The sequence below is a fragment of the Clytia hemisphaerica genome, unplaced genomic scaffold (assembly GCF_902728285.1).
Source record: "Clytia hemisphaerica strain Z4C2 unplaced genomic scaffold, Clytia hemisphaerica genome assembly, whole genome shotgun sequence".
Taxonomy (NCBI): domain Eukaryota; kingdom Metazoa; phylum Cnidaria; class Hydrozoa; order Leptothecata; family Clytiidae; genus Clytia; species Clytia hemisphaerica.
Window position 1 is genome coordinate 710,043 of NW_027103507.1, and position 121,472 is coordinate 831,514.

Sequence of the window (121,472 nt, forward strand, 5' to 3'; positions counted from 1 at the left end):
ACAAAAATAATAGAGTATAATTTGAAAAAATTTCGAATACCAAAGGCATTTTGGTAAACAGACAAATTAATTTAAAAAAGTCTTCCTTTTCATTCTGCAGGCGTTTCCCGCTTTCAATTTTATTTCGCATTGTTCGGGGTGCGCTCTCAAGTTAATTGCCGGATATAGTAATTAATAATCATTAAGAAGGGAGTCAGAAGTCTTGACCAGTCCTCTGTCCAAGTCCATTTCCAAGATTGATGATTTATAAGATATTACATTTTGTTTTTTTATATACAAATTTAACTTTTGGCATATTTACCGTTTCTAGGAAATATTATATTCCCATGCATTTCAAAGTGAACTTCATACATCAGATAGGTCAATGTCTTTTTAAAGGCTTATCTGACTTTCACCCTTATACACCCCTGTCTCAGTTAGCCTAGTTAACTAAGCCCGTATTCACAAGGCTAGGACACACAGCCTATGGCAATATAGCATTTTCGGCGCTTTAAAGATTTTTTTACGGATTTTAAGTTTACCTTGGAATACTGAATAGTTATTCAGTCTCAACTTACCCATCAGATTTATCCTAGTGACTAAATCAAACTAGCTTAGATTTCTAGGCTATGTCTCAGTGCCCCTGTGGAACTTTTCTCCTCATTTGAGAGCTCAAAACATCAAGGAGGATGTTTTTGTAGTGATAGGTCGATGTCTTTGTAGTAATATTTATACCATAATTTCCAATTGGAATAAAATCTATATAGAATACTTTCCTTATGTGGGTTAAAAGTACAACTGTACAATGGATTATACTTCCCTTCTCGACCTTTTCGCTAAAGCTAACACCATTTTTTCTCTATTTCGCATCCAGGCAAATTTCCAAGTTTTTGAGTTTTTGGACATCAAATTTTTGTCATGATTCTCATGGCTCATGTACAAAAATTGGGATTGAGTTTCAAAATTCAGAAAAGCCCTGGAAATTTGCCTGGCATCATATATGCAAAAAGCATTGAATTTTCATCGAACTTGAAAACTTTTTAGAAAAAAAGACAATCTATAATTGATACAAAGCAAACTACCCCTACCTCCACAGCAGAATAAAAAGTTTTGACTTATCCCCTGGATACACTTCAAATTTATAGTTATTTATCCCAATGAGATTCCTTCCACCTTTTTAGTTTTCAGATCACAGTTTTGTTTATCATTTATCTGCAGACTTTGCTTCTAACAGATGCTGTATAGAAAGTATTTTGTCACCAAAAACCCTGTAATTGAAAAGTAACATTTATCGTTATCGCTAGCGCTATCTGTTGAGCCACACACGCACAGCAGAACACAAAATTTGGAAATACTTATAGAATGAAAAAAGACGGGGGTAATGTTATTATAATATGGGTAAAATTGCCCCTTTTTTAACCTGACTGAAATTCGAGCCTCCAGTAACCCTGCGGGGCCCAAGGCGCCGAATATGCACACGACACAGTGACAAGCCGTTACTAGCAACCCTGACCTAAGCAATTCCAAACAACAAAACCAAACAACAAAGATGAGATACTCCCGACCGTCCATGTACGGAAAAAAAATTTGCGGCGCCAAATTTGAACTTTGAAATTCTTTGATCGCGCAAGAAACCTGATAGATCCCTCTCAGAGAGAGAGAGAAAGACCTAAAATCTTTGTAAGCCTTATTATTGATAAAGCCTTTTATAAACTAGTGGTTCATTCTCGAGCAAAGGGCTTATCTAAACCCTTACGCCATTAATAGGATAAAATGATCCTGATGGTGATGAATGCGTTGACGGGAACGTTGAACGATTCTTCCAATTTTACGGCACTGGCCTCCTAGCTTCGTCGGTTAATAGTTTATTGACTCTGGGCTCCCTAGTGTGGTGGAGCTAGTTTCTCAGGTCATAAACCTGCTCTTTGCGGGGTCGTCCAATTCAAGAATGAGACCCGATTCAGCCCAGTGGTGCTCTTGCCTTTTGGTGGGTGATGGTAATACACCTTACAAATGGACGACAAGGGAGTGTGCGAGTGTGCCAGCTGCAGTGTATCGCTGAGATTTGAGAATGAAGTGGTACATCGTTGCGTTTTTTTTGCCAATATTTTTCGTCAAAAAACTTCCTTTCACTTATTCAGAGCGAATAAAAAGTTTAAAATTTCTTATCTCAAGCATTTCCCTACGCGCGCTAAGGCGTAACAAGGATTTGAAGATATAATAATAGAAAGATAGATAAAACCCGGGGGGAGGGGGTTACTAGGGCAAAATCGGTTACGAGGATGCGCTGCTGGGTCAGGCAGGGTACATTTTTTAACCAAGTCCTAGGTAGAGTCGCAAAAACACCAAAATAGAAAAATCAGTCTCTCATAGGGTGCCTTTTTTAGAAAATTTGGGGGAAAAGTAGAAAATTTGAGAAAATTTTGAAATTTCAGTCCCATTCATGGTCACCTTATTCGCAAATTTCGGCAAAATTTTTTAAAAAACGAGTCCCACGTAGGGTCCATTTTTCGAACCTCAGCGGAGCACCCCGTCGGTCGGCAAGAGTAGTAACTCACCCCCGCCCCCCGGGAGATAAAAAATAGATAGATATTTTTCAAAATCCTGGGCGTAACACAATCTGCCTTTTGAAAGCTTAACGCATTATCACGCCCTGATGCTCCGCCCGCCGTGCGTCCAGCCCACTGACCTTTATATAACCCTGGACCAAACAATATCTGCCATCTTTGATTGGAGTTTTTTTAGAATTGGTACCCAAGGAGAAGCCATTGCAATGTTAAAAATTAACGTCTAACGCCGCTACATCATCAAAAGAATTTGAGGAAAAGTAGACCTAGCGCTCTCGATGCATTTACACCGCCATCGAGTAGTGCCGACATTAGGGTACCAATACACCTATTTCCTATTAGCAGATTCATGCAAAAGTCACGAAAAAACGTCGAGTAAACAAACTTTTGATTGGCGGAGGATTGAGATTACCTCATACTCTGGACATTTTGAAAAATATGCTTGTATATGCAATATTTCAGCCAATCAGAGACTTTCTCGACGTTTTTCGTGACTTTTTTACATGAATCCGCTAATAGGAAACACGTGTATTTTCAAAAAACTCCGATCAAAGATTTTGCTTGGCTGGGATTGAGAAGCTTTGTCCAGGGTATATAAAGGTCAGTGGTCCAGCCCACAGATATCTGTAAAGCCCGAAGGGCTAGATAGGCAACTTTAAGCTTTCTCCAGCAAAAAAAAGTGAAGCAAAAATTTGACTTTTTAAATTTCGTGCCGATGGATAGGATCTAGCATTTCAATTGTTTTCGGAGCGCGAGATCTATGGCAAGCGATAATCACAAATTCAAGAAAAACTAGGTTTTTCTGCAGAAAACCTGGGTTTTCGGGTGGAAAACCTAGTTTTTCTGTTGAAAACCTAGGTTTTCCCGGTTTTCCCGGAGCTTATAAATTTTCAAGAGAAAACTCAGGTTTGTCAATCGCGATTTTAAATGATCGCTTTTAATATCGAAAAATCGTCTGCCGTAAAATTCAAAAAAGTAACTTAGATTTTCTGAAAAGAAGCGTATTGGTCTTTTTTTCCAGAAATTCATGGTTATGTTTGTCTATTGCTCATTCCAACTTAGGTCAGGGTTACTAGTAACGGCTTGTCACTGTGCCGGGTGCATACTCGGCGCCTTGGGCCCCGCAGGGTTGCTAGTAACGGCTCGAATTTCAGTCAGGTTAAAAAAGGGACAAATTTTACCCATATTATAATAACATTACCCCCATCTTTTTTTGTCATTCTATAAGTATTTCCAAATCTTATCTCTCGTCAACCGAGATTTCTTGTCTTTTAGTAATTCATCAAAACAACATTGACCAAAGGAGACATGTTCTATCAAAAAACTTGATTTTTCTGAGATCTTGTGTCTTCTTTAGAAAACCTAGGTTTTTTACAGAAAAACTAGGTTTTTCACCCGAAAACCCAGGTTTTCTGCAGAAAAACCTAGTTTTTCTCGAAATTGTGATTCTCGCTTGCCATAGAGATCAAAAAAAGTAGGCGGCAAACGCTATTTCACATCTCTCAAACCGGTGAAATTGCATATTTTAGTCACGTGACTCTGGTAGGAAATCCTTCCAAAGATGAGCTTCACTTCTCAGGCCCTTTAAGTGGTTCTGAAACGAAAATTCTCTTTTCCCTCTTTTTAAAGATCTCTCTGGTACAGTCTAAAAAAACACCGACAGAGTTTTATGTTCAATGAAAAGGCCTCACGCATCAATCAACACTTTTAAAAGATTATTTAATAAACTAAATCTTATTCTTGTAAACATTCTTTTAAGAAAAAAATAAGTGAGAGAGCTAATTGGTTTATGCTCAAAAGAACGAAAGAATTGCGTCTTCCTTTTAAATTTGATTACTGGCTTATTGCGTAAGAATCTACTTGTCAATCAACCATTTTTAACAAACAGGTTTACCCATTGGCCTGTACCTTCCATTTTTTGAGTATTTTCTTGGAAAAACTATGTTTTTCCTACATTCCGCGCGATACAAAGTTGAAAATTTGTGATTTTCTTTTCCCAAGGCAGTAGGGAGGAGAGCCGGCATATTGAAAGTACCTCTGTAGTGGAGGGTTTTATTGTGCAATATAGTTAAAATACAGCTTGAACTTAGAACTCAAGTGAAAATACTGAAGTTTTGGTAATTCTTTCGTGCATAGAGAAAAGACTACAAATATATCTTTCACTATTGAGGTAGTTTCGAATAGCCACCTGCTTGAACTACTCGTGTACAAAAGTTGAGGTGAAAAGCTCAACGCTGTATCCCACGGAGGCGCCATTTTATGTATTTTTTAGTGATTTTCTTCACATTAATGAAATTTTATGTAGATTTTTCACCGGCTTGATGGGTATCATTGTAACCAAATTAAAATTTTATCTTTTTCCGTCATGAAGTCGAAAAAATTTCATAAAAAGAAATTTTTTTGAAAGAGTAATGATGTTTCAAAAATGGTTAGTAGAATCAACTTTTTTTCCGAAAAGAAATCCACTTAAAGGGCCTGAGTTTTTGAACAAGGCCGCAAATCTAGCCCTTCGGGCTTTAGAAATCTGTGGTCCAGCCCGAGTTTAAAGCCCGATTTCCGTATCGATTTCCCGACTCTTCCGATGTTTACCGTCTCGAAAAAAAAGCATAACTTTCACTTTCGCTTTCAAAATCCAGTCACTGTCAGGACAGTCAAAATTCAAAAAACACAATCAGACAACAGACAGACAGGCAACCAGGTATAAACAGACAGCCATCAAGCTTAATCCAAATATGATACCACCACAGGAAAAGGTAAAATCCATCTTTTGATATTTGTGTGAGTTTTTAATGCCTTTATGCTTGCAACAAGACAATTTTCATTTGCATTTGGAGTGCGACTATTTTTGGTTGAAATTATCCAATGATTAGTCCTAGCCGTATTCCAATATTTAAAAGTTCAACAGAAGTCTGTTCTCCTCCACACAAGGCCAAGTTGTTCACTCGGTGACGATATTGCGAATCCCAAATTTGTCAGTCTGCAATTTTTACAGCTTGAACACTGCCATAGTGGGCACCCCCCCCTTTAAAAAAAGGGGGGGGGTTGAGAATTTTACTGAATTTAAAAGAAGGGGGGGGCTTGCGAAAATTTCAAATAAAAGGGGTGGCTTGGACAAAAAGAGGGGGGTCAATTTTTTAAGGGGGAGGCTAGGAAGATTTGGCAATATTTGCAAAACATTTTTAAATTTCTCAACAATTATTATATTTCCATTCATTTGAATGAATCAAAAACTCTGTTTCTACAACTCTTGATGGAGTATAATGCTTTTTCAACCTTTGCAAGACAGCTGCGACTGTAAAAGGTCGAAAAAACCCCCCCACGGGTTGAACAACTTAAACCTGGGAAAAAGAGGGGGGTTGAATAAAAAGAGAGGGTTGAGGAATTTTCATTTTTTGAAGAGGAGGGTTGAGCTAAAAGAGGGGGGTGCCATTTTTAAGGGGGGCTTGATACCCCTCTGCCCACTATGACTGCGATAGGAGAGCGATTATTTTTGGTGGAAATGACACCCTGTAATATTCCTAAACGTATTCCAATATTTAAAAGTTCAAGAAGTCTGCTCTCCTCCACAGAAGACCGAGCTGTTTACTCAGTGACGATATCGCAAATCCCTAATTCGTCAGTCTGCAATTTTTACAGTTCGAACACTGCGATGGAGAGCGATTATTTTTGGTGGAAATGAGACCTTGTAATATTCCTAAACGTATTCCAATATGTAAAAGTTCAACAGAAGTCTGCTCTCCTCCACAGAAGACCAAGTTGTTCACTCAGTGAAGATATCGCAAATCCCTAATTCGTCAGTCTGCGATTTTTACAGCTCGAACACTGCAATGGAGAGCAATTATTTTTGGTGGAAATGACACCCTGTAATATTCCTAAACGTATTCCAATATTTAAAAGTTCAACAGAAGTCTGCTCTCCTCCACACAAGGCCGAGCTGTTTACTCAGTGACGATATCGCAAATCCCTAATTCGTCAGTCTGCAATTTTTACAGTTCGAACACTGCGATGGAGAGCGATTATTTTTGGTGGAAATGAGACCTTGTAATATTCCTAAACGTATTCAAATATGTAAAAGTTCAACAGAAGTCTGCTCTCCTCCACAGAAGACCAAGTTGTTCACTCAGTGAAGATATCGCAAATCCCTAATTCGTCAGTCTGCGATTTTTACAGCTCGAACACTGCGATGGAGAGCGAATAATTTTGGTGGAAATGAGACCTTGTAATATTTCTAAACGTATTCCAATATGTAAAAGTTCAACAGAAGTCTGCTCTCCTCCACAGAAGACCGAGTTGTTCACTTGATGACAATATCGTGAATCCCTAATTCGTCAGTCTGCGATTTTTACAGCTCGAACATTGCGATGGAGAGCGACTATTTTTGGTTGAAATGAAATGAAATTTGGGAATATTTTCTACCATATTCCTTTTATTTGAAAGTTGCAAGTTAATTAGGCCTTTCAAAAAATTCAATCAAAGTTTGAATCCTTAATCCCTAATTGCGAATCCCTAATCTTTAACTGCGAATACCTAACCAAGTTATTTTTAATAGGGGAAATCAGAAAATACCAACAAATAAATTTTATTCAAATTGGCACGCTAACATTCTCCTGAATTAGCAAGCGATAGCGCTGCAAATCTACCTGCGCAATGTCCTACATATAAAGTACCGTAAGTTGGTCTAATATCGACATCCCTCCTTTAATTTGACATCCTTCTTTAGAGATAGGAATATTAGGAAGGTTGGAATCACTGATGGACTCCTCAACTGATTGCTAAGCAAAGATAATTACCAGACGGTACTAATCAATAAATTCGATTATCGAAGTAATCGACAATGGTCAAAGTAATCGAACGACCATTTATCGATTAACCGAATTTCAAGTACCAAAATTTCAAAAAAATTGTGAGTATTCAATCACTTTCTTTTAACAACCCTTTGAAGACTCAATAACCGTTCAAGTACTTTGATTGTTATTGATTACTTTCGATAACTTTGACAACTTCGATAACCAATTGATTACTTCGATAACCAATTACTATGATATATCTTAAAAAAAAACAAAAAAATGACGTAAAATCATTAAGCACAAAAAGAAGGCCCGCTATAAAGATTGAGCCCCTTATTTCCCAGACATTTCGCCCGCCATTTTGTGTGCCTTCGCCCAGGGTTTCCTCAAGTAACTCATATTGCGCGTTCTGATTGGTCGGAGAAAACGAAAGTGATTTTCGCGCGTGAATGGCGTGTTTTAATTGAAAGAAATAAACTTGGTTTCAGATTATTTTGACGCTTTGCTACTGGAAACATATTTGATAAAATCGAAGGCTGGAAGGTACTCAATACAATCGAAGGTATTCAATATGATCGAAGGTTATCGAAAAGTAATCGAAATGATTGAACAAATCGAAAATGGTTGAAGAAAATGCCATAATCTGGAGTTGAGTGAGTATTCGATCACCGACAATATCGATAGGTGGTCATTGATAACCTTCGATTATTATCGATCATTATTGATTACTTCGATCACAAATGAACGTTCGATTAGTACTGTCTGGATAATTATTTTCACTCAGCATTGCGTTTCCGACTTTCCTTTTATTCCTATCTCTAAAGAAGGATGTCAAAATTAAAAGAGGGATGTCGACATTAGACCAACTTACGGTATAACAGTAGCTTTAGTATTAGCGTTTTATTTCCGTAATATGGAGCAGATAATTTCCGGTCCTAACCGGTGGAGTAATTAATATGCGGAACTGATTCTGTAAGTTGTTACGTTCTCCCAAACGAATTAATTATAAATTGAAAACTTGAAATGAGACAAGATGACCGATTGTCATTCAATTCCGGAGACAGCACTTCAATTCGTCCAGACGGTGTCAATCGAACAAATTGAACGCCGAATCAATGGAACGCAATTGAACACGATAGAATAATTATAATTCGATTGTCGAATGCAATCGAATTGCAATCGAATATTACCCAGGATTTGCCGTTCGATTGCTTCGATTATGTTCGATTGTATTCGATTGTATTCGATTATGTTCGATTACGTTCAGTTGATTCAATTGTATTGGATTTTATTCGCTTTTGTATGGTACTTGGCCGTCCACACTTAAAACCTCTACCGGAGTGACCAGTCAACTTTCAATCGAACCAATCTAACCTTACTCAAACACAATCAAACTCAATCGAATATTACCTAGGAATCGGCCGTTCGATTGAGATTCGATTATATTTGACAATCGAATCGCAATTATTTGATTGCGTTTGATTACGTTGTTGTTCAATTGACACCGTCTGGATTCGTTAGGCCTTGTTTATACTGTATGCTAAAAAATTTCATTTAAAAAGCACCGGTTAATTTTTTCATGAATCCCTTTAGAAGTTCTGCGGCGCTTTTTTTTTTGCTTGCGAGTCAATAAACAATATGCCGTGAGATCGGGTAACTTGCACCAGTGGAGGCTAACGTGCATAGCCCTCAAATGAATGACCTGGCTGGTCATTAAAATACAAAATTGAATCAAAACAAACCTGGTTTACAATATATTTACGAGTGGTAAAATATACTTCTCCTAATCATAAGTGATGTCATGAATACTTATATTTAATATCATTATTAAATTTGAGGTTATATGTCCAGCAGCCATCGAGAAACACCTGACTTCCCGCAATCTTAAAATTTCTGAAAATTTATGATCTCGTATGATTTTTTATTATCCAACCACACTGTTTTTATTTACCCGCAATTCTGTCACGGCAAATATGAGATTCTAAAATGGTAGAGTAGAGTTGTGAGCGATGCTGAGTAGTTCATCTGTTTTGAAATTTTGCTGCTTTGATTGGTCAGTCATTTGATGGCTATGCAAGTTTCCCTCCACTGATGAAGTTACCTGACTTAAAGGTACTGCTTTCGCATCATTAATCTTTGATACGCATTTCGATGGGACGCTAGTGTGAATGACTGAATGAATATTTTCATTCAATCTTTGACCAATTGATAGTCAATAGAAAAGTCAAAAGTGCTTTTTTTATTTGGTAGCATGAGTATACATTATGTTTGTTCTGACAGTTAATGAAAAATGTGGCTTTTAACAATTTGATATATCATGATATGTACTTTTAAAGAACCCCACATTACTGTCAAAACAACGTTTGTTCATGATATCCAAATATCACTGTAATGTTTTGAATCATTTTGTAATTACTATTTTTAGCTTCAAGGATTGCTTTACAACTGGACAGATGATTTACCACAATGTAAAGAAACAGGTGTTGGATACCAAACTAACCTTATCTACCGTGCTGGTGGTGGCATGGGCGCAACTACTGATTATGAAGACAGAAGTTTCCATTTTTCATGTCCTGGTGAATGTTTCCTTTATGGTGTTTTAGACGGTAACGATGGGCCTATGGTGGCTGATTTTGCCGGACAACGTTTACCAGCTGAACTGTTATTGGGTCAAATCAAAGGTTTGAAAAATACAGTTCATTCTGTCTTCACTTCACTTAATCTCTTTCCCTCTATCAATCAGGTATAAAATTCTAGCCTTCTAACCTTTTTAAGCCTTCCCTTTAAAATCTTTCAAAATATTACTTTGTCCCTTGTGAGAAAGATCGATCAAGTAATGTTAAATATAACACCAAACTAGAAAGGGCACCATAAGGTTACTTTGACATATGTTTTGAGTGAATGTGTCAATTAGCAAAATTTTTACATCATCAATATCAAGAATTTGTAATTTCAAAAATTGCTATAGTTTGCAGACGTAAATGTTGTGAAGTCTAGTATGCTAACCTACCATTTAAGACTTTAGAAAATGAACAAAAAATAACCGAGTTTACCAACACTGTAGTTTGTACAAATTGATATTTTCCCGTAACAATTATCGCATTAGCATATTAAACAGCTTCAGTCTATGGATGTTGCTAAAACTTTGTTTTATTGATTTTATTTGATTTAATTTCACAGAGGAGTACGGAGATAGGGAAGTGAAACAACGACTACGTGAAGCTTTTGATAGCGTTTCCAAAGGATTCGTTGAAGATCTTATTGATGAACCATTGATGGAGAAAATGAACCTAGAAACACAACTACCAGAGGTTTGTATCCTTTAGAACTCTTATTGGGCATTTTTTTAACCTCCCAGCTTTCTGAAAGACACCTATTCTTAGACATCTAGACACCTAGGGTTACTTTACATGTTCATTACATTGTATGGATTCACGGAGTGGGGGATGAATAAGTTGTAGGCGGTCACAAGTGTTTGTAACACGTAAATGATGTATGTTCAAACTGAAAATTGAAATTGAAAAAATACTAAGATATTGATCACAAGGAAAAAACTTAAGTCTAAAGTATAAACTAAAGTCTAAAGTATAAGCCTGTTTAAATGTATAAATTTTAATATTGATAGATGATATTGATTGAATATTAGTAGTTGAAATGAAGTAAGCTAGTTCTAGCCTAATCTTATTAATGCCTCATGATGCAAAAGCATCAAGAAAGAGAAAAAACAAAATGGTCGACAAAAAAAAAATGGCTGAAAAAACTTACCAGCTTGCCTGAAGTGTGAGGCTGGAATAATCCAGGCAGTGTGGTGTGATGAAATTTAAAAAAATAAACTTATGTTGATAAGAGAAAAGTTGAAGTTGGACTTAGAAAAATTTGATGTTCACTCCATGAAATCTCTTGTTGAACTGATGTGAAAATGAAAGTTCTTGCTAAATAGAAAATTCTAAAAAATGTGTAATTTACAGTATGATAAATTCTAGGTCATAGGTCAAAGTTGATAAATGAGAATGTATAAATTACTGACCAAAACTAAAAATTGGAAAAATTTATGTTTTGAATAAATTAACATAAATAAACAAATAGAATCCAAAATGGTGAACCAGAGGAATGTAAAGAGATGGAAAAACAGCTTTTCTGATTACTCAAAGTTCAACGATCACTTCTATGGAAAATTCTATTGTAAAAACGTTGATTAGGTCATTAAATGAAAGTCCAGAAAAGACGGCTCGCCTTACAAATCGGACGGTTTCTACATGATTTGACGATAAAAATGAAAATTAGTTTTTCCTTTTTTGCTGATTACTAGTTCAATTTTTAAGAATAAGGAGCAATATTTTTACCAATGTATAGCAAAAGAAATCCTTAACGCAATGATATTGAATTGGTTCCTGTAAAACTGTCAGAAGTCGAGTAAAATCAAGATGAAGTTATAATTTTCTCGAACTCTAGCTTTCCATATTATGGTGCGGTCATGATGATTATATCAGTAGAATCGCTAGGAAATTCTGAGCAAGAAGATATAGGTACCTTTTCGTATAGGAGAGGTGTGCCCAAAAAGTTTGCGCATAATCAGGCTTTAAGCCTTTTATATAATATAAAACAAAAGAATTTTGTCACAACACGCTAATTATGCAGATTTTTTATAGCGACAACAAAAGAAACCTATTTACTCGACATAAACTCCCTTAAGGGCAAGAGACCTGGTATATGACGAGCCGTTTTTCCATTGTTTTCAAGGAGCTGTTTTTCCATCTCTTTACATTCCTCTGGGTGAACACTGAAAACAGAAAAACACTGAAAAACGAGAAACACAGAAAACCAAAAATGTGAGGGAATGCCAAAAATGATGAAAAAGACACTGAACTGAAAAGGCTTAGCCGTTACATACATCACCTTCAAATGCTTTGATGGTTGCTACGGGGCTGTTTCTTTGTATTTTCAACAATAGTTTTATAATGATAATGAAAATAATAAAATAATTATTTCCAACAATAAGATATTTTGGAGTATATTTGGAATCTTTTTAGTTTTAAGTTCCAAATTTTTGTTTTTCTTTTCTTTCCTTTCAAAATTATGTCTAATTATGAAGATTCTCGGCACCAAACCCAAAGGAAATTATTAAGAGGACCGAGATCCATTGCTGAAACTTTACTGAAAACTTTTTGGGGGTATTAAGCAGTCTGGCTGAAAAACCGTGCTCAAAATATCTAGACAGAATTGACAGAATGTGAACCTACTTTATAGCCCCCAAAAAAAGTTTAAAATCAAATTATTTAATCACTAATTTTAAGATTTTTCAACTGAAATTTTGTTTGCAGGGAATGAGCAAAAATGACGCACAGAAGCGTTTTCCTGCACTATTTCAACGTTTGGAGCAATTAGAGAAGCGGATCAAAGGAGGTTGTTCAGCTGCCATCGCACTGATTCATAAATCAAGGTTTGTTTACTACTGATATGCTTTGAATTGGTCAGTAAAATCAGGTTGAAAATCCAGGGTGGTCAGTAATAACGAGGTCGAAAATCCAGGGTGGTCCAAAGAAAGGGGAGAAAAAGATCCAAGGGGGTCCTGAAAAATTAGAAAATCCAAGGAAAAAAAAAATCTCCTCAACATAGGGGTACATTTTTTTTTGGAATAGCCCATTTCATCAACTCATAACAACCTCACTAGAATAGAATGCAAAGTATTCGAGTATGTTAAGCTCAAAGCTCGATGTTTTTGAGCATTCTCGTAAAAAGCAGTCTTATGCTCGCTTACCCGAGCCGCACTGGCGAGTCCTGGGAAGAACTGACCACGTGTCTGCGGATAGAAACAATAAGGATAATGAACTTTTAAAGTAAAAAAAAAAGAAATAGTTCTTCCGAATATTGAAATGTCGTCGAAAGCCAACAACCTTAAGATATAGTTAATCTGATATTATTCAACACTGTCCAGATTTGAAGAAAGGTTGTTTTTAATATATCACCCTGGAGAATATGAATAAATAAATAAGGCGTAACGGTAAACTTGTGGAAATTGATAGAAAAGATCTTTATTCTTTGTTTTTCAGATTATTCGTTGCCAATGTAGGTGATGCAAGAGCATTGTTATGTCGAGTTGATCCGCAAAATGAAGAGTTAGGAGTCATCCAGGTAAAATTATTTTCGAGTATTTATTTAATCATTATGGTGACTTTATAGAAGATTTCTTCGTTCACAAAATCACGTATTCAACATTTTTTTTAATTTTTCTTCTTTTTCATAGCTAAGTACTGATCACACTATCGCTACCAATTCTGAACTTCAACGGCTTGCTAATCTAGGCTTGAACATTGAACGCTTGCAACAGATACCTATCGTTTTGAAAACAACAAGAAGTCTGGGCGATTGGGCGCTCAAAGGCGGATATACATCACACCCTGATCTAAAGTATTTTTCATTGACCTTCTTTTTATCCTTCTTCTAGTTTGTACATTAACATCTTTCAGACGAGTGTTTTTCGGTAATTATTATCTTCATATCCAAACAAATAACTGATATAATTTCCGATTTTACGATGATATTTACTACCTTTAAGGGAAAAATCTTTGGTGGGAATTTTTGGGGGATGACCGAAAGTTTTTTCAGAAGGAATTCAATTTGGTGGATGGCTTGAACAATTTAATTTGGTGGATGAAGGATATTTCCGGCCAAAAAACGTTATTGAATAAGAAAAAACCTGTTTAAAGGCCTGGAATATAATTTGGCGGATGGTTAGAAAAACTAATTTGGGGAAAACTTAATTTGGCGGATTTTGACCAGATCTGCCGAATTTTCTTTCGGTCAAATTTTTTTATCTTAAGGGTGTAGTGTTTCAATTTATTATAGGGAAGCAAGAGAAGAACCAATTCTGTCGACTCCTTCTGTTCACGGCGGAGAAGATATCTTGAAAAACATGAAATTTCTTGTTTTAATGTCCAGAGGTGTTTACATTGCTTACGAACAAGCCACTGGTATACCAAAAGACCAAGTAAGAAGTATCATTATTATAATTATTATATTATATACCTGTTAACCTTTTTCATCTACAATAATTCTTGACGTTACTCACGACCGTATAATAATAGATGCGATATAACACGGCCAAAAATATGCTTCAATGCAGTATTTTACAATTTTCGACGTCAGTTCTTGCTAGAAATGGTTTAGTTTCCTATATTTTCTGACGCTTACTTTGAGTTTAAATGTCAATATCTACCTTAAGGGAACTTATTTTGGCGGGAACTAATTTTGGCGAGCGGCGAAAATCTTAAAAGAATTTAATTTTGGCGGGAACTTATTTTGGTGAATAGGGATTTTTTTTAATTTTGGCGGGAACTAATTTTGGCGAATGACAGCGTAAATCTGTTCTATTTTGCCTTATTTTGAGCAATTTTGATGAATTTCAGGGGTTATTTAGACAAGGAAACAAAAAATTTAATTTTGGTGGGAACTTATTTTGGCGAGTGAGCAAAATATTTAATTTTGGCGGGAACTCGCCAAAATTAGTTCCCGCCAAAATAAGTTCCCTTAAGGTAATGAAAGGACATGTAATATCTGCCTATTATTGTTAAGTGTAGCGTGCAGTAGTCATAAACTGCAGTAACCCAGTCTCTGGCAAGTTACCTACAGATACTTAGCATGCTTGCTGAATGTTGGAAAATTATCCATGTCCGTGTCTTTAGTTTTATTTATCTATTTGACAAGGGGTAAAGTTTTATGGCTGCATTATTTGCCATTGTTGGGTTTATGTGACATGCGAAATTTGAATCTTTACGTTTTTCGTTGTCGAGTTTAATCCGATATAAAGTTGCTCCTAAAGGTTGAAATGGAATTAAATTTTCAAGCTCCTGGGTCTTTCGTGTGGGTAAAGCTTTTATTGCAGAAACAAATTTACATAATGATTTTGTATTAAAAGGTTTGGTCATTTTGGATTTTTTCTGGACCATATGCAGTTGGTCAAAATAAGTTATTTGGATTACAAATGGACCAGTGAAACCCACTGGTCCACAATTTAACCAAGGATACCGTCAACTGCATGTGATCCTTTTTTCTTCCCATTTAGCATATACCCAACATTGGCACGGAAAGGGTTTAAGTAAGATAGAGTGTTCTCTACTGCATAAAGTGTACTTAAGGGCTCTGACCATAGTGAATTTTTCATAATTGCCGTGTTTAAAATGTGTTTTCTGACTGATTTAACCAACAAAACGATGGCATGTTATACATTTTCTGTTAGACAAACTATTCCTGAATCTGAAAATTTAAAAATTGCATTGAAAAAATTTGATGAAGAAGAAAATGAAGACTTTTGCGAGGAAGAGTATTTCAACTTTGAAGAGCTTAGTTTCGGCGAAGAAAAACATTTTGAAAATTTTTTTGCAGCAGTAGATGGTGTATCTTTAACCGAACAATAAAAATTTTTGTGGAAAATTTTTGTAAATGCTTCTTTGTCTCGATATCTTCAAAATAGTGGTTTTTCATCAATTTTTCATCTGGATTTTGCTTAAAAAAACAGTCATAACTTTTGACACATCTTTTTAGAAAAAATTTCCGCAAAATTTGAAATAGTTCAATTCTTTGCGGACAGTTTGAAAAAAGTTCGAAACAAAAAGGTTAATTTAATTACCCATTAAAACTTATCACTTTTTATAAAAGAAGGTGATGCAACATATTATTAACGTCTTTTTAAAGTTCATAACGTCATATTTGCAATTAAGTTCTTAATTACTCTTGTGGGGTTTGATTAAAAAGCAATTTATAAAGGCAATTCTTTGTTAAAAGAGCTAAAGAATCTAAAACATAACTTTTATGTTCAGATACTAAAATCAATTTTCTGACTATGGTCAGAGCCCTTAACTGGTTTCTTAGACCTGCAAAATGTTAATATTAATTCCAAATTCCGAACTATTATTTTAAAATAATATGTAATAATTATGAATTTTAACTAAAAAACTGGTTTTGTCTTTCAGACGATTTTTTTTTTTGGCACCACAATAAATTGGAGCGTAATTACGACCTTGTTTCTATTCTTTTTCCCCGAAAGCTTTTCTTACGAAATTTACAGTCTGGGAGAAATCTCACAATTTCGATTATACATAACCAGACGGTGTCAATCGAACGAATCGAACGCCGAATCAATCGAACGCAATTGAACGCAATCGAATAATTGCAATTCGATTGTCGAACGCAATCGAATTACCCAGGATTTGCTGTTCGATTGCTTCGATTACATTCGATTGTGTTCGATTACGTTCGATTGATTCAATTGTATTAGATTTTATTTGCTTTAGTATGGTACTTAAGCGCTCGGCCGCCCACGCTAAGAAGCTCTAACAGAGTGATCCAATTTAATTTGATCGCAATCAAACTCATCGAACACAATCGTAATCGAACGAAATCGAGGATTAATCCAACGTAATTGACAATCAATCGAACCAATCGAACATAGTCAACAATCAATCGAACCAATCTAACCTTACTCGAACGCAATCGAACACAATCGAACACAATCGAATATTACCCAGGAATCGGCTGTTCGATTGAGATTCGATTACGTTCGACAATCGAATCGCAATTATTCGATCGCATTCGATTACGTTCGATTGGTTCGATTGCGATTGACACCGTCTGGACATAACTACGACCTGTTTTCTATCCGGGTCAACGCTCATATAGGAAACCTATAGTTAAACTGTAAATCAAGAAATTTATTTTTTCTCAAAAGTCTTCCCTACGAAATTTGCAGATATATGGAAGAAATCTTATATTCTTGATCTTACATAATTAAGAACTCTGTGTGGCTGGGTAGCTCAGTGGGTAGAGCATTCGTCTTACAATCTAAGGGTTGTCGATTCGTTTCCGGCCGTCGCCAACTCAGCGAATTAGTAGCTCAGATTGGGTAATCTGATTTAGGCGGTAGGTTACTGTGAGCTGAAAGTAGGTGTGTCAGCATTTGATCTTCCAGGTCTAGTGCAAATAGAAAATGGAATACACTCCTCATTCCTGGCTTCGCCGACAGCCAACAGATGAATATACTAATATACCGTAAATCCTCGAATAAGCGCCCGGGCGCATATTTAGTTTTTCAGGCTCTAAGGGGGGGGGGCGTTTATTCAATTTTTTTATTTCAGAAACTCGTACATCGACAAATTCGGAATCTGCTTAAACTTAACTGTTTCAAAGGGTTGATTTTTCAAAAAAGGATGAATAAAAGAAAAATTGGAAAAATCCAATTGACAATTTCTATCATTTTATTCTTAGTCGCTTTTTTTCTTTTTAAGACACAAGTATCTACTCAATATCTTATTCAATCAATAACAATATTCGAATAAGCGCCCCTCCCTGAAGGTGGGGGGGGGCGCTTATTTGAGTGGGGCGCTTTTAATATTACTTTAACTAAAAGTGGGGCGCTTATTCGAGCGGGGCGCTTATTCGAGGATTAACGGAGATATACTTACTTACTTACTTCTTTCCAGGTCAATGCTCACATTGCCAACCTGATATACAATGAGATTTTGAAGCAAACCACCATCGAGAATGTGGCTCAATGTGTTATTGATCACATTTGTCGCATCCATAAAGAACAATTCACAAAATCTGGTAATGTTACCTGTTTAAGACGTGAAGATATGACATTGCTGATTCGATTGTTCAATATCAAAGTTGGTCAAACGTAAGTCTGTGATAAAGATTACGTCATCTCCCTATTAGAATCTAATAAACAATGAGCTCTATACTCTGAATAGATTCTCGACCCTAGGCTACGTCATATTTTCCTTCGTTTCGAGCGTAAAACTCCTACACTTTGGGATATGCGCACTGCTCTTGTTTTGAATATTGAATTTATCCGGATACATCGCATGCGCACTGAGGTTTTGATGAAACAATAGAGAGTTTCGAAACCTAAGCCTATCAACGGTGTTTTAAACATTTCTTTATTTTAAATCTCTATTGATAAACTTCTTTTGTTTAAAATTTCTATTAATCCCATTAAAAAGCGAATTCCCGCCCATAGCAGTGCCTATAACAGTGCAAGAGTAAGGCCTAAAATTATGGAACTGTCTATTGTGTAGACTACTCGATCCTGGCCAAGCTAACATTTTGATCGGAGTTTTTTGAAAGTAGTACCTTAATGGTAGTCAATACTTGTGAAATTATTGTTAAACGAGAAATTCCATTTAATTGTAAATTGACCCACATCATTAAGTGCTACCATTAGAGTGCCACTTTTAAAAGACTCCGATCAAAGATTTTGATCGGCCGGGATCGAGAAACTTAATAGTATAAAGGTCAGGGTTTATTAGATTATAATAAAACTACGATGAAATATGGATGATATAGCTTGGTCCAGGGTATATAGAGATCAATACGCGTAAACCTGAAAAAAAATGTTTGCGGATAAATTGAGTTCAAATTTTATTAAATTACGTGTCCAAAATAAGTTCAAAATGATCTTCCCATGGTGTCCGAAAACAAAGCTCGAAGCTTGTGAACCGATTTCAGTGCTGAGTAATTTGTCGTATTTCCACTTAAAAACCATCTTGTTTTCAGACCATCCAACTCTCTAGAAAAAAACAATTGTATCGAGTTAATTTTTTCAAGTCAAAAATATTGCAAAATATTCTGGATTTAATTTCGCGATTTGGCGTTTTGAAGAATTTTGCGTGGATTTTATTTCGCGAATCGGATAAAAATGGCCCTGAAAACATCAATAATTTTTATAAAACAGTATATTTACAGAGTATATTAAACTATAAATCTGATTCTTAAAATTTCGCGTCAATTTCATTTTTTGAGTCATCTTGCTCGTCTATCAGGGTATAATATCTTGTCACAGTAAAACCAATTTTCTCCGTCTATGCGAGAGTGTATACAATATAATGTAGTCAGAGATAACACATCATTTTTCTATGAATATTTCGGCCAACTGGCCTTTTTCAACATAAAAATGGATTTATTTGACAAGGTTTATATACTAATTCTATATACACAAGGGAAAAAAATTATAGGTCTATTGACAATTAAAAAGTTCATCTGAGAATAAAAGTTAAAAAGGCGTTAAAATGCCGGTGTAATGTACAATTGTAATTAACGAAAATAAATTAAGCTCGGGAGAATAAATAGGGTAATAAAATATGATAAAGTAAAGAAGTTATTTCTCAAAAGTTAAATTCCCGCCTGACAAGAAGACAAAAAGAACTAAACAAAGAAAGGGAAAAAACCTAGCCATAATCGATCATCACTTCCCTCTCATTCAAGCCCTGAGGCTCAAAGGTCTGGAGTTTGTTAATCCAGAAATCTTCGCGTACCCGAAGACTCTGTTCATTCTGGGATTGATCGATTAGTGTAAAATCCCAGTCCTCCATACCATTATGACCCTCCTGACAAAAATGAGAGTGAAATGACATTTGAGGCGCTGTTTCACCTGAACTGCATTTCCGGAAACAAGATTTATAGTTGTTAAACCTGTTTCTAAATTTTACGGTGCTGCCTACATATTGTTTTTGACATGATTTGCATGTCACTAGGTAGACAACATGTTCAGAATCACAGTTCAAATGACACCTGATTTCGTACTCCTCCGATGTTATTGAGCTCCTAAAAGATTTTGTTTTAGTGATAGAAGGACATATCAAGCAGCGTGTTTTCTGACATGCTTCAGATTGACCTCCTGTCTTCTTAGGTTTAGAGAGTTTGGATCGAACAAGAAGGTCTTTGAGGCTTTTGCCTCTCTTAAAGCCAACGATAGGCACGTCAGAAAACACCTTGCGATGTTCTTCATTCGCCGCTGTGAGGAGTACATGAATGTCTCGCAAGACATTCTTAATGTTGGCAAAGGCAGGATGATAGGTTAGATTGAAAACCAGTTTACGTCCAATATATTGAAATGATACGCGGCCCCCTCGATGCTCTGAATAATAAAGATTACTGAAAAAATGAGTTTTAATAGTCGCTGAGACTCAAAATATAATGTTTAACCTCCATAGAGTAAAAACTTTATAGAATTTCCTAGTTTTGAAATAATTGAAATTTGATTTTTTCAGCCCATCACCAAATGTACCAAGGCGTCAAGCTCGACCCAATCTTACTCCCCTCAAAATGCCGGAAAAACGTCGTACACCATCGCCGACAAGCAAGCCGGATACTCCGTCATCTACCGGAAGTTCTACTTCTACTCCAGCGACTGCCACACCCGGTAGCGCGGGTAGTGCGACCACTTCTCCACAGTGGGGTTTCCCTGGAGGAAATCAGATGAATAATCCGCGATCGCCCTCCCCACTTACGGTAACTTTTACAGAACAACAAGCTCGGCCACAACCACTAGCTGCGCCTGCGCTGCCACCACGGCAGGGTGTCGCCCCACCTCCAGTTAAAGCCGCATGGGCGGCGCCACGATCTAACGAACGTAATGATAGCCAAAATTCAATGGACGATAAAACGAAAATGTTTAATAGACCAGCAGAACCTTTAGAAACTGACGCAGAAGGTCGTATTAAGGCTTATGTATCTTTTGACGAATTTAATGAAAAGATTATGGCTGCTGGAGGGCCGGAAGAAGTTTTCCGAGACTTTTTATGCAGATGATAAAAAAGTGAAATCGAAGAGGAATAGATATTGGACGGACCATTCTCGAAAATTCACTATATCGGCAACGACATGACAAATTGACAATTGCAGGTTTTAATGAAACAAATTTTCAAGAAATTGGAATTGAATTACTATGGAAAGGATGATGTTTGCTGGACAGAATCATTCTTCAAAATAAATGAATTATTTTTCTTTTATAGGTTATACCTAATTATGCATTTTGGAAAGTAAACTTAATCTTGAGTGTATAATAGAATCATCTTTAGGGCTTTTCTACAAAAAACTTCCGACTCTATCTCTTCAAACTCTATAACTTCTAAGTCTATAACTTCTAACTGTTCAAACTGGAAATAATTTTCTCAGAAGTCTTCCATACGGAGAAATCTCATATTTTCGATCATACATTAATTGTTTGTTATTGTTTTAAATTGACGTCAACTTTAAACTTTTTTGACGTCAAATATTTTCTTTATCAATTTCAATCAAAACTTTTTGTTACTCTGCTCGCACAACAAATTCACCAAAAGAGGTTCCACTATCACATACCTCAAACAAACCACCTTTTATTCCTGAAGCCCGGCTAGATCATCGTCATCATCCTGAAGCTCTTGTATCAACCATGGTCTAAATAAACAAAACAACATTCTAATCATTGAACCAGCTCTACAAATCAGCCTTCAAAGACCATTTGATTGAACCCAACCCAAACCATACATTCAGTCTCAAACAAACAGCGACATCGTCCATAACTTTCAACACAAGTTCGAATTCATTACCTATCTACAGAGCATCTACTCGGCATCACTATGTTAACGACCTCTACGATTGACCGACAGAAATCTTTTCTTCAGCGAAGACGCGATTTGAATCCAAACAATCCCAATATCAATGTTATGGCGCCTGATCGAACTGATATTCTGACTCAAGGCCAAAAGAGTGGTAAGCTTATCATTAAAAATAATGATTTTCTTGTTGTTTTTTCGGCTTATTATAAGCTTTTTGGGAGGATCTTATCGTCTAGAGAAGGTCACAGAAATACCGCCCGGGGTGGTAAAAAATCTAAGAGTTGAGTAAACACTATCAGAGGTGTTAACAGTTTTTTCTAACGCCAATAACGGCTCAAAACACCCTTGCCTGTCTCAGACAGCCACGGCTTTTTCCTCGACACCGTTCCATTTGTAGCTTTCTATATATTTATTCCCCAGAAATCCGGGGAATAAAAATTCTCAGCTTCAAGCCAAAGAACCGTGGCTTTTGACTGCATCAAAAACTCTACTAAAAATATTTGGTGGTAAAGTGATAGACCTATGGCTTGTTAGCTCTGTACATGTTAATCTCCCACGTTCCATCCATTTAACGGGCAATATAGTATCGCACTATTTGGAGTCGAGTTCTTTTGTCAGATATCGTTATGTTTATATACTTTCAAGCTGATATTGTAGGGTTGAGATCCTTGAAATGATTTATAAAATTTTGTCAAAATTAGTGGTTAACTAGTTTATTTGAAGAGTATCCATCTAATTTCTTCTATGTTGATTAGCTCTGCAATTGATCTGGTTAGCTTTGAAATTGATAGATACTTCATATATCTATTAATCCCAGAGATAACCAATAGGAAAGAAACTTCAACGAATTCGAAAGGAAATTCACCGATTTCGATTTAATATCTTTAACTTTAGTCTTCAATTTACACACTTACGTACTGCTTAAATTTTGAATTTAGAAATTTTGAAGCCCGTAAAATCATACCGAATCCGGCTAATGAGCCTATTTTGGCAAATTTTGTTAAGATAATGAATCCGCTATTTCTATTTGCTTGAGTATCAGGAGGCTCGTGGGGCCCAATTTCGCAATTATAGACGCTTTCAATGAGCGCCCCGTCAGACCGGACTGACTACCCAATTTCCCTCACATTGCATTGGTTGACCTGGGCGAAGGTTCATACATTTGCCAATTGAACTGCTGCGAGTTGGAATCGAACCTCAGTCGATTTTGCAGCAACCAAGGTCAATGACCACTATACCACAACGCCAGCGCTACTTCTTCCCTGCTGATTATCTTTACAATTGATGGATACTTCCTATCTATTAATCCGAGATATAACCAATAGGAAAGAAACTTTAGCGAATTCGAAAGGAAATTCAATTTACACTCTTTTTTCGAGCTGCTTAAAGCTGAATTTTTAAAATTCATTCCCACAAAATTTAGAAATTTGTTCTTGAATTTCTAAAATAAATCCCGCAAAATCCCTCCAAATACTGCAAAAGTGAGCCCATTCTATTAAGTAAACTTCTATTATTTAGGTAATGGTATTTTCACGTTTTTTCTTTCTAGCCTTTCGCGAAGTGTTTGATTTGTTTGACAGTAATGGTGGAGGTTCCATCGATGCGGATGAATTGGACGAAGCACTTCGATCAGCTGATATTCAAGTTACCAAAGATGAAATCAATGAAGTCCTCTCTTCAATGGATAAAGATGGTTTGTGCCTTTTTTTTGAAACGACGCTTTCTGACTTTATCGTCTTACTGTAGGCTAATGATAGCGAGTTTATGTATTTGTGTTTTTCAGTGAATGAGACGGTTAGCTTCTGATTTCTCTAGAACCTGATCAACTGAGGACAACGGTAAACAAGCACTTTTTACCGTCCTCGATTATTGTTGATCAAAAGTGCGGGTTTATTCAAATCGCCTCTGTCACTCTGCCGTCCTCAAAAGTGCCAATATATAAACTCTCTAATTCCCGATAATCACTTCAGATTCAGATATATAAAAGATGTATATAAGGTTGTGATCAGATCAGGGAAAAAATCTCTTAAGAGGAATAATTCAAGTTACTTATAAAGCGTATGCTTTTTCTGCTAGAAATCTGAGACAGATATTTAACTAGCTTCCCTGGATATTTCTGAACTTCTACTGACTATAGATAAATTCAAAATTATGCCATAAATTGCAAGAGAGAAAAACTGTCGAGTGACCAATTCTAATTTGAAGTATAGTCTTTTAAATAAATTTTGTAAGCAAAGGTCATCTTGTTCGTAAACATATTTTCGTATCCTCAACAAATTTCTCGTTATTAGATAATCTATAAATTTTACTAGTTTCATTAAAACTTCTTTATATATAAATCTTTGATAGAAATCATTATACCTTTATAATCTTCAAATTATTGTTATTTTTAGGTAATGGAGAAATCGATTTTGAAGAATTTCTTCAATTGATGACCAACACTGAACGATTTCTGGAAAGTGTCAGTAAGTGATACAAGAAATTGTCCAAGTTGTTTTTTTTACTTGAAGTTTTCATTATACAGTTCATTGAGTTTGAAGCCCCAAAGAGGCTAGAGATGAATCTTCAACCTTTCTCAAGCAAGAGTTTCGGATTTAGCCCATTTGGGGCTTTGAAATCAACGATACACTTACAGTCTTCATAAATCGAGAGGTTTCTTACGAACCTTTTCATTCAAAAAATAATTCTTGAAAATGTAAAGATAAAATAACTAAATTAGAAAAAAAAACCTTGGAAAATTCTTCTGATGAATTTGAAGTAGTAGTTGAAAAATAAAGACCACTATGAATTAGTGCTTTTTCGTTTTTTTAGTCAAAACATACAGAGATTTTGAAGAAAAGCCGTTGTATAATTATGATTAGATAGTCTATCCTCGCCCTACAGGCAATTCACTATTGCTTTTTCTATTGATGTTTTATTGATTTTTTTTGTAGTCTGCAAAGAACAAGAAGCCGAAGCCACACAGCAACGCGAAGTTTTACTCTTCGAAGCATTGACCCAATTCATGAGAAAATCTGCACTACATTCAATCAACGAAATTGTCGGGTAAGGATCGAGGCTTGTACGTTGATAATAACGCACAAATCTCATTTAAACATCTTTTTGATACAGCGGAGTCTCCATAATTCGAATCTCTATAACTCGAATAAATCCTTAACTCGAGCAAGTATTCTTGTTCCTTCAGCTAACAATGCCTCATAAACCAATCTCCATAATTCGAAATTCCTTAACTCTAATAACAAGTTTATGTTCCCCGTGCGGGAACATCTGTATCTGTATTACAGCTGTATCTGTAATAGTAGGGCCAACCCTTAGGATTTAGAAGTACAAGACATGTAGTATACTTTTTTTACTTGGAATTTCGGCTCCATCCGATTATAACAAAATTTTTTTGAATTCGTCTCTTGAATATCGTCAATTTTTTACTGATTTTGGAGGTGACGAGTTTTGGCTATAACGCCAGTTTTTTACTTATTGATAATTTTGTAAGGCCTTATTCGCGGGCCCCCTTTCAAAAATATCTCAAAATCTCATCTACCTTCGAACCAATTATATGCATGTATTTCATGAATGATGGTATGGATCCCTGCTTTAACGTCCATGAACATTAGTTAGGTGAAAGGTGAACGTTGAAAGAACGTCTTGTAGATTAGCTCATATGAGCTAGATGTATACTTTACATACATTGGTTGTCATCCCGTTGTCATACGTGACAAAAGCTGAGATAAGTTTATACGTGTTTTCTGACTAGAGGAATCCTCATCTGATATATATTTGAATGATACGCTACACGTTTTTTTATAAGGACATTCAAAATTTTCTTAAAATTACTTACTTTTGGAGTTTCAAGCCTAAAAATGTTCTTATCATGTTCTTAATTTCACCATTTTATTAGTAATTTGGTCCATTCTCCTAAGAAATTGGATGTTTTCAAGTCCGTGAAGCCTTAAAATGTTATCCTTAAAAACTTGTTCTTAATATTTTGACCATCGAAGCCTTATTTTCGGTTTCTTATAAAGTTTGTTCTTATGAAAAACGTGAAGTGAGACCGGCCGTTTAGCTTCAAATTTTGAATTTACGCGCTCGATTATTTTCAAAACAATTTTTACTCTCCAACATCTCAGACACAGTTCGTGTTTGCAGCTATTTATCAAATCTTTAACAGCTATCAAATAAACATCTATTTTTTATTTTTTCTAAAATTTTTCGGATTTCCTCTAATAAATTAGGATAACAGTGTGACTTTATAGAATCTGTGATAGAAGTTTTGTTATTTAAAAAAGTAAAGTACAGTAAAGAATAATGATATATTGTATATCTAGTTTTGGGAAATATTTTGCCGAAGAACCATGAGTGTGGGAGCCATCGTCGAACTTGATTTAGAAGATTGCTTTAGGAAATTCCATGGGGTTTTTTACTCAACAGATTTTAGAAGAAATCTTAAATTGTTAGCCCTTCTTATATATATTATCCACTTTTCTTTTAAAGCTATTACCATCAGAAATACAAGAAAGTTCAAACGCCTCATGTTATCCGCCATTATGCAGCAGGCGCCCGTCTGATTGGTTTATCTGAACAACAAATCAAACGCCACCTTGAACAATTGAGACGTTCATCTATGAGTAATAATAAAAGTCCATACGCTCAACCACCATACGCATTCATGCATTTATGTAGACAAAAAGAGGTCCCAAGACCTGTTAAACTTGAAAAGGTAGCTTTTATTTTAACACGCTTTGTCATGTTTATCAATCACAAATTTTGATTTTATCTCCAGTCTTATTTTTCGAGATTCTCAGGCTTAATGTTCTGACAATTTTAGCAAGGCTGTCTTAAAGTGGACTTCAATAAAAAAACCTTTTAAAAAAAAATATAATAAAGCCTTTGTTGAAATGAGAACATCTCAAAAACAGCCAGCCTGAGAATTGAAACAATTAGCCGAATTTGCTCAAAATTATCTGAAGTCATAAGAAACTTTCCGGATTCTTTTAAATTCCTACATTTGAATTAGCAGAGCAGGTTTGTTCAACTCTAGTCCTCTAGGGCCGATTTTTATAATCCAAGGTAATTCTATAGTACACACGCATTAGAGTTATTAAATTTTGGCTCAGGTCTGACTGTTCTTAATTTTTTGAAATCTTATGAGATCTTATGAGTAATTTCTTAAAATCTTTGGCTCTGATTGCTCTTAATTTGTTCTTAAGTTTGGGCTAAATTTAGGCTTCTTGTTCCCATAAAACTGTTCTTTCTATAAAACTCTTCTCATAAAAAAGTATTTAAAGTTAATTAATTTTAAAACGTCACCAACCAACCATAATTGTTCTTCTTTCGTTTTTTTTAGATCACTGAGATCACGGAGGAGAGTTCGCCAACAAAAGTAAGGAGCTAAAATTCACGAAATGGTCCTTCTCTTACTTTTACAATGGTTGCATCGATAGGGAACTAGGCTTTTTGAGACATTCATCATGTTTTTTAAAAGATCTTTTTTAGTAATATTATACATTATACATCATCTTTCAAAAAATAACACCACCAATTTTGTTAACCCTATTGAACCTTAGGGGGGGCTTATCCTGTACCACCCCTTAACTTTTGATCTAGTGGGTCTTTTTGGATGAAATTTGGCACACAAGATCCTTGTCACGTAAGGTAACTTTTGACAAAAAGTTTTTTTTGATGACGTCACTCATCATGCCCAAAATTAGCAAAAACCGAAAATTTCCTTTGTTCTTATAAATAGCTATTGTATTCTAACAAAGGCTTTAGAAAAAAAGTTGCCTGAGTTTAAAATACTTATTTTATCCTAAATAATTACGGTTTAAACGATATATTTGACACTAAAAATAAATTTGTATTGGAAAAGTGTCAATTTTTGTGACACCTTACTGTCAGAAATGTCATCATGATCAAGGTGTGGAATTTTTTAGGTGTCAAATTTTTTTTTTATTTTGAAGCTAAATAAAAGTTAGGAATTTAAAGAAAATTTCATGGCAAAAGCTCTATTATTTTAGGAGCTATTACCAATAGTTTGACCTCCGAACAGAAAGAGCCCCCCCCCTAGGCCGAATAGGGTAATACATGACCCTCAATATGTCGGTTTAATTCGAATTCACAGGAAGAGATACTTTACTTATTTAGATTCGTGAGAATTTGAAGATCTTGGTACCAGATGCTCCACGACAATCAACATGTAAAGGACGTATTCGTTTGAAGATTGTATGGGACCAAAAAGAAAAGGATGAGAAGGTCAGTAATGTAGTAACCCATAGCAACCATACCAAGCAGTCGTACCCGTGTAACATAGTCCTTATATGCTGTTGACGGTGGTTCTTTTTTGTCGCTTTTTGACCTCTTGTTGAGGATCGGCCGAGTAGAGAAGCCTCAAATTCCGATTTTTTATTCACACAGTTCACTTGGATTAAACAAAACACTTTCCATCATTACTTTTGAACCATTTTCAGCTTAAGGGTATTTGGTGATTAACTTATATGTCCTTTTTACACCGGCCCATATTGGCGTTATTTTTGAGCTCGTGGCGTAATAAGAGCCGGTGTTAAAAGGGCCAGCATAAAAAGAGCCAAGATTTAGCAATTTTTACCTAAAAGCAGCGCTAAATTTTTCTCATTATTTCTCAATTTAAAGGATTTATGGTATGATTCGCAATCGAAAATTATCCATTGTTTTACTCCATATTTAAAACTTCAGTGAAATATTTAATATTTTTAAAATCAGTGATTTTCGATGGAATTTTCAAGTTTACTACTGAAAAATGACATTTTATTTATTATTTATATTACTTATAATTTGAAGCATAAGTAGCCATTTTTACAATTTGTTGGCGTAATTAACAGCCCTGATTGGCGTAAGACCAAAATTAGGCTGTGGCGTAAGGGCTGACGTAAAAGGGACCGGCGTTAAATTGATGTTGCTGTAAATGATTGTTGCCATTAGTATAGTGGACACATGGCCCCGGCGTGCTAATCGAATTGAGGGGGCCAAAAAAATATGTCCATGGTTGGGCGGTGAAGAAAATTTTCGACTTTGCACCCTTATTTCACCCCCTATAAACGGTATATATAAGATTTTTTAAAGTAAAAAAAAAAATTTGCAAAATATTGGGGGGCCATGGGACAACACTCCTCCAAATCCTCTGTAAGCTTGTACTCAGATGTTTCTATTACAGTATTTTACAGTATTATACTATTTTTCACCTGATCCAATTATTTATCCAATTTTCCTGTTCCTCTTTGTTACTGCTCTTGTTCTGTTCGTAGTGGCCCTTTGTGGAAACAATTCTTGAGCTGTCTAAAAGCTCAACGATTTTTGGGAGCCAGCCACTTAAAACATTCGTTATTATAATTAGTATTCCACTTGGCAAATAATCATTCTAATAATCTCGATTTCTATTTCCACTTATGTAGGCTGGTAAACTACCAAGTCTTATACCCACCAAACCTCACGAGACAGCTACATCTCAATCATTACGTAAAAAGCGGCGCCATAACGGCTGGGTGGCACAACGCTTTAACCCAGCTAACATTCGTGACCATTTACCAATTTTGACTACAAATAGTGTCAAACGTGAACTGAAAGCCGATGGGGGTGTTCTTATTGATCCTGATAAGCCGCATTCGTTGGATTTCGATGACGCGCCTGGATTAAGATTCAAGGTAAAAATTTAATACACACAGCCTCGGAAAATCAAAAAGTGCTGCAAGGGACTCTGGTCACAATTGGGCCTAAAAAAGATCCTCTTTAAATGCTTTATAGTTACATATAGTTCTAAAAGTCATCAATCAAAAAGTGGTGCAAGGCTCTGGGTACTATATATTCATATAATGGTTCTCAGCCGGGAGCGAGGGTGCCTATCCCCTTTTCTATTTGCGCTAGACCTAGGAAGTCGAATGCCGAGGTGGAGCGCCACACCAACTCTACTCTATCAGATTACCCAATCTAAGCTACTAACCCACTGAGGTGAACGGGGATCTAACCTACAACCCTTGAACTGTAAGGTGAATACACCATTTCAACCATAGCCCTCAATTGCCGCGCGGGCATTTTTTTGTACGCTTTATCCCACTAAAACCGTCCCAGTCCTTTTTTTCACACCTATAAACATTAGAAAAAGGTGTCGAAAAAGGATTAGATCCAGTTTAGGGGGGATAATTGAATAATTAAGTGGCACGCGTTAAACAGTTTTCTCTTCGTCTTTTCAGGTTACAGGCCTTACAAACCAATACTACAAAGGGATTCAGAATCAGAAAAGTAGAGAAGCTGAAACACATTGGCATAGTCTCGGCGTCAACCGGATGCCGTCACAACATTTACGCGAGTCTTATCGACGTGTATTTAAGGCTTACGTAGATTATCGTAACACCCCTGTATCATCGCTGTGCTCCAGCTCGATTGCATGATATGAAATACTTGTTTTTTTTAGTGTGTCTTGAGAATATAAACAAAAATTGTAACCAAGCCACTAACTAATTTTATTTCGTGTTTAAAGTTCCATTTCATTAAGAATTTACAAGCTAAATTTACATGAGGATTATCCCTTTAGGTTTTTAAAATAACTGAAAATTAATGGTGAAAGAAGATTCCTTTTTTACGGAGTTCAGCAGATATTCGAGAGGTTAAAAAGCACCAAGAAACGACCGTCCAAGCAACGAAAAACAAGATCCCCCGTTCGCGGGGTTCGGCCCCGATATTCGAAGAAACAACGGTGTCAAACGAGAGACAGCCGTCGAGGCTAAAAGATTAGTTTTTAAAACATGTACAAAAGGAATCAACCTCATTACAAGAGATTCTCCCTTATATTTACAAAGGTTCAATGAAAGTAAGACTAATAATTTACAAATAATACTCTCGGGTACGGGAGAGGTTGGAATAAAAATGTCCTGGGTGTAAAATTTTTGAAAGTGAGGCTAATACAGCAGAATTAGGGCAAAAAAGAGAACTTTCGAAAACATTTTCCCAAAAAATAATTAGCGGTAAGTTTGGACTGAGGATATTCTGGGTGGAAATTTTTTGAAAAATTAATTAGCGGGAGGGGGACGCTTATTAGGTACACGAGGGTATATTAACTCAAATTTAATATTTGCAGTGATAGACTACATTCTTAAATTTGCTAGAAGTCTAGAAGTCCACGTTAAGTATAATTTAAGCAAAAATTACGACTTTTGCAAATATTTATTTCATCTTATATACAATAATTTACAAAACAAGTTTCAAAATAAATCTTTGTTAATTCCAGCATGGTGCCCATGATACTCGCATACATCTCATGCAACTTTTATGCGTGATAGATCGAGTATCCACTGTAAAAATTTTCTATCCTTATTTGGTCTTCATTGGTCCAGTAAGCAACTTGACAAACTCTAAAATGTAAAAACGGGATTTAATCTATACTGTTTGAAGAAACTTATCAAATGACCTTAACCAAAAAATGGTCTCGTTGGGAAAAACTATTCTTCAATCCAAGTTCACCGCTAACTAGCAAAACAGGGCTTTTTGAGTTTTTCGCATTTAAAACTAAAACTAAAATCATCTTAAACTAAATCATTTGGCTAAATTTTGGTAAAAAGCCTAGAACAGATTAGAAACAATCCATATCTCTACCCTGAGTATCAAAGGCCAAGTTTTCAAAGAGAAAATATTTTATTCAAGCTGCGATGCTCAGATCTCAGATTTAAGAAAATGCTGACTTAAGGCCCCTATAATAACTAACAAGTCAAAAGTGAATAAAGTAAGTATATCCAGAACATTCTTAAAAACACAAACCTAAAAACGCAAAAATACGGCCAACTGAACCAGATGTAATGGTTCTTATAAAAATCGTGCCATTTGAGACTCGTGAAATATCCAATATTATCTTACCAGCGAACTCGATTTCACCATTCCCATCAGCATCCGCCTCTTTCAACATATCCTGCACTTCTTCTAATGTTAAATCTTCACCAAGTTTTTTCATACATTGCCATAATTCTTCTGAAGTAATCGTTCCATCACCGTCTTGGTCAAAGAAGGCGAACGCCTGAACAGAAAAAAAATTGGATAAAGTCTTGTGGCAGAAACAATCAGAAACTATCTTTCCCGTGGGTGATGTTTTCGTCAGTAAAGTATGATTTACACTCGGTAAAAATATGGTCCAGTAGTTTATGATTGAAGAGGGAAACTCGGTGGAAGTGATTAATTATAGTACAGTTGAGTCTCCATAACTCGAACCTCAAATGTCCCCTTAACTCGAACAAATCTGTGTTCCCATGCGTGTTCGAGTTATGGAGACACTACTGTATCATGATTATACGCGGCAACTAACAAAAAAACAACAATCAGGAACACAATCTCAAAATACCCAAATAACGCAACATTAGGAAAATTAATATCACATACCTCTCTCATTTCTTTATTGATATCAGTAGCACCCATTGTTTGTGACATGATCTTTTTGAAGGATTCAAAATCCAAATTTCCTTCAGCGTCTGTATCTACGTCTTCCAACATTTCTGATACGAAAAGAACATAACACCCATGTCTCAATGCCCATGTGTGAATCTTTTATAAGTGTTAATCCCTTATTGTTTAATACACCCCCTTCTCACAGGTAGGATTTTTTCAGCCAGCGGGGATATATAATATTGATAATCCCATAATTTTTATGGCTGGGGATTTCAACTCTTTTGTCAGAAAATTCAGTTGGGATGGAAAAAATAGCATAACATTTTGCGGTGAGGACTGGTTTTTATGATTATTTTCAGCGGGGACAAAAATGGGTTGGGATTTCACAACCTCGTTCCTTGCGTATTAATCAGCTTTTTTATGCTTACTGATAACGCTTGATAACATTCTCTGGCGTCCAATCAATAGCGTAAATAAAGCCTGGGATACATAGGAACGAGGTTGGGGATTTCGCTCATTGTAATTCAAAAAACCAACGGGGGATTTTGAAAACTAAAGTGGCTTCCAACGGTTGGTCCAGAGCTCAGTGTAGTTTTCTAATAGAGATAAAAATTCGGGGTATTTTTGACACTGCGACAATTGTTTTGGCCAATTTTTGCAATGGGGAAGGGGTGTCACCGGCTCTGTGATACTGGGTGTACAGTAAAATGAAAGAAAGGCTGAATTTCACAGCAACGATCCATAACCAGGGGAATCCTGGGGAAAGTGTAATCAATTTGAGTTTTAACTGATAATATCTCACTTATTTTGAGGTAAAAACAGTTTTTTTAACCTTTGATGTCACCATCACTAACAGTTTGACCAAGGTTGGTCATTACTTCACGTAATTCTTCCATTGAAATTGTTCCATCACCATCCTGGTCAAACATACTAAATGCTTCACGTATATCATTGGTCTGGTCTTCTGTCAGTTCGGTAAATGTCTGAAAAAGTAAAGTTTATATCAAACACACTGTGGTCCAGCCTGATAGACGAAAACCTTTTTATTACACAGTTAAACCATTGACTTTCAAGCCCGAAGGACTAGACTCTCGTTCTGGTTGGGAAATAAGTGGCTTCACTTTTTCTTGCCTGAGAAAGATTAGAGATCTACTCTAGTCCTTCGGGCTTTAAACACAACGAGTTTAACATACAAAATGAAAAATTTGGCGGGTGTGAAGGTACTGGCTAACCGTGGTCAGAAAAAGAATATAGAAATGTACAATAAAAATTTCCTCAGACTTCACGAATTTCAATTTTGGCCTATTTCAAGTTAAGACATAGTACAGAGGTCAATACAAAGCTTTTTATCTCAGACAGAATATAGACTTTAAACAATGAACCAAGATGCTTCAAATTTTGTTGAATAATTTTTCTAGATGAAAAAATTAGAAGAACTTCGATTGTCAAAGATTTTAAATCTCTTTTGGTTAAATACCACAATCATGGTCGTAATATTTGAGAAAAAAGGGAAATCCTCCGGGAAGTTTTGTAACCACAATCGATTTGTAAGTGCTCTAAAGTAGGTTGGAAGGGTAGAGTTTTAACTCTGAGTTTTAACACGAGGCTTAAGACGAAGGATCTGATGATCCAAAAGTTCAAAAATGGTTCAATGAGGCTCATAATATAGCCTGGAGGCCTATAAACCCAAGCCAAATTGAAATATCCGATTAAATTTTTGAGAGATGGCCCAAAATCGACTTTCTCGCCCGAACTCCAAATTTCAAAAAACGCGGAAATAAGCTGAATTCTCAATAGATTTTGACCATGATTGCAGTAGTAATTCAATGGGCTGATACAGAATTTTTTGCTTGCTTCTGCTTATGCATATCGAAATTTACGTAAAATTCTGCGTCGATTGGTATACATTTTAAAGGCATTTGAAGAAAAACTGAGGCCACAGGAGCCTCAAACTTTCGATAAAGTCAAACTTTCGACCAACTTCCAAGAGGTCAAATTTTCGATTTCTAAAAAGGCTCTGAGAAAAAATGCCAGCACGGTAAGTTAACCTTGGTTGCTGCACAGGCGGCTGAGGTTCGATTCCAACTCGCAGCTGCTCACTTGGCAAGTGAATGAACCTTCGCCCGGGTCAACCCATGCCATGTGAAGGTGATTGGGTAGTCAGTCCAATGAGCTGACGGGGAGCTCATTGAAAGTGTCTATATTTGCGAGAATGGGCCTCACAGTCTCCTGTAACTCAACCAAATAAAAATAGAAAAAAGAATGATAAAGAATACCTGAGCTTGACTTTTCTTTCTGTCTTTGTTATCTTTGATATGTTGTTTTCGCACTTTATCAATAGCTGTGTGGAGAGCGTCTAAGAATCCGTGAAAATCCACTTCTCCGCCTTTTTTCTCAATAATTTTATCAAAGATATCGTTTATTTCTTCGTCTTTGGGTTTCGGTTGAAGCGAGCGCAGAGCAGTACGAACTTGTTTAGCGGAAATGATTTCACGTTTTCCATTTGTGAAGTAATTGAAGACTGCACGGAAATCTTCGATATCTTCTTGATTGAATATGGAGTATGCCTGTTAAACAAAGAAAATATTTGAACGATTGAGACTAAAGGGGTAATGAGCTCAGAACAGAACAGTTCAGAGTCGATAATGCAAACCTCAACTACTTATTATTGATTCAAAATCTGAAATCTAATCTGGTGATTGTCCGATCAAGGGATGTCATGCACTCTACTCCAGAGGAATAAGGCGGGTTCGTGGAGGTCAAAATTCTTGCAACGTTACTAATCAATTTCATAACCTCATTTCAAAATTTGAAATTATTTTGATGATTCTATTAAAAGTTATTAGAATTTCAATTTTTATGACGTCATCAAAATAGCGCAAAATTGAGGATTTTTGCGAATTACGCAAAATTGAGGATTTTTGCGAATTACGCAAAATTTAAAAATGAAAAAACATCTGCCTAGACTGAATCTTAATCTACTTAGTTATACGCTTCGTTTGAGCCCAAAATGAGCTTCTGAAAATGATTTGTAACGTTGCAAGCATTTTGACCTGCAGCACTCAGGAAAAGCAAATTTCAAAGACGTACTATAGTCTTTGTTGTAGACTTATTAGAACTGCGTTGGAATACCGCAACAGTATTACAGAAAATAATTTTTAACCAGTATAACGTGGAATAAAGGCTTCTTCTAAGTCAATGACCCACTAGGTTCTATCCGATTCTCCCAGTTCTGTAAATTATACAATTCGGGCTTGTAAAACTTAGACACCGCCAGCAGTCTTTAAAAAATACAAACCTCCAATTTGTGCTTCATCGTCATCAATGTGGTCTTTTTCAAAACCATTTAAAAGGTCTTTATTAAGTTTCTAATATTTTCAATTCCAATATTCCTCAAAAACACATTAAGTGTTGAGACGAAAGTGTACTATATAATTCGTACGTAACATATGTTACACGTACGGCTATAGGTATCTCAATATGTAATATGCTTTTCCGATTTTATCTAGATCTTAAGACATCAAGATATACCGTCGACAACATATTCCTCTTAAAGCTGCGAAATATCGAAATTATTATAAATCTGTGCTTCTGTACTATGCTTACTCGGAGAGAGAAACTCATTTCGAAATCAATGAAAATCCACTTTGCTGTGCTTTTGATCTCAATAACCCTCAGGGATATCTTTAAGCTAATTTAAAATGATTAAGTCAACCTTTCACAAAAGAAATACTTAATATTGGATGTCTTCGATTAATTGATTACGCTAGAGGTATTAAATTTGCAAGCATTTCTTTTATAAGAATCTTTGTAAATTTTGACTCCAAAGCTAGGTTGATCTAGGTTGATCTGAAATTCGTGACCTCTAGACTATTTTTAATATTTTGCTCACCTTGACTTAATCTTTTAGCCATTTTTTAATCTGAGAAAGGGATTTTTCTTAATTTGTTCTTAAGTTTCGGTCAAAATTGAAACTCGTTCTTGTTTAACTTTTCTTATAAAAAGTGTTTACAATCGTCCAGGGTGACTCTGTAAGAATATTTGATGTGTACTTTATGCTTATAAAAAACTTTAAATGGATTATCTAGGATACAATGTCTGATGCGCGTGATTTTGCATTAAGCAATGTTTTCTGTCTAAAGGGAGGGATTTGTCGAGGACCTATTTGTCACTATAGTTATTGCTAATTAAAATCACCTTAAATTTAAAGCTAATGAAGGAAAATCTTTTCACTGGGTGCCTTGACGATTAATTAGATGTTATTTTTTAATTGCTGCTTGTAATTCAAAAAGTTGGACTGAGATGGAACCTGCAATATAAAATATGTCATATAAAGTTTCATACGTGCTTATTTTTATAAGAATGTACTCTATTAGAAATGCTAACAATATCACCTTAATAGAATTTGGCAACTGCCATTTTAAGAGTATATATTTTTACATCCAAATCTCCAAATTGCCAATTGTTCTTCAAGAATGCAGGCAAAAAATGCCATATTTTTGGTTGACGTATGTATTTCATGTAAAAATTTAGGTTGGATTCGGACCTTTAGGAATATTTTAGGATGGTTTTCAATCATGTCTTAGAATTTTCTACTCATATTTATCTTCTTGTGACATTCATACTTTAAAGAAGATTTTTCATGATATGATTCTATGAGCCTCTTAGTAGTGAAAAGCATCTTATCCTTTTCAAGTAGAAAAGGGATTTGAAAGAGATAGTTTGAATAAGCGGTTTAAAATGAAGACTAGAGAAAAAAATTTGAAATTCAACTGTGACCTGGAGACGTTATATTGCATTGGAAGTTTCTAAATCATTTCATCGTTGTTTTTATAAGAACAATTTAAGAACAATGTCGGGCATGGAATTATACTCAATTTCAAGCAATTTAGGGGTCAAAGTAGTGAAAAAGCCTAAAATACCTCACCCTATTTAACCTTGTAAATAAGAACAGGAGCCTCGTCAAAAGTGTACTAGTTCTTATAAAAAAATATATCTTATCTTTACAATGTTCTTGATCGATTACAGTTGTGCAGGTGCCGAACCGCCGAATCTGACTCTTAGAAATTTAGACTTTCACAGTGAATGTGCTCATTGATGAAAAGAAAACATATTTGAAGATTTTTTTTGACTGATATTACAGGAAAAACTGTAAGGATAATAGACTTCAAAATTGACCATGAAAATCTGAGCAAAAAAAGTCAAAAGTCAAAAGTCTCGAATGGGTCATTCCATTTCATATCTCATACAGGGGGGTTGGACGAAAATTTCCAGGGGGTATAAAGGAGTATTTTTTCATAGTTAAAAGGTTATTCTAAAAATTTCCAAGGTGTAAAAGACTGATTTGTTCGTCCACCCTCACTTCTAAGATATGAAAATAATTTTCAAAGGGTTTTTTGTAAGAATCTTTTTTTGCCTTGAAAAGGTTCATGCACCCCCTCCCCTGTATGACAATTTAATGGAACAGCCTAAATATACCAGGATATAAGCACAAAATCCGGTCAGCACGACGTCAAGATGAGTCTAAACAAACTTGATCTGAACTTATTTTCAACACTGCAACCTCGTCCCCGTGTATCCCAGGCTTTATTTACGTTACTTGATGGACGCCGGAGAATAGCAAGGGTATTATCTGTCGCTATCAGTAAGCATCAAAAAGCTGATAATACACAGGGAACGAGGTTTGACAACACTGTACATATGATTTTTGAATATTTATAAATCCATGTCTTGTAATCTAGGTCATAAGAGCTGCAAAAATGACTTTTCAAACAGACCATCCACCAAACCAAAATTATAAAAAAAAGGGTTTTCATGTGTCAACAAAACATTCAAATAGGTTGGGAAAAAGTAAGTAGGATAAAAGATGGGAAATAGGAAAGAATAACATAGGGTACCTTATATTGATTGTTTCCATTCGCAGATGCCATCGTCACTCGGTCGACAAAAAAATGATCAAATAACTGCAAAAATCAAATATAATATACGGTTTTAACTTGTCAGATTTTCGCGATTTTAAATCCAAGAAACTAAGAGATTTTTATCACTTCTCGAAAAAAATAGATTACAACACTCCTTTAAGACAAAGTAGGGATCAGGAATTTTTATATCCCTTTATATACTATAAAGAAAAAAAATTCTGTTTGACATTTTTTCGGGAAAAATATGTAATACAATAATTTTCAAACCTTGTAATCATATATAGTGGTCTCTACATTGAACATCTTTTCAACATTCAAATAACATCCATGCTTCAAAAATGAGCTGAGAAAGGCAGGGGTTAAGTGCTTCCAATATAAGGTCAAACTGTGATGAAAATTAATGAAATTCTAATGGAATAAATATCTAACATGCTGACATGCTATGTTACTGATGTGAAGTTGTTAATTAAAATTTGAAATTTTGTTTGATATTATTTGCTTATTTGGTTGTCTAATAAACATGCCTCACATTATATAAAATATACTTTTTTCATAAGAACATCCTAAAGTTTTCGGAATTAAGCCTAAAAATATGTTCTTGAAATTAAAATGTTCTTATTTTCACCATTTAGTGCGTGTTTTTGTAAGATTCCCTAAGGAATCGAGTGTTTTAGGGTCCGTTAAAGCCTTGAAATGTTCTTAGCTTGTTCCTAATATTTTGGTTCTAGCAGCCTTGTGTTCTTATAACGTAGATGACATTTTTTTGATGTCTATTGATTAAAAAATCAGTATTTAACAGTTTTGAAGGATGCCCTCTTACTCAGCTAGATGCGTTCCAATATCTAAATAAGCTACATTCTCTTTTTTTAAAGAATCAATAAATTCTGTTGTTAGTTCAAGACTTATTTTGTCCGAAATTGTTTTATTTTCAATATAGTTTGTTCTTATAAAAAGAAACATGTATACTTTATTTTCATACTTTGAAGACCATTGAAGGAAGTTTTTAAGTTGTTTTTTGGTCTTATTGTTCTTATAATTAAGAAGAGTGCATGTCCCTGTTATCTTTAGATCCCTTTAAAGTGGTCACAAAAATCAGATACAGAAATAGTCTGTGTAAAATCAGATTAGTCTGGAAATTGTAAAAATTTTTAATCAGCCAGGAATCCTGTCTTGACAAAGATAAATGATTTTGATGAAAAAAACTTCAATATGATATATTCACTTGTGATATGGAAAACATTTCTATAGAAGATTTCGAATTTTTCACAAAATCTCCAAGTCTCATCAAAAAAATGTATTTCCCAAAAGTCTTAAAATCTTCGATCACAAGATGGACTTTTTTATGATTTTTGACTGCATTATAAAGCGATACACACCCAACATAATATTTCTTATTCCCTCATTGAAACCAAAACAAAGAAATAGAAGCAAAGTATATTGTAAATGTCTGTATGGATTGATATTACAAATGACAAAAGGGGATGATAAGCACTGACCTTTATAAACCCTGGATACAGTTTCTTGATCCTGACAAAGCAAAATCTTTGATCGGATATTTTCGAAAGTGGTATCCTAATGGTAGCACTATTCAGTGTTGGTGAACAAATTTTAAACGGAAAATTTCATTGAATTATTAAATGACCCACATGGAGTAGTGCTACCATTAGGGTACCGCATCTCTGAAAACCCCGATCAAAGATTGTAGATATAGCTTGGTCCAGGGTTTATAAAGGTCAGTATAATAAGATATAATTCCTCTGTACAATACAAAAACAAACAAAAAAGAATTATCTAAAACATAATTATCCGAAAAAAAAAATAAGGCCTATAAAAAATGATAAGATACAAAACAAACAAAAAATCTTATAAAATTTACCTAAAAAAAACAAATAATTCAAAAGGTTGTTGACTCATTGGAGTGACACCAATGTGTCAAAATTAGGGAACATGGTACGAAAGACCCCTTATAGCAAGCTCGTCACGATTCAGTCGACGGAGAACCGTTTATTCACTTCAAAGATTTCACATTACAACTACGAATCTGTGTTTAGATTTCTAAATTTCAAATCTGTTCAATACATTATGAAAAATCATCTCTACGTTACAAACCCTCGCACGGAGACAAATTTCTAGAGGTCAATATTTTACATTTTTAATTTTGAGCTTAATTAAGCTAATAAATGTGAAGTTCCAAGCACTTCCAGGCAGGGTGTTACGAAGCATGATGGTACGGCGATACTCCCTATTCTCTCGGATACACGTTTTTTTCAAATAAGAACAAACTATTAAGAACATTTTTAAGCTTAAACTCAAATGTCAAGAATATCCCAAGCCTTCAAAAAGCTGGATGTTTTTATGAAGAAAACGTGTACCGACAATCAGAGGGGGCAGTATCAATTTAACCAATTTGGTGAAGAAGTTTCTTGTAATTTCCATGGTAGCCGATACCATTATTGACTAATTGCCAAATTAACAAACAATACATACACTACCATAAATCAAATAATATACAAAATTTAGGGTTAGGGGTTCAGTTCTAAAGGTTAAAGTAGACTTAACATGAATTAATTAACGTGATGACATTAACTTTGGTCTAAAAATAATAATATTCCCCTGGTGATTAATTCGAATAAAAGAAAAAAAGATATTGAAAAAAAATATTTTTATCTTGTTTAAAATTCTGTACAAAAATAAATATTACGTTTTTTTTTATGATGAAGGTTGACAGTTAGATTCTGATCCACTGTCAATAACTAGAAGATAATTTAGAAAAGAGATGCTTTTTAGAAAATACAAAAATGTTCGATAATCATTTACAATCGATAGAGTCGATCATTAAATCGAGGATGATATCAAATATTTCAAAATACATTGTGTATTCATCGTGAAAATGCATTTTCCAATTTCAAGAAAATTTTGTTAACCAAGTCTCTTTGAACCTCATGATATCGAGTGATCCATTAAGAGCAAAAGCGGGTTTGTTGCACCCACTTTATTATTCGCGATTCTGCAAAATATACCGTTTATTGGAGACTCATCGCCATGAAAACCAACAAGCCACTGCATTCCGTAATACTTTTAAAAGACGTCCCAGTTGTCCAGCCTGGTGAATCACGTCTCGTATCCACACCTAGGTTTTCAAAAACCAAAGCCTCATACACTCTCCAGACCACCTGTTGGAGAACAAACATCTCAGAAAGAATTTTAATGAGGTTTGTATTTACCTTTCCAGAATTGTAACTTATCTTTGGTAGTTTTGTGGTCTTTTGATTTTCCTTTGCCACCATTGATAGTATCTTTACCGAACTGGTGACGGAATTCTTTGGTACGCTTCTTGATCTCTGCACGATGCTCTTGGTTAGCTACACCGTACTCCTGAAGCGTGAAAAAGATTGAGAAAACTGAAAGTTTTAGCCTCGTTTTGGTGCTAAAACTCGTCCCCAGGCTCAAAAAATTAAATTTTTCGAACATGAAAAAACACCCCCAGATATTCACGCAAGGAACAAGTGTGCCTAATTTCAGCCAAATCTGACCACTTTAAAAGTCTCCGGGCTGCCCTAAAGTTTTTGTGACACGCAGACAGGCAGACACACATTGTCAGATTCTAGCTCAATTGAAGGTGAGAAAAACTCGAACCTATATAACTCGAATGCCTCCATAACTCGAACCTCTATAACTCGAATGTCTATGTTAACTTGATTAAATTTTCTCGTCCCTTCAGTTACCAATACCTTATAAACGTTAATTCATATCTCCGAAATTTCCTAAACTCGAAGAAATTTGTGTTCTCCGCACGTGCTCGAGTTATGGAGACTCCACTGTTTTTAGTTAATTAAGCGTTGCGACCGTAGTCGGAGATCCCAAAGGCTCCTATTTCGATAATTACCCCCCTGCAGGTAGGAGGGGGCACCACTCTCTTTCTCTGGATTGCTCCATATACCCTAGATCCTACTATCATGCATACTAGCATGTTTCCATAATGGTAGCTCAGAGTAGATGAATGAATCCAAATTAAACAGTAACACACCTTGAGGCGATTTCCGTCAGCCCTAAGTAAAGCTTGGCCATCAACATTGTGTGATTTGAAATTATTAACGTATTGTGCTAGATTCATTTCAACCAACCATAAGCCAACCTGTAAAAATTGAAAATAAAATGGTTTAATACAGTTAGTAGAGATTTCATATTATCAGGGCCATACTTCGGAGACTCAAACTTGCAACCCGCAAACGTTTAGTAGAATATCTCTATTTTGCTTTGGACAAGATGTTTCCATAACAATTTAAATATAAATGGGCTTTCCAGAAATAGTCCGTGCCCCACCCCCTATTGAGGATATCGGGGGAAGGTATCTACTTTATAAGAGGGTGATGATATTCAGAAGGTACAGGACAAAATGCCTGGATATCCAGGGGGTACAGAATAAAAAATACTCCTCAGCCCTTCTATCCACTTTTTCCGGTTGGATATTCAGGGGGTCATTATTTTTTAAGCTAGACACCCAGGGGGGGGGCTGTGGAACTCGAAAAATATCCTCAACAGGGGAAGGGGGTACGGAAAATTTCTGGAAAAGCTTAATCTTTGCAACTAAAACTACATTGTATTCTTATAAATACCTGTCTGACATCCCAGCCAGTAGGAGGCCGTCTTGTCCAGTGAGTGATTTCATCCTCTGTTGGTTCTAAAGAGAATCGATTTAGAGGGATGGTAAATTCAAACAGACTCACAAAAAGTGGCCTTAGTGTCGTGGGGGGGGGGCTTAGATACTAAGTATGTGGCCCCTAAAACAAATTTTGTGTCTAAGGCACTGCACCTAACCTTAAAATTCTATTAAAAAATACATGCGAGTTATTATGAAGATTTGAATTAAGTTTTTTCAGATTCCAAAAAATGTGATTAAAGATCTGTACACACAATAAAGTTACTAAAGTTGTTTGTTAACAATAGCAGTGTTCAAAGCAAACTTTTCAGCTGAAGCCAAATACGACAAATTATCCAAGGTTTTGAATATTATACTGGATTATTTGCCAAATTCTAAGGCGGAAAAGCCTATTTTTACCTTACGCTAAGACGCAAATCCATCTGAATCGAAAGTAACTGTGAACACTAATAACTGTAAATTCACTCATATTCCAATCGAATCATCTTCCAATGCAGAACCAAAGCAACATTAGTAATACTTCAAATTCTTCCAAAAAAAAAATAAATTTGGAGAACTGGGGTAGAGTCAACCTACCTGTACCGTTTTCGACGCCAACATCAATTCCTCTCTCGTTATAATTGGTGGGCGTTGGATCGCGATTAAAAGATCCTGTTCCCGCCCTTTGAATGAGGGCGGGCGTGTCAAAGAGTGACGACGACGCAGACGAAGATGATGGTGCCGATAATTCTAAAGTGACGTCATCAGGTGACGTTAAAGTACCGTTGATATTCGCCGGAGACGGAGTTGTCGATGGGATTTCTTGGTCATCCGACATTGATTGTTCTGAAAAAAGCAACGAAAGGTAGATTAGTACAAAATATTAATTTCCCTACCTCGTCTCCGTGTATACCAGGCTTTGTTAATATCATTTACCATTCGTAGAAACAAATTTTACTGACAAACACACCAAATTTCTGCGAAATGTGAATGATTTCTTTGTAGTTCTAGCCCTAATTCTTCTTATGCTGGATGTGTTGAAAGTATCAATAAATAGTAAATCATATCAATTTGATTGGTCAATTATTTTTCGCTTATCTCTTCTCGAAACTGACCAAAATATTAGTAATAGATAAATGAGCTTGAAATAAGAGATTGGTTTGAAGTCAGGTAAAATAGGGATTGATTATAGTTTATGATTATTAATAGGTTTTTAATTTGAGTATTGTAGTGCTCAAAAAAGTGAGTACCTTTCTGATGGAAGGGAACGACAGCTTCCTCAGTACCATTCTCGTTCGCGTGCATCTGTGACATCGATTCCGTTTTATTCCGAATCGGAACAACACTTGAATCCGTTGGTGTATTTGAGCGTTGATTCAATTTAGCGTGTAACTCATCCACTGGCATCTGTATGCCGCCGCCATTCGGGGTCGGGCTCCTCGTCGATGGTCTCGAATCTGATAAATCGACGTCGTATTCAGTTGCAGCCTGAGTCGGGAGCACGTATGCCGACTTTGGTCTTTCCATCGCCGACGTTGAATTCGATTTAGGTATTTGGTGTGGTGCAAATTGCTCATTCTCGCTTGACCTTCGTTTCACGACTTTACTCTTTTTGAACACTTTGGGTAAATGAAAACCGAATTTGTGTTTTTGTTTTTCGTGTTTATCTAAATGTCCGTTCGATTCGTTTGATGTGAGATTGGGTACTGATTGAGCTGCAGACATGCTGGCATGAACTTCAACGTTATTATGCAGGTTACGTGGCAACGAGCTCTGTATAACATGAAAAATGAGAGAAATTAGGAACAATGGCTTATTGACTGAACTGGTTGACTCTGATTGAAAGAGACTGTAAAGAGATCGACTTAATTTTGACAGAAATTTATTTATTTTCTTAAAGTAACTTTATCTTCTTATACTCTTTTTTATTTTTGGTTAACTTCGCTTCAAATCTAAAAATGAGCAAAATTCGGCACTATTTCTCCATCTAAAGTAAAACTATTTTATGGTAGGAATGCAACAGTCGCATCTAGGAGAGAGAAAAAAAATACGACAAATTTTTTAACAAATCTGATTCATCACCTGTTTCGGTTGTTCTGATTGGAAATTTTCATTATTGTCCAACATTTGCTGTCTTCCTTCGCGCGTTGGTGGTTTACGTTTTCCTTTCAAATTGATCTTATCTTGCGCCATTTTGTTGTCCAATACGGGCGTAGCGGGAATGGCTGAATCGAAACTCAAGCTCTTCGACAATGCTGGAAAAAATAGGAGTCAAAAGATAAAAGGGGGAATTTAGATTTTCAGCACACTATCAAATTTTTTGAGATCAAATCAAATGGTCTGGTCCATAAAAACTGATAGTCCGTACTTTTTAAAACTCTACTTCTGAAGGAATAAAGACATAACTAAAAGTAAAACCTAACCTAAGTAATTTTGAGTAGCTCGATTTAAGCTTTGTAGAATTCCCTAAAATTTTGAAAACGAAAGTGAAAAATGAAGAAAGGGAAATTATACAAAGCTTATATCAAGCTGCTCAAAGTACGGACTGAGAATTTTTTTGGACAGACCTCAGGTTAGTTTTTCATTCAAGAAAATGCAGTCGCTGAAGATAGAGGATATACTCTGAGGATACTCTTGAATGGGCTAATATTATTTGAGCTATTTTTCTAAACATTATTTATGTTCAGAGAATAAAATTCAAAGTGAAATAAATAATAATCTTCATCTTTTACTAATTGAATCTTTTCGTCAAAGAGTAAAATTTTAAGGTCCTACTCCCGAATCAATCGCTGAATCACAAGGAATCACGGCGCTGACAGAAACTGTGACTTGATAGGTGTGAGCTAAGAAACATAATGGCTCCTTGGTTGACTATAGCAACTTACAAACTTTATCAGCAATATCATTATCACTGCTGTCATCCAACACGGAAACACTTTGATCAAAACTCTCATTGATTTTCGTTGGCGACTGTTGGAAATATGATTGGTCAATCTTGATGCTATGAGTTCGTCCTATATCAACATTGGGATCTTCGTTTTGGTTTTTCTTGACTTTCGTGGTTTCATCTTCACTCGAAGATGAGGCAGTCGATTGTTTACGCCTGTTTGGTGATTGTAAAGTGACCTTTGACAAAAAAATGATCATCGATTATTTTATTCGTTATACACCATTCAAGAGGAAGGGGTGCGTTACGCCACGCTAATCTTTTAACTCGATACCGGTAGTAGGGTCATAAGAGTGTAACGAACCATGTACCATTCGATAGCACCCATAGAGGCGGTGCATAGACTCCAATTCTAGTTGACAATTTCCCGGAACGATCTTGGACTGTACAGTGACCTTAAATTACCACCCTGTTTTTTGACCCCACCCGAATAAAAAACTCGAGTCGAGATTTAATAATTTTTCTTTGTTGAGCGTCTACACGAATGACATTTAAAGGGTTAAATTGGGTGATGGGTATCGGGTAAAAAAGGCTAAAGGAAATATTCGACCTCCAAAAATTTGAAGTGAAAGGGGATTTTTGATATGGAGGAAAGGAAAATGTAAACCACTTGGACCTCTTTAGAAATAAGACACCCTGAATATCTTTTCTCAGGCAAACAACTCAGATTTCTTCTGTATTTCAAACGTAAAAATACCTGTTCGGCAATCTTTTCAGCTTCTTTGTCCAACCTTTTCCATTCACCATCAACAGATGAGATAGAGGAATCAAAGAATTCTTGAGATTCGTCACGTTTCATTTTGACGGTAGGTTCAGTGTGACGTCTTCCAGATCCGCCACCGTATTCGTCCAATGAGATTTTCTCTTCATCCACATCTTCTTGGATAAGTTGAAATTGTCCTTGGTCATTGTCGTCAATGCTGTCCTCCTGAAATCATTTTAAGCATGGGTTTAGTCTTTCAGAACAATGTCAATTGAATAAAGGACCTGGTCAAGGAACACAAGCAAAAAAGTTGAAACCCTTTTAATGCTGTTCTCCTGAAATCATTTATGAGGCATAGGCAATTTCAAAGTTGAAATGAATCATGGGTAATCAGGACCACCGCGCTGTGATAACGACTTTCTGTTGGTCTAAAATATCGCCTGATTTTGCGTCTAGCCAACAGGAAGCCGTTATGGAGGCACAATCAGTCCTGATTACCCATGATTCATTTCGACTGCGAAATGGCCTATGGCGAATTTTTTTAACGAATATACATGTTCAGATGTTTCAGGATTTTTAAAATTTGTCACTAAAAGGGTGGGGGGGTAGGTAGTAGTACAAGGGGTTGCGTTATGATTTTATAGGAGGTTTCTGATTTAGCTCCCAGAAAAAAATCTGGAACCGCTCGAGTCTCTTTCTCTTCTAATCATAATTCATTTTTTTGGTTCTTTTTCAACTCTTATTAGTATTTAGTAGAAGGCTAGTTTCCAGGGGGCTAATGAATGTGCGTCGCTCGTGATCAACAGGATAAGAAATCTTGAAAAGAAAAAACTAGATTATACCATCGTTGTTGAAGCGTCCAAATCGATCACTATCTTCTCGATAGTGGGCGTTGCTTGTTCATTGGGCGGTGTTGTCAAGGGCGGAGGTGGAATTTTTAACACAGGTAACGAATCTGGAATTGCCCGCTGCCGTGGTGGTGTCGCCGTAATAGTTTCACTTGTTAACACTGGTTCCGTTGAATCTAATTTTAAGTCTAGTGAAGATTTCTCAATAGTAATGTCTTTTTCTGGTTGTTTTTTACTATCGTCGATTTCAATGTCTGGTATAAAATGACCACGTGGTGGTTTTGGGACTGGGTTGGGTGGACTTGATTCGCTCTCTATATCTGGTGCTTCCTCTGTATCAATCTTTGGTGAAATTTGTATGTTGGTGTTTGCGTAAATTGCGGTTGTTGGCAGTGTAGTGTCTGTATTTGCATTTATGTCGGTGACGTCCACCGTCGACGGTTGAAGTACTATACCAACATCGGCGTCGTTGGTGTCGGAATGTGACGGCGACAAGGGAGGGGAGATTGGCTTTAACACTCGATCAACTGTAGGTGGAGCGATACCAAATATATGGTTGGGCGGTGTTACAACTGTTTCACGCTTTGGTAACGGCACGTTCGGAGCGTCGACGTCGATAGAGAGTGCCGTGTCTTGAGTTGACGAGGCGTGAATGTCGACTTCTGGTTTGACAATAGGAGCGTTCTTAAGAGCTTCTAGTTGTTCTTCTAGCTCCTTGACCTAGATTGGTACAAAAAGTACAATAATTTTGAAAAAAATCAGTGAAACTGTAGGTACAGTAGCTGTAAGGAATGAAATCAACAAACTGGTTAAAACCCCTCATTTTTGATTTTAATAATGCATACCTTTTCTTTTAGCTGGTTATTTTCAATGATGTATTGATTCTCCATTTCTTTTTCAGCAGCTCTGTAATAGAACGATGAAAACGGAAAAATCAATCTCAATCTCGAAAATTGATTTGTTCAGCTTTACTTTATATTTCGAATTTGCAAGAGGAATTTCAAATGAAAGAATTTCAGTTTCAATCTAAATCATTCATTTGAATTATAACAGCTTTGGTTTATAGTTGTTTGACATTGTGATCTTTGTTAGTAGTTAGGAGAAAATCTCAAATAGTAAATATACATACCCTTTTTCCATTTTGACCAGAAGGCTTCTCAAATAATCCACTTTTTCGTTCAGAACTTGTATTTTCTTATCTTTCTCGCTATTTCGATTCTCCGAGTCCTCTAAACGTGCTTCAATCAATTTGATTTTGGAATGGTCTTTCTTCAAAGTTGCAAACTCTCCAAGTATGACGTCATTATCGGAAATTTTCTGTGACAGTTGAGCATTCTCGGCTTTTAGTTTCTCGTTCGTTGTCTTAACGTCGTCTAGACTAGCTCTCAGCTCTTTTGTTTCTTGCTCAAGCTGGAAGAAAATTAAAACGCTACCATTTAAGGTTAACAAGCATCAATTGGTAGATAAAATCCATTACAATATATAAACCTATCTCGCCGGGGAGAATCTTTTGTTTGTTGTTTTACGGGCCAAGCTACCCAAAAAAGAGGGTCGGTCGGTCGGCGAAAAAGTAAAAAAAAAAGAGAGTAGAATTTCAAAACTTTTGAAAATTTGGCAGTCCGCAAAGCAATGAAAATAAAAATGTACTACCTAGATAAATTATCTTTATTCCCATTTTTTTAAATTTCAGGGTCGGTCGGGCCAGTAAAACAACTAATCAAATCGGTCTCGCCTTATCTGCTGAATGCAATAAATCTATTTTAGCTCAGTATTGTTAAACTGAATTATAAAGAAAAGGTCCTTTTTACCTTGTCTTCTAAGTGGCTTTCTTTGTCCTTGTAAAGATTAATTTCTTCTTCTCTTTTGGACTTCAATTCTTCCAATAATGTCTTCAGCTCGTGATTACTTTGTTCCAAGGCTTCTAATTCTTTCGATTTGTTACCAAGCTCTTGAGAGATGGATTGGTTTTGTTCCGACAGTTGGCGTTCTTCTTCATGTTTTGCTTCAAGCATCTCTTGGAACTAAAAAAATGTAAATAAAACAAAATTCGTTAATTTCACAAACCTGTTTTTTATAAAGCGCTCGAATCTTTTGCCAGTATATAGAGTCGTTATTTATATGGATAGCTCAGTAATTTAGGATTTTTTAAAGCAGTCGTTCGATTGTTTTCAAAGGGTCCACGGCAAGCCGGCTCGATTATCTATGAACTGAACTGAACATTGGAAGAAGCGGGGATCCGGACCGCTGACGCTGGCGCTTTTGATGATTTAATCATTTGAAGTAATTTTGAAGTTTTAGATTAAAAAATCTAGTTCCTAAAGGAAGGGTAGTAATTATAAAAAATTATATCTAAAGAGCCTTCCAAACGAGTTACTCGTTAAAAAATAATAATCGAAGGGTCGTGTAACCGATTTTGTTCGATTTGCAAACACTTATCTAGTGTAGTCCAGGTTAAAAAAAAATACCTGATGTTGAACAACCATAATAACAATATCTTTTGAACTCAAATCAAGAAAAAGTGTGCTCACATCACATTTAATAATTGTATATTATCAAGTGGTTTTCTTTACATGAGCCCAGTCAGCTACCTTCACTCGTAGGTTCACAGGCTTCTAATTGATTCTTCAAATTTTTCTATTTTTAGACTTTAAGCCGGGATAATATGTCCATGAAATGAATTCAAATGTCACAAGAGAGGAAATCAAGCCAATTTAAAGATTATAATCGGTTTATAGATGGATACAAACAAATTAGTCTGAATAAAACATTAACCATTGTAGCCCATCAAATTTCAGTCAGCTCTTGCGTCTATTATAGGATTATCTGGCACCCAGATAGTGAAATTTTCGAAATATTTTTACCTTTACGCGCAGGGGTAGTTGAACCCGACTGGGGACGCGGCACATCAAAGGCCGACTCTCTGATGGGAAATTGGCCCGCTCCTTTAGAGCTTTAGCGTGCGCGACCGCCAGATCTGCCATTGGAATATCAGATAAATTATAGGAACCCCTTAAGTTTTTTTAACTCTGAAGATATTTTCAAACGCTTTTAAAACTTAGCAGTAGGGTGAAGTTGGCTCCTTTGAAAATCCTATGAACCCACAAGGTAACAACTACAAAGTTCGCAATCCAAAATCGATAATTTGGATACAAATGTAACCATCAAGTTGGCGCAATTGTTATCTACAAAATGCGGGAAGGGACTTAACCCCCTTAGTTATATAGCAATACCACACTAGAAATGCTGGAATCCACTGCAAAGGGGTCAAATCCATCCTTTGATAATACAAAAGAATAGAAATACAGAAAATCTCTCTGATTGAAAAAGAAGGCCTCGTGGTCGCGTTGATCCCGAACTTAAAAGGGTCTTCTAACCTCCAAGAGTTCTTTGTCTTTGACATCAAACTTGGACGTGAGATCTAGAAGGTTTTCTTCAGAAGTGCTCAGTCTGTTCGTCATCTCTTTCAATGAACGTTGCAAATCATCCACTTTGTCTCCACTTCGTTTGCTACCCTGAAAAGCGTGTCGAAAATATCGGTGAAACTTGTTGATTTTGGAAATGGAGGCACATTTTCATGCAAATCTTCGACCATGACCAGAAAATCATTAAGTTTCATAATTTGATTTACCAGATGAGGGAATTGTTCAATAGAAAGTTGCTCAAGAAGAATCAAATTTTTATTTTTTTGGTACAAAGGTGTTTTCAAGTCGCATAATTCTTGAACTAATAGTTTAGCTAAACCTAGAATCATTCCCTAACGATCCGTCAACAATGGTTTTAAAATTTCGTGAGCTAAATAATGCGTGATTTTGCTCTATCAACGTGCATTAGTGCGAGTGAGCGTGCGTAAAGTGTTTATTGTGCAAATGATTAAGCTAGAACGTTAAAAGATGAGTGTTTCGAAGTTATATTAAAAAGACTTGTATTTGATGCTTCAAAGTAAATAAGGTGTTTTCAACGGAAAAAAAGAAAAATATGAAAATGAGTACCTTCTTTATTTCATTTTTCAACTTTCTCTGACTGTTAACGAAAGGTGACTATGAGAAGAAAATGGAAAAGAAAAAGGTTGAATGAGTGAAAAATGTTAGATGAATGAAATATCAAATTACTCGTGTCAGTTGATATTCGCCGGTTAAGAACTCAAAAACCAGTAGCGGCCTGGCTTAACTTTCTTGGTGGTGCAAACTATGAAATTGGCGCCCCTGGTATTTTTGTCGTTATTTGCGCCCTCCATCATTAAGTGAAAATATTAAATTGTAAGAGCAGTGACTGGTTGAAAGTAACGCCCCTAATCTTTGAAATGGAAATTATATACCTAGTAAAGTCGATTTAGTCTATATTTTTGCTTTCTGAAACTCTTATCAGAAAAATTACCTGATAATCTTTAAACTTTTGCGCCGCTGGTCTTACTTTACTCCCACTTTACTCTGCATTAAAGATCATGGCTGAAAGAGGCCCCCAAAATTCAGAAGTTGGGTAGAAGGGATCGTTGAAATTTTGGCGCCGCAGGCAAAAAATTTTGGTGTAAGAAAGATCAAACAGCTTAAAATGATTTTCTAAAACGGAGAAAGTTAGTTATTATAAGACCACAAAAACCACAGCGAGAATCAAAAAGTTTTGATCATTTTGGCAATATCTCATTTTGGGGGTGAGCGTTTGTAACTAGGGGAAAGTGAGCAATAAATTTGAGTCGAATCGAGTTTGCTAAATAATGTTAAATTTCTCTTCTTGCATCAAAACTTGGATGTCGAATGAAACAACAGCCGCCATCTTGGATTTCCATCAAAACTGATTCTTGTATCCGTCAAACAAACATTTCTAGCGGGCCGCGGAAGAGCACTCTCATACGCCCAATTCATAAGGGCGATACATTCTCTTTAACCCCTGGTGGATACACAACACTTCTCTTACTTCTGATTTAATATTGATAGAAGTTTAGAAAAAAATAAAGAGAAGGGATGCGAGAGGGTAAAATAAAGCGCCGCAGGCGAAAAAAATTAACATTGTGTTCATAGACGGCGCTATAAACGCGCCGGAAGGGCGCCAAATTGCCCAATTAAACATTAACAAAATTTTGGCGCCCCCTTGAAAAGCTCTTTTGGCGCCCCTCTTAGATCTTTCTGGGTGGTGCACTGCACACCCTGCACCCCCTGCCAGGCCGCCACTGTCAAAAACTGAAGTAATCTAAAGTATAAAATAAAGTCTTTATCTAATCATATCTTCCCCATTCATTAACACATACACATCAAACTTAGTTTACATTAAAGTTCCGCTCAAAATCTTCTAACTGTAAGATACTAAATACCTTATCGGGGAAAACTTCGTCGGGGAAAAGTGACGAAACTTTGGACAAGTGACGAAAATTTTCCCCGGCCTTAATGCGTTTACCAACTACCAGCAAGTGACGAATTTTTCCCCGACGAAAATTTTTCCCCGACGAAGTTTTCCCCGATAAGGTAGTAAGTTTATTCATCTGGTGGGTGTTTTCGGAGCCGGGAGCAAGGGAGTATGTCCCATTCTTATTTGCACTAGACCTGGGAGGTCGAATGTTGAGGCACAGCGCGTCACCTATTCCAAGCTCCCAGTGACTTACCGCCTAGACCAGATTACCCAATCTACTGAGCTGTACTGAGCTACCTAACCACAAGATACTAAATACTACAAGGTAATGTCTTGTTAGTACTGAGAATATTTTATACAAATCATTTCCGCATGCTAGCTTTAATATACTAAAACTTCCACAATTTCTAAAAATCTAAACTGCATTATTTAAAGATAATATCTAAAATACTGGTCTGCTAATTTGGTCTGCTGTCCCACTTTTACTGATCTCACCCTTCTTTTTAGGGAATAGGGATAGAAAAAAAGGACAGACGGGATAGCTAATTGAAGAAAAATCTTTCTCTGCTCTGGCTGCTGAAAGCAAAGAAAGGTTAAACGAGTGCTTTCAGCCTTCCTATTAACGGGTTTCTGTAGTGTGAAGGAGAAGGTAGGGTTCTAATTTGTCTACATCCTGACTGACTAAGGACGACGGTAAATCAGCACTTTTACCGTCCTCGATTTTGCGGGTCAAAACTGCAGGTTATTCCAAATCGCTTCATTCACTTTACCGTCCTCAAAAGTGCAAATACATAAACTCGCAATTATTGCTTTCTCTAAAAAAGAGTGACGGAGTGATGTTAAGAAATACCTCTGTGGCTGCTTTCAGCATTTCTTTTGTTTCGCTCAAATTGTATTCAGCATCATGCGCTCTTTCTTCAGCCTGAAAAGTTATAAAAATATATGTTCATTAGTTTACATCTTGCACTCTTGCAAACCAAATATCCTGAAAATAATAGCAAATTTCTATTTACTTAACTTTACCTCGACCTTCGTGATTCTCATATTATGACTATGAGGTGGTAAGCTTCTGATTGGGTCAAAAATATGATATGTAGTGCTATCTACATAAGTTTGTCCCTATATCGAGTATTTTGTACTAAATTTGTAATTAAAAGAGTTAAACAATAGAATTATTCTTTCCCTTTGGAAACATAAAAATAGGTTAATTATCAGGTTTAAAGAATTCCTTTCACTTCCTACTTTCGAGAAAAATCAGATGGGAGAATGATGTCAAATAAATAAAAAAATGCTGTCATAAGCATCTATTTAAACTAAATCACTTATACACGCTTTCTTTCTAAGAATATCCTACATTTATAAAGACTTCATATGCTCATATCTGAGTTTTAAGCCTAAAAGTATTGTTAGCATTTTGTTAGTATGGTTGTGCAATTTCCTAGATATTGGGTGATTTGATGTTCATGGACTTTAAAATGTTCTTAACTTGTTCTTAATATTTTGGCCGTCGAGTCAATTTCTTATAAACTGTGTTCTTACAGGTTCTTATAAAAGAATGTATCACGTTCGAAAAATTACCCTCATTTGCAAACATACAAATCAAGGAAATACATATAAAATTGTTTGTAATATTTCACTACACATCAAAACCAGTTTAAAGAAGAAGCCATGATCTTGATTGTTTCAGCACATTTATGGTGTAAAACCACTTTAACCGTGCATAAGCAATCATTTTTACCAAAACAAATAGTCCCTTTGAGTTCAGTTACACTCTTTTCGAAATAGAATACTTCCAAACCGGGCACACAACAATGCCCGTTAATGACGTAATTTGAAAGCTAAGTAAGACTGCGACCGCAGTCAGCTCCTCTTTCGATAGCTATGCACCCGTAGGTAGGGGAGGGCGCCACTCTTTCTCCCTAGATTGCTCCATTTACCCCTGATCCTTGTCTTAATTGCTGATTATCAAGCAGAGAGACATCAAGTACCATTTTATGAATCTTTGGTATGACCCAGCTGGGGGTTGAACCCACAACCTTGCGCACCGTAGCCGGATGCTCTACCACTGCACTACGGTCGCTAAATTTGAAAGCTAAACAATACTGTGTGTCTGCTAGATAAGGTAATCGGAACATTTTGATTTTCTTTTGATTTTAATTTTAACTTCTTTGGAAAAACTTTCTTAAAGAATTAATCTAAGCCATAAGGAGTATTTCACCCTGCTGGCAAGTGTGTCAACTCTGCATTAGAGCTTGTACACAGTTCGTTAGACAATGGCGATGATAAGTGAAGTTTCAATAAAAATAATTATACACGTTTTTTTATAAGAGCAAACTATATAAGATTAAAAGGCTTCGAAGGTCAAAATGTTAAGAAAAAGTTAAGAACATTTTAAGGCTTCGCGGACTCTAAAACACCCAATTTCTTAAGAAAATGGACAAAAATACTCAAAAAATGGCAAAAATAGGAACATGTTAAGAACAATTTTAGGCTTAAAACTCAAAAAGTTCTCAAATTATAATCAATTTACCTTCAGCAATTCCATTTTGACTTCTTCCAGTGTATGTTCCGCTTCCAGAGTTCTTGTTTGGTACTCCTCGACCTGTGCCATGGCTTGGTTCATCTCATCTATGTGTTTCTGAAGAAGATAATGACGAGGGATTTGTAAGTAAACGTTTTGGAAAAGGAAGGTGTTGGACGTCATAATTAGATTCCAATCCAAGAATGTCATACACGCATTGTTTTACACGTTTTTTCAATTCATCATGAATATTCTTAACTTTTTGGGAAAAATCATCCTGAAATATTCTTACGGTATTCTTAAGTTTTGATTCAAACCCAGCTAAAATCAAGCATGTTATACATACCTCAAGCGAAAATTTGGCATTTTGTGGAACCTTTTAGCATTGCTGCGGAATGATTGGCAATTTTATAGTAAAATACTCTGAAAATAGGCATTCTTAGAGGCTCAGTTGCCAAATTCCATGATGGTTATATTCTTACCATATTCTTAATTTTTTAGCCAATTTCATCATGACTATTCTAATAAAGTATATTCTTATAAAAAAACGTGTATAAGAAAAACGAGAGTTTTTAGAACACTAGAAAATACGAACAATCAAGAACAACACTGAGCCTAGATATATGGCTGGATATGGCTAGATCAAGATTAGTGAATTAGGGTATCAAGCATACCGTTCTAAATATAAGGCCTAGGTTTAGAGCGCCATGCATGGTATCAAGATACTGATCAAGATACTGATCAAGATACTGAAAGTATCTTTAATATTTTATACAATTGTGTATAAAATACAATCTCGAAAATCTTTGTTATTTCCAGTTTATGAGATAGGTTGGGACACTTAGGTTGATTAGTTAGTATACAGAATATTGTTGAGAAATGTTCATGAATTACCACAAAATATCTAGCCTTTCCATAGCTAGAAACTAGTACAATCCACATCTTGTGTCAAATGAATAATAAAAAATGTCCCTAATACTGAACAAAGCTACCATTTAAAATGCCATCAAATCAAGATTTTTTTAGCATCTCAAACTGACTTGAAACAGTCTCAAAATATCAGCTTAAAATAAAACAGTCTTCATAATAAAATCCACAACCAATGTTTATTTAACGGCTTGACAAGACCAATAGGAACAGTATTTTTTACTCAACCAAAATTCTTGACACATTCTTTAGTCAATTAATGTAGACACTACATTTTTTTTTTCAATTTATACAAAGTTTCTCTTAAAATGTTATAACATCTTAAACAATCATAATCAAAAATATCGTCCCAAATGTTTTGAAAAGGTTTATCTACAGTTATTTGTTTAGCTGTTCTGTTTAGTTTAAGTTCAGAACTCCAATGAGGTTCTCTGTAAAAACGATATCAAACACCAACAAATTTCAAGTCACATATTTAAGAAATTCAGAAGTTCCACAAGTCTGGCAAATTTCTTCGAAAGCTATAATCATACAATCTCATTGCAGGGTAAAAGCAAGCAAGTCAACTACTCTAAAATGAGTATTTTGTCTCAAAAAGGATATTAAAATGTAAACTAAAAGAGGTAAGTTCGTTCATCTTTTAATATATTTCAAACAAAAAAAGAGATTTTTGATATTATAATGCACTCAGAGTATTATTTGGTCTGTCAATTATAAGTTACAATTCTATTGAAAGTTGAGCCTCATTTTATTCAACAGTACTTCTTGATAATGTGTGTTTTGAATCACAGATTACTGTGAAGCCCGAAGGGCTAGATAGAGTGCTTTGGCCGAAAAGTGTGCCGTTGTAGTAAATCCTACATAGGTCATGTGACATTACAATAGACTTTCACTTAACCCCTGACCAATCAGAAGTTTTTTTCGCAGATTTTTGAAAACAATAACAACAATATTTTTGCAATAGATATTCACTTTTTTCCTGCTTTGAAAAGCTTAAAAAGCACAACATCAAGTCCTTCGGGCTTTACAGAAATCTGTGTCTTGAACAAAAATGCAAAATTCAAGTTCATCGAAAGAAAGAGTAGGAAATAAGCGTTGAAGAAAGTTTGAGAGATGAGGAAAGCTGTAGCACAATATATAGGTTTTCTAAGAAAGTGAGAACCAGATAAGAAAATATGATGAAGTGTATGAGAAACTTTTCGAAAAAATCATAAATCTTCGGATTAAAGTACAACGAGGGAAATCTTGAAGTAAATCATCGAAGACCCTCCTGAAGCTTTCAGTAGTCTTTAAAGCACCGAACTATCAATCATAATATACTAAATTTTCATTTCAGTCTCTCCTAAAAAACATCGATCACTAGACAAATTTATCTTTTAGAAATTTTCAAAACTATCAAAAGTGTTTTATGGTGCAAAATAACTTGAGTACTTAGCAGCAATTTTCTAGCGTCGAACCAACAAACTATTTCAAAAGAAAATACAATAGTGTTCATAGGGAATATTAAGTTCGCCATTTCTTACCTTCATATCAGGGTTGTCCAACATCGGTGCACCAGGAGCATATTGCGTCCGCTTGTTCTTTTCACGTCCCATTAGAAACCTAAAGAGAAAATTTCAAAAACATAAAACCCATCAAACCCTTGAATTCAGATTGCATATTCAAGAGTAGTGTGATAAATCGTCTAAATCAACCCAAACACTAATATAATACGAGATTATTTGCTCGAAAAATTACTTTTGGGATTAAACCAGTCAAAGGAAAAAGAAAATATTGAAATTTAACATCATCACTATAAAAATAACATTTTGAAGTTCGTCATGATTTAGATATGCATTTCATTTATAAGAGATAACACATTATTTTGTTGACAAACATGTTTGGTGTGCATCACTTAACTACTAGTTTTGTAAATATTGATGACAATAGAAAAATATCATAATATGGGTTATATCTATGCTTACAAAGGGTCCCATAGAGTTTAAAGATATAAATTGCAGCACAGCTGGGGCGAAGGGTTAGCTAGCATTTTAAAACTTCTTTGTTGCTTAGCATTATGGGCAGGATGCAACAACTTTTTAAGTGTTTAAAGCCAACATGGTTTTTGTTTCCTGTGGAAATATTATGTTTTCTTTTAAATGCTTGAATTACAAAAAAAACATTACAACTTATTTATTATTAAAAACAAGTGTTAACTTGTTATAGATATAAAAAACTAGTTATAAACATTAGACTGACTTGATTTGAAGCCATATATTTCTTTTACCCTTACTTTTATTAAAATCTTTGTCACGTCCCGCCTTTGCCAATAACCTTAAAGTTTCGTCACCGTTTCCCCACTAAGTTTCCCCTTTAATAGTATGTTTATATAATAAAATTGAAATGTGATTATTTACCTTACAATACCGTTGGCACCTTTGAGAGTTTGAGCAGCAAAATATTGAGTGACACCAACCAAAGAAACACCATTGACTTCCAAAATTTGATCATTGACTTGAATCCTAAAAGAAAAAGACAATAATAGTTTGAGCAGACAGGTACCCACGATGATTAAGGGGCTTAAAAGCGGGCTTAAAAGTCAGTACAGATTGTTGGACTCTTTGTTAATTAAATTAGTGAAAACAAAAAGCAAGTGCGAATATCTCCCACGAACTACAACCTTCTTTATAAAACTATATAAGAAACAAGGGTTTGATGGCAAAAATATCAAGAGCAAGTTAAGAACATTTTAAGGCTTTATGGACTCCAAAATACTCAATTTCTTAGGGAATTGCACAAAAATACTCGCAAAATGGTGAAATTCTAGCTTTCTTCAAGCCTCATTCAAAATCAGAAGGTACACATTGGTTTGATTTGAGTGATATGAATACAAACCTTCCATCCTTTTGTGATGCACCTCCTTCTGTAAGTGTCTTGACAAATATTCCAAGTTTCTCGAAACCTTTTTGTGTTCCAACACCAAGCCCAATGATACTGAGACCCAATCCTTTCTCATCTGAAAAATAAATACAATATTTTTTGTTTTTGAAAGAGCATTTTATCAAAACATTTGAACATAATGTATGGAATCCTTAAACGAATAGAAGAATCACAACAGAAATCATATAAAACTTCCAGTAATTTAAATACATTTTAATCCGCTGGAAGGTCCCGCCCGTCCGGGTCAGAACCAGGCCACTGGGGGTCGTACGGGTGTGGAAGTTGAAGAAATCGAATCAGCAAGTCAGAAGAGCTACTATCAACGAATAACTCATTGGGGCTCGATTTCAATGTCCTTTGTTTTATGTAATAGTAACAATAGTAAGAAAATAAAAAAGTTAAGTTTTCTTGACAGAATAGTACACTACAAATGAAAAGACGCTTAATTAAGGCACTGAAAAATTAAATATAATGACAAAATATGCTCCAGAGATTCGGTTTATAAGAATTCACTGAACAGGGCTGATTTGAATTTTAAAATAAGTGTCACTGTTATGAGAAGAGGATAATTGCAAACACTTTCTGCAATCTGATACTTTTGTAGGTTGATTTCAAGAACTTGTTGTTCGAATTAAGAAAACGAAAAAAAAGATAAATAAAAATATTTTGATCATCAGGCTGTAAACATCAAAATTCATTATAAAAATTGTTCTACTTATAATTTGCTATTGCATTATGGGTAACATATGTCTCTAGAAAAAAAACCAACATACATTTTAAAATGCAGACAGAATAAATGATGTAAGCAGATGTAAGAACAATACTATGCAAAAGGACTTTCAAAACTTTCTTATAAAATCCAAACAGATTATATATATCTGTGATTTAAAAGTGAGAGAAAAAATCTCAATACAAAATGTTGTGGGAGCTTAATAAGTTTCCCTTTTTGATCAAATTACTGCATGAAAATAATGACCGTAGATAAGAGATGGTATCTATACATCTTAAAATTTAAATGCCATTCTCTCTTTGAATATGTACATCATCTCTTAATCCCCATATTCCTCATTAAAACTGTGTTTTGACTTTTTATGTCAGACATAATAACCTGCATCAACATCTAATAGTAATAAAGAAAACTAAGCATTTCCAGAGAATTCAGTTCGAAATCTTTTTTTATTTTCTTATGATGTTTCACACCCTCCCAGCCTACAATGCAATGGATTGTGTTGCTTATTGCAAGCCAACAATTTTTGCATACGTGCATAATCTTTTGAAACACTAAATAGTATAAACAAAACATGACTTTTAAAATGTTTACTTTTAAAGATGAGGAGGAAAATTATTAAGATAGATGTTAATAAAACCAACTATTAAGCTACTTTCAGTTAATTAGGCAATTAAAATTACAACATATAATCAAGATCCATAAAGCAACAGACTTGGCTGGACAGACTATATCATTTAAAGGAAGCCAACCTCTTCATTAAAACACCTATCAAAACATACTGCTCTTTAATTGGTAAAAGCAAAACATAAAGCAAAACATCACTCCCTTAATTATTTACTAAAATTAAAAAAACAAACTAGGAAAGAATAATTTAATATACTCTTGGGTACTTAATAAGTGTGCCCCCCTGCTAGTTAATTTTTGAAAACTTTTCCACCCAGGTCATTCTTATTCCAAACCCCCACTTATTAATTTTTGAGGTTTTTTCCAACCCCCTGGCTATTAGGTACCCAAGAGTAATTTGTAGAAGTTTTTTAATTTACCTTTGTGTAGATCAACTGAAAAGATATCCATGCTATCAACTCTCTTTTCCAGCTCCCATTCTGCAGATGATGTTAAGGGGTCAATATCAGCGTTGGCTCTATCATATTCAATAGGACCATAAGTATAAACAACCTCTTGTATGTCACCATCTCTAAAACCAACCTGTACAAAGTAGAGAGCAAGTAAAATATAAATTTCTGGTAAAAAAAATCTTGACCAAGCCTCTATTGACTTTGTAAATTAATAAAAATCTCTTATGAAGAGGGTACAAAAAGACTCTTTTTATCTAAAAAAGTTTACCAGCCAAGCAAGCAAATAAAATCTTGTTAACCTTAGGAATTATTACTAGGTCTCCTATTAGTTATAGTTGAGAAATGTATGAATACCTTGCGCTTTTTATCAGCTTTTGACTTTTTCAGGTTCGACTTAGCAGGGGGTGCTGGGAGCTTGAAACTTTCTGTGTCAATGTTACCGTTTACATTCTGATAACTTGCATTGTAATTATCAGATGTGTTAGGGTTGTTCATGCTATAATACCCAGACTCTTCAGTCTCACTGTCACCAGAGTCTGGCATGTAAGATATGGTTGAAGAAGTTGAGTTTGGTGGGTTCTGAGAAATCGTTAAAGTTGAAGGCCTCTGTGGTGGCGGAGGTGGTGTAGGATCTGCTTTATATTGGTCTTTGTTTGTAAATGGATCTTCACTAAACACTGAAGATGCTGAGGATGGCACTGGTGGTGGGGGAGATTTTGGTGGATTTGAAGATACACTTGATTGAGTTGTAGATGTGGCTGGTGATGAACGTCCTTGAAGTTTGCTCAAACGTGGAGGGGCTTCAGGAGTTGGAGATTTGATATCATGAGTTGGAGATTTGATATCATGAGTTGGAGATTTGATATCATGAGTTGGAGATTTGATATCATGAGTTGGACATTTGATATCATGAGTAGGTGGTTTTTGATTGACTGGTTCAGCCTCTGAAGATGCAGAGAATAGATTTTCACGGTTCGATCGTTCCATGTGACTTAGAATGCTACTCATCAAATCTGAGGAACTAGTGCTACCATTTTCATTTTTGTCCTTGCTATTTCCCTTAGCTTTGATTGGCTCAGTTTGAGGCATAACTTGGCTTGGTGATTGAGTATCAAAAAGTTTGGAATTGTCACCTGGAGTGAAATCATTTGGAAAGTCTTTCAAAGGATCTTCTTCATCAAGTCCAAAAAGATTTTCCTGTTTGTTTATAAAGTCGTCAAATCTCTCTACAGCACTGCGATACTTATCAATTTCACTCTCTTCGGAGTCTTTTTTAGGAATTGGAACATCTTTATCTTTAGTGACTTGATCCTTCTCCTCTACAATGCTTTCAACTTCCTGGGATAGCTCTTGTATTGGAGATTTTTCATGCGATGAAGATTGAATATTAAGAGAAATATTAGGTAAAGTTTTATCCTCTGAAGAAGTTACTTCATCACTATCATGAATTGGCTCATCATTAGTGTAAAAGTCTGTTTGAATTTCAGTTGCTAGAGAAGCTTCTTTTTCTGGTAATTGTAAATTAGGTGTTTCTGGTGTATGATGTGAAGGTTCTTTTATAATGTTATTTTCAGAAATGCTCAATGGTTCTGTTTCAGCTTTAGATTTTTTGTCAGATGGATGTTGGGATGGCTTAGCTGCAACTGGAGGTGCAACTTTCATAGGCTTAGAATCTTCTGAGATAGAATCAACAGGGGCATAGGAAGAAACATTTTCATTCCCCCCAGCTAAGTCACTTAATCTTTCCTTCAGAGTCCTTCGTTTTATGTTAAAACGTTGTTCAATAGCAATTTCTTCTTGTGTTCTTTTCATACGATCAATCTCCAATTGTTTCTGAAGTTCAATTTCTTGATCTCTAGGCGAGATTACATCATCCTTCTTTTCTTCTTCCTTTTCTTCTTTCGTTGATTCTGGTGCTAGAAGAGAGTCAATATCAATCCTTCCCTTGCTTTTGCTTTCAACCTGATCATTTTCTACCTCTTGTTCTTTCAAACTTTCACTCTCTTCTCCATTTGAAGTAATAATACTGTCAATTTGAAGGGGTGAAACATGTACACTGTGTCGATTATAAATGCCAGAGACCTTACTTTTGGATTTAGTCTCAATATTGTCAAAGCTTGCAGAGTGGGGTCTGTCCTTTTTGCCTTTGTTTCCTCTCAATTGAACAACTGTTTTATTCTCAACATCAGAACCTTTATCAAACATAGATCGTAAGCGCCCCACAGAGCCTGTAAAGTCACTCTGTGCATGCTTTAAATTATCAAAATCAATATCATTACTCTTAGATTTAGCATGATTGTCTTCAGCTTTTTTTAATGTACTATCAACACTTCTTCTAGAGGGAACTGATGACAATTCTGTATATTGTTTCTTTTTCTCAGTGTCTTCTTTATCCAAACTGCTGTCAGATTTATTTCTTCCTCTTTGAACAAAATTTGCTCTTGCATCATTTTTATTACTAGCCATTGAGGTAATATGGGCCGTATTCTGTGTTCTTCGAGCAGCACTATCAACAAAGCTTGGCTTGTTGTTGGAAGGTTGTTTATTATCCGCAGTTGTGTTATTACTTTTGGTTCTTGGTCTCATTCCAGCAAGATAATTCTTATAATCATTGTCCCCACTATTCAAAGCACCAAAAGATCTTGTCCTAGGATTCATCCTGTCTTTGTCTTTCAAAATATCTCTATAAATGTCACTAGCTGCCATTTCGAAGTGACTTTTTCAGTTTTTACGTTCGTATTTCAAAGCAAAACTTGTTACGACAGAACATTTGTATCAGATTTCAGAGCGATGGATTTGATTGATTCATGCACAGCAGTCTTCACGAAGGCCCCATTCGAATCCATAGCAATGCATTTTCATTCACAGCAGCGGCAAGGGTATACAAAATGTGAAAATTGTAGTAGAAATCTTTCAGTTTTGTTCACCCTTTTGTGCTTTTCGATGCTGCCATCTTACCAATGTTATGATAAGTAAGACTGGGCACGAGTAATGCGAACATTCTTGGAATAGCTCGGGTGTGACGTCAGAAATTTCATTTTCGATTTTCGCTGAATTCAATTTTAGAATTTTGGTTAAAGAAGGTCATTTTGAAGACAAAGTTTAATGTTAACAATTTATTATGGAGAAGTTTTAGTTAAATGAGGGATGAAAAGTACTCTGAATTCGATGAATTCATGAATCATTTGATATTCAGCGGATAAGCATACCGCCCCACCCCCTGGACACCGCCTAACAACATTCGATACTGACCTGGTTTCTCCCATTCAAGTTAATCAAATTTCTACTGTTCAAAGAATTTTTATAGTCCACATTTCATTTGAGCGTTTTAGGAAGGTAATACCTGCTTGGTTTAGGAATAAGATTCAACTACCTTCAAAAAGTAGATTTTTGAACAGGAATTTATCCAAGAATTTAGAATGACCAGAGCGCCCATATCCGACGGGCGCCCGATGGGCGCTTTAACATGAAGAGGCGCAATTTCGTCAGTGGAAACCGGGTCATATGTCACGATGAAATCGAAATCGAAAGTGATCTGCTTTGCATGTGTGTTGCAAGTTTGGCTTGTGTGCTTTCTGGTTTAACCTGTTTAACCACTTGGTCTAGACCCAGTCATATAGATCGACTAAATCGACAGACAGACCTCCTTATTTTGCAGAACTCGTTCACGATTTGGAGGAAAATTGAAGTGTTTGAATCGACAGGTGCAAGAAGATCTGAAGCCAGGAAGGTTTGTAAAATCTAATTTTCTATGTTCATAGCCTATTTTAGACGATGCTATCGTCCGTATAATATGTTATTATGATATAACATAGTTTGTATATTATAAAACGTAATATGTTTCGCGGCGGATAGAGTCTGTGTTTACGGACGATATCAATTTGGCGCTTTTCTTGATTTTATCTTTGCCCTTACCGACCTTGGAGAAGGGTCGGTGATTTTTGCGAAAAATCCCTGTAGATTTATAGACGAACTTGGTAGAGAAAACCAAAACAACACAAAATCGAGAGGCCCGGAATTCCCGAGTTATTTTTTCCGAGTTAAAAAAACCGAGTTAAAAAAAAACCGAGTTATCCCGAGTTATGACGTCATTTTTGGAATTTAGTGACGTCATTTTTCATTTCATAACTCGGTTTATTTTGCTTCCTTTAACTTTCCGAGTTATTTTCCTTTTTTTAACTCGGGAATTTTTGCTTCCTTTAACTTTCCGAGTTATTTTCCATTTTTTAACTCGGGAATTTTTGCTTCCTTTAACTTTCCGAGTTATTTTTGATTTTTTAACTCGAGAATTTTTGCTTCCTTTAGCTTTCCGAGTTATTTTTCTTCATAAAAAAAACACAAGTTTTAATCTATTGATCCCATACCAACCTAAATCAAAGACATAACCATCCATTACCAACTAGAAAAGCCTTAACCTGCTTAATAAAATGAATAGGAATAATCAACAAACAAGTGAATAATTGAAAAGCAAGAACTGAAGTTAAAACCTGCTAGATAAACTAAGTGTAAGCCCTTCAAAAATATTACAGCATAAATAAAATCTCAAAAAATACAGCAGGTAAGTGATGAGATAAAGCTATTTCAAAATTTATATTTCCTCTCTATTTCATTAAAGAATACTGTAAGTGACATGACAAGATTCTCAGAAAAATTCACTGAGTCCTTCCCACTTCGCTGTAAAAATTTTGAATGAATAACCAACGTTTCTTGAATCAATCATTTCACAGACTATTCGTAGATTTTTATGAGAGATGTTAGAAAATAAATAAATAAAACTGTCCAGAGTGCACACACTCACCAAATCAACTTACAGAAAAACATTCGAAAGTTTCCCGCGCGCGTGTGACCTTTGCAAAACATTCGAATTATGAATTCGAATCTTTTTGTGTCATAAGGCTCTAATTAGACTTGCGGGTAAAAAACATTCCAGGGGTCAAATACGCTACTTTTTCAAAGTGGAAAGTCTTTAAATGTTGACCTGAAGGTATATTGTTATTCGAATGTTTACCCCCGTCTTTTTATAAAAATAATTCGAACATCAAACCCCATTCTGCGCAATGTGAAGTGAAAGATACTGGAAAATTTTACTTAAGCAACGAGGAAACTGCTAGTCGAGTTTTTTTTGTCACTCGTTGTCACACGTACAAAGAATAAACGTAACGTAAGCGAATGAATGAACACCAAATTTTCTTAAGAGGTCTCAAAGGTCTTAAGTAAAATTTTACGTGCATGTGAGAACATTTTTAGAAGCAGAAAAGTCGCCCTTGGCTTGGCACATCCCTGTGTTATTGAAAAACAATGGAGGGATCGTGTAAGACCCGTTGGTTGGCTTTATAGAAGCCCCGGGGATACTAGGGTTGCGAGCTGACGGGTATGTGCCGCAAAAATCGAGGAAAAAACTGATTTTTTCGGGATTTTGTGACCCTTATTGGAACTTTTGGCTGTTTTTACAAGCCAAAAAAAAATGGAAAATAACTCGGAAAGCTAAAGGAAGCAAAAATTCCCGAGTTAAAAATTCAAAAATAACTCGGAAAGCTAAAGGAAGAAAAAATTCCCGAGTTAAAAAATGAAAAATAACTCGGAAAGTTAAAGGAAGCAAAAATTCCCGAGTTAAAAAATGGAAAATAACTCGGAAAGTTAAAGGAAGCAAAAATTCCCCGAGTTAAAAAATGGAAAATAACTCGGAAAGTTAAAGGAAGCAAAATAAACCGAGTTATGAAATGAAAAATGACGTCACTAAATTCCAAAAATGACGTCATAACTCGGGATAACTCGGTTTTTTTTAACTCGGTTTTTTTAACTCGGAAAAAATAACTCGGGAATTCCGGGCCTCCAAAATCGAAGGGAAGGATGCAAGTAGGGAGTGAACTTTATCCAAAGAATGGTTGTTTCCTTTGGTGAAGAAGAAAGTTATTGTAGGCTGAAGACCTTACTTAAATGCATTTGCTGTTTCTTTAGCTTTTTTGACAATATTAGTTAGAAAGGGATTGTTTTCCTCAAGGCCCACAAACAAATTCTAACTTTGATTCAACTTGATGTAGCATCTAAAGGTAAGGTTTATATTCACTGGATTTTGTAGTTTCTTTTATGGTAGCAGGAATCAGTGTCAGTTAAGACTGAAATATCGACTTTTTCCAGTTCTGTCTCAAGTCAGTATGATTTTGTGGACGTCAAAAATCTGCAATCTCTGAAAAGTTTCTTCTAAATAAAAAAGGCCTAAATTTTAATAGATTTTACTTCCTGTTTATTTTTGTTGGGCTTGATTGAGTTTAATGTTTAGCTATCTTTTTATATTTTTTGATAGTCAATTTTTCAGCTTGGCACTTGAGTGACAGTACAGTGGTACCAGAAATATATTTTAAAAACCATGGTGCGGTTATCTGGCATATTTCAACCAATGCATTTCTACAAAATTCAACCAACACCTTTCTCGATATCAGACCGACACCCTCCATAGTGTCTAAACAACACTTTCTGCGATATCTATACAACACTTTCTGCGATATCTAAACAACACTTTCCATAGTGGCTGATCAACACCTTTCCACGGTGCCACGGTGGGCTGATCAACACTTTCCATTATGACTGAAGGAAACCCTCCACAATATCTAAACAACACTTTCCACAACATCTGAACAACGACCCTTCTATGATACAAGAGCTGTTACTTCAAACATCTGAACAAAAAGTTTCTTTTAGACTATATTTTCAGCAAGCAGCTGGTTCATTCAAAAACAGCTTTTCTAAGCCTCAGGTCTATTCATGATATGCACCAGTGCAATGTCTTCCGTTCCACCCAATAGCTCATTGGTTGGAAGTGACGTAAAAGCAGTCAATACGCCACTTTCAACCAATCAGCTATTGGGTGTCGAATGGAAGACATTGCAATGGTGCATATCATGAATTGAAAATTTGAACCATAAATTTTTACGATGTTAGAAAAATTTTATCAAAAAGAATCTTTTTTCACTTCAAATCTCCACATTCTTCTGGAGAAATGCAACATTATCTGCTACCCAATCAGTCCATACACAGAATGCAAAATATAAAATTGCCGTTCACTTTAGGCTAATTCAAGGTGAAACGCTGAAATCTTTTATAATAATTTACGGTGAAATTTCAGCTAATCACCAAGTAATTATTGAAAGATTACAGTTTTTCACTGCCAATTCATCTATAAGGTCAAGGTAATTGTTTTTTTCTTGTGATATAGTTTGCAAATTTCATCTAAAATTTTACAACTATAAATCCTGTGAAAACACAAATTTTGTTTGAATCTTGTAAAAAAATAAAAATTTATCATAATTCCTGAACCAATGATCAAAATGACTTTAAATTTAAAATGTAGGGTCACTGTGACGATTGAATTGTATTTGTAAAAAAAAATTCCTCAAAAAATATGTGGTTCAAATTTTCAATTTTAGACCTGAGGCCGAGAAGGCATTTTTGACTGCAAACACAGATGCTTTGCAAAAAATACCTACCAAATTTCTTTACTCAAATATCCTTTTAAATTATCCAAGTGGCAAGCCTGTAAAATCCCACGTAAAAATGAATTGATTTATTCAAAATTAAAAAAAAAGATAACCAAAAATATGATAGAAATTTCATACACATTTTTTTTGCATGAAAAAAATAAATATTGAATATAATGTCTTTATATAATGCCCTCTTGATTATAGTAGGGCAAAATAGTAACTATTACTAACATATAGCAGTCAATAAGAAGATGAATAAAGAAAAGTCTTTTCTTAATGACTATCTTGCTAGGAATGGTTGCTTTTTTGTCCACAATTGAAGTTGGTGTCAACATTATTGGAAATGTTTATTATATATTTACTTTTCTATATTTAATAATTATCAAAATTATAATCAGTATATGAAAACTTAGCACAGGAAAAAAATTGGCCTTTTAGTGAATTCACAGTGAAAAGCTGCAATCTGACAATAATTCACGATTAAATTTCACCTTTTCATCGTGAATTATTAATTGAAGCTTTTCATCGCGAATCCACTAAAAAGTCATACAATGATTTACATTGAATTTTTTCTGTGTTGGACTTGAAAGGTTTTGGAAGACCATAAGGTGGGACCAATTTGATTTGTTGTTTTACGGCCCGGACTGAACCTAAAATTTAAAAAATCAAAATTAATGCCGCAATCATTCACACAGGAAAAATCTAAAAAAGTATATATATACCTTGATTTTCGGATGAACTCACATATAATTCACTTTAAAAAGTTAGAAAATGAAATCTTGTAATTTCACCCAAAATATCATGGTGATTTAAAAAAAAAAATTTGCTATGTGTGTGACTAGTAGTAGTGACTACCGTGAGTGGTCCTAAATCCGACAGCCCTGCCTAAATCCGATGGGGTCTTTCAAAGATACAAACTAAAATAAAAACAAGCCTTTCACTGTGAAGCAACGAAGATACCAAAGTGTCAACTAAACTGAGAGATTTGATACATACATTGAACCAATTGAACCAAATAGAAATAACAATAATTGCTTCTTATACAAAACATAATTTTTTATTGCAATATGTACAACAGCAGTAACAGCATCATAAAAAGTAATTACTTTTTTATAATAATTCACACTTTTTAAATTACATTAATTGGCATCTTGACATTATAGCCATCTTGTTAGATGTTTTGTTTCGAGAGCTCTTGCAATAGTTTATCGTTCAACTTGGAGAGGGAATGTTTGTAAACATAGAATTTTTTTCATAACAGTTATTTGGGGGGGGGGTAGGAATTAGGCAGGGCTGTCGGATTTAGGACCACTCACGGTAGTAGACTACTGCTTTATTCAAAAATTTAAAAGCTTTCTCAAGTTTTTCAGAATTTTATGCTCTATTTTTCAATAAAACTGCAATTCACCAATAATCTTTAATTTCACAAGTTTGGTATAATTACTGATTTTTGCTGTTATAGACTGCAGATGTTTTCACGGGTGTAATTATTCACAATACATTTTAATTATATAAGTATGATTCATTCTTTTTTTGCAAACCAAACTGATCCTCTTTTTTCGTTAGCTTGCGGCCTGTAAGAAAACAACAAATTATATTGGTCTCGCCTGAACAGTATATATGTAGACAAAAAATTAAAACCAACAATTATGCGTTTTATAAAAATTAAAAAAATTTTGATAAAGAAAAATAATGCATCACACTTACACTTGTAAAAGAGCTGTGATTGAAAACTCCAATAAAATTTTCCTAGAGCAATCAGACAAAGCAAGCCTTGGAGATACGTTTGTATTAAAAAAAGATAAGTCTTTCAAAATAAAAGAGAGCCTTACTGCTTACCTCTTCTCTCTTTTTACTCTTGAAAAATATGATACTTGCTTGAATCTGAGTTATGCTTGTTAAAAATAAATTCAAAACAAACCATTTACATAAAACACCTTGTTGCAAAGAAGTTACAAACTAAAGTACTAACTAATAGGAGGCTAAGAGACTCAAATGCTAAAGAATTGCATAAAACATTTCCACACGAACAGATCAACAACTTTCTGTCGCCCTGTTTTGGAATCATTATTCTAGTCGGGTCAATCTGTATTCACAGCAAGAACTGCCGCGGGATTTACCAGTCAGACCCGACTGCTTGTTTACATTTGTTCGAACCGGGCCGGCCGATCACACCGCTAACCAAAATGGGTTACGACATAAGTTGGCGCCCCAAAATGGCATACCAAAATGGCACAGCAAATGGTATACCAAATGGCACACCAAATGGCATAGCGAATTTATCTATGTATCTACGCATCTATGTATCTATGTATCTATGTATCTATATATCTACATATCCATGTATCTATATATCTACGTATCTATGTATCTACATATCCATGTATCTATATATCTATGTATCTATGTATCTATATATCTACATTTCTACGCATCCATGTATCTATGTATCTGCATATCTACACATCTATGTATCTACATATCCACATATCTATGTATCTATGTATCTACATATCTACGCATCCATGTATCTATGTATCTATGTATCTATGCATCTATGTATCTATGTATCTATGTATCTATATATCTACATATCCATGTATCTATATATCTACGTATCTATGTATCTACATATCCATGTATCTATATATCTATGTATCTATGTATCTATATATCTACATGTCTACGCATCCATGTATCTATGTATCTGCATATCTACACATCTATGTATCTACATATCCACGTATCTATGTATCTATGTATCTACATATCTACGCATCCATGTATCTATGTATCTATGTATCTATGCATCCATGTATCTATGTATCTATGTATCCTATATACAAGTATATATCTACATATCCATGTATCTATATATCTACGTATCTATGTATCTACATATGCATGTATCTATGTATCTATGTATCTGCATATCTACGCATCCATGTATCTACATATCCATGTATCTATGTATCTACATATCTATGTATCTATATATCTACATATCTACGCATCCATGTATCTATGTATCTACATATCTATGTATCTATGTATCTACATATCTACGCATCTATGTATCTATGTATCTATGCATCCATGTATCTATGTATCTATGTATCCTATATATCTACATATCCATGCATCTATATATCTACGTATCTATGTATCTACATATCTACGCATCCATGTATCTACATATCCATGTATCTATGTATCCATGTATCTATGTATCTATGTATCTACATATCTACGCATCCATGTATCTACATATCCATGTATCTATGTATCTACATATCTATGTATCTATATATCTACATATCTACGCATCCATGTATCTATGTATCTACATATCTATGTATCTATGTATCTACATATCTACGCATCCATGTATCTATGTATCTATGTATCTATGCATCCATGTATCTATGTATCCTATATATCTACATATCCATGCATCTATATATCTACGTATCTATGTATCTACATATCCATGTATCTATGTATCTATGTATTTATGTATGTATCTACATATCTACGCATCCATGTATCTACATATCCATGTATCTATGTATCTACATATCTATGTATCTATGTATCTATATATCTACATATCTACGCATCTATGCATCCATGTAGCTACATATCTACGCATCCATGTATCTATGTATCTATGTATCTATGCATCCGTGTATCTATGCATCCATGTATGTATGCATCCATGTATCTATGTATCTACATATCCACGTATCTATGTATCTATGTATCTACATATCTACGCATCCATGTATCTATGTATATACGCATCCATGTATCTATATATCCATTTATCTACATATCCATGTATCTATGTATCTATTATATGTATCTATGTACTTATGTATCAATGCATCTATTAGTCGAGAATAGAGACAAATGTATTTTCCGATACTCAGAGTTTTGTGCTTTTCTCAGGCAATCTTTAGTCAGATTTTAAAAACTTATGAAAACGACATTTGTTCACAGTATGATGTCTTCATTCCGGCGTTAAAAGGGCCGGTGTAAAAAGGGCCAAAATTTTGCAAATTTTACTTAAAATTGGCGTTAATTTTGATCATTTTTCTCTATTTAAAGGATTATAATCATGATTCAAAGATAAAAAATGATCCAAAACTTCGCAAAAATCCGTGATTTTCAATGAAAGTTTCAACAGTTTACTACTGAAAAATGATATTTTAATGTAAATTGAAGCATAAAAAGTCATTCTAACAAATAGATATTATATAAATAATATAATTCCAAATAACTTATGATATGAACCCTTATGAAGACGGCCCTTTTCAAACTAAATACAATTCAATACCTTAAGCGAAGAGAGAATTTTTTATTTATTATTTTAGAGGTGATTTTTTAAATCCTGAGAATGGAATGTTTGTGTTTCGCAGTGTTTAATTTCGCGGATTTGTAAAAAGAAACCCGCGAAATTGTTTCACAAAGATTTGTTTTAGCCAAACATTTTGCAGAAACTTTCTCGATCTGCGCGAATTTCTGCCCTTTTCTCAAAGGTAAATGTCTTTGAATATTTTTATAAGAGCCATTCGCGAAAAATTCGTGACAAATAGAAAATCTGTAAAACTTCAAACTTTGAAAAAAATTAATATTCATGGCACTTTTTAGCTTGTTAAAAGCCTATTAGTAATAAGTCAAAGGGCAACAGTTTCAAAACAATTTAAGAAGCATTTCTCCATCTATGTCTTTTATGTTAAAATTTTCATTTTTACGTCTTGATTCATCTAAGTTTATGCTTGTGAAAAAGATTTTTTCTTCGTCGAGATTTTTCAACCTCACGAAAGTTTCTACTACCGAAAGAAGCTTCTACTTCTGAAGTCGTGGCATAGAAGTTAATGCTATATAACAAAACAGAGTTCAGTCCGAAAACAATGGTTTGGTTATCAAACTACCTTATCAGCCCTTTTTACGCCGGCCATTATTACGCCACAGCCTGATTTTGGGCTTATGCCAATTAGGATCGTAAGTTTAACGCCAAAATTTGTTAGAATGACTTTTTATGCTTCAATTTACATTATAATATCATTTTTTAGTAGTAAACTGTTGAAACTTTCATTGAAAATCACGGATTTTTGCGAAGTTTTAGATATGTAGTAAAACAATGGATCATCTTTTATCTTTGAATCATGATTATAATCCTTTAAATGGAGAAAAATGATCAAAATTAACGCCAATTTTAAGTAAAATTTGCAAAATTTTGGCCCTTTTTACACCGGCCCTTTTAACGCCGGAATGAAGACATCATACTGTGAACAAATGTCGTTTTCATAAGTTTTTAAAATCTGAATAAAGATTGCCTGAAAAAGCACAAAACTCTGAGTATCGGAAAATTCATTTGTCTCTATTCTCGACTAATAGATGCATTGATACATAAGTACATAGATACATATAATAGATACAAAGATACATGGATATGTAGATAAATGGATATATAGATACATGGATGCGTAGATACATAGAAACATGGATGCGTAGATATGTAGATACATAGATACATAGATACATAGATACATGGATATGTAGATATATAGATACATGGATATGTAGATATATAGGATACATAGATACATAGATACATGGATGCATAGATACATGGATACATAGATACATGGATGCGTAGATATATAGATACATAGATACATAGATGCATGGATATGTAGATACATGGATGCGTAGATATGTAGATATATAGATACATAGATACATAGATACATAGATACATGGATGCGTAGATATGTAGATATATAGATACATAGATACATAGCTACATAGATACATGGATATGTAGATATATAGGATACATAGATGCATAGATACATAGATACATAGATACATGGATGCATAGATACATTTATGCATAGATACATGGATGCATAGATACATAGATACATAGATACATGGATGCGTAGATATGTAGATACATAGATACATAGATATGTAGATACATAGATACTTGGGTGCGTAGATATGTAGATAAATAGATACATAGATACATAGATACATGGATATGTAGATACATGTATGCGTAGATATGTAGATATATAGATACATAGATACATAGATACATAGATACGTAGATATATAGATACATGGATATGTAGATATATAGAATACATAGATACATAGATACATGGATGCATAGATACATAGATACATAGATACATAGATACATGGATGCGTAGATATGTAGATACATAGATACATAGATACGTGGATATGTAGATACATAGATGTGTAGATATGCAGATACATAGATACATGGATGCGTAGATATATAGATGCATAGATACATAGATATATAGATACATGGATAGGTAGATACACAGATACGTAGATATATAGATACATGGATATGTAGATATATAGATACATAGATACATAGATACATGGATGCGTAGATACATAGATAAATTCGCTATGCCATTTGGTGTGCCATTTGGTATACCATTTGCTGTGCCATTTTGGTATGCCATTTTGGGGCGCCAACTTATGTCGTAACCCCAAGAAAATATGTAGATATATAGATACATAGATACATAGCTACATAGATACATGGATATGTAGATATATAGGATACATAGATGCATAGATACATAGATACATAGATACATGGATGCATAGATACATTTATGCATAGATACATGGATGCATAGATACATAGATACATAGATACATGGATGCGTAGATATGTAGATACATAGATACATAGATATGTAGATACATAGATACTTGGGTGCGTAGATATGTAGATAAATAGATACATAGATACATAGATACATGGATATGTAGATACATGTATGCGTAGATATGTAGATATATAGATACATAGATACATAGATACATAGATACGTAGATATATAGATACATGGATATGTAGATATATAGAATACATAGATACATAGATACATGGATGCATAGATACATAGATACATAGATACATAGATACATGGATGCGTAGATATGTAGATACATAGATACATAGATACGTGGATATGTAGATACATAGATGTGTAGATATGCAGATACATAGATACATGGATGCGTAGATTATTAGATGCATAGATACATAGATATATAGATACATGGATAGGTAGATACACAGATACGTAGATATATAGATACATGGATATGTAGATATATAGATACATAGATACATAGATACATGGATGCGTAGATACATAGATAAATTCGCTATGCCATTTGGTGTGCCATTTGGTATACCATTTGCTGTGCCATTTTGGTATGCCATTTTGGGGCGCCAACTTATGTCGTAACCCAACCAAAATCCAAAATTTCCGCTTTTCTACCAAATTGATATAGTCTAAGACAACGGCCACTCCCGTAAAAAAATTCCCCTCTTCACGTTTGTTCCTTTTTTAGATGAAACTCGTCTTAGACTATAGCATAGTCTAAGCCTATTTCATCCATCATCCATTTTGATAGTTTTCTTTTGTATTCGATTCTTAGTTTGAACTATACTCTGCCAAGATCGTTCCAAACAGGCACATTTTTGTTGTTCTCTCGTCGCCCTTCTAAGACCACATTGCATTTTATAGTCAGTCCTCTTTAGGTTTTGCTTAGTCAGGATTGTATGCTTAAATTAAACAGTTAACACTATTCTAACAGTCTATATTTTTGAATAATGTCAACAAGACTGCTGGTTTGAAGATATGCTTTGCATGCTGCTGGGCAGCTCGAAATGAACATGGTCTAAATTTGGATGATTGTTTGTATTTTATGAGTAAGATCTGCACTAAGCAGGTTGAATAACTTATTGTTTATACTTCAAATTGTTGGCTCAGTAGCTTATAGCTATTCCCTTTCATTAGCATGCTGCCCGTTGTCATTGTGCGTGTGTGTAATCAGTTACTAGGCCAAATTCACAGTTTGCTTCTAGTTTAGTTTCAAGCACATGTTAGTACATATTATGAAAAACTTGATTGGCTGAAACATGTCTCTTTAGAACATGATTGGCAGAATAAAAACCAATTACAATCGTCTTTCTTGGTTAAAAACATCAAAGGAGAAAATACAATCGATTGTAAAAGGGGTTACGCACGGAGAACAAGTCTCGTGTTCGCCAAGTAAAAGGGATTCTACAGACTCCTCAAGCCCACACACTAGTTATGTAAGAAGTGAAGGCTATCAATCCGCTGCTCAAAAGAATATCGTACTTTTTTTCCGAAAATCCCAAATCCCAAAGAAATTCTGATTAATCTAAAATTCCATAAATCCAAAAATTACAACTTAAAACGGATCAAAAAATTGAAAAATTGACACCCATTGGGATCGAACTCGGAAACCCATGCTTAAGAGACAGACGCTCTAACCGCTTGAGCTAACCACACTTGGAGAGTGTGATGGAAAGCGTGAACTTATAAGAAAGAAAAAGGAAAGAAAGAAACGAGAAGAAAATTAGTTCCCGCTTTGATGTTATTATCGTAACAAAAGGATCAGTCACGCCGACATTCCTTTCCACACGTCAGCAATCTAGTTTTTATAAATATAAAAACTAGATTGTAGGAAGATTCTAAAAAAGAATAGCCGTTTTCTTAGACGACTACGTTTAAACGTAGTAGCATACTGGTTTAAATAGCTATAAATGGTCTGAAACAAAATTTTTGCAACAAGAACTAATTGGGGAACTTCTCAACTTTCAACTATTGTCAAGCTGTAAACATGTTGAATTTCGGAAGTAAGAAGTGTTGATTGTTGAAGAATTGATGCTGAAAAGTCAGAGACAAAGTTAGAGGTTTGGGAGAGACACGAGAGACCTTTTACAAAAATCTCTTGTTACCTGGTTTAACCAAAGACATTGAATTTCCCTTGTTTTGTTATGGAAAATATTCTTGACAAGTATAAAGAATTTCAAGTTTTTATGCATGGATTGATAAGAAAAAAATTGTTTGGTTTTTACGAACAAAAGTGCCGAAAGCTGAATTTATTTGCTTTGGGTCGTGTCACGTGTGTCATGTAGTTTTGTAATTATAATTTCTTTATATTTCATCAGATTTAATTTCACTGACTTTTTGGAAAGAATATAATAAGAGCTCATAAAAAAATATAGTTTTATTTTTATGTTTTCCCATTATTTATTCCGCGAGTTCAGTTCTTTTCAGCTGTTTTGTTTTGATTTTATCACAAATTTTAGCCAATTTTAATTTAAAGTTGTTCTAAAGCCTCATAACACCCCTCTCTCATTGCATTCTCGATAAATTTTCCGATCCAATGAGGGGTTAGCCATTTCCAAACTCCTTTCCAATCTCAAGTTATATATCACATTTTTTTTGTTTTGATGACATCATCAGCTGAAAATGGCTAAAAATTTGGATGTAATGAGGGGTCAACGACCTCTCAACTCTTCTTCAAACTCGCGATATCGCATTTTGAAGTTTTTCCCAAACCCGTGACGTCATTGGGTCCCTTTACCCTTAATGTTATCAATGGTCAATTCGTGAATTTTGGAATTTTTGCGGTCAACTGGTACCTTATATCCCAAGGGTCTTAAAAAAAAAAATCAATTTTTTCCAAGGAAAAGTGGGTTTTTAAATTTGCAAAAGATTGACACTGCAACGACTTCTTTTTAAAAAACGCTAATTTTCACGAAATTTTCAAAGTTGAAACATTCCAGAGGCTAACAATGGTGGAATAGCGGCTAGATGAAGACAAACGTTTTTAGAACTTTGACCCTTACATAGTGCTTGGAATTCATCACATTTCTGTCTATGAAATTGCCCTTTTTTTAAGCATTGCCCTTTACAGCTAGATCAGATCATTTCCAGATCTAGCTCAGACAGGTGGACGCAATTCTTTGAAGCTTTTGTTTTAGTGTTATTTGCTTTTGTTTTAGTGTTATTCAGACGAATGTGCTAAATCTCCCCTCTGATTTTATCTCTCCATTCAAATATATTATATTCGAGGGGGCTTGTCTCACCTCTCTGTCTCTTAGCAGCCTTGTGGTTTAATTTATGGTTACAAGATCAGAGATCGAATCCCCAACTGGTACTTACATTTCACAAAATTGTGTCTCCTTTTCAAGTTTACTAAACCTACCTATTTGTACCTATTTTTGGCTTCTGCTTGAACAGCTCATCCAACTTGTTGAGTCCGATGCTTTGACATTTCCTTGAGGCTGTTGGAGTCAGCTTGCCTAAGAGTGAAATAGTGGGCAAGCAGTGGTTCGTCCAGAACAGTTGTGAGGAAGGTGTCTAAGTGTTTTTTGTTCTTTGGGGCAGTTTTTCAAATCTCTTATTGGTCTGGGAAGGGTGTTGAACAAGCGAGGGCCCTCTTGGGAAAGACTTCCCCTCCAGATATTTGTGTTTAACATTGACAGCTTTTAGATTGCAAATTCTCCCCAATATCTGACTTCCATGGCAGGAAATGCCTTCTTTTCTTTCATCATAATTAAAAAATGCACGTTTATTTGTAATCAACTCCAAAAATGACTCAAGACCTACCATACAACGATTATAAATATCTCTTTCCCACTCATTGAAAACGCTTGCTACTTTTTGAGTTTGCATTCAAAGTTTTACAACGAAAAAGTTCGATGACAGGCAACCAAATTTAATATATCAGACATCAATTTGTACTGAAGTGCCCAATGCTGAATGATGGTTATGACAACAAGCATAGATGGCAAGCGTCTATATATGTGTTCTTAAGAATGTGCAGGAAATAAAATCGCTTGTGGTTACAAATTTGTCCTTGAAAAAAATAGGGAACAAGTTTTTGAATTTAGACTGGCTTCCCTTTTGTTTTAAAAGGTTTTTCAACATCTTAGTGCAATATCTACAAAGGGACAGAAAATTTTTTTTAAAGTCTTTAAAAAACTTTGACCCAAGTTGTTTTTGAACCAGCCAGCGTTGATAAACCATTGATTTGACTGTGGCTTTAATTGCTTGCTACGTGAAAATCATAGAGGGAAAAATTTTGCAATTTTGTCTGAATTGCACTGAAACAAAAGCTTCAAAGAATTCCGCAACACCAACTTGACCTGGCTCAATCTGAATAATCAATTCAGATTCAAAGGGAATTTCTATAAAAGAAATAGCAATTTCATAGACAGGAACGTTTATAAGAAATTACCTAAATTTGAGCCATAGATGAAAAAAGTTGAACCGAGCCAACCTTGAAAACTAATTTGAAGAACAACTTCCCAAGAAAAAGATTTTGGTGGAGAAGACACCCACTTAGATCCGCGCACCACTGGATAGGCTATTTCTAGGCTACAGTATAGGCTATAGTTAGTTTTTAACCTTCAATTTTTTCTCTCAGGTATATACCAATAACTAACAATATGGCACAGATTATTGATGGTAAAGATATTGCAAGGTATTGTTATTTTCTTTAGCGCATTCACTCAAATTACTAAACATTTTACTGTAGTGTTTCCAAATACTTTAGCTGACCTAAAAATAGTAGTCTCTGAGATGTATTTGAAAAATCTAATTTTTCGTCAATTTCCTGTCAAATCAGATAGATTTCATCTGTGCCTACTACATGAAGGCACTTTCTTGCAATTTAAAAAATGAGAATTTTTCAATTCTTATAAATCGTTTTATGTTTAATTTTTTCTTTAGACGAATCAGAGACCAAATCAAAATTGATGTCAGTCAACTTCATTCTGAGACTGGATTAACTCCAGGTCTAGCTATTGTACAAGTAAGGAAACATTACATCCATTTCTTCTTCATTTTGAAACTCTTCCTAATCACGCTGGTTTAAATGTTTCTAAATTTGTAAGGTTTCATTATTTTCTTTTATCATTCTGGGGGTAGCCAAAATAATGTTAAACAAAAATTAAATTTACATTAATTTTAATATTCCATTGTTTTAAAGACATCTGAGGGAATGACAAATTAATGTAATTCAAAATTGAATTATAAAATTGAATTATGCCTATAACATTTCTCACGTTTGCTATGTGGCTCACTTTTATTATTTTCAATCTATCCATGCAGGTTGGCAACAGGGAAGATTCAAACGTCTATGTCAGAACTAAACTTAAGTTTGCACAACAGGTATTAGACTGGAAATTTTTCATTCATTTCTTGTTGGCTTTCAATTGATCCTTAGTACAATCTCAACCAAAAACTTCTTTTATTATGTTTTTTCATTTTTAGCTTGGAATGAATGCTGAAATTTTAAAGCTACCAAATACATCAACAGAGCAAGAAGTAATAATAATGTAATTTCTTTCTGTCATGTTAATAGATTACTAGGGAATGAGAATGTTATTTGAACCTAGTTAGGTCTTTATGAAGCTCTACAGAACATCACAAAATGAAAAAGATTGGCGTTTGCATCCTCCAACCTTTGTCGAGCCATGGAGGTATAAAGAAACAGGAGAAGTATGCCATTGTAACCAAGCTCGCCCTACGATTAAAAAAGTTACGATTTATGGATGCTCATAATCTCATATATCGTGCGTTTTTAATGAGCTCTTTTATCCATAGGTGAAATCCTATTGGCTCATTTAAGCTTTAGAAATTAGATGAGACGAGATTCATTGTTTCTGACATCAGTGTAAGAAAATATTTGGACTAAAAAAAGGCCTGTAAACTTGGCAATCCTTCATCAAATGATAAGATTTTTCGATCAATGTTTTCCTTAAGGTGAACTCTATTGCTTGATACTTTCCTCCAAAATTCTCCAGTGACTTTATGTCTACACATTGAGTCTGAAATCGTGTGTGCTTATAAAGAACTTTTCATTTTCTGGCTTGAGAAAATATCTTTTCAAAACAAAATTGAACGGATAGCGAAATGGAACATAAACTTGCTTCGTGGACGAATTTTTATCTAATTTTCGTATATTAAAAGGCGAGAATCTTCAATACTGATTATTAGAATGTTCATAGCAAACTTGAGTTCTACTAAAAAGTCTTATTTCATCGGGCGAGCTTAGAATTTCTTTTGATACATTTTATAAAAGAAATCAAAAGACTTTAACGACCAATTACCGACACATTCAACTCCTGTTTTTCTTTATACCTCTATGGTCGAGCAAGCACAATTTGGGAACTTTTTGTCTAATTATACTTTGTCAGTGTACATTTTATACATCTGCGTATGTTATAAAAATAATGGCTTTAAAATATCTAAATTTCTTTTACTTGCAAGTTATTATCAACAGTTGAGAGGCTGAACAATGATGATAATGTTCATGGCATCATTGTACAACTCCCACTTGATTCTGAAAATCCAATCGATTCTGCACTCGCCACAAATGCTGTGTCGCCAGAAAAAGATGTAGATGGGTACTTATCACTTTTCACATAAGTTAAATTTAGAATTTTCTCTTCAAATGAGTGGTCAAGGTCCTCTTTTAAATCCTCATACAGCTCATTCTGTGAAATAGCCTTTGCCTGATTCTTTCCAGTGCTAATCTTTCAAACATTTTTTTCAATATTTCTCAGTACAATAGAATCAAAATATAATCTGGAAACATAATAGAAAATACTCTTTAGCAGTAATTTGGCATTTTTTGTAATGGTTGATTATTCTCAGGGCTATACTGTTTTATAGCACTTTCTGAAAGTAACTTTTTTATTCAATTGAGCATATTATCCTTTGATCTAATGAACCAAATTTAATAAATGACCCTTCAAAATTCAAGTTTATCTCTCTTCTTTCCAATGGAAAAAGACCGATGAAAAAAATTCATTTAAAAGAGAGAAACTTTTTTGTGGTACACCCGGTATACTTTAAGATTTCACAAGAGATTGGTGCGACTTTCTCATCAAATGCGATAGAAGTAAACAGTGCGAAGGAAAATAAAGGAAAGAAGCTTTTCTCTTTTGAATTAAATCCCAATCAACATTAATATCTTTAAGTTTTCAATCATTACTATACATATGATTAATGTGTAAGCACGAAACTCAGATTTTTAGTTTTTTAATGGGAGATAACTTTTAAAATATTGATATATGGCTCTGGTTCTTTACTAATCAAGCACTCTTTATGGCATTGATTAACCACACTTGGTTTAATATCTTTAAAAATAAAATTCTCTCGATATTATATTCAGGATCAACGACATCAATGCCGGACGTTTAGCAAGAGGCAGTTTAGACACCTGTTTTGCTCCTTGTACTCCAAATGGTTGTATGGAGCTCATCAAAACGACTGGTATTGTTTCAGATTGCTTAGTTTTTTCTTCTCTTCCTTTTGTTTGGAATACTCTGTTTTACTAACACTAGTTTCTTCATTCTTCACGTTTCTTCATGGCACAGAATTAAAAACCTCCTTGCCATTTGATTTTAAACTCATGAAAAATACAAGTCAGTTATAGTAGAAACATTTCCCTGGTTATTGTGTCTTGGTAATTACATGCCTCAGGCCTCAGATAACACAGAATTTTCACGATACATTTTCTTTCTTTTTATCATATACTCTTTTGTGCTTAATTGTAGAGGTGGGTTGAATAAACATGGGGGTTGGTATTCTGGGAGAAAATCCATAAATTAAAATGGGAGTGGGGTCAATATTAACTCATTTTGGGGTGATTTTTCCTAAAACCCCTAGAAAAATGAAGGTTTTTGCATTTTTTCAGGAAAATTTCATAAAGTGGGGGGGGGGTCATTATAAAATGGAATTGGGATGATTTTTTCCAAAAGTGACAGCATAGTGACAAAGAAAAAATTTGAATATGGGGGTAGAGGATATAACATTTTTTTTTAAATTTACCCCCCAGGCAGCAGGTCTAACCCCCCGGACAAGCATCAGTTGACCCCATGGACAATCAAAATTACCCCCAAACAGAGTAAGTTTACCCCTGGACAAGGCAAATTTTGTAGATTTTTCACTACCCCACGGACATTATATCCTCCACCCCCATGTACAGATATTTTCTGGAAGAGCCCAATTAAGCACAAATAAATAACACTTTGCAGGTATGGAGGTATCTGGTCAGAATGCTGTGGTGCTTGGTAGAAGTAAAATTGTGGTAAGTTGACGACTTTTAAATGGATATTTAGTCAAGTGTTAAAGCTCATATAAACATTACACTTGCATAGTTTGCATTGAACTTCCCAAACCGTATATAACGAACACCTCGACTTTGAATATTGTACATTTTTAGGAGATTTGAGAGAGCCTTGAAAAAGGAAATTCCGTAGAAACTTTAATATTATAGTTCGTAAATGATGCATATATGTTTGATATTTCTAAGATCATACTTTAGTTAACAGGCTCAAACTAACACTTGAATTTTCTAAGTTTTTGTTTAAATCCAGTGTTAATTTTTACTGTAGGGCACACCCATGGAAGAACTATTAAAATGGCATAACGCAACAGTCACCACTTGTCATTCAAGAACCAGAAATCTTCCTGAAGTTGTATGTGTGATTGTGTTTTTAGGGACAGTTTTTACTCATTTTATGATGCAAATCAAACTCGAAAAACGCTTCCGCTTAACCCGCTTAGCAAGTTTTTTGCTATAAAGTAATTATTTTGTGGTGCGACCCTTTATATTAACCTTTGTCACAGAAATTGAATACGAAGGCAAGATTGTTACTTTGTGTACTGTGATATTTTTGGACCTACCCCGGTGGGCTGTAGGTCCTATAAATTAACCTCTGTTCGTCCGTTCGTCCGTTCGTCCGTTCGTTACTAGCTTTTCTCGGGATTGGCTCATTAGTTTTTCCTAATTTTTGGCACAAAGATGCAAAATGGTAATGCCCAAAATGTGACGGAGCCCGATTTTCGAAAAAAATTCATTTCCGGCAGAAAATGCCGGAAATATGCCGGAAAAACCGGTTTTTTGGCATTTTCTCGAGATTTCATCATTAGTTTTTTCTGATTTTTTGCACAAAGATGCGTATTAGCATTGCCTAAAACATGGATTAGTCCGATTTTTGAGAAAAATTCTATTCCGGCTGAAAATGCCGGAAATATCCCGGAAATCGCCGTTTTTGCAGATTTTCATTGGACTTTTCCCTTATATTTCGTTGTTTTTTCACACATAAACATTATTTGTAGCAATGCCCACCATCAAGCATGGTTTAATTGTCAATAAAAGTGATTTTTGAAGCCGGAACTTTCTAAAAATCGCCGGAACAGCCTATTTTCGCCGGAAAAAACGGTATTTCTTGAATTCTCGAGCTGTACTTTATATTTTTTCATGAAATTTTGCACACTGATGCAAAATGGCAATACCTAAAATATGACAGAGCCTGATTTTCAATTAACGTACTTTTCCGGCCGAAAATGCCGGAAATATGCCGGAAAAACCGGTTTTTTGGCATTTTCTCGAGATTTCATCATTAGTTTTTTCTGATTTTTTGCACAAAGATGCGTAGTAACAATGTCTAAAACATGGCCTAGTCCGATTTTTGAGAAAAATTCTATTCCGGCTGAAAATGCCGGAAATATTCCGGAAATCGCCGTTTTTGCAGATTTTCATCGGACTTTTTCCTTATATTTCGTTGTTTTTTCACACAAAAACATTATTGATAGCAATGCCCACCATCAAGTATGGTTTAATTGTCAATAAAAGTGATTTTTGAAGCCGGAACTTTCTAAAAATCGCCGGAACAGCCTATTTTCGCCGGAAAAACGGTATTTCTTGAATTTCTCGAGCTGTACTTTATATTTTTTCATGAAATTTTGCACACTGATGCAAAATGGCAATACCTAAAATATGACAGAGCCTGATTTTCAATTAACGTACTTTTCCGGCCGAAAATGCCGGAAATATGCCGGAAAAACCGGTTTTTTGGCATTTTCTCGAGATTTCATCATTAGTTTTTTCTGATTTTTTGCACAAAGATGCGTAGTAACAATATCTAAAACATGGCCTAGTCCGATTTTTGAGAAAAATTCTATTCCGGCTGAAAATGCCGGAAATATCCCGGAAATCGCCGTTTTTGCAGATTTTCATCGGACTTTTTCCTTATATTTCGTTGTTTTTTCACACAAAAACATTATTGATAGCAATGCCCACCATCAAGTATGGTTTAATTGTCAATAAAGTGATTTTTGAAGCCGGAACTTTCTAAAAATCGCCGGAAACAGCCTATTTTCGCCGGAAAAAAAACGGTATTTCTTGAATTTCTCGAGCTGTACTTTATATTTTTTCATGAAATTTTGCACACTGATGCAAAATGACAATACCTAAAATGTGACGGAGCCCGATTTTCGAAAAATATTTTTTCCCGGCCGAAAATGCCAGAAATATGCCGGAAAACCGTTTTTTTACATTTTCTCGAATTTTCATCTTTAGCTTTTTCTGATTTTTTGCAGAAAGATGCGTATTTGCAATGCTCAAAACATGGCCGAGTTCGATTTTTGAGAAAAAAATTTTTCCGGTTGAAAATGCCGGAAATCGCCGTCTTTGCAGATTTTCATTATATGTTTTCCTTGTATTTCTATGTTCTTCACACAAAAACATTATTGATAACAATGCTCACCATCAAGCATGATTCAATTGTCAATAAAACTGATTTTTGCGACCAGAACTTTCTATTAATTTTTCCCTACAACCCTTCCCTCTCCCCCCATCAACAATCAATGATGAATTTATTGCGTTATGCATTTTCGCTAAACGATATATTTTCTGACTGATTTTTTTCTCCTCGCATTGCTATCTAACTTTCATCATCAGGTAGGTCCATTCAGCATCTAGCTTGTTTTCATGGATATTTTAATGAGCTTAACGATGCGTATCTGAAAAAAAAAAAAACATTCAAAAAACCGCTTAGAGGACGTGGTTTTATGAAAAAACAAATCAGAGGAATGCCTGCTAGCAATCTTCATATTGTTTTGGAGGGAGTGCAGTATTATTACAAATTCCTTCTTTTCTGTTCCATCGTTTCAGGTGGGCAGAGCTGATATTGTCGTGGCTGCAGTTGGCGTTCCTGAAATGGTTAAGGTACAAACCTGTAATATTGATTTGATATAGATCACAAGTGTAGTTCAGTGGTAGAGCATCCGGCTACAGTGCGCAAGGTTGTGGGTTCAACCCCCAGCCGGGCCATACCCAAGATTCCCAAAATGGTACTTGATGTCTCTCTGCTTGATGCTCGGCAATTAAGAGAAGGATTAAGAGTAAGTGGAGCAATCCAGGGAGAAAGAGTGGTGCCCTCCCCTACCTTGTAGTAGATAGCTATCGAAAGAGGAGCCCTCGGGTTGTCTCCGACTGAGGTTGCAGATCATATAATCGTCAGCGCTCGCTATTTTTTAAGCTAAGTTTCAGTGCTCTTAGTCCTGTCCTTCTCCTTCTAGTCCTATCTGAAGTCCATAAGTCTTTTGTTTTATGTGTCACTAAAATTTATCTTTGAAGAAACCGTGTTGAAAACCAATTTTATTTTATCCAGGGTAATTGGATAAAGCCTGGTGCAGTTGTAATCGATTGTGGAATAACTGCAGTGCCTGGTTAGTAGGATAAGTTCGACTTTCTCTGACAGCGAAACTTTTTCCGATGAAAAACTATTATAGTGCAAAGGTAGAGCAATGGCTTGGGTTCGATACTAAAAAGCTTTGTTCTAAGTACAAAATGGTACTTTATACTGCTTGAACTCAGTAATAAAAGAAAAAGATGAAGGTTGTGGACCAATCCAGGGAGAGAGTCTAGAAAGAGGAGCCTCCGGGTTGCATCCGACTGTGGTCACTGACTTATTAGAGTTATCAATGAATATCTGAAGTAATGGCTGACCAATCCAAGTAAGCCAATCCAAATAATCCAAGTTGATATCACATACCAGAATATTTTCGTCGAATAACCTGAAGTTTACAAATCTACACATAAAGTAGAAATAAGTGCGAGATTGGCCTGAATAACCTGATGTATTTTACCTTCTTTTAGATTCGAGTAAGAAGAGTGGTCAGCGTCTAGTTGGAGATTGTGATTACAAAGCATGTAAAGAAAGAGCTAGTTGGATTACACCTGTTCCAGGAGGTAATGTTTTTTATGAGTCCCCCGTTCGGACATCTTATTAATAATAATTTCTGTCTTATCTTGTGTGTACAATTCGTTTAGAAGGATAATTAAATGGTTTTAGGTATTTTGCCCTATACATGTTTTTTATAAGCAAGTGTCTGCCCCTATATCAGGCTCGCATTATGCTTAGCATTCTATTGTTCTTATAAACAATAGAGCCATTGCTTAGGTACCAAAAACTGAGCCTGTATATGCTTATAAACGTTATGCTTATAGAAAAAAAACACGTAGATTCCTTCAATGACTCAAAACATCTAAATCGTTTTGCTTTTAGCTTAACTATTTTCCAAAGTCGAAAACTCGATGAGTTTGTAAGCTTTTGGCTTTTGGTAAGAAACCCATTTTTAAAGATTTAAAACTTTCATATCTCGACTTTTGAAAAGACGTAGACAAAAAGTGGAGGTTTTAATCAGAACCAGGTAAGAAATCTCCAAACAAAAGATCTCAAACTACTGAATAGTATTAAACGTAATCACATGATAACGAGTACAATTCAAGAAAAATTACACTAGAGATTTTTCTCTTTTCAATTTTCCGAATTTTCCGTCCGGAAGGACGAGAAATGTTCGAGACTAAAAAATCACACAAGTGCAATCAATTTTCGAGTTGCACGAGTTTTCATGTGATTACGAGCTAAGATGGTCAAATATATAAAGAAATTTGCTTCAACATTTTTAGGTGTGGGTCCGATGACAGTAGCAATGTTGTTATACAACACAGTGGAAAGTTGTAAACGGGTGGCTAAAGAAAGACAGTTCTTAAAGGTATGTCATAATACACCCCCTCCCTCCCCATGCATTCTTTTGTCCATTCAATTTCATAAAAACAATTTTAAAAGAATTATCACCCGCCTATCCAGAAACCTCTTTCGTTTTTCTAGTTTTTGTAGTATGAATTTTCTTATTTGTTTTCAACACCCCCTTTTCACAAAACCATAGGGACCCCTTCCGACTGGAAAAATTAGCAAAGATATCGTCACTGGTGGAATTTTATACCTCACTGAAAATGATCAAAATAACCCTCACTGCAAAATATTATGCTATTTTTCTAATCCCCACTGAATTTTCTGACTTGAAAACAATGAAATTTAAATCCCCAGCCTTAAACAATATTGAAATATCGATCTCCATCGAGTTTTAGTTCGTGATTGATCCTCTTTTTCGCATATGATCATAATCGAGGATAAGATTCACTGTTCTCTAACTTTTTGACTGGATCAGGCTTTCCATTATAAAAAGAAGCGTGCTTAGCTTTAGAGCTGACTTGTCTTCGACTGTTTTTAATTCTGGTCGGTCAACAGCGTGTTTTGAAACTCGAAACTTGAAACTTTAGGTAAATTAGAAAACAACATCACGGACTAGTCGATCCAAAACTGGACACACTACCGGAAAAGCTTTGCAGTTAGCCTATATCATTAAACTTGACTTTACCTGAATTAAGGCTCCAAGTTCGAAAGGGGTAACCAATTTTAGCTTTAATGGTGTACAATCATACGATGAAAATATTTATATTTATACTTCATTTGCTTATTTCTTTCAGTCTGGGTTTGGTATATCGTTGAAAAATGCAAGAATGCTTCGCTCGATGCTCAGGCGGTTCCGATTTTGAAAAGAATATTAGCTTAAAAAGAATTACTTTATATCACACTTTAGTTCTTTTATACAGTTTTTTAGGGAGGGTTTATATTTTTTGTAGTTATAGTTTACATTTTAAAAGTTTATGTTTTGTTGATGATACATTTTTCATGATTGTATACACCTAAAAACCATGCATACATTCACCAGCCTGGCACAAACTTGGATTGATAAACCTGAGAAAAAAACCAGCAGATTACATGTCGAGAAAATTTTCTTTGAACTACAAAATTTCTTCCAAAATTAAATTTGCAAAATTAAGATTTTAATGACGATTAAGAAGTTCTCGAAATAACGCCAACTATTCGATTACTATATATATTTTAAAAGGATAACCAGATGAATAGACCAGACCAAAGATATTCTGGTCTAAGGAGGAATTTCTAGACCAATTTTCATCTTTTATCTGGCTATCCTTTAACAAATGATTATAACATATGGTGGAGTTCCAATTTTTATTTCAAATTATATGACATTTTTAGAACATTATTTTTGGGTAGATCATTATGAGATTTATAGCTATATTGTAATTTTATAAAGGATAAAAAAGATACTTTAAAGTGCTTCGGCCGAATTCTATCGTGTTCTAATTTTTGACGTCAGCAATTAATTATCTTTTTTCGATTTTTCGCCTACTTTTGGCTGGTGTCATCAAAATTGTATTATTTTTTTGTTTTCTCAAAATCGTCTTGGATAAGATACATCTTTGGTCTGGATTTGAAATGAATTGGTTGGTATGTTCTGGTCTTCAAATTGTGACGCTATGAATAGTGCCGTACCTAAAATGAAAAAAAACGGACCGCACCCCAAATGGTAAAATAACGAGGTTGGTGGGCGAACTTAAATCAAACCTTTTTAAGCTCCTGAAAATCCAAAAAAAAAACAAGCATTTTCCACCCTGGAAAAGAGAAACATAGACAGGTAGACAATGCTTGGTCATCCAACACATTCGACAAAACAAACAAAAAACAACTCGAATTAAACTCCCTTGGAAAGATGCAAGAATTTTCAGCAATATATAGATTTTCCGTTGTACGAAACGTTGAGAAAACACCAATACGCTGGCTGCTTAGTCTGTACTAAACACTCCTTTCTTCCTGTTATTTTCGTTGAATAGATAAGTGAATTACACCACGGCAAGATTTTTTTAAATTCCGAAGTCTGGGTGCTCGAAATTGCAGGCTACTTGTTAACTCCCCCTCCTCGATGAGAATTTTTAGTTGCCTATAGCATAAAAGGATGAAAATAATTCGTCCTATCTCAAAATATTCTTTTGAATTGGATTTTAACTGATCTCAAACAGGAGGGTGCTTGATTGCCAGAGGGCAGAAAGTACCTTAACAGAAGAAATTTTGGCAAATGGTGTTCACCAATTTTGGTGCAATTTGGCGGACTTTATTTTGGCGATTTAATAAAATTTCTAAATTTCGTCCCCGCTGAAAATTATCATATAAAGAGGATCAACAGCGCAAAATATTGTGCTCTTTTTTCCATCCCCGTTGAACTTTCTGAATCGAAAACAATGTTATTCAAATCCCCCAGCCATAAAAAACATGGGAATATCAATCCCCATCGAGTTTTAATCCGTTTTTTTATCTCCACTGGCTGAAAAATCTCTACTGGGTCTGTGAGAAAGGGGTGTTATATCGTGGTTGAACACACCATTTAAAAGAGTGCTCGATAACTGTATCTAAATAGTTAGAAGCTAAACTGAGTATTTTTTCAAAGAAAAGATCAACCTCTGGCGACAAAGTGTAAAAATTCTATCGCGCATTTGTCAATCTAATAACTGTAAAAAGAATCATATATTACACCCCCTTCTCACATACCCCACTGAAAAGATTGGCCAAAATTTTGTCTCAAGTGGAATACAAGAAGCCGGAGCGGCGTGAAGGTCCAGCTGACGTGGCAGGTCCATTTTGCTGCGCGCTGGACCAATTATACTCTAATTTTTGTCCCTGCTGAAAATTATCATATACAGATAGCGCAAAATATTGTGCTCTTTTTTTTATAAATTTATTTCAAAATTTAGAACGAATTAAAGATGAACAGCAAATATTACAATATTATTGTCGAGTAGACCCTATCAGTATGCATCGAATTTTCTAACAGGTTGGAATATGATTTCGGTATGTGATTTTCATCACGGTAGTTAGAAGCATTTTATTTATTATTCGGATATGTCCCGTCTGTGGTTTTCCCCGTCGCACTATAATAACTAAGAAAGCTCTCCTATTAAAAATCATATGTCTAAAAACGTACTTTGTTATGTCTAGAAAGATTCTCACAAAAAAAACAAGACGACTTAAAGTCGAAAATTTCGCCTAGAATTTAAACTACATAGGAAAAACAAGAAGTAGAGATTGAAGCCAATTTGAAATCTACTTTACATCGAGCCTTGATGAAACAACGAGGCTTAAAATCGCTAAAAAAGAGACCAATTTAAGAACAACTGTTGTTTAATTTTTAAGAACTAATAAACAAAGGTAATATCACCGTCTATAAAGAGTTATTTATTTGATTCTTATAAAGCAAATGCTTCTATAAGAAAAATGAATATGCTCATATTGTGCGCCATCCCCTGTTTACTTTGTAAGAACTAATTACCGAAAGGTATATTACCGTCTATCAAGAGTTATTGATTTGATTCTTATAAAGTAAATGCTTATAAGAATAATAAATATGCTCATAATGAATGTGCGCCGTCCCTTGATTACTTTGTAAAAACTAATTACTGAAAGGTATATCACCGTCTATCGAGAGTTATTGATTTGATTCTTATAAAGTAAATGCTTATAAGAAAAATAGATAAGGTCATATTGTGCGCCATCCCTTGTTTACTTTGTAAGAACTAATTACCGAAAGGTATATTACCGTCTATAAAGAGTTATTGATTTGATTCTTATAAAGTAAATGCTTATAAGAAAAATAAATAAGGTCATATTGTGCGCCATCCCTTGTTTACTTTGTAAGAACTAATTACCGAAAGGTATATTACCGTCTATAAAGAGTTATTGATTTGATTCTTATAAAGTAAATGCTTATAAGAAAAATAAATAAGGTCATATTGTGCGCCATCCCTTGTTTACTTTGTAAGAACTAATTACCGAAAGGTATATCACCGTCTATCAAGAGTTATTGATTTGATTCTTATAAAGTATATGTTTATAAGAAAAATAAATATGCTCATATTGTGCGCCATACTTTGTTTACTTTGTAAGAACTAATTACGGAAAGGTATATCACCGTCTATCAAGAGTTATTGATTTGATTCTTATAAAGTATATACTTATAAGAAAAATAAATATGCTCATATTGTGCGCCATCCTTTGTTTACTTTGTAAGAACTAATTACCGAAAGGTATATTATCGTCTATAAAGAGTTATTGATTTGATTCTTATAAAGTAAATGCTTATAAGAAAAATAAATATGCTCATATTGTGCGCCATCCTTTGTTTACTTTGTAAGAACTAATTACCGAAAGGTATATTATCGTCTATAAAGAGTTATTGATTTGATTATAAAGTAAATGCTTATAAGAAAAATAAATAAGGTCATATTGTGCGCCATCCCTTGTTTACTTTGTAAGAACTAATTACGGAAAGGTATATCACCGTCTATCAAGAGTTATTGATTTGATTCTTATAAAGTATATGTTTATAAGAAAAATAAATATGCTCATATTGTGCGCCATTCTTTGTTTACTTTGTAAGAACTAATTACCGAAAGGTATATCACCGTCTATCAAGAGTTATTGATTTGATTCTTATAAAGTATATGCTTATAAGAAAAATAAATATGCTCATATTGTGCGCCATACTTTGTTTACTTTGTAAGAACTAATTACCGAAAGGTATATCACCGTCTATCAAGAGTTATTGATTTGATTCTTATAAAGTATATGCTTATAAGAAAAATAAATATGCTCATATTGTGCACCATACTTTGTTTACTTTGTAAGAACTAATTACCGAAAGGTATATCACCGTCTATCAAGAGTTATTGATTTGATTCTTATAAAGTATATGCTTATAAGAAAAATAAATATGCTCATATTGTGCGCCATACTTTGTTTACTTTGTAAGAACTAATTACCGAAAGGTATATTACCGTCTATCAAGAGTTATTGATTTGATTCTTATAAAGTATATGCTTATAAGAAAATAAAGAAAAAATCAAAACTGTGGAGCTAAAGACACAAAGATATATGACGTAATCCAAAGAAAACCCGCGAAAATCGTCCGTGGTTATACGAGTGTGTAATTTGTAAATTAAATTTAGTGAGTTCCTCCACCGTATCAAGCACTTTCGTTTTCTAATTTTTTTTCCAATGACACCGCCGCCGCCGCCGCCGCCGCCGCCGCCGCAGAAAGGCTATCGTAATACTTTCGCTAAGCGAAATTAACAACAACTACATATATAAAAATAGTGGTAAAAATAGTGGTAGAGAAAAATACGACGGCGCTGTGGTGGTCCTTAGGCAACCCAAACCAAGTGTTTTATAGAAATTTAATTGTTTAGCGGCACTTTTTATTTCATACAAATGACTTTCTTAAAGATTGCGCATTGACGTGACGGAATTATGATCTATGACATGACGCATGTGCTTTTACTTACTTTTGGGTCAGTGTTTTAGATTGTCTGTATCATAAACCCAGTATCTACGGCTTATCTCAAAATTAATTGTACTACGTACTACGAAGCGATAATAAACGTGAGATACACTCTGGTACAAAGTATGTTTTTGACTGTTGGAGTCATATATGATCCATGTAATACAGAAATATTAGATTTTGTATGATAATACGATGATTGTTACGGGGTAGTAACAGTTCGCATAAGCTATAATGATGTTATTCAGTTCATCTTACTATACCATACCTCCCTTTCAAATTTAGTTGTCCGGCATGCTAGAAAAAGTGTTTCAGAGGATGACCTTTCTGTAACGAGAATTTTAAATATTATTTTTTTCTATCGTTATATATATCAATGTGAGCATTTGGACTCTTTTTGTGTCTTTCTATAAGATATAAGCATACCATATTTTCGATGCACGCATAGCTCTGTCAATAACCCTTTTTTGTTCTCAAGAGAAAAACATATTTTGAAATTTGCCTGATCAATTATCACATGTCTAGAATTTGTGACAAGCATCATAGACTACCGGCTTTTTCTTTTAAATTTCTTTTTCTGCAAAAACAGAAGTTTCCTCCGCCCTCCCTCTCTCTTGCAAATGCGACCGCGTCACTTTCCATCATCGCAAGCTTGTACCAGACTCTGACAATGGTTATATTGAACAACAACGGTTGGTTTCCTTAAATTTAGTCAGTTACCGGCTTGTCTATTCTTAATCATTTTCGGAGCAGAAAATAAAAAAAATGTTATTTGTGGCCTTCACTTCATAATGACCACGAGTTTCTAAAAATAAATGCAACAATAAATTTAATATCAAAGAGAGTTTCGGCAATTTTTTTTCCCTGCCGCTTTTTTATGGATGCAATTTTTACAGTGATAGTGTATTTGACGCAATTTACCGATGATCTACGACTGCTAAATTGTTCACTTACTGTATACAAAAAATGTGTGCTTGTTTTTATCACTCCACAATGCACCTTTTCGACCGTAGTCGTGTGGTCGGGCGTGCCTCTTAATCATTTAATTATCCCCCTAAACTGGATCCAATCCTTTTTTGAAACATTTTTCTATGTTGCCTATAGGTGCAAAAAAAGGACTGTGACGGCTTTAGTGGTATAAAGCGGACAAAAAATGCCCGCGCGGCCATTGGCGCCTACGGTCGAAAAGGTGTATTAAAAATTGGCCAAGTATTGGTTAGAATATAGATAAATTGACTCACTTTGATAAAATATAATTTTAAGAAATCATGTCTTATCAGGTTAGAAATTAAGCTTCTTGAACCCTAGTCTGGCAAGCTAGACGACTAATTTATAAATAGTAGAAATAAACCAAAAAGTAATGAATGGAACAATTTTAAAGTCTATTCACGATAAGTGTGCACTCTTTTTTCTTTTACCTATAACTTTCGAAGGAATTCTTCAATCTTTATAAATTTGGTATCGTTGGAGAGATATTTGTGAGTGGAACAATTTGAAATAAAAAAATCTTCAAAAGAATTCTAAAAATGAAGATGAAAATGAAGAAGAAAAAAATGAAGATCTTGTAGAAAAGTGCTATGAATTTCATTTTCACTGGAGAGATTCTTTAATCTTTGGAGGTCATCACTGTGAAGAAATTTCACTAAAATATTTATTCAATACAATGTTATGATACAAAGTTAATAAGTGGTTGACCCCAAAAAACAGCAAAATACAGCAGAAAACAGCGTTTTTAGACGTCAATTAGCTTAGAACTTTGTTTGATATCTTTTGACTGAATGACTTTTTTTGAGAAATCTTTTCACAGTGATGACGTTCGATAATCAAAGTTTCACTTCAGTAAAAATGATAGTTATAGCACTTTTCTACAAGATCTTCCTTTTTTTCTGCTTCATTTTCATCTTCATTTTTAGAATTATTTTAAAGATTTTTTTATTTCAAATTGTTCCACTAACTAATATCTTTCCAATGATACCAAATTTATAAAGATTGAAGAATTCCTTCAAAAGTTATAAGTAAATGAAAAAAGAGTGCACACTTATCGTGAATAGACTTTAGTTTATACAAACTAAATCCCGTATTGTTATTATTATTAGTATTGGTATTATTAGTATTACACGCATAATAAACGACTCCAGTCTACTTGAACCCCCAAAACTTTTTTCATCTATACACCCCTGTCTCACAGTCCGGGTGTAACTTTTCCCAAAAATTAGGATGAGGATTTCTATCTAAATCCCACTGCAGATGGAAGCTCTTTTATTCTTAGCTCAAAAATCCAATTTTTTTCTATTGAATTTCAAATGGGGATGAAATCAAAGTTAATTTTCCAGTAGGGCTAAAATTGTAGGGTAAATTTCCTACCAAGGACGAAATTTAGTGGGGCAGGGGTCCCACCGGGTCTGTGACAAAGGGGGTAGAAGAGATTCTCCAAATTGACAATAAACTCTGAAGAAATATCTTCCAAAACCAAGCATATATAACTTTTCACAATTACTATCCACATATGCTTTTTGCCTCACTTGGGACAGTGTAACTTACCTTTGATAGCTGGAAAAATATAATTGTTCCTATTAGATAAATATTTATTGCAGCTTTTCAACCTCGTTCTCTGTATATTATCAGATAAGGCGTAAGTAAAGTAACGTAAATAAAACCTGGAATACACAAGAACGACGTTAGCAGCTTTTATGATCACCCTGATTTGATTTAGCATACAGTATACCATTTGAATAAAAAGTAAAAAATATTTTTTTTCAGTCAATTATCATTTATTTCAGGTAACTACGTTCAAAAGTATCATCTAAATTGTGCAACTGATTTCGTTGCATCTAATGAGGTTATAATTAGGTGCTTAACGCTCATCTTTACACAGTGGACGTGCTGAAGTACTTGTAAGTAAACATAATTGCGTGCAAAGTGCAAGGGACCTTCACCAATGAATTATAGTCGTAGGAAAGATTCAAATCTCCTATTATATAAAAATTTGTTAAAAAGCCATTCTTATTAACTTGCTTGGGAAAGATTGAAGATTTGCATTGAATCAAGTCTTCAAGTGTTTATGAAATTATGTACAGGCCCAGGGGGGGGAGGTACTTAGGTAAGTGGAGGGTACGGTATGTGCCGCCTTTAAGGGTACCTTTTTTGGATTTCCAAAGTCCCGATAAGGGTCGGAAAAATCAGAAAATCACGTTTTTAGTCCCACTAAGGGTCGGAAAAATAGAAAGATTTCATCTTTCTACCCCCTGAAAGATCGAAATTTGGTCAAAATTGGTTCGAAAGTCGGGCGGCACCCCCCCGTCAGCTCGCAACCCTAGTAACCCCCCCCCCCCCGGGTGTACAGGTGGGAGAATATACAGTGTGTTTGGTTGTGAAGAACACCATACTATAGTAGTGGGCAGCCTCTGTTATCCAAAGAAGCTTTAGCTATTTCAATTAAATTCTGGAATGTGAATTGAATACCAAGCCTCTATATTCAAGGACTATTATCCCACTATTATTTTCATATCTCATATTGTAGATTGTTTGTTAGACTGATTGTAGATCATTAAGGTACTCCGGTTTTTTCTAAAAGGCATTATACTAATTATAGAGACAGATACTAATTAAACTAGTTTTTCTGGAAATTCGACCATTGATACGTTATTTCAATCACGTATTTCGTATTTTCGGAAGTCTTAAAATTTAGTATGTGTCGCTACTCCATTATTTTTTAACTATCTTAGCCAATCCCTTTTTGTGTCTTTTGTCTTGCGTTTACTGAATTTTATTTTGAAGCATAATTATGATGATGAAGTTATTTTTGATGAAGGATCCTTTATCTTTGATGTCTGACCTGTTTCATGAAAAACAAGAAAAAATTCTTACTTAAACTATTATAAACTCCAGGTGAGCTAATGAATTTTAGTTTTATCTAAATGTATCAAGAGTGCTGGAGCTACTTTTTCTCGATTTTTTGACAATGTACGCTGTTAGGCGGTCTCTAATCAGGTACCAATTAAAAAAAACTCTCATCAAAGATGACTGTTATAGCTTGGTCCAGGGTATATAAAGGTCAGTAGCAACAACGTACAATTAGCGATAAGAGTTAACCCAACGTTCAGGTTTTACTTTATCGGCCTTTTTACGCCGGCCCTTATTGGCGATATTTTTAGTTTCTTAGCGTAACAAGGGCCGGCGTAAAAGGGGCCGGTGTTAAATTAGGGCCGGCGTAAAAAGGGCCGATAAGGTAGCTCACGAGCTACTTTTTGATATTACCTCGTGTTGACGATTTAGAGGTAGGGTTATATTTTTTGTACATGACTGCCAAGGTAAACAGATATGGGAATACATTTGAGGTATGTTTTATTTTATAGAATAATACCATTAATATTGCATACGACGGACTACCCTCTATTTAGAAAAGTACCCTACACACTATAAAATGTCAAATTGTATCATTTTCAGCCGTAATTGAGAAAAAAATAATAAGTTATAAATAGCATTATGATAACAATATAAAATCAAATTGGCTAAAAATAAACTTTCATATGCTAGTCCCCGGAAGCCAATGTACGGACATTTGCGGTCGATATATATTTTTACCGTCATTTTCAAAACAAAGTAAATCGGGGAAAGAAAGTTACGCCTATTAGAAATTTTATTGTTCATAATTTTGGAACGTCATTTTATTGTTTCAAACGACAAAGACGGTCTTAACACGTCATTTAATGAACCATATCATAAGCAGAAATACCGACATGTTGGGTTTTCAAACGTCATATGCTGACGTCATAAAATTCGTCGCATCGTGATGACGTATGACAGATACTACTCAGGGAAGAAGAATAAATATAAAAACTGATACAAAATATCTAATTGAATTATGACCGATACTCAAATTAACTGAATGCCGGATAGCTATTTGCGTTAAATCCCGGTTTTGGCCGGATAATTGTTCTTTAACACCGGTTGTAAAAATGAAAACTTTTTCTGTGGGAAAAAAGAAACTTACTCACTTAATGAGATCAGGAAAAGAAAAACAACACAAAAATATATGGTGGTCATTATTTTCCACTGAAGAACCCCATTTTGGTTTTTTTAGAAAAACATCCAGAAAAATGAAATTTCTTATATGATCTCCTTTGAATTCCGGCCATCGTCAATGCTAGATTTTTGAAGAATTTTAATATACATACCCATGCATCATAGGATTGAAAATAGATACTGTGTACACAAAAAGGACCACTTATAATTCATGGCATGAATGTGGATTTGCTCGGGATACCAAGCCACGTGTAATTCAAATTATCAAATTCATTAAAGCGAGAGGTCGTGGGTTCAATCTCCACTCGATTCGTTACTTTTGAGAAAACTGGGAAGTACATTAGTGTAGGATCCGTTGATTCATTACCTATAAGTAATACGCACTTGATTTCACACAAATTCAAAAATGCCTTCTCATTTCTATGGCCTAGCCTGTGTTTTCAGAAAATTGCCTAGATTCCTTACTAATATTTTCATAATTGCAAGGAAGAGAAATCGTTTATTAAATTTAATATTTCCTTTGAGGACACCTGATACTTGTGATACTACTTCTAAATCACCAACTATAGTATCAAAACAGAATGAAAATATTTGAATATTACAAAATTATTGCAGATTTATTTTGTAATAAAAAAACTTGTTGAAATAAGGCCGATGGTTTTTACTATATACTGTGCAATATGAACATTTGAAATTCAAAATTTGAAGTAAGGAAGTAATAAACGCTTTTTAAAGTATGTTAAATCTTTCATTAATTTTCCAAACGAGGCTGTAAAAACCGTTTGATTGATGTGAATTATTTCCTGTGGAAATCCGGTCAAAATTGCTTGGAAAGCTCCATTATTTCTGAAGATGACGTTCTCGTGTACACGAAACACGAATTAATTTTGAAATATTCTTTTGGTTCCTTGTAAGACACACGAAGAACATTGAGCACATTGGCTAAAATTTTTTTACACATATCAAAGCATCATTTTTGAAATGAAGTTAAGGTTTATACACGATTTTATGATACTCTTTTCTCTCTACAAAATAGATGAGTAATTTTTCTACCGGTGGGTCGGTTGGTCATTGACCTAAAGGCCGGTCTCCACTTGCGCGCGCTTCAATCGTACCTTTCGAGAAAAGCTTCCACGCTATTGCTCAAAAGAAAAATGAAGCAACTCCATTGGCGCGATCTGACGTAACGGTTGAAAAAAGTTGAAATGTGTTCAACTTTTTTTTCGTGCGCGCGCTACATTTTTATGACGTAATCTTTTTTCCAAGCAAAAAGGATTGAAGCCAAAAAGTGCGATTGCAGCGCGTGCAAGTGGAGACTGGCCTTAAAAATTACCCTTAAGAGCCGCACTTTTGGTAGGTCACTTACCTTAAGTGCCCCCCCAAAAAAAACCCTGAGAATCTCGCCTACTATTAATCTCTCGAAATGTCAAGTTCCGGGTAACACGCACACCCCAGACACCATACTAACATATAAGTGACTCCTATTACTTTTAGTGTTTTTGTTTGTTGAAGGACGTGTCGAGCTAAAAAATTTAAGGTCATTTTCTTAAATTTATCTACAAAATCTCTAGCTTCAAATTGATATGTCTATTTTTCATAAATGTTCGTATTTTCAGTGCATAGATTGCATACTTGATAGTCAAGGGTGCCAATGTTAATATTTTCCAGCTTGTTACCACTCCTTGAAAACTCAAAGAAAAGTAATGGACTAGCCAAGAAAAAATGTGTACCCCCTTTTTTGAGGAGGTTTTTTTGGGTAAGGTGACCCCTGGATTTTTTTTTCAATATTTCTGAATTCCCTTGGATTCTTTTCTTGATTTTTGGACCAATCTGGATTTTCAGCATCATTTTACTGACCACCCTGGATCTTTACACTAGAAAAATCAGATTCCCTGGATTGTTTTATTTTCCAGACCACTACTCCTCCTCAACATAAGGGGTACAGACTATTTCTGTTATAGTCCGATGCAAAAACACAAGATATGTCAAATATACAATGTTCCTTTTCCCTCGATTCTTTTAAGATTTCGTTGTTTTCGTCCTATCTCCATGGATATATTTGCCGAATTATCTATAATGACTATCCGTAAATATATTTTTACCACGATTTTCAAAATACTAGTTTTGACGCGGTTATCCTATTATTTTATTACTTTCAAATAAAACGTAATTACCGAAAATACACCAACACCTTGACAACATTATAATTTAGTTGCGATGCACCGATTTTGCAGGTCAAACTATTTAAATCAATGGTTAAACAGAGCAAGTTGATGATGTGTTACTGTTTTGCGGACCATCTCATGAGAGGGCATCACTGCAGAAATCTGTAAAGTCCGAAGGGCTAGATAGACAACTTTAAGCTTTCTTCAGCAAAAAAAGTGGAGCAAAAATTTGGCTTTTTGAATTTCGTGCCGATGAATAGGATCTAGTATTTTAATTGTTTTCGGAGCGCGAGACCAAAAAAAGTAGGCGGCAAATGCAGCTTTTCATCTCTCAAACCAGTGAAATTGATTATTGTCACGTGATTTCTTTGGTAGGAAATCCTACCAAAACGTGGATCTAGCCCTTCGGGCTTTACAAATAGGTGGGCATAACAGCATGGAACCTTGTTGACACGCAATATCTTTTTGTTTCGAAAAAAAAGAGCCAATACCGTCAGAGCACCAAGCCCTTTCACACTCCCTTTACTTGAACTTGCAGAGAAACTTGTTTACTCGAGCCTACTACGGGGGGGGAAGGGGGTTCACGGTTGGCGGAGAAGCGGAATCGTACTTTTTTTTCGCGTCGAGTATTGGAATTCAACGAAAATTTCAATGGAAATTTCGGAAATTAGGCCCAATTTCGGAGACGAAGAATCGGTCTGATTTAGTAGTTCGGAGAGACGGAATTTAGTGGGAAATCGTGAAATCACCTTGCCCTAATAGCCCTAATAGCTGTCAAGACATGAACAATTGAACAATGGTGGTAGAAGTTTTTCAAACCAACTTTATGTGGTTAGAACCCATCAATCAACATTTTAGGCTTCTATCTTTAGAGGAATACCTAATTTAGAGAAGTAATTACTCTTGAAAGTTGTAACATACATTGTTATAGATAATTAGAATTTAACAATACTTTATTGAAAATTAAAAGTGTTTAATGATCAAAGGGACAATCTAAGCTCTCACGCCTACATGTTTCCGGTGGCCGCAAAGTGTCGTTTTTGGTCTTAATTTGCAATCATTTTGAGCGTGTTAATGGATCATTGAAGATTATTTTATTCCATAATAATGTCATTAGCGTTAAGTAATTTTTTGAACGAGACAATACTGAAATTATACCACCTGGTCTTCCTAAAACGATTTGCATTCTCAAATCAGAATGCAGTCCGCTTGCTTGCGCTCACTTTGCTTAAGCTGTAAGGTCCTATATACATGACACGGGAAATTCCATAATAAAAATAGTGCAATTCTTGACCTGTTTGTGTAGATAGAGGTTTCTAATCACATGAAAATATGATAAGCATGAGCCTTCTTGACAAAATTATCCAGAAGAATCGACATGGAAAGGCAATAACTATTCATAAAAGTTTTACAAGGCGGGACTCCATCCATATTTTGTGACGTCGAAGGTTTTATAATTTTTCATGTTTTCTAAATTACGTCATCGATGCTCATATCCTTCACTACAAATGCGTTTATTGATATTAAAAATTTTCCGTTGCAAGCCAAATTTTTTTACACTCGTCATCATTTTTATCTGGGGAATTTAAAGAATTTTTGGAATACGTAATTCTAAGAGCACTGAATCTGTTTGATTTTTGAAAAAATTCTACTTTCAACTAGATACCTCTTTCTTGGTAGACTCTGTTCCTAATCCCTGCTTTGTTTTAGAAGAGCTGGCTTAGGGTATAGAAATTTGAATTACTCCTCCTGTCTCGTAAGTTTCTTAATTTTTTGAGTTTATCACATATTTTTTTAGCTAAAAACCATTTCAGTATTTTGACATTTATTTGAGCGATTTCACTATGGAATTTGATCCTTAAAACTTTCACTCCTAATAACTAGAGGCTGATTACGAGAGTTTCAACTTTGTGTGTCACGCCCTCATGAAACAGACCCATCCACTTACTCATTTGTTCAAGATCATCCACCGTTCTTTGTGAGAATAAACTTTCGTCCCTTATCGAAAAGACACTTGGCTTTTGAATTTTGTAAAGAAAAGCTTAATCATACTTTAGCAGAGTTGTAAAGTATATTTGCAAGAACTTCAGCATGGTATTCTATTTTTGACGAGCAATAAATCATCTGGAAAGACAGCTTAAAATAGAGTTGATTTTTGGCACAGATGCTTACTTCAAAAAATTATTTCAAATGAAGTGGCGTTTTACGTAAGAATTAAAGACCCACGCAATAAATCAATTCGAAAGTTATCCATGAAGATATTCCAATTTTTTCTATGGAATCTTAATTTGGAGTCATTAAACTGTAAAAACACCGACAGAAAAATTCGTCTTGGTATAATCATTGTAAAAGGAAAAGAAAAATTCTTTGGGTCTAATTTTCCATTAATTTCCATTAAAATTTTGGTCTAACTTGCTCAGATTAAAACGAAAAAATTGGCTACTTTTAATTGAGGGAAATAGTAATTTTGTATGGCGCCGCAGGCTTTTCAATGCGGTGGATTGAGGCAAATTAAATATCAATTCTATGCAATCGGAAATTATTGTGGAATTTGGTTGTGTCGTGGCATGAAAACATTTTCAGGTTCAAAAGGTGTGTCTTTCAGCGTCTGTGTCTATTAAAACCAAATCCGCCTTTTAGAAGTACAATTTGCTGAAAATATCAACATTTTGGAAATTTAGCTAAAAAATACTTTGGTAAATTTGACTTTTTCCTCAACCTCCACGAAAAAGAATAGCCTAGAAATCTAAGATAGTTTGATTTAGTTGCTAGGAAAAATATGATGGTAAGTTGAGACTAAATAACTATTCAGTATTCCAAGGCAAACTTAAAATCCGTAAATATAAAAAATCTTTAAAGTGCCGAAAACGCTATATTGCCATTAGCCGTGTGTCCTAGCTTTGTGAATACAGGCTTAGTTAACTTAGGCTAGATCACTCGGTAGATCAAGAACTTTTAAAATCCCGAAAGCACCAAGTAAACTAGGGATAAAAAGTCAGTGTACGCCCCTTTTCAGTTTACCGAATTTCCTAAGTTAACAAACTAGTAGTATCGTACTGTATGGGGAGTTCCTAGAGTATTTCTTTCATGAAGAATAAGATTTAGACCTGGATTGCTTATAGCTGTCTATTTTAAACATTGTGTCTGAGTCATTACAATTACACCGTAAAGAGCACTGCCCACTATTGAGTGAGCGTTTCTTCCTGCAAAACGTTATGATAAATAAATGACATAATAATGTGATCTACTCCACGCATTTCGAATCTATCAAATCCATACGCTAATACCTCATCAGTCACGAAAGAATGAAGCCATGTGACATTTTGCAATAAGATACATAGCCTCAGGCGTCAAAAACAGGAAAAATATTAACAATTTCTATTTCCGTCTAATTTGAATTCGCATTTTCTCCAAGATGAATAGTTAAAAGCTTTTTGACAGCAAAAGCAAAATTTTTGAAATTCTAGATGATTGAAAAAGTTTTAATATTGGCTTGGAGGCACATTTCTGCGGTGAGATTTAAAGACAGACCGGAAAATTTAATTTCCTTGTCTTCTTCCTTTCGACTGTTTTAAACTCATCTTGGTGTCTGAATGGTAGGAAAAAGGTATCGTTATCAGAAAAGTTTCATTCTTTCTTTAATCACACCCCCTTCTCACAAACCCACACGGACCCCTTCCCACTGGAAAATTTGGCCAAAATATTACCCCGGTGGAAATTATCATCCAATTTTTGTCCTCATTGTAAATAACCAAATAAACCAATCATCACTGCAAAAAATTATGCTATTTTTCCCATCCCTACTGAATTTGGGAGGCATATCTATCTGTCTGTGAAAATCTTCCGAATCTTCATCAAACATTTGTTTTTCCATATGTATTAGGTATTAGCTATTAGATATTAGATATTAATGTACTCAAAATATGAGAATTCAAACTATAAATTAAGTTTCACTTGTTTGTTTTCAGGGATAGCATACTGTTTTTACCTGATACAACGCATTATCATGTGAACAGTTTTGGAAGCTTTTATTGATCATGACAAATGTCAAAGTATAAGACCATATTTACACGCTACTGTACCGTTTTGCTCCGCTATGATTTTTGTCATATTGGTTTCGGAACATTTCGGAGCAAGAAAACGGAGCAGATTCCGTTCCGATGAAAAAAGTGGAGCGAAACCGTTTCGATTTGTTTTGCTTTGCAACGTCTTCTTATTGAAGTTTCGGTTGTTGACGTTCACACTTTCGGAACCGTTTCGTTTCTGAACTGAACGGAACCATAACATCTGAACACGGTCTAATAATATAAGAATTTATAAGAATTTTCTTTAGGTTCTCCATTCTATCTTTACTGGTGAGGAAAAGAGCACCCTCTTCCAACGAAGGGCGGAAAACGGTGCGCATCACTAAAATTGCCGCTTTAGAATGATAAATTCGTTACGAATTCACAATATGAATGCAATTTACAGTACCTGTTTTCTGGTTCCGCAATTCCACCTTTTTTCTCCTTATTTCCGTCAATCCGTCTCAAAAAAACCAAACACCGAAAATTCCTTTCAAGCTCAGAGGTTTTTGTCAAAAATCCCGAGAATTTTGACTATTTGGTGCCAATTTGAAAGTCTGCTTAACTTTTTCTAAATTTCGTTTTTCCGCACTAAAATAGGCTTCTGCTCATCCTCTGGCGAAAAAAGTCTCTTATAGAAAGTATATCTATAGAGGTCTGCACTAAAATTACCCAATTTTCTGTCTTCGACAAAGGATCCAATTTCCGAAACTCCGCCGAGATTTCTGTCGAATTTCATCTCCCCGTTCGAAATAAGGGTCGGTTCCGCTCCTCTGCCAACCGTAAAACCCCCTTTGGTACCTGATAGGGGATTATTTCCTAACCTTTAAAAGCAAAGTAACGAGAAAGTTATTTCAAAGACAACACTCGAGTGCAATTAGTCCAAGAGTGAAGAAGCAACGTTTAGGTTATAACCAAGAGAAAACGGATGCTTTAAAAATGTTTCTAAAATAGCGACTAACGAGATGCTATAACAAATGATTTGGAAAAAATAGGAAAAGCTAAAAATTGCAATTGCTTTTTTTGTTATTGTCCTGTGCATCATCAAAATCAATTGAAATAAAAAAACATCATAAGAAAAACGCATTTTTTATTACACAGGGTCATTTTCTCTTTTTTTTTTCTTTTCTTTTTTTCTTGTTCTGCTACAACAGAAAAATAACAATAGGTATTTTACTACTATCATCATAATAAATTAAACGTCATTAAAACGCAGGAGCCGTCCTACCTCTTATGCGGTCTCATGAATGTGTGATGCGAAAATTGACAACAACAAAAAAACATTTATAAAGAGACAATAAAAGGACATAGAGAAGAAGTCAGTTTCATTTTTTTTTGTTTTTTGATCACATTTTTTTGGTATTTATAAATTGTGCTTGATGCGTTGTTGGCATCATTTCATTTTTGACTAGTCACATGTTCACATCTTAATACTATTTGTAAACGAAGCAATCTTCATCAACAGTTAATTAACAGGTAAGAGGTACTTTTAGTTATATAAGAAAGATTAATGCAATTTATTTGGGATAAGTATACAATGATAGGTACTTTTTAAAAAGCTATAGCTCTTGGTGCAGGTGCAGACTACCGTCGTTTTTTATAAGTTTCCCATTTCTGCACTAAAATTCCTTCGCCACTTTTGCGGAAAAAGACCAGGAGTTGGAAAAAAGTATTGTATGGTTAAGCACAAGATTTACCGTACCTTTAGGAACAAACTCTTTCCAATCCCATGCCGGCGGTTAGGCCGGGAAAAATAACGGAAGATCTCGGAAGAGTGACAAGAATCTTAGCGTGGAAATGGGAAACCTATAAAAAACGATGGTAGGATGCTGTCCTCCACTGAAGGAATCGTGCTCCTTATGTACTTCAGGCGGTTTTTTTAAGTCTGCGATTCAGACAAAGTGAAACTGTATCGCAACGAGCCAGTTACCACCCGTAGCGTATGGAGTTTAATAAGGGAAGGACGCGATTATTTTTCGGAGAACAAAAGGGGAATGTTAAATCTTTTAAGCGTCTCAGGTTTGGGGAACGAGTACGGGCATGAACACTTCAAAGTCGAAAGAACGTTTTAAAAATACTCTGTAAGGTAGATTTAACTTTTAGCAAATTTTGTCACAGGTGCAAGGCGATCTTAAACTTGGGCATACGAGAAAACGCTGATTTTAAAATTTAATTTTATCATAGTCAGAAGCAGGAAACAAGATTAAACTTAGAAAGATTACTCATTTCAATATTTTTCACGGCATTGAAACGCCTCGCTTTTATTGTTCTATTTTCTCCGTCTTTTTCCATCCTGATTCTACCATACGTCCTTGTTTTTTTATATGAAAAAAAATGACATAAGGAATTTCCTTTGAACTTAGCTTTGTACCGTAGTTTTCCATTTTTTCATATTTTCAAGTAAAGAGCAAAAACATGTTTTTTCTACTTGAAAAATCATGTGTTTTTTGTAGACCAGCCCCTTTTCCGAAAGCAAGAAGAGCATGCCGACCTTTCGCAGGATGTCGGTAGCACGGCATGTTACGAAACTTATTTCAATACATTGACTGTAATTGCTGACGTGCATTGAAAAATCAGTAAATCTTGTTGACACACTTTTTGAAAAAACATCTCAAAGCATTGTCTTGTGAATGGTAGCCCTGCCCTAAATCAGAAGTAAAACCACATTAAAATCATTCTGAAGACATAATTATACAATTCAAAAGTACAAGAAGTCAATAATTTTATTCATTTATTTTTTAGAAACCTTTGATACAGGTACACCAAAACAACAACCGAAATCAAAATCGATCTTCATCCGACCCGAATCGAAAGAATGGCATCACCGAATCATAAAAACAGATTTACTTTTATCTTGATAACAATTGCAATGATATGTCATAGCCAGGCAGTACCCTCACCTCCGAATGAAACTGATAAGAATATCCAAAAAGATCCCGTAGCTAGTCCTATAATATCAACAGGAAAAGAAACATGTTTTTCTGTGCCGTACAAACAAGATATCATTGTTCCCGGTTGTGCTGTCAAGACCATAGACAATCGTTACTGCAACGGTAATTGCGTGTCGGGATACGTTCCGGAGAATGGCGTAAATGGCCGGTATAAATGCTCCTCGTGTCAGCCTTCTAAGACAACTCGAAAAATGATTGAGTTGAATTGTCGTGACGGAAGAAAGAAGCTTGTGGAAGTTGAAATTTTTGAAAGTTGTAAATGTCAGCAAAGTAGTTGTCAGGTGTCAGCACGTAAAAATATCAAAGATAGTGAGACAACTATGAAGTCGTCAACAAATAAAAAGAAATTTGATCCGGTACGGCCATGCCGTTATATTTGCCGTGAATGTCGGAAATCACGTCGAGATTATGACGTTTTACAAACAAAAAAGGAGAAGAATGAATATTTAGTGAAATCATGTAGAACTGTGGAATGCAGAAAACGAATTTTGAACCACGAGGATGTAACTGAGTTAGCTAAAGTTCAAAAGAAACTTAAAAAAGCTGTTTGTAAGGAGTGTAAACTCTGCAAAAAACGTAAAAGAGAAAAAGCAAATGCATAGAGGATGGACTTGAAATTTGTGATATTCAAACCGGGGGACTGGCACTTCCATAATGGCTGTCAAAATCTCCTTTCTCCTAACCACCGGGGGAGATTTTCTATTGTTATTGATTTCATTACGTATGTGCTGGTCACGTGCAATCATAGTTATTTTATAAAATTTTATAAGATTTCCCAAAATATTTTGTTGTACATATTAAAAAGTATTTGTTATTTATAAGTTTGATGAGAGATTTGATATTTTATTTTTAGAAGAAATTTCAAAAAAATATATTCTTGAAACTATATGATTTTAAAAAGTATTCACACAAAAATTCATCAGCGATGTGAGCAAGAGATACAATGAATGGTAAAAAATGGACCGCGTCACATTTATTTAAAAACTGATGTAAATATTTTTCATTTTATTACAATGAACCACTGGACTTGTCGTCGATATTTATGAACAGTTTTCTTGTGTCATATTTTTTCTCTAACAATGCAAAAACCTGTACGAATAAACTAGGACCCTAAAATAAAGAAAAATCACAAATAATAAGTATTGAAAATGTTCCGTTCTGGAAGGGGTCCTGCCTCAGAAGAGCGACCCTCTCTTTCTCGTGGTACATAAGGCACTTTTTTTACCGGAGGTTTTCGATAAAGAAAATTATGTGGGGCTTAATCAAAGGTTCCGTACTCTGAAATCGAATACAAACCTAAATTTTCAACCAATTTCCATAATTTTGATGATGTCACATCAATAAGAAATTGAATAACTTCAACCATATGATACAGACTTTGACTTCAAATTTTCACCAAAGGTGTAATTGATGAAAAAATTGTCAGCAAAATTCCTGTACCAAAAAGGGACCAAATGATGACACCATCATCAAAGCTGGCCAAAAATAATTAAGTCAGGTTTCAAAGTATTGTGCTAAGATAGAAAAACGGATGACTCATGAGTTATTGAAGACCAAATGTCGATTTAGAAGTAAAATTATATGGTTACTTGGTTTCTAAATTATCTTTCCTTTCATTTAAGCACTGGTTATTTCTCCTCACCTCTGAGTCTTACAGTGAGAATTTCTACCATAGTGGAAATGAAAACTTCTACTGAAATGGTACTCAATGGGTATTAAAAGTTTTATTGATTTCTAAGTTGTGAAATTCAGATAGGGTGGTTTTGGAGTGCAATATTTTTCCTTGAATTTCGTATTGGGATGAAATCAAAAACAATTTTCCATTAGGGCTGAGATTGTAGAGTAATTTGCCCTTTCAGGACGAAATTTTGGCAAATTCTTCCAGTGGGGCGGGGGTCCCAGCGGATCTCTGACACGAGGGAGCCTTCTACTAATTCTAGTTACTTTTAGTTACTTACTGATTCCCTGGGGGGGGGGGTACTAGGGTTGGCGAATGAGGGGTATGTGCGGACGGGACCTCCGAAAACCGACCCTTAGAGAGACTGATTTTTGCTGAAAAGGTGACCCTTAGAGAGACTTTTTGAAAAAAGTCATACCCTTAGAGAGACTTTATTACATTTTTTTCTCTGGAAATAAAAAAATTTCCTGAAAATCCTGAATTTTCCGACCCTTAGAGAGACTTTGAAAGGCGAAAAAACCGACCCTTACCGTCCGCACATACCCATCATCCATTTTTGCCTAAGTACCCCCCCCCCCCGGGGGCTGATTCTTCATCTTAGTAATAACTGGTATGATGCAAAAGAATTATTCAACTATGAACAAAGATCAAAACAATAGCTTAGATCTAGAGCTCAACACATTCAACGCCTGGGAAAAGTACCGGCTATGTGCGAGCCATAAGGATCTCTTTTCACACCCCCGAAAGACCTTCAAAGGGTTACAATTGAATCTCTGTAAGGGCTTGTAAGGGTTCCAAAATTACCAAAATTAAAATTCAGTCTCTCTAAGGGTCAATTTTTGAACGTTGGCTCGGACATACCCGTCATCTCGCAAACCTAATCCCCCCCCATGATTCAACGACTGGAGTGAATTTCTCGATTAGAACCCCAGAGCTTGGTCCTATTGATAAGAGACGATCATAATCTTAGTATTTCTAAGCTAGAAATCTCATTTTGTCCAAAAAAGTATCCATTTATTTCAAAAGATTAAGCTCAAAAGACCTAAAGCAACATGGTTTTGTTTTCTATGAGTGGTCTAAGTGATTTATGCAATGGAAATTAAAAGTTTCGCAGTACATGGTAACCACTATTTTCTTTTAGCACTCCTTAAAACTCTAGAGAGACATAATTCATCCGTATAACCTTATATACTGCGTACATAAAACTGTCCGTAACAATCAAAATACTCTTCCTCTGACGGAAACAATATTTGTTGGTCAAAATTCTAATAATGTTCACCTAATGACCCCTCGTTTTGTGTGTGGCACTGAAAATCTTTTCCCAAATCTCATCGAATTAAAAACACATCATACTATACCTGGGCCTGTTGTGGTCAAATATTGAAGCCTATTTTTTATCAGGTAATGTCTATTTTCGCGGTAAGCCACATTGTTTAAATTGCTGGAAGTATTTTTCTTTTTGGCTGGATTTTGCTATTTTTGCGTTTCACACGATAATTAAATTGTTTTTTTCTTTCTATATGTAATACAGACAGTCTAAAGAATTTGACCACATTTTCATAAAGCAAAAAGCCTTGTTTTTCCTTTTAGATGCGTCTGTATAGAGACTTTGGTAATCTCCTTTAGGAGATAGCACTATCATTTTGGTTTGACGCTTTACTTCAGCTCTTTTTTCCGTCGATTTCCATGGTTACGTCGAACTTTCTCTGAGTTAACACGGACCAAAATAGGCTACAAGCCAAAAATTCGTTTGGTCCAAACATTGCTGTTCGGGACAACTTTCGGCCACAAGTTTTCGGATTTTCACCTCTAGAAAAACCATGAACATGTGCGGGCCAGTTCAAATCATGTCTGAGACATTTTCAAGTTCAAAAAATCACCAAGTGGCCATAAAAAGTGGCTATCTGATGGCCTAGTTCAGAGAAGGTTTGTGGAAATCCTAGAGATCTCATAACTTTAGCCAAGGATCTCCAGGTTTATCATCAGTGTAACAGATGATGTAGATGTAAATTTAGGGCCTAAATGACGTCACAAAACATTAAATTTGCCATATTTTTAGTTTTCAACCATTTTAAGCAAACCCTTTTTTCTGTGGTAATTTTCTGTTGTTTGGGCTTACAAATCAGATCTTTTTACCCTCCCACAATCCAAAGGGCTTCTGATACGTTCAGCTTATCTACTTCTCGGCGGGTGCGACGCCGGGTGACGGCTAGTTAAGAAACTATTTCTTTTCTTTGATGCGTATAAGAAGCGTAAAAGTCGACAAAAAACAAGCAAAAAGGGCAATGTGTACGTACATTTTCCTTTGACCCATCCCCCCCTGTACGCAAGCATACATACGCTTTTGAGAAGACCCCCCCCCTTCCCTACCTTGAATAGCACAGGTCAAAATCATATATTGACACTGTGCCGACGAATGGAGATTCTAATCAACGCGCAATCAACGAAGACAAAAGTAACCATGACGACCATCCAAGATCTTGGATGAAGTTCAAAGTTGATATTTTTAATCCCGTCGTTGAAAACACAACTTAAAAAAGTCATCAATGCTTTGTAAAAAGAGTCAGTGTTAGAGAATCATAACAGTCTGTCTATTATTTCGATTCAATTAAAGTGACATTTCCATAATTAAAAGTTTAGTAATTACTGTTATACATTTGGGGATCATGTAAAGGATTTCTTTCGAAAGAAACTCATTTCAATTACACTTGGAGGTTTCTGGGGAATTTGCAAATAGTAAACTGCATACTGATACAGTCTGCTAGACATTAATAAGGTAATATTTTCTCTTCATCTTTGATTTTTTATACAGTGATTAGATTGACACATGCGCGATAAAATTTCTATTATTGGTCTTCAGAGGTTAATATATTCTTTGAAAACTTAACCTCTGATACTCAGGGTACCCCTCTCCCCTTAGTGCGTACGTAGTATGTGGACCGTAAGTGTGTAAAAAATCAAATTTTCAAATTTTTGTAAACTCTTCTGGCGTGCATACTATAATTTACCTCGACGGTCAGGAAATTAATTGAGCTGTGTCTGTTAGAAAGAATTCAAAGTTATTCACATATTTTTGATAATGAGTGGAGCCTGCTCAAAAAATAATGATGGAGCATGGTATAGTGAATATTTTGTTAAAGTGTTTTTGAAATAGATTTATTGACGTCAGCATTTTGTGATCGAGACCGGATATTTTTAAGTTATACATACAGAAACCTGTCAAATTAAGAAATTTTACAATTTATGACCCTGTGGTTATTGGATCTACTTTACGTCCAAAATGAATTACATATACACTTTTGCAGGTTATACATTGAAGACTTCAGGTGAAAAAACATCTTGTATGCACGTTTTTTTTATAAGAACAAACTATATAAGAACATAAGGCTTAGAGAGCGAAAATGTTTTAAGGCTCTACTATTAGGAAAATGGTCAAAAATACCCACAAAATGGTCAAAATAAGAACATGTTAAGAACATTATTAGGCTTGAAACTGAAAAAGTTAAGAACATCCTAAGGCTTCAAAAATTTTGCATGTTCTTATAAACAAAATAACGTGCAGTCATTTTTTGATTATGACATACATGTTCACAGTTTAAAATTCACCCTCTGCAGACAACTTTGTCTCACATCCCCAGTGGAACTTTTTTCTCAGTGGGGCATAAAAATTCCCATTGACATCCCAATGGAGGTAGAAATTGTATTGTTCCAAGGTTAATAAATTCAATGGGAATGGTTTTGAAGTACAATTTTTAAACATTGAATATTGCATGGAATAAAATAAAATTTAATTTCTCACTGGGGCTGCAACTCTAGGGTATTTTCCTACAGGGGACGAAATGTTTGCCAAATTTTTCATTGGGGCTGGAGTTCCAGCGGGTCTGTGACACAGGGGTGTCTGCAGAGTTCATTTAGTCTCACGTAGAGTCTATTTTTAAAACCTCAGCGGCACATCCAGTAGACAAGACAAGAGTAGTAACCCTTTTTACCGCTTTTAGAATAAGGTAAATTTAGTTTTTCTTTCTAATAAGTATGGATCTAAAACTACACAAATTACACAAATGATTTTAAAATAGAATAATTTTATAAAATTTGACTTTAAAAATAGGATTTCGGGGGAAAATTCTAAGAGAATTCTAAGAATAAATCTGAGCCGTGAGCCGTCATTTTTTAAATTAAATTGTTAATTACCTTTTGATAAAATAAATTCACAAACAACTTATAAAGACAGTTTTTTATTCAAGGTGTAAAGGAACCCAAAACACAAATTTTATCTTCATATCTCATAACCGATCTTGTGTTTTTTTTATAAGCATATGTTTTTTGGGAAACAAGCTCAGTTATGCTTAGAGATATTTTAGACTCTGGCTCGAAGTATGTTTATCATATGCTTATTTTTCCGAAAAATTCGAGTCTCCAATTTTTCCAAAATCTGTCATTGCTATACATGAGGATAGCGAAATAAGTAATAACACAAAGATTTTTCAGGAAAGTTTTGAGCGATTGCCGCGTTTAAGCTTATATTTTTTTTAATTAAAATGCCGTTTGAAGAAACTTTTTGTTAATTTAATGCAGGCTTTTTGCAGGTAATTTTCGCTTACACACCTCAGAAGCAAGCTAAGTAATATACTTGCAATATGCTTATTTTTTAGACAAATTCAGGTCTCGGTATGCTTATAAACGTTATGCTTATAAAAAAAACATGTATGGTCAGAGTCCTTAAGAGTAGAAGCCCGGGGGCACTGACCTTGAAGGCCGACGGGACTTGCCACTGGAGTTTCAAAAGTGGACCCTGTTCAATAGAAGTCTTTGGTAAATCTAGGATCATGTCAGAACGAAAAATCGTTTTCCCATTTTTACCCTGATAAATAGTGGAAAAGCGACAAAAAGTAGACAGAAGATTGAAAAAAATACTTCAAATTTCCACTCTGAAAACTGTCAAAAATAACCAAAAGTCCATGTCAGATATCTTCAGAGCCGAAAAAAGGGACCCTGACCAGCGGCACGTTCCCTTACCCAATTTTGCTTTAGTGTCTCTCCCGGGAGTAGAAGTAATAAAAAAATGATCATATATAGCCTGAAATATCTAAATTTTGACCTAAAATATAAACAGGATAAACAAAAATTGAGGCTTATCAATCAAAGAGCTAAATAAATCACACTACCGTATATATTTACTAGTTCTTATAAAAAAGAGCACGTTCGTTGCCTTTAACCAATGAGAGAGAGGCAAAGTAATTGACAAAGTTCTAACTGTTTGAGCTTCAAAGGACATTTTAAATATTTTACATATAAATCATTTTAGTCATTTATATAGTCATTTTTTACTTTAATACACCCCTGTATCACAGACCCATTGAGACCCCAGCCCCACTGGATTTTTTAACCTTAGAACAATAAAATTTCTATCCCCACTGAGATTTTAATGGGAATTTTTATCCCCACCGAGGAAAAAAGTTCCACTGGGGCTGTGAGACAGGGGTGTTTTAATTGAGATTGGAGGCCGAAAACTCAAAAAAATTCTTTGACCTAGAATATCAAAAATTTGTTTAAAGAGAAAGTCTTTCATCCCTTCAAAGAACGTCTTTAAATACCAAGCGAAAACTTTGGGTGAATTTTTCAGGGCGTTATTTAATGGGCGGCACCATTCCATATGATCTCATCTTCATTGTTATTATAACATCCTGCTGTTATACCCAGCTCATATCTACAACTATCGTTTACTTCGTCACTGTAGCTACCTTGTCTCGATTTTCGTGCAATCACTGATTTGGCTTTTGAGCCATACGATGGTTTAGTGTGTTCCAAGCACATGCTACCATAACAATACGTCACACTTAAGCTTGGACCTAAATGACAGTCTGAATCGCTGCGACATCCTTCTTTCGCTAGTTCACATTGAAATATGGGAAATCTATTATCATCGTTCCGATATTTAAATCTCCTTACTTTCTCTTCTCCGATTTCAATCAAGGTGCATCCAAAATCGAGCATACCCTCATAGTATTGTTTCATATTCATGGCAATTTTAGATCTGCTTTTATGATGGCCGTATTTCATTAAAAAGATATCCCAAAGAGGAATATATTTGTACTCAATTGGTTGTTCCATTGTCGATCCTTCGTTCAAAAGCTTTTCTATCAGCTCTGGTGTTCGCTCTATAATGAGTTTATTTCGCGTTTTCTCTGTACCACCTCGAATTTCAAGGTTGTAAGTGGTTGCCATATTTAAATTTAATGCTGCAGATTCCTTCATAATCTTGCTACAAGCATTAAACTGTGCAGGTACAACTGAGACAGCAGAAAACAAATCGAAACAAGCTTTAACCTGTAGAGATTGCATACTGTAAGATTCGGATGATTTAGCGAAAGTCCATTGTCTTAAAGAAGAACCCATGATAACTTGATTTGTAAAATGCGTTCCCCATTTCTTCAAAAATGTATCATAAGCTTGCCAGCTTTCCATGTTTTCAGGTTTGTCAATAACCGTTGGAAGAGCCTCAAAATCGGTCAAAATATGACTGGTCAATTGACTAGCCGAGATTTTATAGCATTTTGGGTCCAATGTAATTGATCTTGTGTGAGTATAAATTTCAAATGAAGTTCCCATAACTCTAGTTATACCAGCCGATAAAGAATCAGTTTTTACACTCAGAGTTACTCCCATCGTTCTTTTCCCTATCAAAGATACACCTACTCCAGTATCAGTAGCAATTCTCTTATAAAAGATATCAATGTTTTCATAAACATCAGATCGCTGTGCTGTTTTTGCCAAAGTCTTTATGATGAAACAATGTTCAGGAAATGGCTTCCAAATTTGTATACCATTCGATGTGGTACTATATAAATCCGATTTTGGAAGAAAATGGCTTGATAGAACGGTTCTCATAGCTTTTGAACATGGCGCAGATTCATTGAGTAGAGCCCCATTTTTATCAAAAATTGGAAGTTCACACTTAAAGGGTGATTGATTTATATAGTGGACAACAACTGCAACTGTGATTAATGAACAACTGAGAAAAGCAACTAGACCAAAAACCAAAACTTTAGATTTAGTACAATATCGGTATTCTGTAGTGTGGTTAATCAATATCAACGCCTCATTTTCATCTGACTTTTCGTTTTCCATTCGACTATACTGGACGGTAATATCATTCATGTTCATTCATGTGAGTGATAACTAGATGACGAGCTTGCAATCTTGTTAACCTTGAGTTAGCTTTATATTTTCTTTTGCCACCGAACGTAGAATTCTTTTTCTTCTAAAAGGTATCAGATTTGTTGTTTTTTAAATATTGATATTTCAATACCTCTTGGCCATGCGCACTATGATTTTACTGAAGCAACATAAAATGTATCGAAATCTGATCCATTCAGTTATTGATTCAGCAATCTTCTTTTTTAAACTTAACTCTTTTGTTGGAAAGTCAACGCGTTTAAATCTGTTTCGAAAAAATCTTGACCTGAAAGCCTTGATTTGTCTATATATTCGTAAACCCTTCTTTTCAATCTCTCATCAAACATTCAAAATAATCGTACGATACAAGTCTCTGCTTGAATTAGCATGTTTTTGTACTCTTATAAACCTTATGGAAGCTTTTTCGTAGAATTTCAAATTAAAGTAAATCACGAACAATGAGGGGAATTACAAAACTAACAAGTTTTTTATAAGAATGCTGTCTTCCATTTCATCGTGGATATTCTTAACTCTTTCAGAAAATTAATAATGAAATATTTTCAGTATTTTGGCATTCTTGCAGTAGCGTGGTGGCAGGGGGAGGCCGAAATACAAAGGGTGAAAAAAACGTCTCTTGTTACTAATTTCGGCGCCTTTTTGCTTTTTTGCACCTTAGAATTGGCAGTTTTCAACCAAAAAGAAAGAAAACTTTTGTCAACCCACCACGCTGCTGCATTCCTGGTCAGTTCCAACTATCATGATGGCATGATCCAAACCCATAACTTAAAATTAACGGGAAAAAATTGCAATTTACACGTAAAAAAAAACAAAAAAGGCTTAGATTCAGTTGCTAAATTTATGATTGTGATATTCTTAGCATGTTCTTAATTTTTTGACCAGTTTCATCATTTATATTTTTATAGATTCTTAAGATTCTTATGATAAATAAAGCGTGTTAAGTACCAACCTACCAAAGCACATTCGCTGTTAAAGTTGAACGAATGAAAGGAAATTTACAAAGGAAAATCACTGTTGATGTTATTGTCTAAGGTCGTGTTCAGACATGAAATGGAATGACTTAATTGCTACTTCATCTTTTAGATAGATTACATAAGAGAGGAAAAAGGAATCCCCTTTTGAATGTTTGGGTGAGGCTTCGTTTTTGATAGAGGAGATCGCAAACAGTTGATATTATATACACAACATCTTCAAACTGCAGAATGGTTGACTATTTAGGGGGGGGGGGGGTTCAGGGGGTCCTCAATTCCGCCTTTCCGTCAATTTTTTACCCAATTTCCGCCATACCGTCCAAAAGAAAACCAAAATTCCGTCACCAAAAATTTCTTTGGAATGCAATGTTTTTGTCGAAATTTCCGGAAATTTTGACTATACTATACAGATTCCGAAAAAAGCTTAATTTTCCGTCTCCGACAGTGCACCTAAATTCCGCAATTCCGTCCAGATTTTCGTCAACTTCCGCCATTCCGGACGAAAAAAGGGCCAATTCCGCTCCTCCGCCAACCTATTCATCAAAAATGGATTTAACAAATCGATTTTTTTGTTGCGGAGTATGGGAATCTCCATACTTCGATCCATGATATTCTCATTAAAAGTCCATTAACTGCCTAATAAATTGCTAGGGACTTCATAATTTACAAAAGGAGCATGCTTTTCACTTGTGAATTCTGATTTCGTCTATTCAGAAAACTGTAATAATATCATAAAAAAATTTTTTCAAAAAGGGTGATTCCTTTTTAAGCTTTGGTTTAACTTATGAGGAGCGTGCAGCCCTACCGGACGTGTGGCCCTTATGGGTAGGTTTTTTGGACTTTGGAAAGTGCACTGTAAGGGTTGATTTGTGAGCAAGTGGGAAAAAGTGCACTGTAAGGGTGTAAAATTTGAGAAAATACCAAATTTTGAGGTAAAATTTGAGAAATTTCAAAAGAAAATTTCGAAAAATTGCACTATAACGGTCGACTTTCAGCCAAATTTTTCCTGCACTGTAAGGGTCCGATTTTAGAGATTTGATTTTTGGCCGAACGTGCGGTCGTTTTCAAAATCGACTGCCCCCTCAGGTAAGTTATGGCATGTCTCAAAAACCTGAAAATTACCATAATTTTTGAAGGCCATTAGCCGGCAGAAAATGGGGAAACCAATGATTTGCTACGAAGGGTACCATGATGAAGTTTCGCTGTAGGGGTGTTACCTAATTGTTTACGCCCTTATTTTCGCGAAAAACCGCAAAAACTAAAAAATGCTGACGTCAGCAAAACTTGTTTTTTAAATAACTCCAGTTTGGCTAAAGATAGAAGCATGAAATTTGGACTGAAGTTGCATATCATTAAAACGATCATTTTGCAAAAAGAAAATTTTGAAATTTTGCTGCCATCAGCACTTTATTGCAAAATTTCGTATTTTGTTGATTTCTGCTGACGAAAGCAACATTTCGAAAAGTTTTTTTTTGCAAAATGATCCTTTTAATGATATTCAACGTTGGTCCAAATTTCATGTTTCTACCATTAGCCAAACTGGAGATATTTAAAAAACAAGTTTTGCTGACGTCAGCACTTTTTGGTTTTTGTTGTTTTTCGCAAAAATAAGGGCGTAAACAATTAGGTAACACCCCTACAGCGAAACTTCATCATGGTACCCTTCGTAGCAAATCATTGGTTTCCCCATTTTCTGCCGGCTAATGGCCTTCAAAAATTATGGTAATTTTCAGGTTTTTGAGACATGCCATAACTTACCCGAGCCCCGGGCAGTAACCTCACTTAAAACCCTCTAGGATGATAAATTTTTAATTTAAAGAAGTTTATTTCTCAGGTCTTTGACTTGCCTTTATGGAACATTCTTTTACATCCTTACAATTCATAAAGCTTATCAATCCATTCGTTTGTTATTTCTAGTTTGAATTTCCCTACGGACAGTGCATTTGCAACATTGGTTTCCAAACCGTTCCACATGTCAATGCTCCTGTATAGTAAAGTGAATTCTAGTAAAATAAAGAACTAGTAAAGTTTGGTACCCTCTAATGCCGTCTTCAGCAAAGTGTATATGTATAAGAATTGCGAAGCGATCCAGGCAAGTCACTCGATTCGCAAGTTGCAAGCAAAATATCTATAGGGTCACACACTAGAAATTAGGCTTTCCCAGAAAAAAATTGAATATGTGGGGTGGAGGATATAACAATTTTCAGTGATTTACCCCACCCCCCCCCCCCCCCCCCCGGACAAAGTGACTTTTGGCCCCCCCGGACAACAGGTTTTACCTCCCGGACAAGCATCAGTTGACCCCCCGGACAACCCAAATTACCCCCGGACAGAGCAAATTTACCCCCCGGACAAGGCAAATTTTTATGATTTTTGGCTACCCCCCGGACAATATATCCTCCACCCCCCATGTACGAACATTTTCTGGAAGAGCCCATTGCAAGTTAAAATAGATTCATAATCAATTCGTAAATGTAAACCCCGCGAAACCCCGACAACTGCTCAGGTTCAGGAAGACCGAGCCTCTTTAGAGATGTACTCAAACAATTCAGGTGTACAAACTTACGACGTTTACTTCTACGGATTTGAGTAAATTTATATGATTTTTTTCATTAATCGTTGTAAAAAGTTCAATAATCATTTGTCCGCCCTGAGCCTTGAGTATTTTTATTTCTTAGTTTTTGTTTTAGACTCGTTTTACTTCCGGTTTCGAACTCCTTGCGTTCAAAATCGAACTTTCGAATTTTTCTAATTTTAAATTTAATTCGAGATTGTGCTTACCTTGAAATCGATTTCGAAGAACGAGGTTCTGGCATAGGTAAGACTTATCATAGATATTAAGATGCTTATATACTTCCACCCCAGGGGCACTGCCTTGGACGACCGATGAGGACGTGTCAATGGAGTTTGAAAAGTGTAGGGAAAGGTTAGAGATTCTACCCGGGGGGGGGGGCAGTGGGTTTACCCAACTGACGGTATGTGCGGCGAAAAAATTGGCTTTTAGAACCGTACCTTTACAGATGAAGTTTAGATACATTTCACCGTTTGGCTTCGTTTGGCTTAGAGGGTTGTGGATCATGTCTGATTTGCTTTTTCAGAAAAATCGTGAGAAATGAAAGGCAGAACGATTATGTCAATAGGGAACTTTGCGATAGCTTGCTAACTCAACTAGATTTTCCTTGCAACTGTACCTAACTGACGTACGGGTCAGATCAGTGAGGGAAATTTTTCAGTCCCTTTTCAGAAGCAGCCACCGACCTAAAATTTGCAAATATCTGTTCTGATTTGCCAGCTGGAAAGATTTCCCCGAAATTAAGAACAGTTCCTCGTTTTTTCCAGGGGAGAAATTTTTACTTCAGAATAGTTATATTTTTCCAGCTAGGAGGTAAAAAAATTTCGGAACAGTTACGAAATTACCAGGCAATTGATTTTACGCGAGTTAACTGTTCTTATCTACCAGGGCTGACAAAATCTTATAAGAACAGATCGCTAAATTCCAGATCGACATTGAAGGACTTTTAAGAAACGAAACTTAATTTCCAGCAAACAGTTTAACTTTAAGTATTTGTGCAAACAGATCGATAATTTACAGATGTTTTGTAGAACAGATGGAGAATTTTCAGCTACCACTCCAGGCAACCACATTCAGAAGGAAAAGAACAGATCTCAAAGACTTTTGACTTTTTTGAAACTCCTTCGAACAGATAGGAAATTCTTAGACACCTTATTTTTTGGATATCAAACTATTTTTTCATAAGAATAGATCATATTTTTCCAGCTGGTCCCAATCTTCAGCAGAACAGATCATATTTTTCCAGCTGGTCCCAATCTTCAGTAGAACAGACCATATTTTATTCCAGCTGGTCCCAATTTTCAGTAGAACAGACCACTTTTTTCCAGCTGACATTTGTCTTTAGTTCGCTAAGAACAGACCGCCATATCCAGCTGGAATGTGCCTTCAGAACAGATATTTTGAAGTCCCCCTTCGGTGGATGCTTTCGCCTTTTGATAACATTCGAGGGTTTAAAGTTGATATTTTC

General features: G+C 35.0%; 6 protein-coding genes and 1 long non-coding RNA gene across 9 annotated transcripts; 4 read left to right on the forward strand and 3 right to left on the reverse strand.

Moving 5' to 3' along the window:
• Nucleotides 1-5,180: 5,180 nt before the first annotated feature.
• On the forward strand, nt 5,181-21,310 carry LOC136798907 (TGF-beta-activated kinase 1 and MAP3K7-binding protein 1-like). Its single transcript, XM_067055576.1, has 9 exons — nt 5,181-5,299; nt 9,759-10,014; nt 10,514-10,644; nt 12,655-12,773; nt 13,384-13,465; nt 13,578-13,741; nt 14,180-14,321; nt 17,809-18,005; nt 20,377-21,310. The coding sequence occupies exons 1-9, from the start codon at nt 5,279-5,281 to the stop codon at nt 20,915-20,917; spliced, it is 1,653 nt and encodes a 550-aa protein (XP_066911677.1). The 5' UTR covers nt 5,181-5,278; the 3' UTR covers nt 20,918-21,310.
• Nucleotides 21,311-21,339: 29 nt separating this feature from the next.
• Nucleotides 21,340-30,189, forward strand: LOC136798908 (spermatogenesis-associated protein 21-like). Its single transcript, XM_067055577.1, has 9 exons — nt 21,340-21,859; nt 23,255-23,398; nt 24,099-24,170; nt 24,639-24,750; nt 26,194-26,419; nt 27,047-27,082; nt 27,844-27,951; nt 29,127-29,375; nt 29,922-30,189. Exons 1-9 carry the CDS (start codon nt 21,727-21,729, stop codon nt 30,117-30,119), a joined length of 1,278 nt encoding a protein of 425 aa, XP_066911678.1. The 5' UTR covers nt 21,340-21,726; the 3' UTR covers nt 30,120-30,189.
• A 668-nt stretch (nt 30,190-30,857) lies between these two features.
• LOC136798910 (squidulin-like) lies at nt 30,858-38,170 on the reverse strand. 2 transcript variants are annotated; one of them, XM_067055579.1, is made up of 6 exons: nt 37,998-38,170; nt 34,377-34,667; nt 32,933-33,083; nt 32,095-32,207; nt 31,579-31,735; nt 30,858-31,079 (listed from the first exon to the last, which is right to left on the reverse strand). In XM_067055579.1, exons 1-6 carry the CDS (start codon nt 38,028-38,030, stop codon nt 31,039-31,041), a joined length of 786 nt encoding a protein of 261 aa, XP_066911680.1. In that variant the 5' UTR covers nt 38,031-38,170; the 3' UTR covers nt 30,858-31,038. The 2 variants fall into 2 exon arrangements, with proteins under 2 accessions (XP_066911680.1, XP_066911679.1); XM_067055578.1 differs by lacking the exon at nt 37,998-38,170 and adding an exon at nt 35,399-35,713.
• A 2,562-nt stretch (nt 38,171-40,732) lies between these two features.
• Nucleotides 40,733-63,638, reverse strand: LOC136798911 (putative leucine-rich repeat-containing protein DDB_G0290503). Of its 2 annotated transcripts, XM_067055580.1 has the most exons (21): nt 61,026-63,638; nt 60,639-60,801; nt 58,821-58,941; nt 58,343-58,447; nt 57,470-57,548; nt 55,029-55,136; nt 53,349-53,420; nt 51,148-51,195; nt 50,533-50,670; nt 48,967-49,179; nt 48,288-48,568; nt 48,004-48,064; nt 47,153-47,878; nt 46,305-46,535; nt 45,546-45,786; nt 44,743-44,915; nt 43,911-44,433; nt 43,258-43,506; nt 42,638-42,702; nt 42,049-42,156; nt 40,733-41,396 (listed from the first exon to the last, which is right to left on the reverse strand). In XM_067055580.1, exons 1-21 carry the CDS (start codon nt 63,375-63,377, stop codon nt 41,226-41,228), a joined length of 6,228 nt encoding a protein of 2,075 aa, XP_066911681.1. In that variant the 5' UTR covers nt 63,378-63,638; the 3' UTR covers nt 40,733-41,225. The 2 variants fall into 2 exon arrangements, with proteins under 2 accessions (XP_066911681.1, XP_066911682.1); XM_067055581.1 differs by lacking the exon at nt 51,148-51,195 and having other exon boundaries at nt 61,026-63,613.
• Nucleotides 63,639-64,281: 643 nt separating this feature from the next.
• On the forward strand, nt 64,282-88,821 carry LOC136798912 (C-1-tetrahydrofolate synthase, cytoplasmic-like). The gene is made up of 14 exons (XM_067055583.1): nt 64,282-64,401; nt 79,472-79,528; nt 79,777-79,858; nt 80,158-80,217; nt 80,320-80,373; nt 81,319-81,455; nt 82,226-82,326; nt 83,091-83,143; nt 83,451-83,534; nt 86,015-86,068; nt 86,514-86,571; nt 87,002-87,094; nt 87,815-87,900; nt 88,676-88,821. The coding sequence occupies exons 2-14, from the start codon at nt 79,494-79,496 to the stop codon at nt 88,742-88,744; spliced, it is 966 nt and encodes a 321-aa protein (XP_066911684.1). The 5' UTR covers nt 64,282-64,401; nt 79,472-79,493; the 3' UTR covers nt 88,745-88,821.
• Nucleotides 88,822-106,024: 17,203 nt separating this feature from the next.
• Nucleotides 106,025-108,636, forward strand: LOC136798913 (uncharacterized). Its single transcript, XR_010845455.1, has 2 exons — nt 106,025-106,114; nt 107,381-108,636. It is a non-coding gene; the product is annotated as an uncharacterized lncRNA (long non-coding RNA).
• A 5,704-nt stretch (nt 108,637-114,340) lies between these two features.
• Nucleotides 114,341-116,726, reverse strand: LOC136798914 (DELTA-thalatoxin-Avl2a-like). Its single transcript, XM_067055584.1, has one exon. The coding sequence runs from the start codon at nt 116,429-116,431 to the stop codon at nt 114,899-114,901; it is 1,533 nt and encodes a 510-aa protein (XP_066911685.1). The 5' UTR covers nt 116,432-116,726; the 3' UTR covers nt 114,341-114,898.
• Nucleotides 116,727-121,472: the final 4,746 nt, after the last annotated feature.

Excerpts from the sequence above, each read along its gene's own strand:
- LOC136798907 (XM_067055576.1), top strand. The coding sequence starts at position 5,279 with ATGATACCACCACAGGAAAAG. Across the intron at positions 5,300-9,758 it reads TGATACCACCACAGGAAAAG|CTTCAAGGATTGCTTTACAA; the intron begins GTAAAATCCATC and ends TACTATTTTTAG. Across the intron at positions 18,006-20,376 it reads AATATCAAAGTTGGTCAAAC|CCCATCACCAAATGTACCAA; the intron begins GTAAGTCTGTGA and ends TGATTTTTTCAG.
- LOC136798908 (XM_067055577.1), top strand. The coding sequence starts at position 21,727 with ATGTTAACGACCTCTACGATTGACCGACAGAAATCTTTTCTTCAGCGA. Across the intron at positions 23,399-24,098 it reads CTCTTCAATGGATAAAGATG|GTAATGGAGAAATCGATTTT; the intron begins GTTTGTGCCTTT and ends TGTTATTTTTAG. Across the intron at positions 27,083-27,843 it reads AGGAGAGTTCGCCAACAAAA|ATTCGTGAGAATTTGAAGAT; the intron begins GTAAGGAGCTAA and ends TTACTTATTTAG.
- LOC136798910 (XM_067055578.1), bottom strand. The coding sequence starts at position 35,446 with ATGGTTTTGAAAAAGACCACATTGATGACGATGAAGCACAAATTGGAG. Across the intron at positions 31,736-32,094 it reads TCAATAAAGAAATGAGAGAG|GCGTTCGCCTTCTTTGACCA; the intron begins GTATGTGATATT and ends TTTTCTGTTCAG. Across the intron at positions 31,080-31,578 it reads TGGTGAAATCGAGTTCGCTG|AGTTTGTCAAGTTGCTTACT; the intron begins GTAAGATAATAT and ends TTTACATTTTAG.
- LOC136798911 (XM_067055580.1), bottom strand. The coding sequence starts at position 63,377 with ATGGCAGCTAGTGACATTTATAGAGATATTTTGAAAGACAAAGACAGG. Across the intron at positions 57,549-58,342 it reads GGTGCCAACGGTATTGTAAG|GTTTCTAATGGGACGTGAAA; the intron begins GTAAATAATCAC and ends TTTTCTCTTTAG. Across the intron at positions 49,180-50,532 it reads AAGACAAAGAACTCTTGGAG|TTCCAAGAGATGCTTGAAGC; the intron begins GTTAGAAGACCC and ends ACATTTTTTTAG.
- LOC136798912 (XM_067055583.1), top strand. The coding sequence starts at position 79,494 with ATGGCACAGATTATTGATGGTAAAGATATTGCAAG. Across the intron at positions 82,327-83,090 it reads GGAGCTCATCAAAACGACTG|GTATGGAGGTATCTGGTCAG; the intron begins GTATTGTTTCAG and ends AACACTTTGCAG. Across the intron at positions 83,535-86,014 it reads CCAGAAATCTTCCTGAAGTT|GTGGGCAGAGCTGATATTGT; the intron begins GTATGTGTGATT and ends CCATCGTTTCAG.
- LOC136798914 (XM_067055584.1), bottom strand. The coding sequence starts at position 116,431 with ATGAACATGAATGATATTACCGTCCAGTATAGTCGAATGGAAAACGAA.